A 139,695-nucleotide genomic window follows, 5' to 3' on the forward strand; every position below is an offset into this window, starting at 1 on the left:
TTTCTATTTTTTAAAATTTTTCCTTAATAATATTTTATGGTTATTTAGGGGGTGTGTGTGTGTGTGTGTGTGTGTGTGTGTGTGTGTACCTGTCCATCCCACATGCCAAGGTGTGTGTGTTTGTGAAAGGACACTACCTCTCACAAAGTGAGAGACAGTTGGTTCTCTCCTCCTGCCATGTAGATTTCAGGGCTCTACCACCGAGGCTGGCAGCTGGCAGATGATCTCACCCCCTGCCCTACATCACCAGTGCTTCTTTCAATGGCTTCCGAGAAATCTTCTTTACATTCATGAACATTTGAACTTCATTAAAACCAAGTGTGTAGAAACAAAACTATCTGTCCTCACTAGATTGTGCGTTCATATATCCTAAATAATTAAAATTGGGCGAAGGCCAGAACTCTGAGTGAAAGTCACACTTAACAAATGCCCACAGTCTTCCTAAAGCCAGCAGTGTTTCAACTCCAGAGAAGAAATGAGTTTTCCTCTGCCTTCATAACTTCCAAAGTTCCTAGGAAAGAACTCGGTTAAAAAGAGCTGCTAGCAGCCATGTGAAAACAACTAAAGAAAAGGATGACCACGAATTTGAAAGGGAGTGAGGACTGGTGTGTGGGAGGGGCTTAGAGAGAGGAAAGGGGAGGGGGGATGGTGTAACAATAATCTAGAAAATAACAGAAAAAAGTTAAAACTCCACGAAAAGCAGTTGTCGAATTAACGGGCGAGTCTACGGCTGAATTGATGAGACTTTCTTTTTATTCTGTCACAGAGAGGAATAATAAAACACTAAGGATTTATTAAAATGCAATATGACTGAGGGCATAGCCTAGTGGATGAATATTTGCATATACAAAGCCCTGGCTTCATTCTCAGCACCAAAGAAAGTAAAAGAGACAACCAAACCCGCCAGACAAACAAAACCCAATGCATAACAGATGGCTTCACTTCACATTGTTAAAAAGGAGAGCACAGAAGAGATTGGCCATGTTTTATTAGAAATTTAGCATTTCCTTCTCGATGATTAGATGATGCCGAGAAGCCAACATTGCACAGCTTAGAGAATGAAGAGACATTTGTTTCTTTAAGTAACCACTAATGTACTGCGGGAGGAGGAACGTTTCATATCTGGTGTGCTGTTCTGAATCAAGATAACTGACATCTATCTAGCTTTGTCTTCTTGATGTAAACTCGGGTCTGATCTGTACACAGAAGCATGCTAAAGGCAGGTATTAACTCAGAAGCTTCCACAGACATTCCTCTTCCATTAATCCCCACTCACATTCATTCCAAGTGCATTTGATATTTATTTTGTACTCTTCGAGTAAAACTCTCTACATTGACTTTGGAAAGTAAATCATATTAGCAGGCCAGTAGGAGTTCAGCTTTGGTAGTATCAAAGTGAGAACACACACACACACACACACACACACACACACATGGTAGCAGAATCCCAGGTATTGTTAGTTTAAAAGAAAAATTGTTGTACAATAAGTGCCTGTTCTTTGCTTCGAGTGGTACACAACAATCCGCACTAGGTTTCCCAGTTCAGTCAAGGAGTCTTCCGAGGGGACCATAACTGCCGTGGGTGTGGGGATGAGGCAGAAGAGCCTGCGGGAGGCGGGGCTTGGGAGTGGCGCCGGATATTCAGAAGAGCATTCAGTCCAGCTAACCCCAAGAAGTCCTCCTGCTGCCCGCGGGTAATTAGGGGTCCCACTTCTCTTCTCTTTCACTTGCACTTTCTTCTTCTTCGGGGAATGCCGATCCATTCTGGCCTTTCAGATGCTTAACCCCTGAAATTATAAAAATTGTGCAAAGTTCAAGTGAATTTTATTTCTGCTAGATCCACTGCTGAAAGGGTTAATGAAAATGTCGAGTGGAAAGCTTTTCATTGTGTGTGTGTGTGTGTGTGTGTTTCTCCGAGAATCTCAACCACGTGGCCTATATAAATCTTTTCATTCACTGAGCAGTAAAAATACACCCAGACGAATTTCCATTAGAGACAGGGTATCTTTTATAATTACATCTTCTCCATTAAGGATTGCATCACAGTCTATTAAAACCCTGTTGACTAACGATCTGCTCAGAGGCCCCTATTATAATTCTGATGTATCATTTAATGAAAATATTGCTTTTGGCATCACCGGACTCAATTACAAGGAAGGCCTTTCAAAGTCATAATACCAAAAAGGATGTGTGCCATTTCTGTAAGTATAAACAGAAAAGTAACAGTCACCACATTGTTACCCATATGCTTGGGCCTACAATGTACCCACTGGCTTGTGGAATTCCCTTATTCAAAATTCTTCAGTGAGAATGCCTACAGAGCAGAGGAACATATATACCTTTGTCTTTAGCGGCAACTCAGATGGCCTGGCTTTTCTTTGCCTGGTGGGCTTTGTTTTTCACAGGGTTTTATTTCCATTTTTCATAGTAATTCTGCTCTAAGTGTGCTCTAACCCCCCCCCCCCAACTTAAGCCTCTAAGCTTTTCTTATTCTGTAACCAATGCCAAAAATCTTTCTCCTCCTCACCCTTCAGGTATCAGCTTGTCTCTGCTGAAGGAGAGCACAACCCCATGTGGAGTTAGAAAGTGGCTTCTCATATCCACCTGCTGCTCTTGATCCCTTCTTGTGTCTGTTCCCTTATAGAGCTTTGCCTTAATGTTTTCAATAGACAGAACTCACTGATGTCAGAGAATATGTCATTTCATTTTGGAATACCAGTTAGAATGTCTACCTAGTAGTAAGTGTTCATTAATAAATAGTTTAATCCAATTGACTGAACTAATGCAGAAACAGTTTAGTATGCATCCTGCCAATTTCACAATAATTTGACTTCAGATTTCTTCCGTTATTCCAAATCTTAAGTACAATATCAGAAGATTACCACTATATCCACATTTAACCTGCAGACTTATCTTCAAGATAACTTGCATGCATTTTTATATTTCAGATGACTGTTTTATGAGATTTTCCTAAGAATTATAAAAAGCATTCAAGTTAGAATTGAAAAATAAAAATAAGGCTTGACTTGTGTTCTCAGTAAAACCAAGACTCAAGAAATAAGTGAGTTTGTATGCCTTGCTACCCACCCCAGGCTTAGTGTACAATTTGGCAAGAAATGATATCTGGACTTGGTGCATTCTCTTGCAACAATATTTGAGCAGGTGTAATAATATTTAAATATTTTAGTATGCCTATGCAGATCCATCATAGGCTTCTGTTGACACAAGTCTGTAGGGAGAAACTTATTATTAGAAACTGAAAATCACTTCATGTAGCAATAAGCTGCATAGAAAAAAGGACTAATTGCTGAGGGGAAGGAAGGGAGCGCACTGCATCCAAGCAGACACTCTGCTGGAGTTTCGCACACAGAGCTCACAAAGCCTCAGAAGTACGTGATGTAAACACCTGGATGGGAGTGTTGAGATTCTGAGAACACAAGTGTTTGGCTGTCCACTTTAAGGGTGCTAAGGTGACTTCCAGCACATCCTAGTATGTGCGTTGAGTGTGTAAACGCAGAGTGCCACTGTCAAGGCACCTCAGCCGAATTTCAACTTTAACTTTTAAGACGCCAGTCCATACTCTCTGGCCATTCTCTAAGACAGGTCCTACGTTTACAGTACCAATACTGCCCTGGTGCAGAAGGCTCTTAGCGTCCTTTTGACATTGTTGGGTTCATCTGCCACCCAGCACTCATTTTCCTGAGCAGAGGTTGATGGTCCCTCCCCAAGTGTGCTGAAGCCCCATTGTCTCCAGCATGCTTACCATTCAACTACAAGGTAATGAAATTGTGTTTGAGAATTTAAATGAGGAATGTTAGTGCTAATTTGGGTAAATGTAGGAACAATAGAAAGAAAACTGCCAACATACTTATACATTAGCCAGTCTATCCCCACATTTGAGTACATACCTGTTTCTTATCCTGATTTCAATTCTATTTGTTTTGATAATAACAGTCACCATAAATTTACATGAAACACACACTTTAAAAAAAAATAAAACCACTCTAAAATGAATTATTTTCAAGGGAAAAGCTTTGATGAGGCAGAGCTGGTAACACATTACCACAGGTTTGTCCTATAGAACACTTACCACAAATTCTCTATTTTCTAAAGCAGTTTGCCCTAAAACCTTCTTTCAGTTGAAGTACGTGTAGTTGACTAATTTCTGTCATGAAACCCTTTTGAGCTACTATTTTCCCTTTTCCCATCAGCAATATTTATTTGGTTATAGGTCCAATGATATTGAAATACAGTCTATTGATATATATTTTATGTCTTTCTCTACACAGTTTTAATTCATGCTTCATCTCACAATTTTCTTTAAATACGTATTCAATATTTGAGCAACCCCATAGATAGAGAAGAAGCTATTCTGGAGGCATTGATGCAATTCCAAGACTCTATCCTGACAGATGAAAGACGAAATCACATCTCTGTACACAGTCTACGATGACTCACATCTCCGTCAGAATCCAGTACAAATGTGGACTCAGTCACTACCGCACACAGGCAGGAGACAAAGGAACCCCAGAAGGCACAATGGAGAAGCCTTTTTCCCAATAACATGAACACACAGAAAAGGGGTCATAGAGAAGGCCAGGCTGCATAGCATGCATCTGTAAAATTATGAAGAAAATGGAGTTGAAGGTAGACAAAGTAAACTGAGTCAAAGAAGAAAACAGAAGGAAAGAAAGGAAGAGAGAAAGGGAGAGAGGGAGGGAGAAACAGAGAGAGAAAAACAACTCCTACAGGCAGAGCACTGTGTGAGTGCTCCCTCTTTACTCTGTAAAGCCGGTGGTTTGGCAAGCAGAGACAGGAACTGCCAGTTTATCTTCAGCATGGTCTACATCATGAGTTCCAGGCTAGCGAAGGACACATAGCAAGATGACCCCCCCACACACACACACACAGACACAATTATGAAGCCACTTTGGTTGTTTGTAACTAAGTGACAAGTTTCCACGTGACACTATGAGAGCCTCTGCTGCCAGGAGCTAAGCATGTGGTTTTATGTATTATGGCCCCAGTGACAGAGTCAGCAGCAGCTTAGGAAAGAGACTTTGCCTCTCACTTGAAGGCTGTCTGCATCAGAAGAACTATTCTATAGGAACTGTACATGAAAACAGAGTTTGTGATACACAAAATTGAGGAAAGATAACGGAGACTCCGACCACATGAGACGTGGAGGAAAAGTGGAAAGCAGATCTGCGTGGCTCCCGCGAGCATAAACGTGGAGGGAAGTGGAAAGCAGATCTGCGTGGCTCCCGCGAGCATAAGCGGGGTCAGGGACTGACAATGAGGTAAGGAGTGGCTTGTGTTCCACACCGGAAATGTAGTTCCCAAATCTCCTGCTTCTGCAGCAAGAAATAGACGAGATTTGCTTGTTTTGTTCTTTGATCAAGGGTGTCACATTATATGTAGTCCAAGCTGGGCTGGAACTCATTGTGTAACCCACGACGACTTCAGGCTCATGGAATTTTTCTACCTTGACCTCCTGAAGAATGCTGAGCTTGCAGACTTGAGCTACCATGCTTGGCTCAAATGCATGTTTTTAAAACAAAGTCACAAATTCATTGGGCAAATGTAAAATTAGATTCTCTCTCTTTTTTTTTGGTAAAAGCACATTCTTTAGGTCTTGCAATCACTCTAAAGTCCTAAGGGAATCTGTGGGTGTATTGTGGAACACCCGTCGCCCCCGTAGAATTCTATTTTTTTTTTAAAAAAAATTGTATTTGTGCAATTTTATATCCAGCAATATATATCCAGCAGATCTTGGCCAGGTCTCTTATCTCCAAATAATTATAAATATAAATATTAACCAATAAAATCCCTCCAGTTTAAATAAGAAAGTGAAGTTTCCTTTTGTGTTCACTGGGACACTGTTGAATGACCATGGCATAAACCTTTGCTCTTGCTGGGAGCTCTTTGCTTGGGTAACTAGACTGTCATCCTCCACTATCAATGATTTTTACAAAGTGAGAGCCATAAGGAACATTCACTGACTCAAGATCATGGGTTCTTTTTCCCCAACAAACTATATTTGAATGTAACCTATCCCATTCTGCTGGTTGTAGTGGAATCAAGAAGATGTTGAGTTTACTCTAACATGTAGACACTCTTTAAACATAACCCAAGGTCGCAAATAGTGATGAAGTAAAAGGAAAGAGGAAGCTTTCTGTCTGTTGTATACAAAACTTTGGACTGGACTCTAGACATGAAAAATGTGGTCATTTAATCTTCATGACAGAACCAAGCAGTTTGATTTAAATATAATAAGCCTCATCTGGGAAAGAGACAAAACTAGAGATCAGGCAGGATGGAGGATTAGAAGTGATGATGTGCATATGATTTAATTTAGTGGAAAAGTATTACATATGAGTATAACAAGCCATGCTGATAGTATAACAGTACTCCAACTTGAGGAATAGCAATTTAGACAGCCATTTATAGAGCAAATAGCTTGATGTCGGTGCAAACACTACTTGCAAAATATGTTGAACAATTCTTAGTTTTCTGCTGTATACAAATGAATGATTTCTGTGGTCTTAGCAAGAACACCTACTAATGGTTCATCTTATTTAAATGTAATGTTAGATAAAGTCCATTTAATCTCTAATGTGGCACTCAGAATGACCTCTCAATAAAATACTACTATTTTTTAGATTAGAAATGTGTTCTACATTTTCTAATGTTTTCATATGTTCAATATTGTTTAATACTTTACCATTCACTTACAATAGGCATATGTTAATATACTAAATCATAGAGATCATATCGATACTATTCCCCCAAAAGGTATATGTATCATGCCTTAGACAAACCACAAATCTGTACCCTTCCACTTTATTTGAAGTAAACGTGGTGTAGGTGACACAGTCCACCACTGCTTTAGTACAGTGAAAGCAACATAGTCAACCTCCACTCTAATACAATGAGCACTCCACAGCATGAACTCCTGGTCAGCGCGTGGCCGTGTTATTTAACTCTCTATCACATACGAACACACTTCTCTGCATAGGAAATGTGGAAAATGCTTCTCCATGCCACACGGGGGCAGGGACATAGTTATATATTTGTGCATACTTTTATCTATCATGTACTTTGCCAAAGCCACTGGACAAAAGTGAAGCCAGGATGAAAAAGGTAATAGGAGGTGAGAGAAAACCAGTGAAGAACACACTTCAAAAACAATGTCAGATGTGAGCTCAGGTGACACGTTTGGACAAAACCCGGTGTCACATGGCAAATTGTGAAGAGCCACAAGTTCATCAGCAAGTCCGACGCTTGGGCTAGGCAAGAATACAAAAATGAACATGTATATGTGTTTTGGAGAGCCTATGACCCGCTTAGAATCATATATATATATATATATATATATATATATATATATATGTGTGTGTGTGTGTGTGTGTGTGTGTGTGTGTGTATGTGTGTGTGTGTGTGTGTGTGTCTGTGTGTGTGTGTGTGTGTGTCTTCCAAAGTTGTTTTTGGCCAGGTATTTTGTCTCAGTTAAGAGAAAAATAACCAAAACAGAGATATAAAATTATATATATATATATATATATATATATATATATATATAAATTGCGTGAGGATTCTGCTATCCACTCTAGAGAGAAAACCACTTGATAGGCCACAAGTATTGTGTGCCTTCCATAGTTTAATTCTCATCTGATACCCTTTTTCCTCTGAAGTTAATGGATTACCCCATGAATTTTAAAGTAGACATAATTTTTTAAGCTTACATATAATGGAGCCGAAAAGTATTAGGGAATTTTACTTGAGAAAGAGACAAAATAGCTCCCTTTTCGGTAAATCTTGCTTGCAATTAATTGACTGCAATAAGATACCTACAATTAAAAAAAGAATGAATCGGTGAGCAGCGGTAGTTAGCCTCCAAAGCCTTATAAACAAAACAACAAAACAACTTCATTTAGAGCCACAATGCAGTGGTGTTCAGGGGAGGACTTCTAGTGCTGGCAGCATAGAGGGTTTTATCTTCCAGGCAAGGGGCTTTCTACTGGGGCGACGCTTACCACGCTTCCTATCAGTGGGTCCTCCAGCTGAGTCAGATCACCAATCTGAATGAAGCTTGCTCAGAGAGCCCTTTGGGAACCTCATCTCAAGGAGAGAAGGCACTGAGTAGTTTAGATGTCTTCATTTGTTTTAATTCATTTTCCAATTTTGAATTAATAATTTTTCACTCTAGTGTTAAAAACCAGTCATTGGTGTACTTTTTATTGAATTTTAATATTCCAAGTTCAGCTGACTCAGACACTATGGAGAAGGAACATTTTGAGAACCTGTGTATCTGAAAGGATTTTTTTTTAATCTGGAATTTGTCAATGTGGCAATGTGGTGAGACCTCTGGAATGAGAAAGTAAATATGACATGACGCAAAGCTTACTGTAAACCTATAGCAACCAAGATTGCATGACATTGTTGAAAACTAGCACATCGAAATGTGGAATAGAAAAGACTTTATGTAAGTAGAGTCAACTACCTTTGACAAAGGGAGAAAAGGCAATAAATGCAGCAAAGATAGTTTTTCCAACAGATCACCCAGAAAAACTCAACATTCATATGCAAAATATCCCAAACTTAATATGAAATGCAAATTTTATAAGTTCTAGAAAATCACACAGGAACAAATCTTCAGTCTGGCAATGACTTTAAACACAACAGCAGAGACATGGTCTCAGAGGAAATCACTGGATAATCTGGTCTTTTTTACAATTAGGAAATTCCGCTTTGTAGATCCAAAGTCCAGGAAAAGAAGACAAGCTACAGACTGTGTAAATAGAAACTCTAACAAAAGACACATGTTAAAAGTCTGTTGTGTACATACACAAAGACCCCTGGACCCCAATAATAAGACACAGAACAACATAAATGAAAATAGGTAAATACATAAATGGTCCTTACAAAAGAAAATATACAAATAGCTCATGAGCATAGCCAAAGATATTCCATATTACATGCCAGTAGGAAACTTCAGATTAAAACAATGAGATGCCACTACACAGACACAGGACTGGGAACCATTGAGATTACTGATAATGATGGCGAAGACAGTAGAACGTTGATTCTTCACTGGAAGAAATGAAAAACTGGTAAACACATTTCAAGACATTTTAAGTGACATGTTTCAGGAACTAACCACACTTTGGGGGCTGGAGATAAGGCTTATCAGTGAAGAGCATATATTGAAATTCCAGAAGACCTGAGTTCAGCTCCAAGCATACAAATTGATGCTCACAACTGTCTTTAACTTTGATTCCAAAGGGATTCAAAGTCTTTTTATCTCAGCATGCATCAGGCACACATGTGATATACAGATGTGTGTGCTGGCAAAACAGCTATGCACATAAAATAATAATTTTAAAATAATAAAATAAAAGCTAATCATACTCTTACCATATCATGCAAAAAATTCTATGAGGTATTTACTGAAATGGATGAAAAAACATGTGCCCACAAACACACAAAATATAGTCCAAATATGGGATTATCAAGAGATCTTTTGGTAGATAAATAATCTGTGATATATCCAGGGAATAGAACATTATGCAGTGTTAAAAAGAGAAAGAATAAAGAAAAGATGTCACAAAAAGACAAAGCATAAATTTGTAAGGCTATTAATAAATGAAAGAATCCAATATGAAAATGTGACACACTATAACTTCAACTATATAATATTCTGGAAATAAACAAGAATACAGAGACAGGTTAGTGATTCCTAGGGCTAAATGAGAAAGGATGGACAGACAAAGCATTTTATGACAGTGAAACTAGCCTGTATGTACTACACCACCCTAGTAGAAACATATAACATACATTGTTCCAGATTCATTGCATGCACGCAGGAGTAGCCCGGATAAGTCCATGGCTGGAAGTAGAGACGCTGTTAACGTCGGCCCATCAACTGTTACTGAGGTCTCCCTGCCTGCAGGATGTGGCTAACAGGATATGGTCCAGGTGTAGGAACATAGGTTATGAGGGACTCGATACTTTCTGCTCGTTTATTTCTGTAAGCCTAAAACTACTCTAAAATTAGTTTAGTGATTTAAAAGTTTTAGTAGATTTGATGCTAAGAACAGTGTGCTCTGAGCCAGGGTTTGAGAGTCTACTGCAGGAGGAACTTGAGAGCGAGCGCTGAGCTTTAGTTCTCCATGAGGGTCTCCCTTTGATGTGAGGACATCCGTTACTAACTCAGCCATTCTACTTCCGCCGTATTTTTCATATTTCTGTAATTCAGTCTTGGCCACCTGTATATTTCTAGGAGTTTACTCTTCTTACTCATATAATCTGTAGCTATTCTATTTCTATCTGCTGCATTTATAGAGTACTATTTGTAATGTCTCCCTTTGGATTTATATTTTTATCTGTGTGAGTCCTATTGCTTTTAATCTGAGTTAAAATAAAAATATTCTCAAACCCAACACTTCATTCTGCGGGTCCTGACTGCTGTGTGTAAAGTCTTGATTGCATTTCTTTATGCTTTGATCTTCATTATTTCCTCCATTCTGTTTGCTTTAGATTTAGTTTGTTTTTTTATTTTTATTTTTCTAGATATTTGAAGTGTACCACTAAGCTGTCTATTTGGACTCCCCTTTTCATTAATATAGGGTTTTATCCCTAAAAACTCCCCTTTTATAATTATTTTTTGGTATTCCACATATTTGCTAATTTTCCAAAATTTCTCTAATTACTGATTTCCATTTTACAATACTGTGGTATGAAAAGATAGTTCATGTTGAAGAAAACTCTGGTTGAATTCTCATTATCTTGCAAATTGGAATCAGACTTCTCTATCAGACACTTGAAAAATCTTCATAACACTTCACAAGATCTCCTGGGAGAGGGTCCAGTATGTTCATGGACGTACACATAGTGCAAAGGTCACTGGGCTGTTAACTGCCTCCATTTCCAGCTTTTTGGGAAGAAAACAGGTTACACATTTGTCCCTTTGAAGAGATCGCGCTGCGTCTTTAACATTCTTGGTTCCCCGTGTTCGTGAGCACAGAGGCTTACAAGCCTCCTTTGCTGCTCTTTCCCCAGTCTCCATCCCGGGATAGGTATCTGCTTGTCTGGGAGCCCGGGGAACATGCTTTCCTCCCTCAGAGTGTCAGCAAGGTGCAATCAGAACCAAGACATTCCTTCATTCACCAACTAATGAGGTAGAGTCTAGATGAACGGCTGAAGATGACACACATGCCCAAGGCGTCCTCGTGGATAAAATGAGTAGCCTTCATTTTACTTTCATTGAAACCCTTTCCTATTTGGGGTAAGGACAGATTTAAATGAAGTATTTTTTTGAATGAGTAAGCTTGTTTCCAATTAATTTAATTTTGCTCAACTAATTATCTGCATATAGAACACGATAGATTATCTGGTCTATATTTAGTTTATTCATCTTGGGCTACCTCCTAATCTCAGTTCACCGGTCCAGACCTTTTTTCTAGGAACTTCTATTTGGTGGCAAGGAACCTTCAAAAAGCAAGAAAAAGAAGGAAAGACAGAGAGAGAGAGAGAGAGAGAGAGAGAGAGAGAGAGAGAGAGAGAGAGAGAGAGAGAGAGAGAGATTCATAAAGCTGTTACAAGAAATAATACATTCTCTGTATTTATTATTGCCTTGATCAGTAAGCACAATTAATCTCATTGTATATATGGCTTTTTCCAGAGACGGGAAGTAAATGAATCTAAGCATTTGGTCACCTCCGCAATTCTTCCATTACTTAAAACTCTTTCATTGGAAAGCTAACGCTGATGCAGTGATTCAGTGTCTTCCCAGTTCTCTCCATATCCCGAGGCTGTTTTCCTCCTCTCTCTGTGGCTGCGTCAGCTCAATTGATCTCTCATTCCCCAGCCTGCTGACCCCCAGGAAACTTCTGAATGAGCAGATTGTTAGGCTTTTTGTCCTCTGTTTGACCGATGGATCCACAGGTCAGGCAGCTGCTTGGCTGACCTGTCTCTCCTGCCAGATTTACAGCTGTTCCCAGGCAGGCTTGCTCCCTGACTGCCCTCTCAATAACAGGAATTCACTGTTCTTGCCACAGGGCTCCCTGACCCACTTCCCCCTCTGGTTTGCCGCCCTTCGTTGGCCTGGTTCCTCATTGACCTCCATCCAGAAAAGCACAGCCCTCCTTCCTTTCAGAAAGATCTTAAACTAGCTCCCATAAGCTAGTGCCTTTATTTTATTTTTTGTAAGATTTAAGCATATTTGATACAGAGGAACATTCATTATTCAAGTTATCTGAGGGATAGAGGGTTTACACTGACTATACAAAGACAAAAATCAACACAGTCTTTGCTTAAAAGATAGTTTTCCATTTTTCAATGGTAGTAACTAGAAAAGACAGTATTCACTCAACTCATTTACTTGGTCTTCCAACACTATTATTTTTTATTTGGGATTGATTTTCAATTATTCATTCATCCATCTAGATCTTTTGACAGAGTCTTATATAGCCCATGCTGGCCTCCAACTTACTATGCAGGTAAGGATGACCAAGACCTCTTGACCCTTACTCTACCTCTTAAGTGCTGGGATGATAGGTATAGACCAATATACCCAGAAGAAATTTTTCTCAAATAGCAAAATTGGAACCATTTCCCACCTCACTCACAAGCGTTATCCTAATAAATTTGTGGCTTTAAAATAAATATTTTTGAATTCCAAACTACTTATGGAAAAGAAGACTGTGTTCCTTTCAGTGTAGAAGTGCTGCTTTGTTGGGAAAAGTTTATCATCACCCGTAGGTGGTTTGGAAAATCTCAGACGATATCAAGAATACTGGTGTCTTTTCAAAGCACAGGCAGAATTTCACTTAAACTCCAACTGGAAGAAGAGGTCTCCTCTAGCAAGTTTGTCAGTTGTTACTTCCTAGGCGATCCAGGTCATTACAATTCATTTCTCACACTTACTATGCGCCTAATTTATTTGCCTCAGTTTGGAAATTTATTCTTAGTTTGCTATGTGTGGAGGATGACCTTGAACTCTGTTCTTCCTCCTCCTGTGCCTACCTGCGAAGGGCTGCAGTGAGAGGCTGTCACTGCCTTGCGGAGCTGTGAGATACTGGGGATGTATCCAAGTTGGTAGAGCGCTTGCTGAACATGCACAAAGTCAAAGCCCATGACTCACCAACATCCACTGCCTGGCTCTTCTGTCATCTTGCTCTGACCACTGGGTGAGTCCTTGTCTTTCCCCGTGACCGCACTTCACCATGACAGAATATTGGATTATAGGGGTAAGATGTCACTTGTTTTTGATATAAGGACACAGCCAAGGACTAGTGATGAGGTTAAATTGGCAAACAAAGACGAGAGAGAGAAAGGGGCAGGGGGCAGGGGGCAGGGGGCAGGGGGCAGGGGGCAGGGGGCAGGCTTTGATTCTGTTTCCTGAGGTTCAGCTTTTTTTTTTCCCTAGCAGTTTTATTTCCTTTAATAACATGAAAAAGTGTGTAATTTTTAATACATTTCACTTTGGTCTAAGCTAATTTTGTTAGGTTGTTGACACGTGAAACCCAAAGCATCTATGTAATATTTTCCCATTAGTTTCTGTGTACACTGGGGTCTCCTTTTGAGATGGACAGGCAAAAGGAAAGGCAACATGTGTGTGAGTATGTGGGGGGGTCTATAAAGATAGAGGCCACAGGACAACTTCTACCCAATGAGGCATTGACCTTGATTTTGAGACAAGGTCTCTTGCTTGGCCTGGAAATCCTCTATTTGATTTTGCTGTCTTGCCTCACCAAGCCCCAGAGAGTCACCCGTCTGTAGGTACAGCATTGGCATATGACTGTGTGACATCATACCTAATTTTCTGCATGAGTTCAGGTCCTCATTCTTATGTAGTAAACTTTTACCAACTAAGAGGTCTCTCCAGCCCGTGAAATATTTTGTTTTTTTCTTTATATCCAGCTTTGAATAAAACTTTATTTTGAGATAGAAAGCAAAGATATAAATGGCTGTATAATAAATCAAAATATCCGCCAACTCGCATTGAAACTTTTAACTTGTGACCAAGAGTAAAATATCAGTTTGGTATAAAAGGAATCATGTGTTTGGCATTGTTGCAATTTGCTTGATAGCAGAAGGAATTCCTAATAAATGAGTACATTATGCATCATTTACTGTGGATTTTTCACTTTAGTTTTTGCTGATGATTTGTTGGGGTTTATTTTCTACTATGGAAATTGTGTTAGACAAGAAGCAAATTTGAGCAATTTTATTATTTGAGTATATAACGGGTCATAAAGGAGAGATAGCTCCCTTAGTTGATAACTCATTTGGCCCCAAAACTGATGAACAGCATACAGTGTGGTGATAGTTCAGTAGGTACTGCGAAGGGGATGAGAGCTTAGAGGATGAGGATTGTGATGGCTAGCTATTGGAAGGTGACAATGACCAGCTGAGAGCAATTGTCAAAGCTGATCCTCTTACAGCTAGCTACCTGAGAAGTTTGCAAAGGATGCACTCCAGAATTTTAAATGGTCAGAGGACGTTTGAAGCAACCTGAAAAAGTGAAAAAGCTCAAAAAATGAGCATCCATTCATGGGTTGACTAATTTTTTTTTTAAAAAAGCATTGTTTTGGATTGTTATCCTCTCTCAGCCAATGGAACAAACCATTTCCTGATAGGACTGTGCCACGCCACGAGGTGACTGTATATGACAACAAGCAAGGACACACTCAGTGGCTGAATAAAGAAGTTACACAGCCAAACTTGCACCCGTGTGTTTGTGTGTGTGTGTGGGGGGGGGGTCTAGAGGCTTGAGAGTCATTTTGTGGTTACTGGGTATTGGACTCAGGCCCTCTGGAAGAGCAGTCAGTGCTCTTAACTGCTGATCCACCTCTCCAGCCTTTCCAAATGTCATTGGCTACAGGGATGGAGCTCCCACCACAGGTCAGTGCTTGTTCTTACAGAAAATCCCTGCGGCAGATCACAAACATCTGTGACTTCAGTTTTAGGGGATCTGACACTGTCGTCTGGCCTCCATGGGCACTGCACACACACAGAACACACTTACATGAACGCAAAACACTCATACACATAAAAGTAAACAAATCTTTACAAAACAAACCATAACCAACTTGATGTAAAAGTGAAACTTAGCCTTAAGCCAGGCTTACCTCAATGTACCTCCGGGCAGCCAATTTTCATGTAAGAATAAGGGCTAATTGGAAATTTCAATTTTTCCTTTTTAATTTTATTTTTATTTCATTTATTTTTCGTGACAGTGTCTCATGTGTCCAAGGCTAGCATCAAATTTGGTATATAGCTGAGGATGGCCTTGAACTTCTGATCCTCTTGCCTCTCCCCCTAGTATGGATATTATAGGCATATGCCACCATGCCTGGTGTATGCTTGACACTGAACCCTGAATGCATACATGCTTGGCAAGTGTTCTACCAGTTAACTGAGATTTTACATTGTCATTTATGGTTAGTGTTATCCAATTTAATCTAATTATAGAATTTTTATTTTTATTTTTTTTAGAATATTTAAAAATTTGTCAAAGCAAAATATATTATCAATCTGTGTATAGTATAACCCTGTAAACTCTGAGGGCTATAGCTACTCAGTCCATTTCACAGCTGGAGACACTATGGCTGGAGAAGAATAAATGAATTAATTGCTCAAGACCCCTCAGCAAGTGAACATTATCATAAGTACTAGAACCCACACAGTTCCTGAATCCTAATTCATTTTCTCAGTCATGACAGCATCCACGTCCTGGGCCAGAATCCCATCCTAGTCACAAGTCACTTCCAGCTGATCGTAGCCATTCCTTCTGCTCTATATCACGATTAATGAACCTTTTGGTAACCTTTCTTTCCTGAAGAGTACGAATTCCTTTCTGAGAAAACAGAAGAAAGGTTCAGATAACAACAGTGCTAGACTAGGTATCCAGAAAGTCCTCGAAAGACCCAGACGGTTCAGGATCTTAATTAACACTTCACACTGCCTTCCATCATAGCCGATGGCCTCACGCCCTCTGACTATGTGTGGATCACTTGTTACTTAGGGGAAAAACACCAGGCATTTTCTAGGAGAGTACTAATTTAAAATACTAAGAAATATTTTCTCATAAGTAGGGAAATGTCTCAGGAATTCCAACATCTCTTGAAATATTTCCTCTCCAAGATTGTTACAAAATTGCAAATGTTCTTAATCCTTATTTTTTTTTTCTCCAAGAAAATATGGTCACCAATGGATCATGGGGAGACAGAGTACATATGTTTATAAACTAATTACTGGAATCATTCGTTTCCCCCACAAAGTTATTTTTGGGAGATTATTGTGCTCTCTGTTATTTTTAGATCTTTATTTTTAAGTCAATACTTTCTATGCAAATGGCAGTATCCCAACGGTGTGTGTTGGGACAAAACAGCTTGTACCTTTTTGTTACATACCACATGCTGCTGTAAGAAGCTACATCCATCATATTTGAAAAAAAAAAACTCCAAAGGTTTCCTCAAATGAGAATGAGAGAATCTGCTTTCTGTTTCCATTCTTCAATAAAACTCTAAGAAGTAGTTATGTCCCCAGTGTATGCACAGTGTTTGAAAAGCAATTTGCATTTCCATGTGTTCTACAATGGAGGGGATTGTGTTCGTGTTATCTGATACAATGCAAAGCTTTCAAAAGCAAAGACCCACATTTGTTGTTATGTTGTTCTCGGGGGAGGTCAGTCTTTTTTAATCCCCTGCAAGCTGGAGCTCTGGGGACCCTGCTATCAACTAGTATCTAGTATTAAAAGAGAGTGTTAGCATACCGTGTATTGTAATCCAATATTAAGCAATATTATGGATGTTAAGAAAAAGCACACTTTTCCTGAGAGGAGAGAAGGGGGGAACAAGTAGTAATAGAGCTGTGTCTGAGAGGGGAAAAGATGACAGGGGCTCTGGTTTGCTAATGTGGGAGGCAGAAATGTAAGATGACTCAAGGGCTTTATGAATTTGCTTAGGGGCACTTGATACCAAACCTCAATCTGAACTATGATTTTGTCAGTAATGTCAGCACCGCTCCCTTACATTAGTGCACAGTGATTTGGTCACAGAACACAAAGAGGAAAAAGGAGACAGGAACATGAGCTGGGTTTGTGATGGTTATTTTGGAGAACCCTACAGTGCCTCTCAACACATTGTGATCCAGGAACGCAGCAAACCCCAGCAAGGCTGTCCTTGTTTCTGTGACCAAATACGTTTCAAGTGGGAGGCACACAAAGAGTAACGATCTTTTCAGGCCTCCCTATTTCCAAGGAAAAGAGTAAAGCCCGTCCTTCAAAGTCCTAGTAACAGAGCAACTTTTTATTCCCACGTCAACACACTACGGTCCAATACATGTGGCGGAGAAGAATCTTAAGTCACTTGTCATACCATTATGTTTCTATGTTGACGTCTGAGAACGGAATGTTACATAGTGAATGAACCTTTTCAGAAATGAGGCGTTTCGAGGGGGCCTGCTTAATTGCACTCCAAGGATAGTGTTTGGATGATTCTAGTACAAAGCCTCTTTCAGAAAAATCACGCTTTATGTCTCCAATCAACACCAGAAGTTCACTAGTTAAAATACAGTGCACTAAAATACATTAAAAGTATTTTCTTCTAAGAAATGAGAAGTATTTAGGAAATGTCTGTTTGTTCAATGTACTGAACTGGCACCTTTGCTCTTGCATAGACAGTGTTCAAAAATCTAGCAATATCTTGTCTTCCTCAGAGTAGAGTTTAATCTCGTTTGTGCAAGCATTTCATGGGCTTTGCTTGTTAGAGAACCTGAAAGACTGACGGTTTAGACACTGAAATTTCAGAATAACCTGTGTGCGAATGATTCTGAGGGAGGGAACTGTGTGTTAAAAAAATGTTCACATACATGGAAAGCCCAGGCCAGGTTTAAAGGGAGGAGGCCACAGCATCTACTCTCTGTTGGGAGACGACAAAGGAACGGACCGTGTTTTCATCTAGAGACAGGGGAGCCAGGTAGAAAGAACTGCAATAGAATGCTGGATGTCCCTTGACCTATGAAGAAAGAGGATGACATCATCGAAAACAGAAAAATAGTTTGTGTAAAGTCACATACTTAATTACAGAGACAAGTCAGTTAGCCCAGAAGTAGTCCAAGATTCTCATCCCCAGAGGTTCCTGCCCTGGACCCAGAGACCAAATGGAATCTGAACAAATATGGACTGGAGAGTTCCTGTCAGTTCATTACAATTAGGTCACACACACAATTGTCTTTTTTTATACCCACAGACTTCACATAAAGTCACCTTTCCCCAGGCCTATGGTTCCTCTTTCCTTAAGCCTGCTTGATCACAGGGTGCTTTCGTTAAATGAGTTTATTCTGAATTCCTCTTGTTGCCCCATCCTTTGTTACAGGAGCGCCAGCTGTGAACCTTGGAATGAGTGAGGGGAAGATGCTACTTATTCTCCTCTGTGCCTGCACAGAGACACAACTGACTTAAGTTGAGTACCATCAGCATCATGACTTCTGTGCACTACCAGCTAACATGGCCAAGCCAGTATGCTAAGTGGGTGAACTAGCTACAGTATAGACTATAAAAGCTAGAACACAAAAAGCAGCTGTCCACTCAGATGTGAGGATACAACAGTAAGTGGAGGGGACATTGCAATGAAAATTCTCTGCTTTCTCTTAGTGAAACTAAGAGAACCTGGAGGTGCCGGGGAGAGCCTCAACTCAAATACAGGGATACTTTGCGAGTCAAGTATTTCACAAGAAAACCACATCATGCTTTCCAAATTGAACCTATCATTTTGTGTTAAATCTAACGTTCAATAATGGTAGCTACTTAAATATAAAATGCTACTGTAAATAAACCATGGCATTCTTTAAGCGAAGCCCACAAACGTCCGTTGATCTAGGTCACCAATGAGGAACTTTCCGTATATTTGGAGTCTCTCTTTGCTCACTCTTCTTTGCAGTTCAACTGTTTCTGTTGTGTGTAAAGATTAAGGCATTTGGTAGGCTAAGACTAGAGTCTGGAGGTACAGTGCTTGTCTAGAAGGTGTGAGGCCTTGCATGAAGTCAGCCAAGAGTAAGCTAAATATTTCGTTTCAGTTTAACAAGTATTTGTTGAATGGCACTATGCATGCTAGGAGCTTGGCATTTGTGAACAAACAAAGATGAAAATCTCTTCCTTCTGAAATTCCCAAAGCCTCGGTGAGCACTTGTATCTACACGGCGAGCAGCCATTCTGGAAAATGGAAAGATGCCAAGAAGAATGAGAGTGGAACAGTAGAGGAGAAGAAAGAAAACCTTGCAACTCACACGGGGGCCGCCCGTGCTGTTAAGCCAGGAGGAAGTGGAGTAGAGTAGGGGCGCCCTGAGTGTGACAGGTGTTGGGAGGTGTCCACACACCTCCAACTTTGTCAGGTCTCTCTCCTCTGTCTAGAACTAGACTCTATTCTATTCTATTTTTCCTCTCTTTATGAAATATACTCAAGTATCTTTTAGCCTAAAGACAGGAAGGCAAACAAAAACTCAGAAAGTTTCCTTTAAGGCTACATATTTTAAGTTTGATCCTTAAAAAAAAAAAGTTGCCACCACTAGCTCCACCCTCTTAGGTCTTCTAACCACCCCCCCCCATTTATTTCAGTGTGGCCCCGCCCCTTGCCCAACCCCACCCACACCCTACCGCCTACTGTCACCAAAGCCCCGGGTTTTCTTTTGTCGCACCTTGTGATCATTTAACACTCTTTCCTGATGGCACAACTGCTCTTGTCGTCTAAGATATACTTGTCCAGCGGTTTTCCCTACAGCATTGAGTGAGTCACTAGTTACCCATACATGCTTTCCCTGCATTACCCATGCAGCTGTTGAATGGGAGAATTCTCGCAAGTGCAATTCATCACTTCTTTAGGGTTGGAAAAGTGCCCTCGATCAGTACAGAAACTATAAACTCAACATGCCAGAAACTATACACTCCTTCGCTCCCTTTTAATCCTGGTAGTGGTTAGCTGCTTTCAGCATTTCTGGGAAAAGAAGATAGAACTTTGGAGAACTTCCCCTGCCCTCAGAAGCAGGATGTCTATTTTTACTTTGAAATCCAAAAGGTTTTATATTTTAAATAATGCTTTGTCTCCTCATCCTACTGGGGAGACTGTGCATGTATGGACAGAGACTTTTTATTTTAATATTTTAGATGGAAGTATCAGATGTTTGGGGAAACTTATAAACTTATTAGCTATCCTCTGAAAATACTTGACTTTGAACTGGCATGGTATTTAAATTTATTCTTGAGGAAATTAAGATTACAGTGTCATTGATGGAAGATTGTATCTGGAATGTTTTATTTAGACGTCCTGACTAACTTTTCAAATAAGAGTCGGCATAAATATTAAGCACAGTATTTAAGGAGACTGAGCTTATCAGTTCATCAGAGGCTTCAAATGCTCAACTCAGAAAGTTACAACAGAAAGAAATCTCATCTGGTCTCCATCAGCTATAAATAGAAAATGTCATCCAACTTACTACGTGTTTAAGGTTGGGAAAACATTCCTTACCAATTAACTTCTCAAAGCCTTGTTTTAAAAGAGAATATTGAACTACATAAGTCTAGCTTTCTCCTTCAAAATTTATAGCTTGAGAGAATTGTTTAACAGGAATTTGACATAATATTAGGTGGCAAAATTAATTTGGGCTCCAAACTTCTACCAAATCATAAACAGCATCCATTTTCATACCAAGTCATTTTTATTAGATAGATTTGTTAAGTCTACATGGATAAGAATGTCCTAATCAAATGTATGGCACGTATACTTAGGGAAATTAATCCATATCTTCTTAAGAGACTATTTATATTTGAAATGAGTTGCCTTTGGCTAGGCTTTCAAATGAAAACTAGGTTCAAATATATAATTTATGAATATGTGAATATGAAAAGAGAATACATTAAAACCACGTAAAATTGTAATATATTTAAATGAATGAAAATTACTGTTTTGGGAGATAATGCTAGAACAGAATGAAAACATAGAAGACTTTGGACCCAGAGAATAAAATCATCAAATCTAATTTTCAGAAATTGACCTGCACTATTATTCATTGTATTAATAAAGAAGTGGGTGACTAAGACAGAATACTACAGGTTAATTAACAAGGTGGAGAAGATTATCAACAGTAAAGGAAGCAATCCTGTGTTTATCTACCATTTCCTCTCTGCATATTTATAAATTCACAGAGCTTGCTTTGCTCAGTGTAATGCAATCTAGCTACAAAATCAAATGTGGAAAATCTAAATAGGAGGGGAAATGCTCCTTGGGGTAGTTAATCTTGATTGTCAGTTTCAGAGCAGTTGGGCACATTAGGAGGTAAACCTCCAGTGCACACCTTTCAGAGTGTTTCCAAGGAGTTTGAGTGACCACAAAGGAACCACCCTGAATCCTGAACCAGGGAGCACTTGTGAATGGGCTTAAGTCTCAGGCAGAATAAAAAGAAAGAAAGGGAGAAATCAAGAAATTCAACTGATCCCCAGCCATTTCTCTTAGCTTCCTGATTACAGAAACAATGTGATGAGCCCTGTTGCTCCTGCCTCCTACCTTCCCCCTAATGACAGACTTTATCCTTTAGGACTGTGAGTCAAAGCAAACCTTCCTTCCTTCCTTCCTTCCTTCCTTCCTTCCTTCCTTCCTTCCTTCCTTCCTTCCTTCCTTCCTTCCTTCCTAAGCTGCTTTTGTCAGGTATTTATCATCCCAGTGAGTAAAGTAACAAGTGCCTTCAAGCACAACTTGGATGCTAATGAAATACACAAGGCATTTTTCTTTAAAGGTGGAAAATGTAAGGATTTCCCACAAAGTCTCTGGCTTTTGCTTACTTGGAAATGCGAACATCTGGCAAAGTGTGCCTAGACTTAAATTGGTTTGAAATTCCAAGTGGTAGATGTGGGGACAGCTGAATCCACAAGTGACAGTTAATCCGCTCCTTCCACCAGGCTTTCCGAGCTCCTGCTTCATGGGGTGGTCTGCAAGGATTCTACTCACTAGCTACCTACAACTTCAAACTGGAATTTACTAGCAATAGCGCTTTCTGGAGCAGTCTTTTAGTTGTTCTTGGGTTGAGACAATCCAAACAGCTGGGATCTATTTCGGTCCTTTCTGGCTCCAGCTGGACTTGCCTTTGAAAGATTCGTCTTCAGAGTAGGGTTCTGAGTGTGATCGCAGAATTTAGTTTATAAAATCAAGACAGAAATGGTGGTCTGAGTCTGACCCGGCTGTCTAAATAAAAAGAAATCCAGCTGTTTATGCGTTCTTCTCCTCCAGCATCCGAGATTGTTAGAGTCTCCTGAAAGGATCCGGGGGTCTAGTTCCTTTGGAGTTTTATTAAGACAGTATAAATGGATTTGGACCAGGCATGTTTTGTCTACTAAGAGAAAAGTAATGTGATTCACTCAGGCCAGGCATGTTTACACCAGGCTTTCTGCATATAACCCTATTAGCAAATTTGTTTATCTTGGTCTTGATTACATTAAACCAAACACAGGTCTGGAGCAAGAATGCCTTCCTAGGTAGTAGAGAAAACTAAACGGCCAGTGCCCTTGGGACAGTCATGCTGCTTCCCAGGGCCAAGAAAATCAGGAGATAAAAAAGCTGCCTGAATCTGCTGTGCCAAGTTGTCATGACATACTTCCCTTGGTTAGCTCACAGTCTCTGTTTTCATCACCTTGACTGCTGTCTGCGAACTCTGATGTACAAGTTGACAAACTCCAAACTCCATGGGCCTGCTGTGGAGGAACACCAACAGCCTCGAAATTGACGCAAGAGTTGCCCGTAGAGCAATTATTTTATCTTTTAAATGAAGACTGGAGCTCTACGGTGGGTTTCCTGAGCACATTTTCTAAGTGTCTGCTTTTAATGCTCAAGGCACCAGGATCGAAATTTACTGTCAGGAAAGTCTCTGAGCAGGAAACAGTAAGATACACGCCCTTTCGATTTGCTCTCCTGGCGAACTCTGAGGAGGAAGGCTGCAAGCAATTGCCTACACGACCACTTACAACATTTAAAATCGATCACAGGATGCCTGTCTGCAGTTAGTGAAAATATACCTAGGCTTTTAATTTTTCAAAACAAAAGGCTTTTTAAAATCCCATGAAAGTAAAAATAGAAAACTATAAAATAACCCTTATTTTAAACAGGAAATCTAATGGGAGATGGATATCTGTGCACCTTAGGGGTGGGGCCACATTTGGACCAAGCCATTTTCATAGCATTATTTGCTACACCAGATGACAAACATCTTTTAGTCTATGGTTGTCCTCCACAAGAGCTCACTAACAATTATTACCTTTTTGTGGCTTATGAAGTCTTTAAAGGCTATATACAAAGAAGCCTGAAAAGCTACACGGTCATCAAAATTAAACCTGTATAATTCTGACCACCAAAGGAAAAAATACAGTACTGTAAACTACAGATGTGTGTTCAGAGGTATATAAGTCACAATGGATAAACCCACATTTAACCTTACCTTTCCTTTAGTACCCACTGAGTGTTAGTCAGATATGCTTACTATTTCAGAGCGCTTACAGATACTCAGAATCCATTCACTGCTTTAATAGATACTTTATTGTGTGTATGTATATGTGGAAGTATTCATGTGTGTGTATGCATGTTCACATGTGTGTGGGCATGCGTGAGTTTGCCAATCAAAGATGAGAAGGACATCGAGTATCTTCCTCTAAGCTCTCCAGGTTATTTACTGAGCCAGGGTGTCTCATGGAACCTGCACCTTGTTGATTGGGCTACTCTGGATCACCAGTTTTCTCTGAGCATGTCCTGCCTCTCTATACCAGGTTTACACACAAGTGGGCAAGTGGCCACCCCTAGAATTTACATGGGTGTTGGGTATCTGAACTCTGGTCCAAATGCTTGCACAACACTCATTTTGCCCTCTGAGCCATCTTCTTGGCTCATATCAGCTGATATTTTGGAGGACACACTTTTTATTTGTATGTCTAGGACATACAAAGAAAGAAAGGAAGAAAGAAGAAAGAAGAAAGAAAGAAAGAAAGAAAGAAAGGAAGGAAGGAAGGAAGGAAAAAGAAAGAAATGAAGGAAGGAAGGAAGGAAGGAAGGAAGGAAGAAAGAAAGAAAGAAAAAAAGAAAGAAAAAAGCCTGAGATTTTGAAATTTATTCCAGCGGGGAGTCTAGATAATAAAAATCTAGCATGAGCTACCACTGAAGAAAAAAGACATTGCAGGAATGAAAGTATTTGGGGAGGATATGAAGCAGGAGACACATCTCAAGAGTTTACTCTGAATTAGAATGGGCATGACATCTTCATCACAGAGGTGATGATGCCGAGCTGGTATATATTTCAGTTTGTAGCATGTCATAAAGCTAAGCTTGGTGGCACATGCCAGTAATTCCAGAGGTTAGAGGTATAGGCAGGAATAGACATTTAAGATCATCTGCAGGTTTGTGGCAAGTTCAAGGATATCCTAGACCACATGGGGTATTGTCCTCCCAAAACAGGGGCTGCATCTGAGAAAAGCATTAAAAGAACTGGAGGTTGGGGCTGTCATGTAGATATTGAGGAAAGAAAAGATAAAGGTAGGACAGATAATACAGAGGCCCCAAGGAAAGGGGTGACTGGCATCTTTTTAAGAAACAGCAAGGAAGCCACTATGCTTCAGAGCAAGCTAGTGAGAGAAGATAAGATAGGGAATCATACTCAGGTCCTGGGTTTTACAGGCTTTCAAAGGAGCATATGGTGACTCAGTTGTTGAAAATATCAACAGCTCACACACCAGTGGTAACTGTAGGGGTTGGGTGAAGTGGTTGAGGGGAGGGCCAATGGGATGCCTTAGTAGACAGAGAGAGTGACAGTGAACTCAGAAAGACCACTGCTTTTCTGCTAGCAGGATGGACTGACATTAGCTGAGGGAAAGAAAACTTCATGGCAGGTGTGGTTTGTGGGATTTGTTTGTCTTTCTTCTCTAACAATAGGTTTGTTGGAGAACAGAGGATGCTGTCTGTTAGAGACCCATTCAGTTTAAGATGCCTGTGAAATACACAAGTGACACTCTTGGAATCCCTTGGAAATCTGATATGAGTATATGGAATCAGTGAGAGAGGTTTGGCTTCATGTGTGAACCATGATATTTGAAATCTCTGGATTAAAGGCTCCTGGCAAAGCAGTGTAGACTGAGGATTCAGGCTAATCCATGGATCAAGCCAACATCTGGAGGTCTGAACAGCAAGGAGATGGGAGGGAAAACTCACTAAGAGTGGTGCCAAGAGGGAGCCAAGGAAAGAAAGGATCTCATGAAAGAGGAAGAAACAAATCATGTCAATACCAACTGGATAAGAACAAGACTGATAATCCCCACAAAATTTAGTTAAGTATGGAAACAATCAGAAAAAAATATTAATAATATGATTAAGGATAAAAGGACCCTTCTCAATAAGCTACTTCAGTTGGTAAAGCATTACTGTGGGACAATGGTCTTGTACCCCATAAAGATTTGTCACTTGTATTAGTTTTAATAAAACACTGATTGGCCAGTAGCTAGGCAGGAAGTATAGGCAGGGTAACCAGAATAGGAGAATTTAGGGATGAGGAAAGGCTCAGTCTGGAATTGTCACCCAGATAAAGAGGAAGCAAGATGAGACTGCCTCACTGATAAAAGGTACCAAGCTATGTTGCTAACACAGACAAGAATTATGGGTTAATTTAAGATGTAAGAGAAAGTTAATAAGAAGCCTGAGCTAATAGGCCAATCAATTTATAATTAATGTCAGCCTTTGAGTGTTTCTTTGAAACTGAACAGCTGCGGGACTGGGTGGGACAGAAACCTCTGTGAAAAACAGAGCATGAGAGTCTTAATTTCTGTGTGGGTCATGGATTTGAGTCTCACATTTGGTGCTAAAATGTACCAGGCTTTCTTCTTTTGGGCCATCAACCAGTTCCAAAACCATGACACAGAGACTTATTTATTAGTTTTGAGTGATTGGGCTAGCTTAGGCATGTTTCTGACTAGCTCTTTTAACTTAAATTATCCCGTTTCTTTTTATCTACCTTTTGCCTCAGGGCGTATTTCCTTTCTTACTCCTTTATGTCTTACTTTCACTGGTTTTCTACATCTACTGGCTGGTGTCTGCCTGGCTTCCTGCCTTGAGTTTGTCCCTCCATCTCTCCTTTCTTCTTCTCTCAAAATTATGCTTCTCCTTCTTCTTGAGCCTAGATTTCTCCTCCTATTTATTCTCTCTGACTGCTAGCCTCACCTACCCTTTCTCTGTCTATCTATTGATCTTTCCAGTGCTTTATTAGACTAATAATGTGCCTTAGGCAGGTAAAGTGAAACAGATACAACACATCTTTACATAAATAAACACACATCCTTATATAAATAAATGCAGCATAAACAAAAGTAACACATCTTTGCTCAGTAACCTTCCACAGCAGTCTTCTTAGTCAGCCTCATTGAAGCTGCTACCTGCCAGTTCCACAAATACAAACTTCAGTTCGTATTCACCTCATAGTCTCTGTCTTTCTCTGGCTAGTGCATTAATGTTAAAACCAATGTTTATTCCAAAAAGTATCAATAATAGTGATATACTATTGACTTAGTGCTGACTTTTTTTTAACCTGGATAGTAAAAGGAAGACATTCTTTACATAATTTTACATAATACCATAAATTTCCAATATTATTGAAGAACATTATCATTCCTTTTATAGCCAGAAAAATGTAGAAAAACTTACCCTTAAAGAAATTACATCCCTCCCAGACTGTTTCAGTCACAGAAGGGGCTTTACATGGAAATACTATATTGATTAGTGAATTTGAGTTTGTGTGACCTCGTGGCACATGTTGCATGTGGTTTTTGGTACAGTGTATACATAAAGACTTGCCATTCCAATTCTTCAGTTTCTATCTTGATTGAAGACAGTGTCTCATACCAGTAACTATTATGAACATTTTTACTCTATTTCCTTCACAAAACTAATTTCACATAGCAGAGAAGAATAGTTATAAATTTATATTTTTCCCTTAATATTTTATAGTACTCAATGAATATCTCATTCTATGTTTATAACAGATTAAAAATGAAATCTAGTAGCAAGAGATAGCATTTTTTGCTTTCTCAAGAAAGTTGCAGCAAGTCACATTTCGATGACAGGGTCTCTTTTCCCACAAACTCATAAAGAAAAGGAAAAGGAAAATCTTAGGGACAAAGATCCCCAGACAAAAGCTTGCTGACCAGCCTGACATTCTGAGATCAACACCCACAGCCTGAGTTGGAAGGAGAAAACTGACTCGCCTGAGTTGGAAGGAAAAAACTGACTCCCCAAAGTTGTTTCTGACCTCCACATTGATGCCACTGTATGTGTACTTATGTGTGTGCTCCCATGCACACACACACGCACGCACGCACACACACACACACACACACACACACACACACACACACACACCACTAAAACATAAAATGTTTAAAGATATACATTCAAGGACTGCTTGATTTTCATTTCTCAGTTATGAATGAGACTTAGCTTATTGTGTATTGAGAACTACTAATATGATTTTTTAAAGGAATATCAGCTTATATTTGCCTGTATTTAAAAGTATCAACAGTTTTTCCTTGACTTATGATAGCTCTCTGTGCACAGATTTCACAAGTTGTTTGCTTGCTTTCCACTTTGCCACTTACGTTTGGATTTCAGAATTATTTTATTCCATTGTTTCCTATGGCACCTTTCCCATTTTTCCCTTTATAAAATCTTATCTAGCTTTTCAATTACATTTTAAATATATTTCATAAATATATGTGCACTCCCAAGCCCAAGTGTATGCACGTTACTTTTTAGATTGATATAATTTGAAAATTTTCAGTCTACAATTTGTCTGAACTTATAGGGTTTTGTTGATGTTGTTCGCTTATCTTTGTGTGTGCTTTGTATGTGTGTATGTATGTGCATGTGTACTTATCAATACACTTTCATTTCACCAGAAGCCTAAAATACCCTGGAAGGCAAAGAAGAACAAACACGTCTGCCATGTGATCAGCTTTCTTCTCTGTCCTCTGCCTGCATTAAACACTCCCCTCCCTTGTGGCACGCTGTGGAGTCATGTACTCACTGGAAATAAATGACAGACATCTGAACTTCCACAGCCATAGTGGGGGTTGCATACAGTCAGAGCAGACAGTAGCCGCAGGCAGAGGAACACACACAGCAAATTCTTAAGGGATTGTTTCAGTGTGAGAAGCTAGAGGCAATGGAAGACAAGGCATTTCCCACTTTGTCCAGGGTGAATTACACCAGAATTTAATTATCATGTAGACGAAAGCATCGTTGGCACCCAGATGCATTCATTCTATTTTATAAACTTCAGGACAAGGCTGAAGAGTAAAGTTTCATAAAACACTGACGGGTGTTTCGGGAGAAGAATCACAGCTACCTGTATCCTACTGCTCCAGGGCTCATCTTCAGAACCGGCTGCTCTCCCGGAAAGCAGTGTGCGTTTCTGTGGGGGGGGGGGGGGGGGGACAGGTGTGCATAACAGAAATCTTGCAAAAACACACGTGTGTGGAAAAGTCAATTTTCCTTTAATCGCTTGTTTCCTCTGTGCCTCAACAAAGACCCTATTAATATTTGAAAAGTATGAACATCAGGTTTTTTCTTCATAATTTTGTTTTTTCTGTACTTTCATAACATGACAAAAATTCCAGAGATTCTTAGTATTACAAATGCTTGGATCTCTGTTCTAGATTCTTAGTCCCAAATCAGGTCCCCTTGAAACCAGCCATTCTCTGGCCTTCTCCCAAGGCATCCATGGATTCTCAAGGTATCTTAGGAACTGTGGTCACAGATAAGTATATTCAGTCCTCATATGTTAACTTTGTTCAAACAGGCATTGTGCTCCTCCACTGCTGCTACCAGACTTGATGGAGTGTTCACCCCAGCAACTGTATCTCTGTTCCGTAAGACATCAACTGTGGTCCTTCTGTCCCCGAGGGAGAGGGGGTCTGGGACTACCCAGAAAGAATGCCTTTTCTCCTTGTACGCTACAGTTGATTAGAGAAGTTCTCTGCTAATAATGCTGAGGCCTTCAACACTTGACTGGGTTTTTTGCTATGTGGACACTAGAGGGTGCTACAACCAGAAAGGACGCATTCCTTCCATTTTTCTCAATGGCAGTTAATAGTTCAAACCAAATTCTGCACTCAAATGGTCACAGTTTTTCTAAAAATCCAACAGGATCTATAAATATACTTAAAATGAAATGAACCATCAAAAATCATAAGCCAAATAGATTTTCAGAGTATTTTTGCCAATATGATCCTTAAATTCTGTAATAACTAACAGCAGTATTTTAAGGATCAGTACAGTGCAGAAGCAGCTTACACAACACTCCTCACTTCACTTTGTGAGAACCCTATGGACAGAGACAACTCCAATTTAAAGACGATAGAAATCAACTCTCCCCCATCTCTTTCCTACAATAGAGGCAGTCTATGCACAAGCTCAGTAAATAGTTACCTTGTTATATATTCATAGCATATGTTCTTATATAATACACTCATGCTACCTCCAGTCACCCTTGGGAAGGCTTTCCTTTCCTCTTCTGTCTTCCAGTAGAATATAGTCAACATTTTCATCAAATCACGAGAATTATATTAAATCATCTGAATAAAAAAATCATATTTTACCCATATTTCTGCTATGACTCATGGTTTGTGTGTGTGTGTGTGTGTGTGTGTGTGTGTGTGTGTGTGTGTGTGTTTCATTGGGCAGCTGGGTGAATGCTAAGAGAGGCCTAAGCTGGGACAATACTAAGACTATAACAGGAAGGTACCCTCAGGGTACCCTCTAATCATCAGTTGGATGTGACAGATGGATGTGGTCAAGCAGGATCACTCAAGTCTTGCTCGGGTTGGACAACAAACACAGAGCAGTTAAAATGATGCTGAGGGATTGGATCTGACCAAAGAGAGAACAGTGGTAGCAGTCACAAAAACCAGCCGTTTGTTTACGGGAAAGAAAATGAAATCTTTTTAGATGGCCTGAGTTTGAGGCCCAGCCAGCCCCTGAGAAGTTCTATTGAACCAACATGCCTGCACACACCAAGGGCTAACATGGGGGCTCCTATCCCTAACAATTAGGACTTAATATGTGAATATAAGAAATTAGTCATAAACAGAATAAGAAAATCTGCAATGGGGTTGGAGAGGTGCCTCAGTAGTTAAGAGTGTATATTTCTCTTCCAGAGGATTAAGTTCAACTCCTAGCATCCGTGCCATGGGGCTCACAATCACCTATAACTCCAGCTCCAGGGCTCACTTGCAGATACCACACCTATGTGGCATACACACATATATGCATGCAATTAAGAACAGGGTAAATCTTAGGAAAAATGACCCCAAATTATAGCATTTTTAAGATGAAGATTTGTAGTTTCTGCATCAGAGAGATGGGAGAGAGAATGCTTTGGATGAATTTTCCTGTTTCTCAGGCCAGTCTTGAATTCATAAGTAGAAGAGATCCACCTCAGCTTCCCACATTGTTGGGGCTTTCGGTATGCAATCCCAGCATCCCACTGTACATGCCATTAGCACGGAATTCTGTTAAATGAGCTATCCAGTGTTCTAGATCCAACAACTGTCATCTCATAGAAGAGGAACTCACTCAGAGACTCAGAAGTGTCTACAGGCATGTGAATAAAGATGCAGGGATTAGGTTAAAGCTTAAGAGTAGATAGAGTCACGTCAGAAAATACCTTTGGCCACGGAAGCTGGAAGAGGCAGGGAAGAATTTCCCATGGGCTGGTGGAGGTAGCATGACCCCAATCCTTTGATTTCAGATTTCAAACCTCTCGAGGTCTAAGAGAATAAAATTGTCTTTTAAGTCATGAATATCTGGCAATTCCTAATGCAGTCCAAGGAAGCTCATAGAAAGTGTTGTTTTTTGTTGATGTATCTTAAAGACCAAGACAGTGAAACCAGACAGGGCAACAACCGCATTCTCAAGGTCAAATAGATAAATGAGGGATCAGGTTTACCTACCCTCCACCGACACTGTCTCTATGACATTTTTTTATCACCTGATAATAGTGACTTAACCTGTGTGTAGGGAACTCACAAACACAGTGTCACCTGGAGGCAAATGGTCCCTCTAAACATATACAACATCAGGTTCAAACCACTTCTCCCTAGCTAGCCATTTGATAATAAAACTACTGTGTACTATCTTGAAAAAAACCTAATATGATAAAATCAACATTTGCTATCTAAGTAGTAAGAGAGAACTAACAGAGACATGGGTTTATTTATAATGTCTACCCATATTATCTTAATCCTGCTCCTCAGAATAAACCTTTTACCTATCTTCTTTTATGGCTGCATGTAATGATCTGAGACTTCAACATTCTTTAGGAGGGGTTTATTATATTTTGGATCATTTAAAATTTTTTGAGATTTATTTATTTTTATTTTATGTGTATGGGTTTTTTAAAAAATCTGCATGTATGTTTGTGCAACGTGTATATGAAGCACCCGCAGAAGCCAGAAGAAGGTGTTGGGTCCCTTGGAACTGGAGTTAGAGAAGGATTGAAGGTGTCACAGGGGTGCTAGGTATCAAACCCAGGTCCTCTGTAAGAGCAGTCAGTGCTCTTAACCACTGAGCCATCTCTCTAGGCCCCTACACCTCAGATATTTCCTTTGCATCAAAAATAGCTTTTTGATTGTATAACTTGGCAGTCTATTATGGAATATTACTTTAATTATATAAAGATGTGTTACACTTGTTTATGCTGCATTTGTTTAATAATGTAAAGATGTGTTGCTTTGCCTGCATAGGGAACCTGATTGGTTCAACTAAAAAACTGAATAGCCAATAGCTAAGTAATAAAGGAATAGGAGGAGCTGGCAGGCAGAGAGAATAAGTGGGAGGAGGAATCTAGGCTTGAAAGAGAACAAGAAGAGATGATAAGGGAGAAATGGAGGGAGATGCGCGGGACCAGCCAACCAGGCAGCCAGCAGCCAGCCAGACATGGGGTCAGGACATACAGAATGAAGGAAAGGTGAAAACCCCAAGGAAGAATGTAGATGAAGAGAAACAGATTAACGTAAGTTATAAGAGCTAGTAGGACAAGCATAAGATAAGGCGGAGCATTCATAACTAATAACAAGTCTCTGTGTCATAATTTGGGAGATGGTTGATGACCCAAAAGGAAAGCCTGCTACAGTGGCATATACTCACTTTTTGAAAGTATGAGTGACCACCTTGCATGGCCATGCAGAATGTTTAGAGGGGAAATTAGTTCTTGGTCTGAATCTTTGTTAATCTCTACCCTTCTTAGGAATGGCATTAAGTCAAGTTCGTGGGCACCAGCTGCTTGCCAGGTGTGCACTATTTTGTTTAACATGTTATTTTATTTATTCTTCATAATGTTCCCTTAAATTATAATCTCCTAGTTATAGAAATGAATGAGAAACTGGGGAAACAGGTAGCTTGGTGATTACACACATTGGAACTATCAAGGCTCAGGTTTCTTCCGCTCTAGGCCTCTTTTGTGCCCTCCTCAAATAAGGGCTGCCATCAGCATCTTAGAGAAGAGACGGGAGAGTTTAGTCAGTTTGAAAGAGACGGTCCCAGGCAGACATCTTCTGGGTGCCATCTCTTGGTAGCGTACTACCTCCTGAGAACAATGTCCTGGCATGCGACAGTTCAGAGTTTCTCAGGGTAGAAATCTGATGGAGAAGTTCCCTGTGGATGGGGTTATCCAGAAAAAAATACCTGCCTACCATTTGTAAAACCGGTTGTGTTTTGTTTTACTATACAAAGCAATATCCAGTTGGCATACATACGTGTTGATCGGTTAAAGACACGGAAATTGTGTGTTTCTCAATTTAGGAACAATAAAAATAGGAACCCCTTGTGTTGGCTATTCATTAGTAGAAGCCTGTTTTGTATTCAAAAGGATACATTTTTCTCTGAATCACAAGCACTGCTTTCTGCATGAATTTTTGAAATTTTATGAACCAGCAGAGGGCGCTCCTCTCACAAGTTGCTCATTCTCTTTCATATGCTATTACCAGAGCTGTGTGAAACCCTTCAGGTCTCCTTGCCAGTGGAGAAAACATCCAGTCAAGGCTCCTTGCTCCCGGAGTGTTTGTATAAGAGATCAAAACATTCCTGGGCGATCTGTTGGCAAATTCCCAGAGGTGGAGAGGAACAGTATTTATCCTTGGAATAGCTCCAAGGGATCTGTTCAAGTCTATTGAGTAATCACACAATTATGTGAAAAAATATATATATTTATCTCAGAGATCAGAAGGGATTAAAATGCCTGTCTAGAAAACTAAGGATGCTGATATGAAAAGCAAAGAATATTTTTAGTCTGGCCTTATAAGTAAAACTTCAGACCTGCGGACATTAGACAATTACTCCATGTTAACAAAATAAAACCAAAGCCTTTGGAGTTGACAATGAAGCTCTGTCTCTTAAAATATTGAATATATAGAATAAATATATTTATTTAAACATGTAAATAGAATATATTTATTAACTAATATATGCAATTCAATATATTGATAACTAAAAGTAATGCTTGTTAAAATCGAAACCTTCTGAGCTTTCTCCTTGATGTCTTTAAGCTGAGAACATGTATCCTTAATTTTGAAAAGTCGGTTAAGTACTTGAAATCTTATGATACTAAAGAACAGGTGGCTTGGGGCTGTGAAGATGAAGCAGCTGACAGAATGATTGTCACACGAGTGTAATAATCTGAGCGTGATCCCAAAACACACATAAAAAAATGCCAGGAGCGGCAGAACGCAGGTGTAATTCCAGTATGAAGCGGGGAGATCTGGATTCCTGGCCAGCCAGTCTAGTTTAGTAAATGCGCTCCCGGCCAATGAGAGATTCTGTCTTCAAAAGCAAGGAGCACACAGACCTGCAGGAGCACATACTGAGGTAAGTAGACACACACACGTGCAATGTAGCATAATGTCTAAACTACCTAAAACTTGGAGAAACATTTCCAGATTTTGGACTTCTTTGCTGTCAGCTGTCATGAAAGAGATTCTCAGTTCTTACACTGAGGGTTTGGACTTCTTCCAGTTTGACTTCAAATTAGAAGATTTTCTTAAGTTTGCATTATGTCTAAGACACAAAGCTCATGTGTCATCATGGACAGAAACACTCCAACTGCCGGGCCTTCCTGGTTGAGGTTCCTGGTACCCTCCAAACTGGGAAGCACTAAGCTGCTTTTGCCAGGCATTTGTTCATGGCGATGAGAAAAATAACTAATACCAAGTAATTATAGAAGAGTAATTAATTCATAACTAAGTGGCCTGCTATCTTCCATCTTTTAAGAAAACCTAAAGAAAATATTTATTGTTTTCACAATTTTTAGAATGAATAGCATTGGTAAAAAAAAAAATCCATAAAGACTAATTTTCCCAAAAAGGCTAAGAATCTTTGCCAAATGAGTCTTTCTCCCACATTTCTCCATGCTAGTATTTACAGGTGTGTTATTTAAAACCCAACAGAGTTGCCTAATAACAGGGGGATAATGGAATGTTGAAGAAAATATCATAAGCAAGATGCTACAGGCATACATAATTGTGAAAGATCAATAGAGAAGTATTTTGAAAGAAATGATCTCACAGGTGCTAATTAATTTATTGTGTAGAGGGGCAATTACCTCAGGGAATAATGGCAGGATTAGAAGATGTGAGTTGACCTCATTAAACATTAGGACCCAAAGCAAGAAAGAGAATCTTTGTTGGAAATTGCAGACCCAAGCTTTCTCCCTCCCAATCCCTTGTCATGATTTCTATATATTGTGTCTTCAATAGCATAAAAGGCTTTGATCGGCACTATTGTGATTTTGAGGAGGATAGCAAGTTGAGCCTTGCTCCATAGTCAAAGCTAATCTTGGGAGGTGTAAATAGGCAAGCAGAAAGAAAGGAACAAAGGAAGAGGGGAGGGAGGAAGGTACTAAGGAGAGAGGAGATAGGAAGCAGACAGAAGGGGAAGATATTTGCTATTTCATTTGATTTCTAGATCAAAATCCATCATTTATAGAAAAAATTTAGAGATATTGGGAACTTTCTCGAAAGATTCATACCAGTTCCTACAATGGTAGGATGAATCTGTGCAAGTCAAATATCAATAAAATAAATAATATAAATTTAAAACTTAAACTAATGTAAGAATAAAGTATATTTTAAACTGAGTTACAAAATGTTGCGACTGGTTTTATCTATTCAAAAACCCATTTTAAGGCCTATTTTAATAAAATGTAAGTAGTCACTATCATCCTGTAGTAGTGTTCAATTCATGAAATATCCTTACTTTTTTAAGACTAGAAACTGAAGCAGAACTCAGCGTTAATTTGTCACTGAATGAACCTACAGAGGGAAACCTCTTGACTATCTGGAGCCGGCTGCTCAGAACGCAGTGTTTCGCAGGCCTAATAGATAACACCAATTTAAAAGTAGGTGACATGCTATTCCAAACATCATATGGAGAGTAATTATCGCTATACTCACTGTGTTCTAGAATAACCATAAGAACACAGCAATGTGGCTGTGTGTGCAATAAACACCTGCGGTGTTGTAATCTGGCTGGAGATCTCGCCACTCAAAGGAAAAGGCATCAAATGCCTAAGGCTAATCCTTCAGGTTTTTAAACGCACTAAACTTCTTCCTAAGGATTGGAAGTACCCATTCTTTACATTTCAAAGCGTTTAAGGGAAACGTCTGTATGTAAAGAGTAAAGAAAACTTGGTATGTAGGCCCATTGAGTTTTTACCACGCGCGTGTTGTCTCTAACCGGTGTATGAACAGAACTGTGACTGCTGTTTCTTGCCAATTCTCATCTTCACCCAGTGTCTGCTGTAAAAGATCAAGAGAAGGCTGTAAACCCTCAGAAATACAGAAAGAACTCAAGGAAGAGATGGAGAGATGACTCACAAGTTAAGAGTGCCTCTTGCTTTCTTAGGAAACCAAAGTTTAGTCCCAGCATCCGTGTGGGGAAGTTAACACACACAGACACACACACACAGACACACAAACACACACACTCTCACACACACAGAGATATGCACACATACACACAGATATACACACACAGACACACACACACACAAATAAAATAAAATCCTATTCAATAAAAGGATTGCAGGGACAAGAGAGATATCTTTTAATAGGATGTTTGACCACATATTGAGTTTAAAAGTTTGCAAAGAAACAAAAGGTGAATCTTTAACTCTCTCAGTATTTAATTTATGGCTTTTAAAAAGCATAGTGAATATAATATAGTGGATGCTTTCAGTAAGTCTGGGCCAGAGTTTGGATCACAGTTGTTCTCAATGATGTCAAGCTTCTGAGTGCTTCCTCATGGCACCGGTTCTTACAGCCAGCCTGTTCACTTGCTGGTTCTTTGCCCCTGACACTACCAGAACCAGGAGAAGCAATAATCTGCCAAAATGAATATGAGGATTGAGAAATAGCTTCACATCCAGAAAGAAAAAGACAACAACCCTCTGACACTCTTAAAGGCCTCTGCATACTCTAGCTCCTGCTGAATTTACAGGTGAACAATCATGTGGGTGTTGCCTTGAGGGAATGCTGTTGCAAGCCAATGAAAACATTTAAGCTTCAATTTTTTCATAAGGTAGAACAGTGACACTCCAAAGAGGTGCGTGTCACATGATCCAGTGAAAAGAGAGGATTGGCATATTTACCAAGGGCACAAAGGTGCAGTGCAGCCCTCACTGGTAATCAGAGCAGCAAGAACTCAGCGTAGAATACGAATTAATGTAAGCTTTGATGCTTAATGTCCGTGTTTGTGCTGCAAACCTATTTGCCTGAAACCGTGGCCTACTTGGTATTTTACCTCTTAGTGAAAGAATCACAACTGGAAACTTACTCAAAATTTGACAGATAGTGTTTACCACTGGTCATTCACCCAGTCCAGAACAATGCAGAATTCCAGTGTAATAAATACCATCCGGATCACCAGCAATACTGATATCCATATTGCCATTCAGGGTTCCCTTCAAAACAAATGGCCTGCTCAGTGTTGCCACGTCTGGCATGTAGGTTTGACCAAGAGGATCCTCTGAGAGAGGAATTAATGAAACTGTTCATAAAATTATCTTCCAGATCAGACTGGGTTTCGAAGTTCAGACTTCGAAATGTTACGGTTTTAAGAGGGAACATGTTTAGACAAGTTTTACAGAGCAGCACATGTTTGCAAGGAATGTAATCCTATCCTAAATCTGCGCCACTAAGAACCAATCCCTCACAATTTATTATGATGGTTTTCTATCATAACACACTTTGACTTGGATTTCCATGAATTTATTTGGAAGATAACGTTATGAGTAGTTCAACTCCTCCTAAGTCACAGCTATTATTTAGGAAACAAATGCCAGGTTGGCTCTTTCTGTCAATCATCCTTCCAGAGGCAACAGTGCTGGAGACAAGCACATAAACTGAGGCACCTATCATAATCAAAGGCAGTCTTACGGAAAGAACAATTATCCCTTGTGAGTCAATTCCTATGTCCCTCTCCCTGACCCCATATTTTCAATCACTGGGAGACTAGATAACATAAATAATCTTAAAAGTCAATTTGAGAGCTGGGGAGATGGCTCAGCCTATAAAGCCACGCAAACAGGAGATCCTAAATTCAATACACAGGTAAAATGCCTACAGGGACAGTCTTGTGCTTCTGTCATCCCAGCACGGGGGAAAGAAAGATGGATTCCCGAAGCTCATTAGCATGCCAGCTAGCCGATTCGATGAACTTTAGTTTCTGTGGGAGACTCTGTCTCAAAAAAAAAAAAAAAAGGTGGGGACAGAACAAGGAAAGACGTTCAATGTTGAACACACACACACACACATACACACACATACACATGGACTCACACATACATATACGTTATCTGAAAGTGTATTAATGTGAAATCTACATAAGGGGTGTGTGTATGTCTCTCTCTGTATGTGTGTATGTATGTATAACAGAGAGTGAGAGAAAGATGAAAGCACAGAAGGAATTAAAAGGATGGAGGGTGGAGGCCAAGGTCTAAAAGGAGGTGGGGGTGGGGAAGAGCAAGACAAGGAGATGGAGAAAAGCATGGCAAATGTTGCATGATGTTATTTGTTGCTCTAACATGTAGAATCTGTCCTTCGACCGCTATCTGTTGGCGTGAGAGCAGAAGGGGATGTCCTTGGAGAGGAGCAGGCACAAAGGACTGAAAGGTGGCAAGGGGGGAGGGGGAAACACGTGCAAAGTACAACCATATCCATGTCTACAGCGCTACAGTGAAACCCATTATTTTCTATCTTCAGAAAACAATTGTTAATAGAACATGCCATTGTCTCAGAATACAGCCCAGCTCCTAAGTACAGGCCTCAGAAAACCCTCAGCAGCTCACAGTGTTTGGAAAGGATTCTTTCACATTCTGTCTGTGCAGTTCTGTCAAATCATCTGCCTGGAATCTCCCCTCCACTCCTCTCTTTCGAGAGCTTTCTCTTCCCACCTCTGAAAACAGAAGTCCTGTGTCTACCGTGAAGCCTCCCTTGGATGTGGCTAGAGACTTCCTCCCCAACCTTCTGCTGCTGCTATCCAAATCCATCTCGTAATTAGCTTCCATACAGCTCATAGTTTCAGCTGACATTTTTTTAACTGTAGGCAGAGATGACGTTTAGCTCATCCCAACTCCAGAGCTTAATCTGTGACCTGGCAGACAGAAGGCATTTTATAAATGTTGGCAGCGTGAGGGAGTAATTGAGTCAATGAATAAAACACACACAAGAAATTGATAGTTGTTTTCTTCAATATGGACAAAATTAAGCCGTTATTATAATTTCTAAATCAGAAAGATTACTTACCCACAGATTCAGCATTTATTATGGGCTCTTGCTATACAAATGGAAAATGAAACAGAATACACCTGCCATGGTTCCTGTCCTGGAGGGAGTCAGTTTAGCTCATGGGGAATCACAGATACCACATAGAGGCATGTGTAGAATTCACCACCAATCTCAAAGGATTTAGAATGGGATCGAGGAGAAACTTTCTACAGAAGTGAGGCTGGGTACAAAGCACGAAGAACAACAGCCTCGTTTATTTTCACAGAACTAAGAGTAGCTCAGCATAGCCGCAGAGGGAGTGAGAGGGTGAGTGGGAAATAAAAGAGGGGGTGAGACTCGTCTGCAATTCTTTCTTTGTAACGTCTTTATGCGGTTTGTGTTTCAGGGAAATTGTAGCCTCATAAAAAGAGTTTGGCAATGTTCCTTCTGTTCCTATTGTGTGGAACAATTTGAGAGGTATTGGTATTGGTTCTCTGAAAATCTTGTAGAACTCTGAGCTGAAACCATCTGGTCCTGGGCTTTTTTTAATGGTTGGGAGATTTTGATGACTCTTTCTATTTCTTTAGCAGTTATAGGGCTATTTAATTTGGTTGTCTGGTCTTGATTTATTACACAGCCGAAAAAAAAAATAATGACATCTTGAAATTTGAAGGCAAATAGATGGATCTAGAAAACATGATTTTGAGTGAGGAAACCCAGACCCAGAAAGACGATTATCATATGTACTCACTCATAAGTGGCTTTTAGACATAAAATAAAGAAAACAGCCTACAATTCACAATCTCAGAGAACCAAGACAACAATGAGGACCCTAAGAGAGACATGCATGAATCTAATCTACATGGGTAGTAGGAAAAGACAAGATCTCCTGAGTAAATTGGGAGCATGGGGACCTTGGGAGAGGGTTGGACATGAGAGAAGAGGCAGGGACAGGAGGAGAGAAAAATGTAGAGCTCAATAAAAGATTATGCATGAAAAAAAGAAAAGAAAAGAGGGGAGGTAGGCTGTGGCTAGTCGGGTAAGAAAGCGCAAGATTTACTTACTTAAGGTCCTTACTCAGAAATACCTAGAGGAATGAGAAGCAAGACTACGATTTATGCTGGAATAGCCAGCATTCCAGGGGGAATTGTGCCTTGGAGAGAGGTTAGCGACAAACTTAGTTTGAGGACAGCGCTGTTATTGTAGGAGGATCTACAGCATATTTGCATTTTAAAAATAAATTTGTGTTTTAAACTAATCACAGAGATCATTTTTTAAGAAAACCTGAATAATTTGTAGCAACCAGAATGAAAAGATTGTATAAGAAGATTCCCATTAAGAAAGCTTGGGGGACCAATGTTCGAGTTCTAGAACCCACCTGGCAGTGCACTAACACTTGTGACTGCCGGTCCATGGGATACAGTGCCCTCTTCTGGCTTCTGTGGGCACTCCACGCTTGTGATGCAGACATTCTGGTGAGCAAAGCACCCATACGCATACATTGTAAATAAATAATTTAAAAATCCCCTGAAGTTACAAGGTTGCAGGATCTTTGGCTATTCATTGGAGTAATCAGAATAAATCTAAAAATTGGGGAAAAAAAAAAAAAAACAAACCCTAAGAAGCCCGACCCCGGGCAGGGGATGAGCTATGTTAAGAGTCCACATCCTTGACAACATGGGGGCACAATGTCTCTTTATCTTCCGAGCTTTCTTCCCAAAATTCTATTACCCCAGTCTCATGATGAGAAAATCAGCATAAAAACCCGAAATGTTTGCCCTAGAAAAAGAGTCAACCAATGTTTTCAAAAGTTTCAAGGCTATCACACCAAGAAAAGTCTGAGAAACTGTGACGTCACAGACGAGAAAGACATAGGGAGATAAAAACCAACCGCACACAGTGTGGTCTGTATGTGGCCTCACCCCTGAATGGCTTGCAGGAAGAGAACGAAAATGTTGAACAACACAGTGCAAGTACAAAGAAGGCACCTGTATTGGTTTATGGTGTGTAATAAATGTTATACGTAAGACTTAGCAGAGATGACAGCAGGTGTACAGTCTACGGAAACAGATGCGCTAACTGCCCAGTGATTCTACTTCAAAATATATATAATTCATGTTTTTAGTGCATGACTTCAGCTGGAGAGTGCTCTGGCTGAAAAGCAGTGTTAATAAGAAAGGCAGATAGGAACCAGAACTTTCCAAAGGGATCCAAAGCATGACGATTTCCCCATTGGTTAAAAGGTGACTGTCTATTTAAACCTATTAGTGGCAGCCGCTTGGATGGTAACAAAAGCAGCTGGGATGGTCACAAAGATGGATACCAGATGGCCTGACTGACTTCATTTAGTCCTCCTCTGGCTTTGTTTCATCTCTTTAACTTTTTGTTCGGTAGAGTCACCCTCTTCTGAAGTTCCTTGGATTTTAGGCATGACAGGATCGACAGATGTCTTCATAGCAAAGGATCGTAACTGCCCCTAATAACAGTGAGCCTTGCAGGACAGACACACCATGGTGAGCTCACAAGGCACAGGAGTATACCTCCTGGAATCCCTGCCCAGTGAAGGGGTGGCAGCTGAAAGCTTTCCCAGCACCATCTTCACAGCTGGAAGCCAGCTAACAATCAATCAGCCTCTGGGCTGCTGGGGTCGGCTTTGCAAACTCCACCGTCTCCTTTACCGTCCTTTCTGTGAAATCTCAATGCTCCTTCCAATCCCCCAGAGCCTGGCTCAGGCTCCCTGACTCGTTTTCCCTCTTCTTCAGGATATGCTACGCCCATTGAATGGTGCCCTCACTTTCAAATGCTTTAAGCGGCATTATGAAGTTTATTAAAGTAGTACTCATCCCAATTTTCAATTCTGAGGTTTAATTCATCTCCTGATTCCTTAATCTCTTAAATTAGTAGTCTATGTTGATGCCGTATAACAAGAAGTCCATGTTTGTTCCCTTATGTGGCTCCACTATCTCTCAATGTTGATCTTAGAAAGAAAGAAAGGCGTCTACTTGACGTCTGAGCAGGGTGCATTCTTGGTTCCTCAACCTGAATCCACCCTCTGTTTCCAGATATGAGGGAAGATAAACTTAAAACTAGAGGAAGTAATTAGAGAGCGGTGGAGGAAGTGGGTGTGGAAAGAGAGCCGCATTTTTCTAAGGAGCAAGATTTGTGTATATTTAGAATGTGCCTTGTTACCTAGAAACCGTGCATTAAACAAGTGAACCCTACCCTGCATAGTAAATAAACTAAACTGGCACACACACACACACACACACACACACACACCTTGAAAACAAAACAAACAAAAATCTTGCAACAAAACAAAACAACAGTGAAAAAAACCCTCCAGGATTTAGAAAAACAGCTATAATGAGTACCTGCAGAAAGCCAGAAACGCTCTAAAGCAGTAGTTTTCACCCGCAAGGGTCACAACACCTCAGGGACACATGTCAGATATTCACACTACAATTCATAACAGTAGCAAAGTTATGAAGTAGCAAAGAAAATTTTGTGGTTGGGGGTCACCACAACAACAGGAGCTGTATTAAAGGGTCATGACATTAGGAAAGTTGAGAACCAGTGTTCTCAGGAGACAGGCAGGGTGGAAACACCCTAGTAAGCAGCTCCAACGCCCGGTCCCTCTCTTTTTGCCTTCCCTTTCTGTAGAATACTTAGTAAAGGCAGGAGAGTGTGGAGCTGACTGCTTCCTTCCGGGACTGCTTCCTTCCAGGAACTTCCCGAGACACAGTCACAGTACAATCCCTGTTAATTTACCTGCACTGTCTTTGAGCTGTGTATCCATAGTGCACTCAGCCCCGTGACAAAGACACATTTACTGTACGCTTGGTGTCTGCATCCAAATTCACCACAGCCAAAACCTCGTTCTTCCACTTTCTGGAAACTATGTCTGACTGCACTGTTAGTTCTCTTGGGAAAGCGGGACACGGCATCTGTGAGGAGCCGCTGGGTGAAATGAAGCCGCAACCAGACTGTGTTGAAAGGGAACCAGAATGCCAAAGAATACTTTCTAAGTCTGCCTGTAGCTGAGCTGAATCAAATCATAGTCTCTCTTGCAAGACACGGTGAAGCCATGCTTTGTAGGATCAGGTACCCTTGGAGCTGACTTCATTCCCATTGGGCAAGGGAAGATCTGCAGCAGGTTTCATCCTTTCCCCAGGCACTAGCTATGCTTTCCGCATTTTCTCATTGCTGAACTCCGAAGGCCTTGAAGAAAATGGGCGTGGCTGCCCCTCATTCTCCATCGAGGGTCCAAATAACTACTTAAAACGGACCCACATACGATAGGTCGATTAAAGCTTTTCCCACTCACATTTTGCTTGCTTCCCTAGCAATTTATGCCAGATGATCTCCATGGCATAAAGAAGAGAAGACACAAAGATTGACCCTGAGTTTCTGAAGGTGGCTCAGCTCACAAACGGAGATATGAAGCTAGAGACCCTGATGAGCTGTCCCTCAAAATCCACGTTCTTTCATGCTGGTTCCCCTGAAATCAGTGTGACAAGCAACTTCCCCTGCAGATAAGACGGATCATCCTTCAGTAATATACCCCCCTTGCCCCAGTCTGAGGCCCTGCTCCTTAGAACTGTTTTAGCCTTTCTACCAGGTCATTCGGTTTCTATGCTGAGTTCTTCCTTATTTTCATTTGTTGCTCTCTTTATGAGAGGAGGCTAAATTAAGATTAAAAATGTATGAATGCAGCTGTCTTTGGAGAAAGAGCGCTCACAGGGCACTGAAGCAACTAAAATTTTCCTTTACAAGAAATCCGAGAGAAGATGTTTGTGAAATAAAGGAAACACACGGCTTGCTGTACATTAAGAATAGAAATATAATACTAATGAGCTCTGCACACTAAGTGGGTTTCCTATCTGCTCCTTTGTTTAATGTTCAGGTTCCACTGAAATCAATAGCACTTACTTTGCAGTAAATCACATTTGAATTCCAGTAGAACACACATACACACCACACACACACACACACACACACACACACACACACACACACACAGCGGGGAAATGAGTCAGCCATTTTCAGTGCCAGGATTCAAATTCACTTTGCTTTCCTGAAAACAAGACTCAAGCAATCCAAAAATAATTGAATCGACTGTTCTGTAAACTGCAGGCTGACAACCACACAAATAAACCCCAGGAGAGTTCACAGGGACCTCCAGCCATCCGCTGTCCTCTTTATGATAATCTTTAGAACTTTCTACTTATCTGATCATAAAGCACTAGATTATGGTGCGAGGGAAAAGCCAGTGTTTTTGATGAAAATGTCAACGTCTGTCATTTTGAAGTACAATATGTATCTTAAATTTATGGTTGATCTGTATGTTATAAAAAGTGTGGTGAGCACAGGACATCTGAAGCACCTCAGCCTGTCAAAGATGAGCGCCTCCAAGGACCTCGGAGGCGAAGGCATAGCCTTCTGTTCTGTCTGCTGGATAATTGCTAAATCATGGCAGCCAAAGTGAGCGTGAACCTGAGGGAGACCCAAGTGCTTCGGGGCACTCTCTTTTTCTGTCTGCGTTTTGTTCCGTTTGACAGAATTGTAATGGATTTGTATTAAGAATATGAGAGAGGAATTTATTTTCTCTGTGGATGGCACAGCATTGAGATCATTGAAATCATAACGGACGGAAGAATCAGAAGACAAACTGTGATCCGTCAATTCTACAGCCCAGCTCTAGACGTGGAAAATCCCATTGAGACGACAATGCCGACTTCCGTTTTGCTGAAGCAAAAAAAAGGCTGATTGTTTGACAGCGAGAAATGATTGGTGAATATGAAGATCAGCAGAAACGGAGGTGAGGACACCTCAGATTCACAGTAGCTTTCTGTCTGTCAACAATGCGTATGGGTGCAGCAAGAACTAATTCGATGTTGCTTGCACGAAGAATTAAGTTGAGGATGGAAGACTATCTCAGGCACAATTGCCTCCTAGTTTTTGTTGTTGCTTTGCTGGTTTGTTTGTTTGTTTGCTCGTTTCACAACTGTTAATTGCCTCTGTGGGCGCCTTACACCCCCAGCAAGCCATTTGACTCTCACTGTTCCCCTGCAATGCGAAGAACTTCCCATTTGGGACTACGGCATTAATGTCTTTACCATCTCAACACCACTCCCTTCGTTCAGCCACCCGTCTTATGATTAAAGCTACTCTCTGCACTCAAAACAGACCATATGTTACCATGGGTTCAATTGGTCTTCAGACACCCATTTCCAGCTCTTAGGAACAGATAGATGGAGGGAATCATTTAGAATTGCCCTTCTCTTCTGTCATAAGCTGAAAACTAACAGAAATAGTCACTGAGTAACTTGTATCAATACCCGGATCGCTTCATGAAATCATGGCTGTGCTCCCTTAAGGCTTTATCTCATTATTGTAGATGGTGGTTGTTGAAGAACAATCTCTGGGCTCCACAGTGTAAAGTTATATTTAAAATACTTCAGTTGAACTAGCTTCCTTAAATGCTAGAATTCCACATTCTTAAGATAGTTGAGAGCTAAAAATAATGAGCATCACAGCCCCTTAGGCCTCGGAGTTTAAGATTTTCCTTTCAAAATAATATAGTTATTCTCTGAGGACTTGAGGACTGCTTTATTTAGCTTAAGCTACCCCAAAATAAAACAGAGGAAAGAACTGGGCAGTTACACATTTATCATTCATTGTTGCCCATTCATGCCAAAGCTGAAATGTCTTGAAGAATACAAATCACTTACAATGAAGAAATATCTTTAAAATGCCACACTAATCTTTAGACAAGACTGCCTAGGAATTTCTGCAATTGCTTTGGGATAAGCTGCAATGCATCATGTACTCATCCTTGTACAAATAAACACACCCTTTTATAATTGCATGGAACTGAGATTTGCTGAGAGTAGCTATGGATCCATTTATATCCCACCTCCCCCAAAAGAGGATAAAAAGTGGGAACTTTCACTCCCGGTTTAGACTGCTAAGCTTCCCCGCTGGCTTCTGGGGCACTGAATCAGAGCTGGAGGGCTCTGGGTGATGAACCCAGAGAAAACAGCCAGGGAGCCAAGCTGGGAGGCAAGATACTGGCCTGGACAGAGGCTGCTTGTGTCAGGACCATTTGTGTGTGAAAAAGAAAAGAAGCCTTTCTTGGAACTAGTAATAGTCAAAATACTGATACACTTAAATGTTACTTGGCAGTTCCACGCTGAAGGGAAATTCTGGGGAAACGCCAACATCTGAGCTAGCGTTCTCTGTTGTGATTGGGCAGCTGGCAGGATCCTGCTCCACAAATTGGTGCTAGGTGGGGTTGGGCAGAGTGGCTCCTGACCCGAGGCAGTGAGGCACCCCTTGGCATTCCATTTCCACCCAGCTCAAACTCCTCTGCTTTCCTTGAATTAAGGGGAAAAAACAACAACAACAAAATAAAATAAAAAAAAAAACAAACCAAACTCCTGATAGTCATGCGCCAATCAGCAAGCATAATTAGAGATTATGGAAAAATTCACAGAAAAGATACAAAGAAAGGTGAAAGAAAAAAATCTTTGTCATTATTTTGAAAATTTGTTTTCCCATTCTAAGATTCTGGGACTCTGCTGTCATCAGTTCCTCAACTGAGATGTAAACGCCTTCCCATCACAGCGTTGAGACCAGCACGCAATCTACTGAACAGTCTACGCGACAAACAGTTTTCAGCCCTGAACAACCACCGTTCACGACACCCCAAAACGGTACCTGAACAGTACCTTTCATGGCAGGCGGTGTGTACACACTCTGCTTCCTCTGCTTAGGGGATGCGTTCTGCGACTGTGGACAAAGGAAAAGAAAGCATTAGACATTCGTCAAAAGTACATTGCAGTCCGGGACTGAGGAGGATAACGCCGCAATATATCTCAAAGGGCTTTCTGATGTCTCCCTGTCAAGAAGTAGAGCTGTAGTCAGCTGTAGACACACTCAGGGGTACCACAGACCTCCAAAACCCAAAGCTCTGTGTTATCTTAAAATTCTCACGCTTTTATATTTTCATTGTTAACATTAGTTTAACAGTACTGTATGTGATTTTATTGTACTTATTATTTTTCATTTGTTGGATTGTTTGTCCACTGTGTGTGGATATGTGTGCATGTGCAGATACCATGATGCATGTGTTGAGGTCAGAGGACAGTTTGTGGAATTGCTTCTCTCCTTTCAGGGCATGCATGTGGGAGATCAAACTTGGGGTGTCAGACTTGGTGGTAAGTGCCACTGCCTTCACCTATTAAGGTATCTTGCCTGCCCTCAGAGTAGTTTATTTTAAGAAAATAAAAGAATGTTAATTCAATTGCAAGAAAAACATAGTATACAAAGTATACTTCAAAAAGTATGCCAGACATAGACATACACAGTGTGTGTGTGTGTGTGTGTGTGTGTGTGTGTGTGTTCTGTTTCTGTAATTAATGTGAGTTCCAAAGGGAAAATTTGAGTTCTTTATTCATAAAAGGAATTCCAAACCTTCTTGAATTCCCACTTTCAATCTAAGCCTTGCTTTTACTTAGAACAAAAATGTCAAGGCAATACTTTCTGTTTGTCTAAGAGGTAAGTCCTTTCTTACCAAAACCGCTACATTGAACTGTTACCTAAATACCCCAGATCAGAATAAGGTTACTAAGAGGTTTCACATTTTAAAAATGGTAGAAACAAGAATATACCTCATGGTCAAAACCAGCATCCTTTAATCACATGGAATCATCTATATATTAAAGATATTATTTATTATTATTATTTATATAGTTCATTCACCTATCAGATTGTGTCCTAATAACTTTTTAGACAATGTACATTTATTGATACACTATAATAATGCAATGTAGTATTTATTTATGTTTTTACAATAATATTTATTGAAAGGATAGAATTGTAGTATGGCTTAGCATGCACAAAGCATCATGTTTGCTAGTCACGTCACAAAACATAGTTGTGTATGTTGGTAATTCTAGCAGTAGCGAGGAGGAATAAGGAGCATCAGAAGGTCAAGGCCAGCCACTACCATCCAGTGACACTGAAGCTACATGAGACTTGAAAATATTTTTAAAAATGATATTAACTTATATTTTAATGTGATGAAGGAAAAGGTCCTAATTAATGATTTCTAGTGTCTGCAGTAATCTTTGTTGGTAAAACCATAAGTATAAACAGTTACAAGATATATTTGAGGGCTGGCTTTATGCTTTCTGTGTATATAAGAAAAAATGCAAGGTGCAAAGTTTGAAAGAAAGCAGAAACGATTTTGTAAAGTTTTAACTTGAATTGAGTCGCATCTATGCAAATTAAATTGTCCTCAAAAATCATCATCTTGGTGTTACTGTTCACTGATTCAAAATATGTCTATCAAAAAACGAAGGTAAGAAAATTGAAACAAACACTGGCCAAACACTTAGGAAATGAACAAGCTGCCCAGGAGGTTGCCTTTCTCCTTATACTGAGGATCAAACCCCGGGCCTCACACAGGCACACTCTCCACCAAGTCATGTCCCAGCCCAGCATATTCTCTAACAGGGCTCTCTGGTACCAGTCTACGTTAGTGCTAACTGGGTGGGTGACTGATGACTCCTGGGGGAGCGTTCATGCTCCAGTCATATCAGACTGATCTTGACGAGCAGCTACGACCTCCGGGGTTCCTTGTATCTTTTTCCATATACACATTCTTAGATGCTTAGAAACGAATTCTATGCAAGTGTTGTGGTCTTTTAGTAAGGTAATGACAAAGCCTACTTTACATAAGTGCTTAGTTTTCAAAGTATTTTTTGCCTTTACTGACTCAGTAAATTATTCAGATTGGCACTCTAGCATGTGTTAGTTAAAGCCACATAAAACCTGCGAGGGCTTGGAAAGAAATTCTAGACACTAAAATTCAAAATTTAACCACATTTTTTTTTTTTTCCCGGATGGGCTCTGCTTGCTGGCGACTTGCCGCAGCTACTTTAATGGAGGTCTTCCTGATTCAGCAGCAGCAAAACAAACAAACAAACAAACAAAACTGCTTCTTGGTTTTTTTTTTGTTTTTGTTTTTGTTTTTTTTGTTTTTTTTTTTTTTTCAAGCAGTGGCTTCCTGGTTCACCAGATGGCTCTTACTCTGTAGAGAGGTCCAATACAGAGCATTTAAATGAGGTTTGGAAGCAGAGTGCTACAAATTGCTTAATGGCAACATAGACCCACTATGTGCCTAAAAATGGGACAATCTACATGGCTCTCGGGGCAGCGAACATATCTCTGCCATTTGGACCGGGCAGAGCAAGTAGGCAGGGCTGTGTTGGCCCTAGCCACACCAGCTTAGTATTTTAAGAAGCAGTCCTGGTCAGAAAAGAATTACAGATACACAATAAACACAGATTCAAATGAAAAAGACCTCTAAGTGGGTCACAGTGTTGGATAAATATATGTAGGCTGTGGAGAGAGAAGAAAAAAGAGTATAAGAGAGTTACAAAAAGAACTAAATTATTTTTTAAAAAAATAAAGTCTTTAAAGAGAGAGAGTTCAACAGTAATAGATTAAAGAAAAAAAAGAAAAACAAGCCATGTAAAGATGTAAAATACAAAGAGAGTCTGGATTATGTATATTATTGCATTTTCTTTGAATTTCTTGACTGTGAAGGAACTAAGTACAGAGAGATATTTCATTGTACAGACTGCTAAACTAAACCAACATATATACTCTAAAGGTATCTTGATTTCAGAATCTGGGTCTAAGGATATGTTGTTTTGGAAAAGAGATTCTTCCTGTGTTTCCATAGAGGATGAAAACCTGTGGAACCTTTATAAACTAATGTGGTTTGATGGATCAAAATCCCCCCAGAAAAAATCATTGTGAACACCCCCCCAAAACTACTTTTCCCAATAAAAAGCAGAAAGCACTTTGGAAAAAAACTACATCCAAATTACCAAATATTGTTTATAATTATTTGTTTATATTTAAAGGGGGATATGATATAGATATGAATAATTTGCATTGGTATAAATCTTGGTTTATTGGTACAAATTTAAGGCCAATTTGCTATATGTATATTTCTGCTCATGATTAAGGTATTGTGTTTGTGCACCTCATTTAAAAATATAATGTATAATTAAGAAATATAGGTTAATAAATAATCGTCTATAATAGTCAAGCTTGTAGTCATGTTAATTAGATTTTCTAGATGTACAGAGATATATTTCAGATGGACAGGCATTCTTCAAACCTTTTGAAGACTACAGAATATGACATTTAAAATGCTTAAGAACTTAGGGCTTTTCATGACATGAGGCACATCTGCTCCTGGCAGCACCAATCAGCTTCAAGAGGATGATAGACATTGAAGAGACTCCTCATGGAGCTGGTTAGCCATCTGGGCAAGAAACTGCTTTTGCCTGGATTGTTTCATGGTATGCTGTGTGAACTGGACATGCAGGACCCACAGAGAAATGACTGCTGAACTTGCCTAAAGGTGAGACCATCCTACGGGGTTCCTGCTTTATGAAAAAGTCTGCCATACAATCTTCTGGACACAGGAGAAAGTAACTGACAAACTGCCAATATAGGCAGAATTGTTTTTGATATTTCTTGCCTCATGGGAAAGTCTGCCAGAGAAACTTGCCTCATGGGAAAGTCTGTAGGCTGACAATGAATGCCCCAACAGTACAGAAGAACCTTGGGTGACTGTCCAGGCAGTGAGATGTCTCTGTCAATTCTAGAGTTTTGGAAGTTGCTTACAATGAACTTCCTGTTTACTTAGGTAATATTATATCCATCTGGGGTATTTGTTGAAGTTGAAGAATAGATAGTTATAATTATAGTTTTCCTTAGTTATGTTAAAAGATAAAGTAGATACAAATATTGTAACTGTAATTCTTGCTTGATACCTGCTTTGTTATCTGTAATTTTACTATGTTAAAGTTAAAACCTTCCATTTTATTTAAACAGAAAAGGGTAATGGTGTTGGGAAGTCCTTCTGTATGTGTTGCTTTTATTGGTTAATGAATAAAGAAGCTGTTTAGGACAGTGGCTGGATTAGGTGGGAAAAACTAAACTGAATCCTGGGAGAAAGAAGGAGGAGTCAGAGAGAAGCCATGAAGCCCTGACAGGGACAGATGCTGAATGGAATTTTACCCGGTAAGCCACAGCCACGTGACAATACACAGATTAATAAAAATGAGTTAATTCTGGATGTAAGAGCTAGCTAGTAAGAAACTAGAGCTAATAGGCCAAGCAATGATTTAATTAATAATTTCTGAGTGATTGTTTCAGGTCTAAACAGCCAGGGGGCTCCTACAACAAAGCTGTACAAAATGTTATTTGGTATTTAACACTTTCTAGAATTTCCTCTTTGGGTGTTGTATGCTGACTCATGATCATAGAAACTGCTTGCATCCACAGTCCATCCATTCTCTCTTTGTTTCATTACTAGGCCTACATAACTTCTTCATATTTTATATATGCTATCAGATCCCCAAGACTCCCCGGGCTCCGACTTCCTATCTGAATTCTTCCTTTAGATATGGGAAATGGTAGAGATGTGCAGAGTTCAGACTGGCACTGAGTTTGCATTTGAACACATTACTTGGTGACCCCATTAGTTCTGGTTATCAAGGCTCTAGTCTAGAGGAAATTGTTCTCCCCAGACTTGGACGATGGGGCTGACTTTGTCTCTAAACAGCTGAAGAGCTTTTGACATGTGCCCGGCACTGCCTCCATCTCCTTACTCTTGAATTCCAATGCTGTCTATCCCTGCTTGTTGTGTTTACATACAATCATGCAAGAAATTAGAACTACCAGTTGCATATCTTACAACCAAAATCAAAGCTTCAATTTAGAAGTCTTTGCAGGGCTTAGCATTTCATCAAGAAGCAAAGTAGCTGAGGCAGAGATTTCTTATCATACCAGCTTCCTGTTCTTTCAGGAAGAGCAACCTGAATACTTTCTATATCACACTGATATTTATTTATGTCAACTGCTTATGTTATTGGTGTATTATCAACCACACAGTTAACATTAATGTAGATTGGCACCCACAAACTCTGTTCCAAAGAATATCCTGGGCTGGGCATGTGGCTCTGTGGAGAATATGCCTGTGTGAGAGAGCCTACTTTTGATTCTCAGAATAAGGAGAAAAAAAAAAACCAAAAACACAGTGTTATAACAGTTAATTATGTTTTAACATATTGATACAAAATATAGGAAAACTTACTTCTTGAGTGTTGGTCACCCTCTTCTCATCGATTTCTGAAAGAGAAGTTGATATAACTCATTAGAAATGTAATGATCCTCCTTATAATGCTAACAATTTTAAAGGCATAGGTAGAAAATTTTAAACAATTGACATATGCTTATATAACAGCTGTGAGGTAGAGTTGAGAAGGACAGGGAGACAACTGGGCTGTTTCCTTCTGAAAGGAGTGTAAAGCTTAAGGAAACACATGGGAAGGCCCTGCACTTGACAACCAGGATTGCCTGCCTTCAGCATCCCGAAAGGAACACCAGGAAAACAGCTCAGCCACAAGTGATGTCATCGGTCCCCCAGTGTCAAAGCATAACCATCCTTCTGTAGTAATTGAATTTCCTGCCTTTACCAATAACTTTTGGTTATTGCTGCTCAAGGGTCTTAGAGTTTGTCACTGGCAAGCCCTGCTTCACTGCTAGGGTAATTTCTCTGACTCCTAAGAGGGCAGCAGCCTCCCTTCCATGAAACTATGTACAGAGCCAGTGGCTGCCAAATCTTTCAGTGCCCTTCTCACAGGCTGTACAGAGGGTTTGGAAGAAGAGGTACTTCACAAAAGCCCTTTGGGGGTTGTGAATTTTTCTTTTCTCCTCACTTTGTTTGGTTTCTGTCTCTTGGCTTTTTGATCTGATGAGCCTTTCCTATTTCTTAAGTTAGTCCCCAAATCAAAAGACTAATCCAATGTTCCAAAACTTAATGATGAATTTATCTCTGAATATTGGTAACTTAAGTAGATGAATACAAAATCAACTCACAGAAATCAGTAGCCTTTCTGTATACAAATGACAAATGGGCTGAGAAAGAAATCAGGAAACAACACCTTTTACAATTTTAAATATGGAAAATATTTTGGGGTAACTCTAACGAAGCAAGTGAAAAACTTGCATGATTAAAAATTTTAAAATATTGAAGAAAAATTGAATAAAATATCAGAAGATGGAAAAATATCCCATGTTCATTAATTGGTAGGATTAATATAGTAAAAATGGCCATCCTACCAAAAAGTACTCTATATATTCAATATAGGCACAGATAAAGCAGAATGTACCATGCAGTTCCTCAGAGCTAGCCATTGGTAGCAAACAGGTTTCTTCCTAGGTATGAGTATGTGTTTTCTATGCACATTTACTCATTCTTTGTAAAATAAAATATTGGAAAACTTGGGGGTATCAGTGTGTAAATTTTTGCTATCATATTTTCACTTAATACCACAAGTAGCAAAGCCAGCACAGTGATCAGTTGTAATGCTAAATCACCACAGCAACCAACAGTGGGTTTATTAGCTAGAGCCTTTTAATATTTAAGCTAGTTTCTAACCTAATATTTTAAGATCTGAAAGAACTCTAATCATTCACTTTGAACAGTAGTTTTTACTCTCTCAGAAGAGTGTCTTTCCAATAAGATCTATATTCATTCTATAATTAGTTGAAGAAAAATCATTATTGTTTTCGTTGTGTTATATTGACAAAAATTAACTTTGTTACAGAAGCGAAGATGGAGAAAACTCAGTCCTTTATCTCTATCCTGAAAATAAAGAATAAAATTTAAGTAAACTTCAAATAAAAGTGACTCAGACAAAGGCAGAGATGTCCAAAAACATGTCACAGTTTCCTGAAATTTACTGATAATTTGTTTTCCTTACTGGGTTGTTATTGGTTTGGGAACAATAATCTTTTCTGCCTCCTAACACCTCATATAAACCCACAGTGCATGCTCGTAAGGCACATTTACAAGGAGAACAAACGTAAACACGATGTTCTTCATAATTTGTACCATAGAAGTTGTCACCAGTGAGGGATGTCCATAAAAGCACATTCAAGTCTCACCAGCTCTCGACAGCATCAAAATGTCATTTATAATGACCACATGTTCTCTCCCAGGCTACAAACTGTAATCCCCATGGCCAACTTCAGCAGGCAGTTTGCAGGAACGCTGGAGCTCCAATAAAATATGAGATGAGATCCCTGTATTCAAATACTATCGAACTTTTTTAGTAACCAGAAAAATAATACCACTTTTGGGTACCACTGAAAAAAATCAATTTGTTAATTGACGAGGAGTTTTCTGGCTGAGTATCCATAATTAACAACTACAATGTTTGAGGACGAGAGCTGCTCAGAGCACATGATGCTCTGTTGCGAGAATGGGAGCTCATATCCTAGCACTCACGTCAGGTGACTCACAAATTCCTGTAAACAGAAACTGCGTGGTCATTTCCCAGCTGCCCAGATCTGAACAATCACACAGAAACTATAATAATTACAACACTGTTTGACCAATGACTTGGGTATATTTCTAGCTAACTCTTATATCTTGAATTAACTCATTTCTATTAATCTGTGTATCACCACAAGGCTATGACCTACCAGTAAGGTTCTGGTGACTGTCTCCTTCAGCAGCTACATGGCATTTCTTTGACTCCACCTACTCTCTCTAGATATCTCTTCTAGCCTGGCTATATTCTGCTCTATCACAGGTCAAAGCAGCTTTATTCATTAACCAATAGGAGCAACACATATACAGAAGCACATCCCATATTATTTCCTCCTTTCTGTCTAAATAAAAAGTAAGGTTTTTTTTTAACTTTAACATAGTAAAATTACATATACAAAACAGTTATCAAGCAAGAACTATTGTTACATTATTTAGTGCACTTACTATTTGGCAAATTAAGGAAAATACTCTATCATCCATCCTATCTTTATGAGCTCAAAGTTTTATATCTATTTTATTTCTTATCATAACTAAGGAAAACTAATTATAACTATCTATCCTTCAAATTCATCAGCGATTCCAGAAGGATATAATATTACCTAAGTATATAGGAAGTACATTGTAAGCAACTTCCAAAACTCTAGAATTGACAGAGACATCTCATTGCCTAGAGATTCACCCAAAGTTCTTCTGTAATGTTGGGGCATCCATCTTCAGCCTATAGGTCCATAGTATCTGGAAGACTTTTCAATGAAGCAGAAAATTTGAAAGACTATTTTGCCTATATTGGCAGTTTGTCAGTCACTTTCTTCTGTGTCTTGCATGTCTGACAGACTCTTTAATGAAATAAGAACCCTGAAGGGCTGTTCTGTCTTTTGGAAAGTTCAGCAGTCATTTCTCTGTGGGTCCTGCATGTTCAATTCATATAGCATACTATCAAGCAGTCCTGGTAACAACAGTTTCTTGCCCAAATGGCTAGACTTTTCACATTGAAGGCAAATTTCATAACAAGTTTCTTCAATGCATGTCAACCTCTTGAAGTAGATTGGTTCTGCCCAAGGCAGAAATGTCTCATTGTCGATAAAAATTTTTAAAAGATTTTAAATGCCATATATTGTAGGTCTTTGAAGTGTTGAAGATTATCTATCCAGCTGAAATATATTTCTGTTTATTTAGAAATCCCTAACAAACATGACTACGAGTTTGACTATTATAAATGATTATCTATTAATCTGTAATTTTAAATTATACATTACATTTTTAAATGCATTGTATAACCATAATACCTTAAACAGGAATAGAAATAAACATATAACAAAATTGATGTTAAATTTGTATCAATAAATCAAAGTTCCTATCAATAAAAAGTATTAATTTCTCTATTATATCCCCCTTGTAATGAAAACAAACATTTATAAGCAATCATTTTGGGAATTTGGGTATAGTTACTTTGCCTGTCTAAAATACCTGATTGGTCTAATAAAGAGATGAGTGGCTGATAGCTAGGCAGGAGAGAAATATAGGCAGGACTGGCAGGCAGAGAGAATAAATAGGGGGAGAAATTTAGTTAAAAGAGTGAGGAGCAAGAAAAGGAGGAGAAGAGGACTCTAGGGGCCAACCACCCAGCCACAGCCAGTTATTGAGCAAGAAGGAAAGAAAAATATATAGAATAAAGGTAAAAAGCCCAGAGGCAAAATGTAGTTAAAGATAAATGGGATAATTTAAATTAGAAAAGCTGGATAGAAACAAGCCAAGCTAATGCTGGGCATTCATAAATAAGAATAGGTCTCCATGTATTTATTCAGGAGCTGGGTGACAGGCCTCCAAAGTGTTAAAAAAACAGCTACAAATAAAGTCATATGTGATATATTCTTTCATAGAATTAGCCTCGTGAACCAACTAAAGCCAAGGAAATGAATGATTTATTCAGGGCATTGCTTGCAGAACATCAATAGCTTATAAATAGAAGGCTCTGATGGAGATTCAATTTTTTGCCGAAACTCAACAGATGCAGGCATCTGATGCATTTAGATAATCAGGGTCACTTGAGCCTTTCTTTTAAGCAGCTGTTTTGGAAATGCAATGGGAAAAGTCACCAGCAGACAAAATTGGAGAACTTCAAGCAAAAACACTATTGCAAAAAGATACTCTGAAGACTTGCCTGTTCAAAGGGAAGAACCATGATAGGCTAAACATAAAATTAAATGACAAATGATAAAGCCAAGGACAGAAAGGAGTCAAACAGCTCTTAGGACCAGAAATGTGATAGATAGATAGATAGATAGATAGATAGATAGATAGATAGATAGATAGATAGATAGATAGATAGATAGATGATGGATGGATAGATAGATACGCATGGTGGAATAAGCAGGTGAAAAACTGGGTCCAGAAGACATTGGAATCCAGAAGAAGGCAGAAACAACTGGAATTTTCAGTCTATCTGTAAAATAACTGACTCCCTGTGAGAAAGAAACAAAAGCTAGACTTGCTGCCTGGATTCAGGAGTGCACAGTTATTACTTGTGTTAGAGAAAGGCACCCAGGGCAAGACAGCCAGCAAAGCACAAGCTACAGAGGATGGCTCCCAAGGAACTGAAACAGAAATGATACTCCTAAGGGACGGTCCAACTTCCTTTCCTCAAGATGCAAAATGCCTGCTTGATAGTGAGACATGCCGCCATGCTCAACAGGCACCACACTGTAGACTGGTTACAGTGATGTGACATTAACAGTCAGGTGGCATGAGAGCAGAGGATAACATGGCAAAGCATCACCCAGAGAGACAGGATTCACTGAAAGAGGACTGAACTTTATACAACCACCACAAGTGTGTGTATGATCACAGGGTCAACAGATCAAGGTGACAGCCAATGGTCAGGGCATTCCCTTGCTGTTATCAGAGCATAACTCATGATAGGGATATTATTTTCTCCCCATTTCACAGATCCCCTTTTGTTGGATCACTTCTCATAAGTCAATGCTTTAAAACGAAGCCTACAAAAGAGATAACTGAGTTCCTGAAATGAGGAGCATTCAGTGGAAATAAAAGCTAAGCTTTTTATTTAAACTGCTAACGTTTCTGTGAAACACAGTGCCACTTAATACCTTTGCCTTCTGCCAAACTTCTCATGAAGATCATAATTTTATAGGAGATGATTTACAGTTGTCTCAAAAAACATATGAACATTTATTATATTTATTATTATGTTATGTCAATATTATTACAGTTGTAGAATTTTTGTCTTAGGAGACACTTGCACAGTGTGTATTGACTCTAAATATTACCTGAGCACAGGAGCAGACATGCTTTGAGATAGCTAATGACAATTCCCAAATCCATTACCATGATGTAAATAAAGGCATTCAAACCATTTGGTTTGGGTTATAAAGATGTAATAACAAAGCTTGGAGTGAATGATACAAGTCATATAAGTTAGTGGTGCTGGCATAACTGGATATCAACATGTAGAAGAATGAAAATAAACCCATATCTATCACCATGCACAAAACTCAAGTCCAAATGCATCAAAGACCTCAACATAAAGCCAGCCACATTCAACCTTATAGAAGAGAAAGTGGGAAATATACTTGAACACATTGGCACTGGAGACCACTTCCTAAATATAACCCCAGCAGCACAAACACTGAGAAAAACAATTAATAAGTGGGACCTCCTGAAACTGAAAAGCTTCTGTAAAGCAAAGGACACGGTCAACAAGACAAAACGACAGCCTACAGAATGGGGAAAGATCTTTACTAACCCCACATCAGACAGAGGTCTGATCTCCAAAATATACAAAGAACTCAATAAATTGGTCACCAAAAGAACACATAATCCATTAAATAAATGGAGTACAGATCTAAACAGAGAACTCTCAAGAGAGGAATCTAAAATGGCTGAAAGACACTTAAGGAAATGTTCAACATCCTTAGTCATCAGAGAAATGCAAATCAAAACAACTCTGAGATTCCGTCTTACACCTGTAAGAATGGCCAAGATCAAAAACACTGATGACAACTTATGCTGGAGAGGTTGTGGGGAAAAGAGAACACTTCTGCATTGCTGGTGGGAATGCAAGCTGTACAACCCCTCTGGATGTCAGTGTGGTGACTTCTCAGAAAATTAGGAAACAACCTTCCTCAAGACCCAGTAATAGCACTTTTGGGTATATATCCAAAGGATGCTCAATCATGCCACAAGGACATGTGTTCAACTATGTTGATAGCAGCTTTATTTGTCATAGCCAGAACCTGGAAACAACCTAAATGCCCCTCAACCGAAGAATGGATAAGGAAAATGTGGTACATTTATACAATGGAGTACTACACAGCAGAAAAAAATAATGACTTCTTGAATTTTGCAGGAAAATGGATGGAGTTAGAAAACATTATTTTGAGTGAGGTAATCCAGACACAGAAAGACAATTATCACATGTACTCATTCATAGGTGGTTTTTAAACATAAAACAAAGAAAACCAGTGTACAAACCACAATCCCAGAGAACTTAGACAAAAACGAGGACACTAAGAGAGACTTACATAGATCTAATCTACATGGGAAGTAGAAAGTAGAAAAAGACAAGATCTCCTGAGTAAATTGGGAGCATGGGGATCTTGGGGAAGGGTTGAAGCAGGGAGGGGAGAGGCAGGGAGGGAAGCAGAGAAAAATGTAGAGCTCAATAAAAATAAAAAATGAAGAGAAAAAAGTAAAAAAAAAAATAAAAAACAAGTCATGTAGGTTTACAGAGAATGAAGATAATAAATTCTGTAGCTGCTTGTTTTCACTCTTTACTCTTTGAGGTCCCAGATAAATACACACAGAGAGGCTTATTATTTCTTATAAATGCCTGGCCTTAGCTTGGCTTGTTTCTAGCCAGCTTTTCTTAACTTAAATTATCCCATATATCTTTTGTCTCTGGGCTTTCACCTTTCTCTGTTTCTGTATTTCTTTTCTTTTCTTCTTACTCCTTGGCTGCCTATGTTGCTGGGTAGCTGCACCTTTTTATTCTTGTTTCTTGATCTTTCTCCTCCCAGATTTCTCCTATATATTCTCTCTGCCCTGTCTACTCTTTCTCTTGCCTTGCTATTGGCCATTCAGCTCTTTATTAGACAAATCAGGTGTTTTAGACAGGCAAAATAACACAGCTTCACAGAGTTAAACAACTACAACACAAAGGAATGCAACACATCTTTGCATTGTTAATAAAATATTCCACAGCATAAACAAATCTTACAATAATATTCCACAACAAATTTCTTGCCTGATTATTTTTATGTTTGTCAGTGGCGATTCTTCTACTGTTGTGCATTTTAACTATGTGTACACTCTATATGCACATATATATAATATATATGTGCTTTATGGTTTGTATATATAATTGTGTATATAGTTATGTGTGTTTGGGTCAAAACTGAATTTATAAAATTTCCCCAACTTTTTACCTATCCACAGAAAACTGTACTTGTCCTCTAGAGTTGCCCTGAGCTGCAGACAGTTTTTCTTCTGCCTAGAGCAGTGGCTCTCAACTTTCTTAATGCTGTGTCCCCTTTAATACAGCTCCTCATGTCATGGTGGACTCCGATGATAAAATTATTTTTATCGCTACTTTGTAGCTGTAGTTTTGCTGCTGCTAAAAAACGTTATGTAAATCCTGAGAAACAGGATATTTAATATGGGACTCAAGGGGTGCAGCCCCTTGAGAACCACGGTTGTGGTTCAGATTTAACTCGAATGCTACAGAATCATCAGGACCTGAGTTCAGATCCCCAGTACCCAGCCAGGGTGCCAGGTGCCAGGTGCCAGGTGCCAGGTGCCAGGCACAGCAAAGCACCTCTGTCACCCAGCACTGGGGAGGCAGAGACAAGAACTCACTACACAACCAGGTTCACTTAGAAAGTCTGTCTCACAAAAGAAGGCAGAGGGCAACAGAGAAGCAACACACACACACACACACACACACACACACACACACACTGGGGCTTGCTATCTGCACTTGGTTTGGATCACAGAATAGTTAATATTCATCCTCTAAGCTAGTTTCTCTCTGAGTGAGATGATGGTAACATGTACCTGAACTATTTCTGATTGCAAAAACGTACTGTAAACTCATTTACACATCTCTAGTAAGAATGCTGAGAACATTTTTCAGTTTTATGTCCCTTCCTTCTGTCTAGGAAATGGGGCTACCAAGCCAGCAGCAAGCTTGGGTGTGACCCTAAATCCCCAGCATATTTTCACCTCTTTCACTTATCTTTTTGATCTTTGCCAGCATGATCAAAAATTATTTTTATTTTATACAAGAGTAGCAGTTCAGAAAAGTAACTTGGGGTCTTTTATTTTCTTTTGGTGCCCTGGAGACCAGTGTTATGTTTAGCAGTCTCTAAAGAAATTTACCATCGGATCGCTAAAAGCAATTGTGGAATCCAAATTGTTGCCTTTTACATGACTCTGTATTTCCTTTCATATATTTGAAGGTGAGACATCCTTCTAAAAGATCTTAGGAATACATCTAGCACTTAGGCAAACAATTAACCTGTACAACTAAACAATACACAGAGGATCCAAAGAAAAGCAGGAACCCCACAGACCTACGTGCCCAACACCGTGAGCCTCCTGCACTAATTAAGAGTTAACCACGTGCAAATGAGGGGCAGGCAGTGCTATATTGCTGAGCACACCTGACACCTTGAGATTCATCGTCTCCTTGTGGTTTTAGTATCCTGGTTTAGCATAAGTGTGCTTAACACGCTGGGAAAATCTACCCTGTATTTCTTGTTCCTTGTGGTAAAGGACTGAACTGACTGCTGGACACTTCACAGCAGGGCTGGGCAGAGTGGGGCTATGCCTTATGGTGAAGGCTCTCATGCTGGCTTCCCCAGTTCTCCCACTTCCCTATGCCAGCCTTAGTTATTAGCCCTTTGACGGGAAGCTGGCCACATTGTGCTGGAGGCCTGTTATTTGGGACATCAAATTGAGCCACTAGGGAGTGGTCTCTTCCGTGTTCTCCTCTATGCGCTCAGATTTTCTTTTGTCACAACTAGGTCCAAAGTAAAACCACCAGAGCAATGAATTTATGTTCACTGGGAAGGGAGATGTGGAGAAATTAACCCTAACTCAGGCCTGCTTGACCAAGAGTCACCAAACTGTATTTTCTTTTCAGCATCTTTTCCAGCTTTCCAATTTTTTAATTGAAGATAATCTCATGACCAAATTGATTTTTCTCCAGGGCCCACTATAAAATATAATTTTAGGGGCTATCCAGTAAGACCTGGGTACATTGCACGGATTGTCTCTGCCAACAGAGAAGAAATTGGCAAAGAAATCCCAAGATGGATGATGTAGAACGCTCAACCACTTCTGTCCTATGACTACACATTTATTACTGCTCACAGTTCCCAGTTTCTGTGGCTGCTTTCCAAAGCAAGGGAAGGTGCAGAAGAGGCAGAAGAGTCAGAGCCTCTGCAGCCCCCAGAGCATGTTTCTTATGAGTCTTCCTGACTTTCAGGAGTTTAGCTTCTCCCACTAGGTATTAGCTGTCCTGCACACACTCTTGTTTCTTAAGGACCTCAAAGCTGCTGTACCCTTCATCTCAACAGGCTACATTTCCAATTGCTGACAATGTGGGGTTTGGTTGGTTTGTTTCTTTTTTTGTTTTGTTTTGTGATAGTTGCTGTTTTTGGCAAGTTTGACTTTGTCACATTTCTTCCAGGAAAGTAGTTTCATTTGAATAGTTTAAGAAGTAACAGGATATGGTTCTATAAAGAGAGAAAAAAACTCTTTTGGAAAGAATCACACAGGGAATTCATGATAAAATAAAGATTTATATATTAGTTTTATAGGTCAACTTAAAGATAAATCTCTGATGTTCTAGGAAATGTAGAAAAATCAATGAGGTAGCTATTAATAAGCATTCAACATCTTCCAATAATGTGTTTTGTGCCATTTTTGCTGTATTTTCCACTAAATAGTTGTAATTTGAGTAACTTTGGTTTAAGACATTGGGAATCATTACCGTTTTATCTGCTTTTAACCTAAAATAGCAAATTATTTAGTTTTTATAAATTTATCGACTCCTCAGAAAGGATAAGGCTTCCAAATGGGGTCAACAAACTCTAGCACATCACTTTGACGCAGGACCAAGGTCTTCCCCCCATATCTAAGCTGAGCAAGGTATCTATCCAAAGACAACGAACCCCAAAAAGCCAGCTTAAAAACTAGAAATAAATTCTGGTCCCACTGTCAGTGGCTCCACAGGCTTCCCAGCCACACAACTGTCACCCACATTCAGAGGGCCTAGTTTGTTCCTATGCAGGTTACCCCGCTGTCAGTCCAGAGTCAGTGAGCTCCCATTAGCTCAGGTCAGCTGTTTCATTGGGTATCCCCATCATGGTCTTGACTCTTTTGCCCATATTATCTCTCCTCCCTCGCTTCAATGGGACTTTGTGGGCTCAACCCAGTGCTTATCTGTGGATCTCTACATCTGCTTCTATCAGTTTCTCGATGAAAATTCTATGATGACAGTTAAGGTAATTACCAATCTGATTACAGCAGAGGGCTAGTTCAAGCACCCTCTCCACTATTGCTTAGGGTCTTAGCTGGGGTCGTCCCGTAGATTCCTGGGAATTTCTCTAGTGTCAGGTTTCTTGCTAGCCCCATAATGACTCCCTCAATCAAAATCTCTTTCCTTGCTCTTCCTCTCTGGCCATCCCCCAACTTGACTATTCCATCCCCTCAAGTTCTCCTCCACACTTCCCTTGTCCCTCCTCTTCCCCTTCTGCCCTCCCTTCTCCAACCACCCCCATGCTCCCAATTTTGTCAGGAGATCTTTTCTATTTTGACTTTTCAAGTGGATCTATATATGTTTTTCCTTAGGGTTCACATTATTACTTAGCTTATCTAGGGTTGTGGACTATTGGCTTGTTATCCTTGCTTTACAGTTAGTATCCACTTATGAGTGAGTATATACCATGTTCATCTTTCTGGATCTGGATTACCTCACTCAGAATTTTTTTTTATAGTTCCATCCATTTGTATGCAAATTTCAAGATGTCATTTGTTTTTTTACTACTGAGTAGTACACCATTGTGTAAATGTATCACATTTTTTAAATCCATTTTTTAGTTGAGTGGCATCTAGGTTATTTGGGGGGGTTTGCTAGTGTGAGGCTGTTGCCTGTCTTTTGGGTGCAGTTAGCTTCCTTGGACTGGAGTTTCCCTTCTAGTACTTTATGTAGGGTGGATAGGTTTTTGTGGATAGGTTTAAACCTGTTGTTTTAATTTGGTTTTTGTCATGGAATATATTGTTTTCTCTGTGAATGTTGATTGAAAGCTTTGCTGGGTATAGTAGTCTAGGCTTGCATCCATGGTCTCTTAGTGTCTGCAGCATATCTGTCCAGAACCTTCTGGCTTTCATGGTTTCCATTGAGAAGTCAGGTGTAATTCTGATAGGTCTGCCTTTATATGTTACTTGACCATTTTCCTTTGCAGCCCTTAAAAGTCTTTCTTTATTTTGTATGTTTGATATTTAAATTATTATATGGTGAGGGGACTTTTTTTTGGTCCAGTCTATTTGATGTTCTGTAAGCTTCTTGTACCTTCATAGGAATATCCTTCTTTAGGTTGAAAAAGTTTTCTTCTATGTTTTTGTAGAGTATATTTTCTGTGCCTTTGAGTTGGAGTTCTCCTTCTTCTATCCCTGTTATTCTTAGGTTTGGTCTTTTCATGGTGTCAATGATTTCCTGGATGCTTTGTGTTAAGAATTTGTTGAACTTAATGTTTTCTTTGACTGATGAATCTATTTTTTCTACAGTATCTTCAACACCTGATATTCTAGCTTTATGGGGAAGACGTAGGACAGAGTGTTCAAAGTCTCAGCTGTTTAGGATGAGTGATTTTAAAGAACTAATGTATAAGCAGAGAAGTGGTAGCCCACACCTCTAATTCCAGCACTCTGGAGGCAGAAGCAGGTGGATCTCTGAGTTCAAGGCCAGCCTGTTCTACAGAGTGAGTTGCAGGACAGCCAGGGTTACATGGAGAAACCCTGTCTGGAAAAAAACAAAAACAAACACACACACAAATAAATAAATAAAAAACTAAAGTATGACACAGGACCTTGGTTAATATTATTATACTGGTAATCTGACAAAAAGAGTAGATTTTTTTCAGTGCTCTTCCAGAGAGAGAGGGGGGGAAGGAGTAGGAAGGGATGAAGGAAAGAAGGAAAGAAGGATGCAGGAGAAAACCATCATCAGATTTCTCCTGAGTGGACACTGAGCTGGAGAAGTCATCCAGTTGGGATGGGAAGGCAGCGTTCAGGCCATGGGTGATGATCATTGAATCAGGCTGGTGAAGCATTTAGGAGAAAGAGTGGTCAAGCTTTGTGCACTGAGTGGATGGTGGGGCTGCAGGGACCAGCAACAAAAGACAAGGGCTTAAAGATCATACTTTAAAGATCAAAACCAGCGGCTGGCTCAGATTTTGAGTGTTCATGAAATTGTTGGTTTTGAGGTGACTGCTGATTATCTAAAAGTGGAGGAAATCTAGAAATAGCCGTGCTTAGTAATGAAAGCCCAGTTGAAGACACAGATCTGGGAGTAGCCAGGTCAATGAGGCTATAAAAAGATTTCTATCTTTCTAGACAGAAAACAGGGTTTGATGGAAATCCTGCCTGGTAACCATGCAGTTCAGGGAGAACCTGCAAAAGATTGGTCCATAAAGAGACAATTGAGTAGCCACGAGGAATATTGGAAACTTCACTGATGACCTAGCATTTCCCAGAGTACCCTTGAGGCTGTTTTGGGTCAGCCACTGTCTTTTTGAATATGTGGTACAAGCACAAAGCATTTATATGGCATCTGATGTCTACACAGACCTTTTAGGTACCGTATCTTGGCTTGTAAGTCGTAAGAAATATGGGCCCTATTTAGACATTCGCTCTTAACATTTTCCCTCTTTCTGAGCTCAATGGCCACAAGAATGACACGGTAGTACGCTAGTCAACAGTTTAGCTTGTTTCCTTGCTTACTCTGTGGTTCAGCACACAACAGCGCTGCTTCAGATCTTTGAAGCGAGTTTGGCAGAAGGTCAAGGGTGTCATAAGACTCTTTGGAAGTCAGTTCTTACTAAGTACAGTGCTAGTGGTTTGAGAAAATAATTTAAGAACAGATGGACCGAATTTACTTCCACACACATGAATCCGAACATGAAGTGGTTGACCAAACACACTTCGCATTCCTCCAAATATGACTCTATGAATACTAAATGGAAAGCAAAATGCTGAGTGCTGTGTTCTGCTTTTCCAGCACTTGGCCACTAGCCTTAAACCTTTTTTTCCCCCAGTTTTTCTATTCATTGTTTAGAATTTCTTAAATACTTTTAAGGTCAAAAAGAATGAATATTTTAATATCAATATTTTTATTTTCCTTGCATATCACCATAGAACCTCCACCTGACGATAGATGAAGAAAATGACAGAGCCCCACATTGGAGCACCGGACTGAGCTCCCAAGGTCCTGATGAGGAGCAAAAGGAGAGAGAACATGAGAAAGAAAGTCAGGACCGTGAGGGAACCTCCAGCTGGCGACAGATGGGGAAGGTGACTGAGCCCCACATTGGAGCACTGGACTGAGCTCCCAAGGTCCTGATGAGGAGCAGAAGGAGCGAGAACATGAGGGAGAAAGTCAGGAACGAGAGGGGTGCGTTCACTCATGGAGACGGTGGGACAGAACTAATGGGAGATCACCAACTCCAGTTGGAATGGGACTGACGGATCATGCGACCAAACCCGTCTCTCTGAATGTGGCCAACAGCGGGGGCTGACTGAGAAGCAAAGGACAATGGCTCTGGGCTCTGAGTCTTCTGCATGGACGGGCTCTGTGGGAGCCTTCTCAGCTTGGTCGATCACCTTCCTGGACCAGGGGGGAGTTGGGAGGACCCTGATCTTAGCATAGAGTGGGGAACCCTGATGGCTCCTTGGCCTTGAGAGGGAGGGAGGGGAGGTTTGGGTGGAGGGGAGGGGAGGGAAGGGGGAGAAGGAGGGGAGGGAAGGGGGAGGAGGAGGGAAGGAGATGGAAATTTTTTAAATATAAAAAAAAAATAAACCATGAGGAAAAAAAAACCACCAAATACAAAAAAAATATTTTTATTTTCATTTCTTAAAGATTATTTATTGTAGCTCACATCTTTCATTCCTCTCCAAATTGTTATTGTGGCTAAAATAAATAGTTGAAAAAAAAAAAAACCTCTGATTTACCTCCAGTTAGAGGGATGTGTCTCCCCCTTTTTTTCTTTACCTAACATACTCGGTGTCCTCAGCATTGAGGTGGCTTGTCACTCTGCTTGTTTGATGCCCTATCTTAAAAGCTAGCGTGAACAGAAAGTTCTCAGAAGAAGAAAAAGAGCCACACCCATTTTAAAGATTCTGCAAAGTTGATTGGCTGAGCAGAACTCCAGATTGTAGAGTCAGGATGTTGCAGAACAAAATAATACAGGCATTTCTTTAATCCTGTTAATAGCTGTTCTCTGTGCAGATGCGCTGTTCTCTGCCTGCTCTAACATCCTACACTACCGTGTGAAACCTAATATTACAGATCTAGTTTCCACCAATGAAAAGGCTCCGAGCACCACCCGACAGCATCTGAAACCTAGAGATTTCCCACTGTGCTGTAATCCATCTACTTGATCCCCCCCCCACATTTTAAAAATGCCTTTATTTGTGGCTTTTCCCCCTTCTGTGTAACTATACAAGCTTCGTGAAACTGTTTCCAAAGTAAAATGAGGCATTTGGGACAATCTGAATAAGCCGTGTTCCTGAGAAGCAATGACTCATATTTGACTCAAGAATGAAGTATCATTTTCCTTCCTTCCTTTCTTCCTTCCTTCCTTCCTTCCTTCCTTCCTTCCTTCCTTCCTTCCTTCCTTCCTTCCTCTTTCTTTCCTTTTCCTTAGGGTGAGAGCTATTCTGTACTGGTACTGATAAGAACTGAGTATATTCCAGATCAAGGCACAGGCACCATAATTCTGTTTTTGAAGCAAAAGAATCCACGCATTTATTCATGGCAACCCCAAGAATATTTCCCTGACTTAAAAAAATGCAGGTGGGGCAGATGCTCCTGGGGCAGCTTGTGGCCAGCAGAAGACGGGCGCCAACAGACCCAACAGACAAGAACTTCAAGCACCTGTCCTTCAGGCAGACACCAGTGGAGTGGTGTTCACCCTCCATTTCTCTGACTGGATTGCTCAGGTAAGACATCCTGTACTTTCTCGTGGTATCTTCACGCAATAAGGCCTTCAGTCTACACCAATGAAATTGCTAGTGTCTTTCCCATCTCGGCCTTGCTCTCTTCTGTTTTCCAGAATTACATCCCAAATAAATCACTTCCATCCAAGTCCTTTTCTCCAACTCACCAGTCCGGAGAATTCAAAGCTAAGAGTTGATACTAAAGATTTGACCTGTGGCCTGAAATAGTGTATGTTTCAATTTCATGAAACTAATATTAAGAACTACTCAATTCTATCTTTCATTAATATTCCACAAAATTGTTGATAATTAATATTTTTTATTCTAGTTCTACAAATCCTTTTCAGTGGATATGGTTAGTTTGTGCAAATATCACAGTTGAACATGAGCATAGCTGCTGAGTGCTAGGTGCTGAGTGCTAGGTACTCATAGGTGCTGAGTACTAGGTACATCCGGTGCTGCTGCTGGATAGAAGATAAGGATTCACATGCCCAGGAGAGGAAATGGCAGCCATGACTCAGACTACCAGAAGTTCATAACTGGGAACTATGGACTGGAAACACATTAAAAACCACACATCCCATCAAAAAGGCACAGGTGTGTACCCTGCCAGCTAAATCCTAAGTATCATGAAACTACCAAATACAGATTAACCTTAATCAGATATTCTCAGGAAACAGGGTCAAATGTGAAGATACCCAGATCCTGGTAGCCTGGCTGGTTAGTATTAACACCTGGGAAAACATGTTTGGTCAGCTCCCAGTACTCTGCCACCCAGATGAGGTGGACAGCTCTGTCGCCACCCAGGAAGGGTGAGTCAGAAGCCATTCCACATTCAGCTAGAGCAACCAACTCTTCCTTTAAATTCCTGGAATTAACTCTTACCTGCATGCATTCAGCCTTAGGCAGTTAAACACATGACTTTATCTTCTTCCCTTCTATAGTTATCGTCTAGGATTTCAGCCTATTCAATGGGTGCCTAGTTTTTGCTTTGCTTCTGAGTCAGTCTAAATAGCCTTCCACCTACAATTTGTCCTGCATCCAAGATGTGCTGGGGTAAAGGTGGCACAAAATTCTGGGAGTGACCAACCAATGACAGGTCCAACTTGAGATCCACACCACAAGACAGCCCATGCCTGACACTGCCTGAGTGGCCAGGAACCAGAGACTGACTAGCTCAGAGACCTAGGACAGAACCAAACACTGCTGGCCAAAAGAAGAAAAAAAATATGTTAAAAATGTTAATGAAATGATTCCTAGGGCTCTTCTGCTACATGTGCAGACCAGAGCCCAGCACAATCGTCATCAGAGAGGCTTAATCCAGCAACTGATAGAAGCAGATACAAACCCCCGATCAAACACTAGGCACAGCTAAGGAAACCTATGGAAGAAGGGGAGGAAGAATCTAGGAGTCAGAGGAGTCAAGAACACCCAGAGAACACAGTCAACTCACCAGGCCTCTTAGGGACTCACGAGACTAAAGCATCAGTCAGGGAGCCTGTACAGGTCTGGTTAAGGTTCTTTGCATTATGTTATGGTTGTGTAGCTTGGTGTTCTTTTGAGACTCCTAAAAGTGGGAGATGGAGGCCACTTCTAACTTTGTTACCTCTTTTAAGACCTTTCTTTGACTATTGGGTTGACTTGTCCGGTTGTGATATGAGGTTTGAGCCTAGTCTTCTTGTAACTTGTCATGCCATGTTTGGGTGACCTGCTGTTTTTTTTTGTTTTGAAAGCAGAGATGTGGATCTGAGGGAAAGAAAAAGTGGGGTTGGGGAAGGGGGTGGAGAAGAAAGGGCGGGGAACCAGTGGTTGGGATGAAATATATGAGAGAAGAAAAAATAAACTTTTAAAAGTACCTTAAAAAATCTAGAGAAGAAAATATTGAGAAAAGAACAGAATGGTAAAGTGATTACCATGGACTCCTACTGATCCTCTGGTGTGGTTAGGAACTTCTGAACTGCAGAATACATTCTAATCAGGATTATCTTCTTCCTTCCTTCCTTCCTTCCTTCCTTTCTTTCTTTCTTTCTTTCTTTCTTTCTTTCTTTCTTTCTTTCTTTCTTTCTTTCTTTCTTTCTTTCTTTCTCTTTTGTTTTGTTTTTACTCTGTATAGCTTTGGTGCCTGTCCTGGAACTCACTCTGTAGACCAGGCTGGCCTCAAACTCACAGAGATCTACCTGCTTCCCGAGTGCTGGGATTAAAGAAAGGTGTGCACCACCACTGCCCAGCAAGATTGCTTTTTATTTTAAAGTTACAGTCCTTGTATGTGGTTGCCTCTCTCATCCTTAAGTGGGAAAATAGATCAAAGGCATAATAAAATAAGTGAGTATATTATAGATTCCTACAGTAAAACCATTCTGTATTTGGGAACAAACTAAACTCTCTTCCCCCTAGGGGATTTAGAATTGGCAGTAAGAATGTCAGGAAGTAGTTTTTGCAGAAAAAAAATTACATAATTCCTTACAGCTTTTTTTTTTAATGCTGAGGCACTTACATGACTAACTAAAATTTTATTCTTTGAAAAAAAGTTACTAAGGTTACTAAGGGTTGCTAAAATGAAAAAAAAAATACTTAAACACTTAAATAGAAAATCTAGCCTTGTACAGTAACAGCCTTATTATCATTCAAGCATGCATTCATTTATACATTAAACTTTGAAGGACTATTGAGAAGAAATGAGATGGTGTCAATCCAGATTCACAGCAGACAGATGTGGACACGGGCATACAGTCTCTCTCTCCCTTTGCATAGAAACAAGACTGGATACCAAACTCTGTGCTTGGTAATAGGACGTTAAGTTCAAATCAGACATCATCTGTTCTCTCAGCGAAAGGCCAGAACTGCCTCTGAAAAACTCCAAGAAGAAAGACAGAAAGACAGACAATCCCAATGCAGTGTGAAACACTCTAACCAGTGAGCTTTCATTCCAGTCCTCACGTGCAAACAGTTATAGTAAGTACATGAGTGTTTCTAATTTTGGTGACCTAAAAATCTCATTTTCTTTAGTAATAAAGCTAGTAAGTTTGAGGAATTACAACTTTTCCTGTTTTGAAAAGTTTGAGCACACTACGCTCTGCCTCTGGGCGTCTGGATGAACATGAATCCTAGGCTTTCGTTGCCATTGTTGGAGTATGTGTGTCTTTCTTAAATTCCCCACTTGAAGACTCTCCTTTAAGTCCGTCAGAATCAGCTTGTATTGCCCAGAATTCAAGTATGAATGGTCAACCAGACCAACATTGTCCTCAAAAGGGCATCCGTATGTGATGTCAGCTCAGTGCTCAACTTTGTCTCACCCACTTCTGCTTTCCAGTCTCAGGGACCGTTTCCGTTCCTCAAAAGCAGCATCCTGTTTCATATTCAAGGCTTATCTCTGCATCAATCTCCCCCTTGCTGCCTTGGAGCTTTACATATTAGCTGCATTAAATCCCCCTTTTGACCTTCAGACTAGGTTACATCTGTCTTGTGATATAGTCTAATAGCAACTGTGAACCCTTTTTGGAATCATTTTGTTTATCATCTGTATCTTAGGTTCTTTTTCTAATGCTGTGACAAAAACACCATGAACAAGGCAGCTTCTAAAATAGAGCATTTAACTAGGGCTCATAGTTCTGGGGGTAGAGTCTATGATCGCGATGGCACTGGAGCAGTAGCTGAGAGCTGACATGTCTTCGTCGCTACAACAATGAGGAAGAGAAAGACTAACTGGGAGTGGCTGGACTTCTTAAACCTCAAGCCAGACCCAAGTGACACACCTCCTCCGACAAGGCCACACCTCCTCCTAATCCTTCTCAAATAGTTCCACCAACCATGGAACAGGCAACTGAACTCTGAAGAAGGATGCCCAGAGTGCTCAAGAGAAGCTTTGATTTTAAAATAAAAGGCCTACAAAACATGGCTAAGCAAGGATAGAACTTTAGTGTTACTGGATACTTTATTCAACCCTCCATACAATGCTAACCCTTGTAACAGTGACTGTTTTATCAACACTTTTATAGAGACCACTGCTTTGTGCAACTCTTAATGGTTCAGCTCAGTTGGTAAGGTTGCTCTTGAGTCAGAATACATAGCTGCCTAGGCGACTTCTAAACCCTCCAAGTATATGTATTAAGTACATACTGTCCCGCGCAAAGTAGAGACATTGAATACAGTGGTAATTAACTTACTTAATTTTTAAGAAGGATTTTGGTAGAGCCCTTCTGTATACCACAAACTGTTGTAGATCACTGAATGAGACTAACAAAAATTTGTCTACTCACAGGTTTTTAAATTTTTCTGTATCCATGGAAATATAAAAATAACAGGCAACAAAACTTAACTATAAACTATAAAGCTATGCTCTGTAGTAAGAGACCACACTGGTAAAAGGAACCAGCCCAGTGAGTAAGCTTATAAATTTATATAGGGTGATCAGGGTGGAACTCTGGGAGATTGACATTTGACCAGTGGCTTGAAAGAGCTTAAGAGATGATCATGATACCATCCTGGAAACAAATATGTCAGTTGATGTTCAACAGCAGTTAAACCAGTATGTTATTGTCTCTTGACATAAGAGTTGCTAAGATGAACGAGACATCTTCCTGCATTTTGAGCTGAACTATAAACATTTTAGTTTTTATACATATCTCCAATGACAGATCAGGGATACATTACTGACCCCAAAGATTTAAGTGCACACCATTAATGTGCATTCAGTCAATGGGGAAAAAGAACTCTCAAGTTTTAAACTGACAGTCAAAGGGGCTCCTCAGGTAAGGAAAGAAAAACTGTCTACTGTTACCTCCAGTCCCTCGGTCTGAGGTACATCATGGTATGCATTATGAACAAAATAAGATATGACAGGATTCTTACTGGATAGCCTTCCTAATTCAATAATCTTTTAAGCTAAAAGACTGGTATATTTAGCTAAATGGTGAAGTTATTCATGGTGGCTCATAAAAGCATGTTACCAGATCTTCATTGTAAGAGGACAATGTGTTTTGTTAAAGAACCGGTTTCATCTTGCAGGAAGCCTAAAGTATGATTATTTTACAATAAAAGGAGAGATCTTGCTGTAACATGAATTATTTCTAAGCAAGTGTGGCTAATCTTTGTATTTCTGCACTAATGTTTTGATGAATTCTTTAAAATTATATTTGAAACTGTGTTCCTATCCTATGCTGTATGAATCCTTCTGAGTGTAACTAAAGCTGTGTAAATATTTTCTGATTTTTATAATTTATTTTTTCTCCTTAATGTTTCTGGTATGATTATTAAGCAACTTAAAGACTTTCTTTTACAGAAAAATAATCTAAGCTTGCTAAACATCAACACACCCCAACTACAATGAAGAAAAGGTGTGGATGTGCTCTACTGCATGTTACCCCGAGTATTATCCTTTGCAGAAATGCATATGTAAGAAAAGAGGAATGTACTCCTGTTACAGGAAGTTCTGCGTACTGAAGCCAGGACTGATCCAAGCAAGGGTTTTACCACCTCACACACCATGGCTTCAGCCCTGGTTGCCTTCCATAGAATAGATATTTATAATACTTAAAAGGTTTTCAATATTAAAATATACTCAGTTTCCTTCATTTAGTGAGAGAAAGATAACGAGAAAAATTTTAGAAGTTGTTAAAGTTCAAATAGTTCTTCACCAGAAGTCACAGCATTTTAAGGATTAACAAAATTCTAACAAAAAATAGCAGAGAACATGGCTTTAAGAAAAAATATTTTGGGTGTAAGTTTTATCAGTTGACTTTGCTTTCAAACACCTGTACATGTTGTTTTGCTTTGATTCCTGTATTTCAGGATTGACGTTCTCTTGTGAAATGCAGCTGTGTGGATGGACAGACAATCATGAATGATCTTTGAATTGTGGATGGACAGACAATCATGAATGATCTTTGAATTGTGGATGGACAGACAATCATGAATGATCTTGGGATTGTGGATGAACAGACGATCATGAACATATCATGCTTCCTTCACACTATCTTTCTGATTTAATTAAGTTGGCCGGTTTCATTTCATCATTGAATTTGTAGAAAGCCTCAGAGAAATTCTATTAGAAATTCCTTCATGCTTAAGGATGCTCGTATGTTGATATATGAAAAGAGCATGCCTCACAGAGATCACAATCTCTTTAATTCCATTGATCTGTGGGCCAACCATCCACTATAATTTATCTACTATCAGAAGGAGAAACAACAATAATTTAGTTGTTATAACTTATAATTGTTAATATAACTAATTATAATGATAATTTCATGTACACATTTTTACTAAATCATTAGATACTATTCTGATCCCCTGACTTTTTCTCATTATTTGTATTGATACATTTCAAGGTATTTTTCATTTTCTTTTCCCTTCCTTCCTTCCTCCCCCCTCCCTCTGAGTAGGATCAGGTCAATAATCCTTCTGTGGAATCGCCTTTGTCTGTTTCAGTCTGTCTTATCCCTCCTATTAGCCCCAGTCTTCCCTGAGTCTTCTGTCATGCTATCAGTTCTACTTTTAGCCGACCCAGTTTGTTTCCATCTGTTTGAGATGCATCTCTTAGTTCTCTGATGTTCCCCTCCATCTGTGGGCTCTCCCATTGCTCCTGTCCTCTCATATTCACCTATGTGACTGTGATGCTGTGTTTCTCAGTGTTTATGTATCATTAAACACTGATAAGGCTATTTCTCCTATTCCATGCATCATTACTTGCTTCTTCATTTGTTTTCAGCAAGGCTGCACTGTAATTTTTATCTCTCGGTAACATATTCACGAAGTCGGCATGGTGTTTTTCTATTTTAATAGGATAAGCTCTGGATCACTCATCATTATACCCCTATTATCCTGACTTCTTTACCTTCTTGCCCAGTTACAATAAAAACAAGATATTTTTGTAGCTCCCTCAGCATAACTTTAGCAGGTGAAGAATGAGAAGGAAGAGTTAAGTGGTCTTCACTCTAGAATTCCAGCATTTTATCAGTTCCCTACATTAGGGCCCATGGCCCATATTGACAACATATTTTGCTCATAGTGAAAACTCGTGTGTTTTTCCCACTGAGTTGAGGGCCTGCTTAGGAAGATTTCTAATGGTCTTTCAGTATTTCCTGAGGGCATAGTGCAGAGATGACACTCTTTCTGAATCTCACTTCTCCTCCAAGATGTCTACTGACTTTTTCTTAATAGAATTCTCTTCACAGTGGCTGTTTTAAATAAAAGTTTACTGGATTGTGCTGTATTACTTACAAGTTCAGATATGGAGTTGGAATGAGTAACTGATTTGGGAGTGAATCACCTATTTCCGGCCGTGTGACTTTTCAAAGTTTCTGAAGTGTTTCCTTTAGTTGTGTTTGTGCTGCTACCTTTATAATATAATGTTTTTGATGGCCTCACTGGCTTTAAAGTGATGGCAACAACTGAGCAAGGAGAATTTCCTACACCAGACTCAGGAGCTTTCTTGTCTGTGCCTCTGACGCTCCCTGCCGCCAGCCGTGCACAGTGGTTAGCCTGTGCTCTATGATTTCCTTCTGAGTTTAATTGAAAAGGTAAATTAGCTTAAGTGTGAAGACAGTCTTAACTTAAATATGTTCCTCAGTTTGTTTTCTGCAGCCCGTGGAGAAGAGTTCTTTAATTAAATTATTTGTTTAATATAAATAATAGCGCCAATTAACTAAGTAGTTATGTTCAACACCACTTAAGAAAACAGTTTCAAACAAGCATGTAAGAAGCACCCACCTGTAGGTTATTCATTAACAGGCCCTGTTAGGGTGTGTCTTGCTGTCTAATTCTTTGTTAACTTAAGGTTTTTAACTGTGATTTCTGCTCTGCTTGTTGTTTCTTACTGAGAGATAATTACTGAGCATTTGCAATAAAATGGTAGTAGCTCTTCTGTCTGTGGTGACTGTCCTTTGTTTATAACAGACTGTGTTTTGACTAGGAGAGGGTAAGTGTCCCCTTGATAGTTTTGAGAACTTACCGACTGCCTCTTTACCTGACTTCCTTTACCTGGTTAGATCCCTTCTTTCTGGCATTTCTTTGAAGAGTGGTTTTTAAGGGGCAGAAATGGCCAACATTTTTCTTACAGTTTCTAAGTTAAGAGAACAAAAATTTGTTCAATAAACAAGATTTGATGGCATGGATCATGTCACTAGATTCTTCTCCTTCCTTGGTAGGAACCTCCACTCTGTCCATACCATCCGCTGCCTGCAGGATGGAGGACTCTTTCCACATCTGCAAGAGCCGTGTATCTGGAGTCTACCTGAGCTGTAGCAGAAGCACTCCACACCACCTCATCGTTTCCTATTACAGACTTTGAATTTTGACTATAACAATATAATTCATAATACATTAAAATATCTGACATTATAAACATATTTGTTCTTATATGAAGTATATACTTTTAGTTATTACAAAACTGCTATAAAGCAACTTTAAAAATGTATTTGTTTTGCCTTTCCAAACCTATTTTTATATTCTCCTGAGACATTTCTGACAGATACTTGACTTTCACCATCAGAAAATTAAGAGACTGTGCTGATTTTATTAGAACAAAATATGTACTGCTGTGTGATAAGGTTGTCAAAATAAAAATAAAGTTCCATTATGGTTATGAAACAAATGTATTCAGGAGGCTAATTTAAAATTTTAATTTCAAAACTATCTGGTACTTATGAATTTCTGGACAGCATTCAAGCTAGAGTGTTTGAACATCATTAAAAGCTTTTAAAAGCTTTAAAAACAATTAAATTATAAATATTAATTCGCAAAACTCTAAATTAAATTTGTTTCATAGACCTGTATGATAAGATCTTTAAGATTTTTGAAGAAAGAAATTGAAGAAATCAGAAAATGGGAAGATCTCCATGCTCATGGATCAGTAGGACTAACATAATAAAAATGATAATCTTACCAAAAGCAATCTACAGTTTCAATACAATCCCCAATAAAATTACAATATAATTCTTCACAGACCATGAAAGAATAATACTCAATTTCATATGGAAAAACAAAAACCCAGGATAGTTAAAAGAACACTGTACAATAAAACTATTTCTGGAATTATCACCATATCTGACTTCAAACTCTACCACAAAGCTAAACGCCTTGGTGTTGAAATAAAAACCAGACATGTGGACCAATAGAACTGAATCGAAGACCTGGACATAAATCCACACACCTATGGACACTTGACTTTGGACAAAGTAGTCAAAATTATACAACTGAAAAAGAAAGCATCTTCAACATATGGTGCTAGTCTAACTGGATGTTGGCATGTAAAAGAATGCAAAGATTCATATCTATCACCCCATGTAAAACTCAAGTCCAAGCGGATCAAAGACCTCAACATGAATACAGTTACCATAAACTTGATAGAAGAGAAAGTAGAAAGTAGCCTTGAACACATTGGTGCAGGAGACCACTTCCTAAATAAAACACCAGTAGCACAGACACTGATTGACAATAAATGGTGCCTCCTGAAACTGAAAAGCTTCTGTAAGGTAATGGACACTATCAATAGGACAAGACAACAGCCTAGAGAATGGGACAAGATCTTCACCAACCACACATCTGACAAGGGTTGATCTTCAAAACATCCAACTCAAGAAACTAGACATCAAAGATACAAAATATTCCAACTAAAAATGGGGTACAGGTTTAAACTGAGAATTCTCAATGGAAGAATCTCGAAAGGTCAGGATACACATAAAGAATTGTTCAACATCGTTAGCCATCAGGGAAAGGCAAATCCAAACAACTCTGAGATACCATTTTACACCTGTCAGAATGGCTAAGATAAATAAAAAACACTAATGACAGTTTATATTGGAGAGGATGTGGAGTAAGGGGAGCACTCCTCCATTGCTGGTGGGACTGAAAACTTGTACAGCCACTTTGGAAATTAATATGGTTGTTTCTCAGAAAATTGGGAATCAGTCTACCTCAAGACCCAACTATACCAATCTCAGGAATATACCCAAAGGATGCTCAATCATACCACAAGGACACTTGCTAAATTATATTCATATCAGCATTGTTTGTAATAGCCAGAACTTGGAAACAACCAAGATGCTTCTCAATCAAAGAATGGATGAAGAAAATGTGATATATTTACACAATAGAGTCTTACTCAGCTGAAAAAAAAAGACATCATGAAACTTGCAGTCAAATGAATGGAGCTAGAACAAATCATTCTAAGTGAAGTAACCAAGACTCAGAAAGACAAACATGGTACTTACTCATAAGTAGATATTAGGTATAATGTAAAGAAAAACCAGGCTACAAATCACAGCCCTAGAAAGTGCCCAAACAGGGACACATAGATTTCCCTGGAAAAGAGAAATAGAAGATATCTCCTGAGTAAACTGGGGTTAGGGGGAGTGGGATCATGGGAACATGAGGGATCAGGTTGGCAGGTTGAGGGTGGAATGGAGGGCAAGAGCAATGAAAGAGATGTCTTGATAGAGGTAGGGGGTATTGCAGCTTTAGGAAGAAACCTGGTGCCAGGGAAACTCCCAGGAATCCACAAGGACATCCCCAGCTCAGACTCCTAGCAATAGTGGAGAAGGTGCCTGAACCGGCCGTCTACTGTAATCAGATTGGTGACTTCTCTAGTTTTCAGAGAGTCCTTATCATGTAACTGATGGAGGTGGATGCAGAGATCCATAGCCAAGCACTGGGCTGAGCTCTTGGAGTCCTGTCAAAGAGAGGGAGGAGGGATTGTATGACTGGAGCGGGGGCAAGGTCAGGGCAGGGGAACCCACTGAGACAGCTGACCTGAACACATGGCAGCTCAAGGACTCTGGACCAAAAACTAGGGAGCCTGCCTGGGACCAACCTAGGCCTCCTGCATGGGGGTGGCAGTTGTGTAGCTTAGTCTGTTTGTGGGGCCCCTAGCAGTGGGATCAGGACCATTCCCTGGTGCCTGAACTTGCTTTTTGGAACCCATTCCACATGCTGGGTTGCCTTGCCCAGCCTTGATGCAGAAGGACCTTGATTCTGCCTCGACTTGATGTGCCATGCTTTGTGGATGCCCATCAGAGACCCACCTCTTTCTGAATGGGCAAGGTAGAGGAGGGAATAGGGAGGGGAAGTAGATGTGAGGCATGGTGGCAAGAGGAGAGGAGGGAGGAAAAACTGCCGCTAGTATGTAAAATAAATGAAACTACTTAATAAAAGCGTTAAAAAAGAAGCATGTTTCATAAAGTCTTTGTTTCTCAATAGCTGGAGGCATTTTAGGGAGGCAGAGTCAACAAACACTGGGTGCTTCTCCTCCATATGTAGAGCAAACTTATCCTAGAAATCTGCTAGATACATTACGGCAGTGGTTCTCAAGCTTCCCAATGCAGTGATGCTTTAATACAACTCCTCATGTTGTGGCAATCCCCAAACATAAAATTATCTCATTGCTACTTCATAACTGTAATTTTCCTATGGTTACAAATTGTAATGTTAATATCTGATATTCGGGCTATCTGATATGTGACCACGGAGGGGGTGATGACCCACAGGTTGAGAACCACTGGGCTATGGCAAACTCATCTTCACGAGCAACTGTAAAGCAGCCTATCTACATTCCAGAATGGTAAATAGCAGGAGAGTGGCAGATGGTATCAATACTGTATCAGTCTGGTGTCTACCAGCAAGGAAATTCAATTAGACCTCTATAAATAAGTTTTTCTTTAAGATAAAAATTAAAGTCACCTATGTTCTGTGTACTTCACAGCACCATGTAAAAACATAAATGTGATAATGTATACAAGAGTGGTTTGCATGAAAATTCAAACACAAGACAGGCATAAGATGTCAAACTTGTGTTCACAAACTTGACACATTACAAGCTTCAGTAATAGAGTTTGCAAAACATATATATATATAAATAACCAAAATAATTGCACAATAAATTGAATGCACAAAAACATATAGATGTTTATATTATAATATAGATACTCTTTTGAATTTGTAGAGATGTGGAGTACAGAAAGTCAACTCTAAAGAGGTAGCTAATATGATTTATTGTACTAATCTGGCAGTGTCGGGAATAAATGAAATCTGTAACCCAAGAAAGCATCACTTGGGAAGGGTTGAGGAACAGAGGCCCAAGCTCACGATTCTGAGGGAGAGAAGTCACACGAGCTGAGAGAAAAAAGAAGGCCGGGAATCACAAAAGCCAGAGATGACAAGAATTCCTAGAAAGGAACTGCCAACATTTCCAACAGGGGCGAAGGGAACAAGAGAGGAACATAGACAAAGGACAAATGCAGCTGGATAAGGTGACCACAGAGATTAGTAAGAACCAAATTGACGTGGCTGCAGTGACTCTAAAACAAGGTCAGACCAACCTTTGTGAAACTGGATCGTAAACAGCCGAGATGAAAACAGTAGCATATGGTAGTGGGTGGTGAAGGTCGGGACACCAGGTCTCTCATCAGAAGATATGAAAAAACAGAAGGCAGAGAGGAGAAGGGGAAGTATCAGAGTGGGTACAGAGATGGCACTCTTAATGGAAAGAGAAAAAAAATGAACTGAAGACCAAGGGAGGAGCTCTATGGGAAGAGCTGTGACTCCTTCCTGTGCATCAGGAGCACAGCATGAGGATTCAGAGAAAGCGTCCCATGGGACAACATTTTCTACGTCGTTTTGTTGTTATTTTTATCATCCGTTATTGCTTTTAGGTCCCTCGTGGTCAAGAACAATCCTCATGTGGTCATCGGAGAGAGAAAGAGGTATTCAGTGCATGGGTTGTCCAGTGGTCCTCAGCTTCTATCCCCCTGCCTATGACTTCCCAATGCAGAAATTGTAAACACACCCAGCAATCCCCTCCTATTTAAGAGTCTTCTTCCTTCTGATTCTATGCAATGATGGCATGGAAATGAAAATGTGTTCTCTGTTTACCTCCCCGCCAAGAGTCACACTGTAAATATTTATGAATGCTTTACACAATTTTCCAAATCAAACATTGAAACAATGTATCTCAAATCTGCCTCTGTGGAGGTGGGCATGGAAATGTGTCCTTACATTGCCCATGACCTCATGCTTTCATTTGAAAAAAAATGCTGTGTTTCTAATGAGGCTCCAGTATTAGTCATCAGATAGCGGACTTGTTTAAGCCAGTTGCAGATGCTTCTATTTTCAAGGAAATGTGTCTTCAGTATGTCACTTCTTTAGAACACCTGATGTCTTCCAACTGATGTCACAGAGATGGATTTAGAAGTCACTATTTTATTGAGAATCACCAAATTAGCCAGTAAATCTGACTAAAGTTCCAGTATTTCCTTTTAACTTGTTTTTCTGAATTTATAAACCTATAAGGGTTTATTTCAAAAGTATCTTAATGAAAACCTGGAAACAACCTAAATTCCCCTGAAGAATGCACAAAGAAAATGTTGTACATTTACACAATGGAGTACTACACAGCAGAAAAAATATTCAAATTTCTTGAAATTTGAAAGGAAATTGATGAATCTAGAAAACATCATATTGAGTGTGGTAACCCAGACACAGAAAGACAAATATCATATGTACTCATGCATAAGTGACTTTTAGACACAAAGCAAAGAAAAACCAGCCAATAATTCACAGCCCCAGAGAACCTAAACAACAGAGAGGCTTCTAAGAGAGAAATACATGGATCTAATCTACATGAAAAGTAGAAAAAAAAAACAAGATCTCCTTAGTAAATTGGGAGCATGGGAGAGGGCAGAAGGTGAAGGGGGCGGAAGGGAGGGGAGGAGAGAAAAATATATAGCTCAACAAAAGTAATAAAAAAAGAATAACAAAAAAAGAAAACTGAGTGTCACTTATAAAAATTATGGCTGAAGAACATGGGACTTGTGAGTGGGCAGATCCAAGCACATTTCCAGGTCTACCTCTTGTGTGCTCTGCCACTAGGTACCATATGCCAATGAGGATCACTGCTTACAGTCCCTGAGTCCATATTCCCAGGAGAAATCAGATGAAAGCTCTCCAATGGAAAACTTAGGTGTTTTGCCACACTGTCAATAAGTTTGCCAGTATTTTAAGGCTCACCTAAAGCATTAAAACCAAAAAGAGTCAGTTTTGCCTAAATTGCATGGTTCCTGTGGGCCATCTGGAGACTCGGTTCCTGAAACACATCATATATAAGATAATCTTTATTCTTTTAATTCTATGCAATTGTAATATGGAAATCAAAATGTGTACTCTAATACCCATATGCACCTACATGGATTGGTAAAGATGTGCCCAGTGGAGCAGTAAGAACAGCAGAAAGTGGTCCATGTGTGATACAGTGTTTAATGTGTCCTAGTAACACTTTATGAGAGACAACTGATCACATGGTATGGAGGGTTGATCTTACCAAGGAATGGCTAGCACACAGAGTGATTATAGGAATTCTTGTAAATGAGATTGATAAGATTAAAGAAACCTCAGGCTGCCATTGTGATGATATCAAATTTATTTTTTCAAGAAGTCTCCCCTCATGATTGTAACAGGAAGGCCGCTTGTTTGTCCCAGCTGCCCAGAACCAAAATAATCACACAGAAACCATATTCATTTAAACACTGCTTGACCCATTAGCTCTAGCTTCTTATTGGCTAACTCTTATATTAATTTAGGCCATTTCTATTAGTCTGTATATCACCATGTGGCAGTGGCTTACCAGCAAAGATTCGGCATGTCTGACTCTGGTAGCTCCATGGTGTCTCTCTGATTCCACCCTTCTCTCTCCCAGCATTTAGTTCTGTCTTCCCTGTAAATCTAAGTTCTGCCCTAGCAACAACGGCCAAGGCAGTTTCTTTATTAATTAATGGTAATGACAGCATACAGAGGGAACTCCCACATCACATGATGGTTTGGGTTTGCAATCTCACCATCTGAAAGGCAGAGGCAGGAGAACTATTGGTGTGGGAGGTCCTTTTGTATATGTGTTGTTTTTATTGGTTAATGAATAAGAAAACTGCTTTCAGCCAATGGTTTAATGGATAATTAACAGGCTGGAAGAGATAGATAGATATACAGATAGATAGATAGATAGATAGATAGATAGATAGATAGATAGATAGATGATAGATAGATAGATAGATAGATAGATAGATAGATAGATAGATAGATATAGTAGGCAGAGTCAAAGAGATGCAGATGCCATGGAGCCTTCAGACAAGAAAGACACAAGCCGCCAGCTGGATCCTTGCTGGTAGGTCATGAGCCTCATGGCAAAATATAAAATAATAGAAATGGGTTAAATTAAGATGTAAGAGCTAGTCAATAAGAAGCTAGACCTAATAGGCCAAGCAGTGATTTAATTAATAAAGTTTCTGAGTGATTATTTCGGTTCTGGGCAGCTGGGAACAAACAAGCGGCCTTCTATAACAAACTATAATTTTTAAGTCAACCTGAGTTACATAGTTAAAGTATGTCTCAAAAAACAAAATCAAATCAATAAATAAAAATATCTATCATTTTATGTTTATGTGAAGTTGAGATTTTATGCATAAGCATTTTGTCCCAGCATATAGTCAAATTAAAATATCCCAGCAATATATACACCATGTATAGTTGTTTGATGTGTCATGTGGTTCCAAAACTATTATATTTATGTATATGACTAACACTTTCAGGTTACAAAATTCTTTTCCTCCACCAAGTTTGTAAATTCCCCAATTATACACATTTGTATTTGTGTCTTCCTGGCCTGTCATCTTCAGCTCATATCCATCCAGGCAATCAAACAAACAAGCAAGCCTGCTGATCACACTGCTCAGTGTCTCATGGGTTAATTCTGCTTTGGGGGAGACAGGTGTATGGTTTCTCTGTATATAACCATGGCTGTCCTGGAACTTACTCTATCGACCAAGCTGGCCTTGGACTCAGAGATCTGCCCGCCTCTGTCTCCCAAATGCTGAGTAAAGGCATGTGCCAACGTGGCTGGCCCAGGTTAATCCTTATAGTCCATTGTTCTGGAATGCCAAACTTAGATATGTATTGTTTATGTTATCCTTATCATTTATCAAGATGTAGGGCTTGGTGATCAATATTCATGAACCGATGGCATGAGTGAGAGAATTAAAATATAGTTTCAATTAAATCCTGAGTACTTTGAAATGCTAGCATTCCAAAGTACAAGGCAGTGCTGTGCTCTCTGAGGAACAGTCACACAGAGGAATGAGACACATTTGTGCTTACATTTAAAAAGTAAAAAGACTGTTTTCACTGTGTGTGCATATGTGCATGTGTGCATGTGTGTGAGTGTGTGTGTGTGTGTGTGTGTGTGTGTGTGTGTGTGTGTTTGTACAATGTGAGTACAGAGCTCGAGGAAGCCCGGAGAGGTCATCAGATGTCCTGGACTAGAACTACCTGACTGGGGTGCTGGGAACCAAACCTGTATCCTCTGCAAGAGCAGTAGCAAGTGCTCTACCCACTGAGAACATCTCCCTAGCCCCACAAACGAAAAGTCTACCCTTAAGTTTAATTCACCAATACCCATTCTGGAATTGTGTGGTTGGGAAAATGTTTACTTTACCTTGTTACTATTTTTATTGTGTGTGGTTTATTTTATTCAGCACTGGTGATCCAACGCAGAGCCTTGGACATATTAGGCAAACCTCCTTGCACTGAGCTCTGTCCTCTAAGTTCTCTGGTTCACCATATGAGACAAAAGAAGGTAGAAATTAATACACAACTCAAGTGTATTTTTAATTTGATCACATTACTCATTTACTTGTGTGCATTCATGTGTGTGTGTGTGTGTGTGTGTGTGTATGTAATAGCATACCAAAGAACAAATGTAGTTAGAGAAAAACTTGCAGGAATTGGTCATCTCCTTCCACCATATGAGTCTCTGGGATTGAACTCAGTTTGTCAGGCCTGTTCGCAAATTTATTTACCCACTGAGCCATCTTCCAGGCACATCCAGTATAGTTTTTTTATTAGACTATATGAAATTCACAGTGAATTGAGGGAAAAGTTTCCTCTAACAAAGAGATCCAATAATATGGAAACAGTGGTTAAACAGTGGTTAGATGGCTAATAGAATAGACTTCCAAATACAAGTATTAGCTTCAACACATATGTATATATTCATATATAGTGACTGCATGAATTATATTCATGTATCTGTTCCTAATGAGACTGTCTTATTCAGTTTGTTGATTTATGGCTAAGCAGACACTCAGTGAGTATACAAATTAATTGCTGCTGGAGATGCTGTTGACCCAAATGGAATGCCTGCCTTTAGTGGAAGTTATAAAACCTGTTGACATCTCAGGAACTTGGCAAAGACTTCAAGGATGGCTCACATGCCTCAGGGGTGGGTAAACTATTGCTATCAGGTATTTGTGATGACGAAGAATTATTCCCCTTGGATCCTGGATGAAAGCAACATTAAAACATTAGCTCTGTAGCTGGGAACTAGGCTATGAATCATACAGACTTAATATTTTAGTGCCTCACTTATAAAGGCAACATGGAACTTGTTGTCTAGCAGATGTCTAGCCACTGGTAGCTCGTTACTGGTGGATGAGGACAGATGACCCTGTAACTGGGAACACTCTCAGAAACAAGGACAAAGGGGGTGCATTGACTCATTAAATGATACCCGTGGCTTACAACTGTGAAAGACAACCTATCAGTCCCCCTTTCAAACTTATATATAATTGTCTCCATAAGAATTCCAGCTCAACTGCCTTTTATATATAAGATGAAAAGAAAAAAAACAAACTATTTTGCTAGATAATTATAATATATTCATGCTCACTTCATTATTTGTCACAAATTTCTTTTAATGATCACATAAAAATGGATCTATACTGGTTTCAGATAGAAAAACTATATTTCAAAGAAATTGTACCCATCAAAGGTGATAAAATGTTTTGTATAGCTAGATATAGCAGGCTTCAAATTAAAATTCAAATTTCCTGACTTTCTGTAGGCTGCTTACTGTTGTTTTAATGATACCCTCAATGCCACTTCACAAATAAGTAACAAAGGAAAACAGTTATTATAACTGAAACATGAGAAAATAAGTAATAACTTAATCAAATACTCATTTTGAAGACCAAGTCAGTGTGGCACTGAAAGCTGTTACCAAACCAGAAGGAGCCAGGTAAAACCATTCTTTCCTATCTGGCCCATTCTTTCCTCTTTGGACATAGCTCAAGAGACTAAGCTTCTTGGTCTGTGTAGTATGTCGAATGTTTCTACAATGGCGTATGTGTAGGGTGGGGTTTCAACTTCTTTATATTTCAGTTATGATGGCACAGGACTTCACACAGGTGTCAACACATCTGCCTTTTGAGAGGAAGTAGTTGAAAACCCAAGGCCATTGTTAATCAAAAAACAGCTCAACCAGAAATGATATCTGAACACTGTAAATAGAAGTTTCCAGTTGGTATCTGTAACCTTGCTCCTTGCTGTAATAACATTCAAAAATAACACTTACTTGTCAGTCCTGAGAAACCATGCCACCCCGTGTAATTATGTATTGACTAGTTACAGGTCACTGTTTGACTTTTTAAATTTTAAAATAGCATGCTTTATGTAGCCCTTGCTAGTCTTGAACTTATTATTCTCTGGTCTCAGCCTCCTGAGTTCTGTGGATTTCAGAGGGGTGCTGTCATGCCAGGCATCTTTTTGGTTCTGTGTTTTTAAAGAAATCCATTCCACTGACACTCCACATTGCTTACAATGATCCAATCAACTGTAAATGTACTTTGTGTATCTTTCATTGAATCATTTTGACCTAAGAAATTAAATACAACATTTTAAAGATGTTTTAAAGGTTATAATGAAGATCAAAGTATATACTTATGATCTCTTACTATAAAAGATAGACTTAAGATATCATAAAGATTTAGCTTAGTAAAATCGTAAGCAGTAACATGTGTTAATCTAAACTCCCTTTGAGGAGACTTCATCCCTCAAGCCATAAAATTCCCATCAAACAAACCAACAAGTTCAATAATTAGTCCGGTAGATTTTCTTGATGAGGGGGGAAAAAAGAACATTCTCTTTATTTCAAAAATGTCCAAAATTTCAATGTTGTATTTATAACCAATATTCTTGGCTGTACTACTGTAAGGTCACATTGTTAGACAGTTCATCCATCTCTTTCCTGTTCAAAACTACCCTGTGAAGTAGATATCCTCAATGGTACTTTATTTGGGAGACAACTGAGACTCCAGAGAGCTTGAGTGATAGAGCTGGTCAGTGGCCGTCAACCTCCGTTATTTTGGCCATATAGGTTATGTTTTGTGAGTGTGCCACATGTTATTCCTAGGCACATAATTTTTCTAAGATTAAGGCAGGAGAGGCCAAGAACAAGAGAATGACAAAATAAATAGTGTAAGATGAATACGCTAGAAAAAGTAAAAATGGTGATATGGCTGACATACTGTGGGGAGCGGTGAGAGCCCAGATCCTGAATTTCTTGTAATCCCCTGATCTGAGTGCCTACAGCTGCTCTGAGCACGAGACCTTCAGGAGTTCCTCCTGATGGCAGGAGAGTGGTTTCTGATGAGCTTTGCTAGGTGGCTATCTCTATATAATCTGCCCCTGAACACAATAAAGGGGGCATTCTTGGGGAATTCAAGGATGACCTGTGTGGTGATCTCTCTGTCTGTGTGAGTCTTTGTGTATTTTGACCTCCTGCCCCTTGCCTGAAACTTGGTAACTTGGTTCAAGCACACCAAGCGCAGACCCCGGGGGCGTGGTGCGAAGCAATTGGAGGTCCCAGCCGAGATCGGGAACTAGGGAACGCTGAGAGGTCGCCCTCAGAAGGTGAGGGTGGATTGGGGTATGTTTAATCCTGACGTGCTTCGCTCGGTTTGGTTCCAGGAAGTCCAACCGAGAAAGAGGGGTAAACGAACAGGGTTGTCCCTGGCCAGAGGGGACTTATGTATTGGGAAAAGATAGAAAGAATGTATATAGCTTAAAAAGATAAATGTGTACAGATGTATGATATGTTGATTGTGTTGTCTTTTGTGTTTTGGACTGGAAAAAGACATTTGATTCTAGGAACTGCTAAGAAAGGTATCTTGATTTTAAAATATGGGCTTAAGAATTTGATGTTTTGGAAAGGAGGTTCTGTTTTTGTCTCCACAGACAATGAGAGCCTAAGGATTTATTCGATATTCATGTGGTTTGAATCCCCGAGACCTCCTAAAATGTTGCAGTGGAGTGTGAGCGGTTGGTGGCTCCAAGGCCAAGCGGCTCCAGGCGATGGGCGCTGAGGGGCTGCGATGCCTGCAAACCCCAGGACCTGCCTCGAAGAGGCAAGAACCTAGGCCCACTCCAGCGCCGGCCTCAGGGTGCAGAAGCGCAGCAAGAGAGCACGTCTGAGCACTACTGGAAAATGGCAGTGAATTGCAGTAAATACCCCCAAGAATGCAGCATGCCCTCTCAGCAGGAAGTAGCCATACAGATTGACAATGCCCACATTCCCTAACTGGGGCCCCTTCAGTGGTTGCAGAGCAGCACGCCTGCTTCCTTGAGTTCTGCTCCACTCCATGCACCAGTTTGAACCCAGAACGAATGCAGCTGGGGCTAGAAGGCAGCTGGAGCAGAGCTTTGCTAGGTGGCTGTGCCACCTAGAAGGCACATTGCCTCAGCCCAGTTGGTGCCCAGCCTGGCGGATGCCACAGTAGTGCCCAAAGTATCAGCAAATGCAACAAGTGCTGGAACTGAGACAAGCTGGAGCACAGATCCCACTGGGCTGCAGGAGAAGGCAACAGCAGGGCAAGGAAAAGGCAGTGGCAGTTCCAGGCTCTGCAAGCTGAAGAATCTGCGGCAGAGTGAATTTAAATCAACAGACTGCCCTATTGTAGGAGCAGGTGGACTTATGGCTAGTACAACAAATGTCTTGTTCACACTTATCATTCCATTTGTATGACGTCTGTTAATATTGCTAATGCCTCTTATGTGGTGAAACAACTCAGTGGTTACTTGAATAGCTGTTGAAATGTTATATTAGCACACCAGATTGTACTGTTTAGCCAAAGGGATGGTTGAATACCATAGCCCAAATGGGAGGCTGGGTCCAGTGGTGATTGGGGACCCTATTGCTGGCAATCTTAATGCCTGTTGCCATGGCCATTCATCTTTAAATCCTGTGTAAGATCAGACAACCCATGAGAATGCAGCATATGGTCACTTAGCAGAATCAGGATCAGCTGAGCTGCTAAGGAAGCCAAAGAGGTGCACGAGCGAGAAGGTGTCTTTCATGCACTCAGCTGACAAGAATGAATGTGCCACAGGGGTATGACAGCTGGGGTATGTTATTTAGGGGACTCCTGAAAGAGGAGTGGTTTCTGACTGCTCCTGGGGTCATGGCAAAGCCACTCCTAATAGTCCTGAGTCTGATATGGTCACACACCTCTGTTCACTTGAGGGGAAGAGGGTGTGTGGGAAATAGTATGAGGAACCAACAGTCTCTAGGATACTTGAATCTACCTGTCTTACAGGCTTAAGTTGCTCTCTTGTGTTCCCTAAAAGCCAGTATTCTCCTGAAGAGATGCTGTCACTCTCTCCTGAGTACAGGTTCAATAGAGTGCTGGCCAAAGTGTGAATCTAGGTGCAGTAGAGACCAAAAGTCTGTGTGGTCAGGAGGGTCTCCTGTTTTATAAAAAATTTAGGGGGAGATGTTGGGAGCAGTGAGACCCCAGAACCTGAATTTCTTGTAATCCCCTAATCTGAGTGCCTACAGCTGCTCTGAGCACGAGACCTTCAGGAGTTCCTGATGGCAGGAGAGTGGTTTCTGGTGGGTTTGGCTGGGGTGTGATCATCTCTATATAATCTGCCCCTGAACACAATAAAGGGGGCATTCTTGGGGAATTCAAGGATGACCTGTGTAGCTGTCTTTCTGTCTGTCTGTGTGTATTTTAACCTCCTGCCCCTTGCCTGAATCTCATGAACTGGGTGCCAGCGCACTGAATGCAGACACGGGGGCACGGTGAGCGGCAATATACATGTTATGAAAAGTATATGTTTGTGGTGTGAAGGTTGACATTAACTGCAAACTTGGATGAGAGACAGCAACTAGGAAGCAGGCTCCTGGGGAATACCTGTGAATGATTGTCTAGGTTAAGTTAACCATGGCTGAAATCAGTGATGGATTATCAGGGTTATGTTAACTGAGGTGGGAAGACCCAGCATTCCTTGGGCTGGGGTCCCAGCAGCATAGAAAGTAGAAAGCTGGCTAAGAACCAGCGATCACTGCTCTCTGCTGCCTGACTGAAGAGAGGGTGCAATGAGCTGTTCACACTCCTCTTAAATGTTTTCCCAGCCTGTAATCCCAAAATAGGAGCCAAAATACTCTCTCTCAAACAGGTTTTGTTGGGTAATTGTTGAAGTAGTGAAACAAATAACTACTGCTAATGCATGAGTATAGTAAATGTCCCTATAATAAAATGCAGCAGCATCCTTCTCCTGACTTAGAAATCTCCAAAACTACCAGAGCTCACACTTAAATACTTAGGACAAGTACAGGCAATTTAAGCTCACTTTACTATGAGAAGCAGTGAGCTATCTGGCAATAAAGACACATATTACATAAGGCTGGTACCCGAGTTCAGTCTTCAGAAGCCATGTAAAATGGATGCAGAGAACTGACTCCACAAGCTTGTCATCTGACCTTCATAAGTGTGCTGAGGCATGCACATCCCCACACACATATCATAAACAAACATACACACTAATAATAAACAAGTAATGAAGACACTATAAAATTCATCAAGAAAAAGGACTAAAAATAATTGCTTCCATTGGGGTTTGCAAATGATCAGCTATATTGAACTGAGGTCGTGCAATTAGGTCTAACAATCCCCCAGAGCTTTCATCAATACATGAGCTGTGCAAGACAGAATAACACCCCATATCCCAGAAAGTCAGCAACCCATCAGTGACGCAGACATCAGCAGATGGGAGTAGCTAATCTGACTTGCTTGGCTAGTGATATATGCCTGATTACAGTTCTCTTAATGATTAAGAGGTCTAATTGTTTCAGGTAATTATATTGAGCCTCTAATAGATACATTGCCAACATTATGTCATAATTACTAAGTAAACATCCCTTTTAGAAATAAGTATGTTGAGCTTACTCTTAAAAGGATCTAGTAAATTGGGTTTTAATACCTTTAATATCTGTGACTCTATTATTGAAGCATTAATGCAAGGAATGCTATGAATAGTTCACAGGGAATTAAAATAAGAACTATCTTATCCTCAGTGGCTAGAGTATTGTGTAGCTTCTGACTCCACCATCCCACCCTTTCCTCCCCAGACACTCAGAGTCTACAACATTAACTCAATCATATTGTCGCTCCCCTCTTTCCAACCAATAATCAATTCGACCAATGTTCCAACTATGCAGACTTTCTCATATCTATCCAGTGTGTGTGTGTGTGTGTGTGTGTGGGAGAGAGAGAGAGAGAGAGAGAGAGAGAGAGAGAGAGAGAGAGAGAGAGAGAGAGAGAGAGAGACAGAGAAACAGAGACAGAGAAATGGGAATCGGTGGGGTACCTACGTTCATGTGTAGGTACACCAAGCCAATGGAGCCCAAATGTCTATGCCACATGTCTTCCTCATTTACCCTTCATTTTAATTTTTGAGACAGATTCTCTCATCGAACCTGGAGCTCATTGACTCATCAAGGTTGGCTGTCCAATGAACTACAAGGACCTTCATGTTTCCGCCTCCTGCCACTGCACCCCCAGCCTAGCCCGTTGGGATAACAGATGCATGCCACTTGACCTGGCATTTGCAGGGAGGAGATTTAAACTTAGGTAGCCATGCTTGCAGAATAAACATGTTATCAGTTGAACTATCTTTTAAATCCCCTCATATATTCTTTATCTGCATCTACAGAAACATTTTTAGAATGAAGTTTCATCGTTTTGCTTTCCTTCATCAATTATTCACCAAACTCATTAATAAGAGATATCAAAGCCAGTGCCTACCTCAAACATGGGGAAGGTTGTTCATTATTACATAGCAATTATTGCCAATAGAACAGAAGTTTAGCACCTTCTGTAGAATTTAGGTTTAGAAAATTGTATTATGTTTTGTTTTATTGTCAGCTCCTTGGAGAAACGATTCAGAGTAGGCAACCACACTGTATTTTTTTTTTCCAGATTACTTTATATCACGGTCTGAAATCATTTGTCTAAGGAAATCGTTTTCTTATATAGAATTCAACTACTGTTTTTCAGCTTTCTCATGATGCAAAAATACTGAGCAAAAATATAAAAATACAAAATATAAAAATATAAAAAATATAAAAAATATAAAATATAAAATATAAAAATATAAAAAATATAAAAAATATAAAATATAAAAAATATAAAAATATAAAAATATAAAAAAAATACATGATGCAAAAATACTGAGTTCTAAGGACAACGAAGAAATTCCAGACTCTTGCTGCCACGCAGAAAATGGTTCAAATTAAATCTGAAACAATTTTCTTGATAGAAAGCAGGTTGTACTATGTATGGGAAAAGAATTACAGGAAGAATGTCAAACTAATGTAGGATCAAGGAAACAGATCCCCACAATGAAGTCGTTACTATGTCATATAACAGCAGTAGGCCTGCATTGATAGGCATGTGCATAATTGCACAGCTATCAAGAATATGTGGGGCATAATCTTATCAGACTCATTCAAAGAATTACACAACAGCTGGAATTCTATTAAAGGAAGCTATGTATTTGTGTGTTTGCCAACAATTCATGGGTCCAGAATTAGTTCCTTCTGCAGTTTTTGTGCACTAAAGGGTGAACCAAAAAGACTCATTGTGAGATCCACTCTAAAATAATTTCTCACACAACCATTAAGATACATTTCCATAAGAATCTTACCTGAAAGCCAATCAAATGGTCTACTTAGCAAAGCGGTGTGAGTGTAAATGGTTTTGGTTTGAAACAGATGCGTTGGGTTTTCAGTATTAACTTCCAAGTTGCTACCAATGTTCTGAGAAGTTATGGGGGTGGGCCGGAATAGTTTAGAAGAATTACTAGATTAAATGTTTATTTTATAATTCAAGTTTCATGAATAGTTCCTGTGTGCCTCATCATAACTAATTAAAAGCTGGAATGGGTAATTGATGGGACATAAGTTAGACCTTGTGACAGCTGAATTATGAAAGTAGTCACCACAGTCAATCACCTATTATGTAATTACATCTTCCAGAGCTTCACAAAACCATAGCAGAGAAGGAAGAACCAGCCTGGGATCTGTGGGTGTAAAACTTTCTAGCTGCTGTGGTCCACACCTTTCTAGAGAAAGGGGGTTTGCTCTGAAAAAGGGGGTTTGAGTCTTAAGGGAAGAACAATAAAGAGTGGGAAAAGAAGGTGACTTTAATATATGCACAAGTCATTACTATTCTGCCTACATAAAATCCAAAGGAAAAATCATTGCCTTCCTGTTTATAATGTTTAAGCCAATACAATTATTTTTTTAAATGTCTTTAGATATGTAGGTTCCAAACAGAGGAGTAGGTATCAAGATTCCACTCTAAGAAGGGACAATGAACACAATTTAATTTTTTGTTTATCTGACTGTAGGAGTTTTATCATATAGTGAAATTTCCATTGTTAATAATTTCTAAGACCTCACTTTATTAAAAGTCTCAAAGAAAAGGTATAAAAATCCTACTTCAAAATAAATTCCCATTGAAATAAATAAGTACAGTTTTGAAACATTATATGAACGAATTTCATGCAGCCAAGGTCCAATGGGGAATTTAGTGATTGCAGGAGAATAACAAATAAAATAATAAGAGTCTTTGGATGTTGCATATTTATGTAAGGGAAAATGTTATGGTAGGAGCCATGACCTTGACTCGAGGTCTCTGTTTACTCTTCAGACTACTAACTTTCCAGCTATCTGGCCTTCAATAGCTCACCTTGGCACTGTCGTCTCTTCAGTGGAACCAGGGCCCTCAGAGCTGTTGAGGGGAAGGATTACAAGACAAGAAGCTTTGCAAGCCGTAAAACCGACAGCAAGAGCCATCCCTAGGAGAGCTTTTAAATTCACCTTTCAACGTAGGCGTTTTTCTTTTTAAACTATCTTGCTCGTGTCTTGTCCTTTATGTCCTAAATGTACTTCAAACTATAGTTTTCATGTGTTCCTTATTCTGCAGCTGTGTCTATAAAGAGTGCAGCTGGCATTCACTTTGAATCAATGGCTTCGACTGTGGACCGAGACTGAAAGTATTTCCACCCAGCTCTAGGCTCCAGGGCCCTTTCTGGGCTGAGTGAAAGAGGAACTCTGGGATCGTTACCAAGTGAAATTACCTGTGGTAGAATCTGAGATGAGCCACTTTAGCCCCGTCATTTGTGCAGTTCTCCTTCACTGAAATGTGATGGTCATGGGGTCGCTGGCGTTATTTCTTGAAAACCCTTAATCACCAAGGGCAAGTGGGTAATGGTTACAGTCGATAATGGAAAAAGAGCGGATAGTCTAAGTGTGCATTAGGAAGCACAGCCAGCCCCAGCCTGTCCCTCCTGGACCTGACGTCAGTGTACATACTGAAATTTATTTTCAGTAGCAATTGCTATGTGGAAAATGATCAGACTTCTTATATTCTTCCAACACCCAAAATGGAAAAGAAAATAAAGTAGAATATTAAGCATAATTGAACATATTTATTTTTCCTCCTTTTTTGTTTTTTTTTCATTAAAATCATGTCTCAGCTTTAACATAATTGTCAACAATTTATGTAACAAAGATTCTATAGACTAGGGAAGAAATTACTGACTCATTTAATAGTCAAAATTAGGGCGATGTGCAGGTGCTGATGGAATATGTCTGCTTTTCATGAGCAGTTCCTGTGTGCCTTAGCATAGCTAATTAAAAGCCAGGACGGTAATTGATGGGACATAAATTAGAGCTTGTGGCAGCTGAATTATGAAAGTAGTCGCCACAGTCAATCACTGATTATGTAATTATGTCTTCCAGAGCCTCACAGAGCAGAAGGAAGGAGTCGAGGATCCGTAGTGTTACTTTGAAGCTTCTCATTGATTCCAGCAATAAAGCCAGAGGCATGACTACCATTGTGTGTGCTTCAAGGAAGTCTAAGACTGAGGACCGCTTTCAGAAGGCCTGAACTTTCTATATATTGTTATAATTTTGTTCATCAATCAAGAAAATGGGAATGTGAGAACCACTAAAATGAGATACATAATTCTAAAACAGTACTGATACACAAAGAACACGACTTATTTTTAAATTCTCTTTTTACATTTTTTTTCTATTTGTGTGTATGTGGTATATGTGAGATTTTGGCATATGCATGTGTGGTGCATGTTTATGCTGGCATAGTAGCCTCAGCATGATGTGCATAGGCCAAAAGAAGATGTCAGATGTCCTACCTGCAGTACATACTCTGATTTGTTCCCTTGAGACAGAGCCTCTTACTGACCTCGGTTTGGTGACACAGTCCTGCAATCTCAGTACTTGCGAACCTGACCCTGGAGTTAGGCTGGCATCCAGCAAGCCCCGAGGATCCTCCTCTCCCCAACTCTCACAGTTCTGGGGTTGCAGAAGCAACCTACATCTGGTTTTGTACAGGGGTGCTGAGGATTCAATTGAGTAAATAGTTGGTAGCCTGAGAAACTGAGTTTGGATCCCCAGAACCCCACATAAAACCATGATTCTTGGAGGGTAGAAGATAGAGACAGGAACCTCCCTTGTGCTCAAGGGCCATCTAGTAAATGGGTGAACTTCAATTTTTGGGACCCTGACTCAAACAATATGGTGAAAAATTAATGACAAAAACACCTATATTACTGAGGGTAATTATTTTAAAACTGGGTGTCATTTTAACTGTCCGAATTCTTCTCTTTTGTATAGTCAATACATACATACATACATACATATATATATACATACACACACACATATATAGCCTCATTTATTTTTGAGACTGTATTTTAATTACAGCATTTCTCCCTTCTCTTTCCTTTCTCCAAGCCCTCACATATGCAAGCAAGGCAATACACAATCATATGTGGAGAATAAGATTCTGAAAACTATTTCCCTTAGTGATAAGAAATTGCTACCAGAGAATAGAGGAAATAGAAAATGCTAATTTCCTGTTTTATCTCCAACAATAATTTCTTTTTAGTATTATTGCTAAGTCTATTGTAATCATAGTAAATCAGATTTTCAATACATTGCCCTTGGAAGATTTGGGCAATTTCATTTCAAGATAGCATTGTTCATCCCTCATTGTTCCTGATTCAACTTATTCTGAATAATATAAAGTCTCATACAGCTATGTAAACAATACAGAGAAGACTTGCAGATATAGATATAGCATTCTAGAGTATGCTGAGATCCCCTGAATGTTAGGGAAGATCTGGAGGGGCAATGCATAGACTGGGAGGAATCGATGAAGTCATCACAGTTTGGACACAAGCTTTGGAACGGCTTTCACTGGTCACTTCCTGAGCCCTTGCGGAATACTTCTCCTAGATCTCAAAAGAACATGTGCTGCTAGACTATTTGTGTCCTGGGAGCTACAGCAGCAACTTTAATATGAGATTGACTATGAAGGAAAGCAACTTCTAGTGACTCTAAATTTTGTTTCTGTCTCAGTTCCCTTGTAAGTAGGTCTAATTTAAAAGACTTGAAAGGATCTTACATTCTTGAGGTAAACTACAGTTCTAATCTCAACCTAAAATAAAGTAAAGTAAAAAATAAAATTCTTCAGTTTTAGCTCCTGGTACTCGCTGCTGCTAAACTGTGGCTGGAGTTTCTTCATTCACCTATCTAAAATTCCTATGTAGAAACAGATGAAAAGTTAGAAAAACCTCAAGCCTTGAAGGCTTGTTTCTGAGCAATCTCCCCGTAAAGGCGTTGAAAGTCATACATTTCAATAAACTTTCCAGTTTGGCTAGATCCCAACCCCATGTCAATGCCCCAGACCCTGTCACACCATAGGTGCACTAGTTCTATAATTTGGTGGACTTGACCATCAACTTGAAGCAATTTAAATGATCTGTTAGCAATTTACGTCTTAAGCCTGCCAACCAAAAAAAAGTCCAGGACCAGATGGTTTCAGTTCAGAATTCTACAAGATTTTCAAAGAACTAATACCAATACTCCTCAAATCCTCAAATTGTTCTACAAAATTGAAGCAGAAGGAACATTGCCAAACTCTTTCTATGAGGCTACAATTACCCTGATACCCAAACCACATAAAGCCATTACTAAGAAAGAGAATTACAGACCAATATCATTCATGAACATTGATGCAAAAATACTAAATAAAATACTGGCAAATTGAATCCAAGAACACATCAGAACCATCATCCACCATGATCAAGTAGGCTTCATTCCAGAGATTCAGGGAGGGTTCAACATACAAAAATCTGTCAACATAAACTTGAACCTGAATGTGAAATTTTAAGCATACTGGAACCTGACAATGGTGTCATTCATGCCTATAACTAGAAAACACAAAAATGGATGTCTATTAATTTAATTGACTCACGCCAGCATTTCCTTAAATGACCATCTGCAATACTTTGTAAAATACAATGCTATTGAAGGAAATTAAGTGTTTTGAAGCTTCCTTCTCAGAAAGATGAGTAGGTTCCTTGTAGTAACCCAGCAAGCTAGCTTCCATCGAAGATTCGTACTCTATTTCAGCCTTTGCTCCTACCTCTGCCCATTTGCATCATCAAAATAACAGTTAGTATGAGTTGAGCACCTCTTCTGAGAACCGTAGATTATTTGCAACATAAAATCCCAGTCCTAAGAAGTTCCTATTGTAGACATTCCTGTACCAAGGTGAAATATATTGCAGTTTTTGCATGCATGCATTCTTTGGCCCTGTACTGCCTCCTTCACTATCAAAATGTGTGATGTCAAATTGTGATAATGTCTCACACAAGTTTCCCCATGAGCATATGATGGGGACATGTCTATTTTTCCACCTAGAGAGTAACGTGTTCTCTAAAATGTGGAAATAGTTTGTAACAAATTTGAGGATTTTTCAGAGGACATACAAATTTACTAGCTTATCAGCATTAACATATACTCTGTAAGTGCTTTAGAATGAACAATAAAGTTTAGTTTCAACCTCATGTTTAAACATTTAAAATTAGAAGACTAAAAGAAATCAAACATAAAAATGGATATAACAAATAAACGCTTCTATCCCATAGCCAGAATTCATTTTATCACAGTTTCAGCAATTTTGGCTTTTATTCTTCTAACTATTTTTTTCCACCCAAACACACTCACCTCTGTTATCTAGACTACATGTCTTTTGAGGATTTGGGACTAGAGACTGACTGATGAATATTTACTGAATTAAGTATAAGTCCATAAAAGGTTCTAGAGTGGGTGGGAGGAAGGTGTTAAATTAACATGACAAATAATAGACCCAATTGGACAGGTGAACTTTTGAAATGTAAGTAAGTCTTGTCCTGCAGTTTGAATAGAAGAAATTGGTGGAAATGGTGGAGAATGATTTATACAATTGAGTCGGTCAGGCTGGAGAAATGGCTCCGTGCTTAAGAGCACTGACTGATTTTCTAGAGGACCTGGGTTCCGTTCTGAGTACCCACATGACAGCTCACAACAGTCTGCAATTCCAAGATCTGACATGATCACACAGACATACATGCAGGGAAAATGCCCATCACATAAAATAAAAATAAAGTAATAAAAAAGAATATATTAAAGAAGATGAAGTTTGGTATACTCTTTGGCTACATCAAGAGTTTGAGGACAGCCTGGGCTATTTGTGATCCAGTCTCAAAAGGAAAAAAATGATTCGGTCTTGACTAATTCTTAAAAAGTTGGCTTAGAAGAATCATTTTAAGGAATCAAAGAAAAAATGCTGCCACATTATGGGCAGTGGATGATATATGAAAGGAAGTCAGATTAAATGGAATTAAATTACAATGAGCCAGAAGAGGATTTCAGAGATGTCTCTAAAGAGCTTTATATAATTAACACTTGACTCCCTTTCTTCATTCTATTAAAGTACATAGTTCAGTTAGGGTCAAACAAAAATTTGTTAGAAATACGATTATTGCTTCTAACCATATTGATATTGTTATAGACAACAGTAGACAGCTTATTTTTTTTTAAAAAAAAAAAAACAGTTCTTAAGAACTCAAATTCAATTCTGTGTGACTTGTATTTGCCAACAAAGACACATGCAGTTGAGGCAATACTGCAATATAGTGTATATAACAATTCTACAGCTGTGTACACGTCTGGTAGAATTTGGGGCATTCGTCTTTTCTTCCTCAGGAGATACTATCTTTGGAGGACTGTTTCTGGCTGCCTAAGAGGACTCACAACAGCAGGTATAGTTTACTAACGACCACGCCAACTCAAGCTTCCTCAGCAGGGACCAGTGAAGCAGTAACCAGTGAAGGAGCACTGGAAATATGACAAAGCTGAAACTCAAGCCAGGTCCACTCCAAGGCTAGGCATCTCTATGACGTGTAGTCTCTTTTACAGGTGTTTTCATCTGCTTCAAGCTGCAAGCAGAGAAACAGACAACCGGAACAGAGATATCAATCCAGCCAATAGTCATCCTGTCATATTTCACTGTGTGTGCTATTCAAAATCAGAAAAAAAACCCAGCATTCTGTCAAAATAAAGTTGAAATATTTCTTTTTATTACTTATAACTTCATTTTATTTTTGTTTGAGTATTATATTCACCTGAACACTTACACTGTATTACACCCTGGCATTGCTAGGAGTCAGAATTTGCCTTTGACTCAGCCTTTCCATTTGAGTGCACAATTTGGCTCTGCAGGCTGAAAAGTGACGAAAATGGAAGTCAATCAGCTGCATTCTGGATGATCCTTAAATCAACTTACATCACTTGTCTTTAAATCTTTCCACATGGTGACACCCAGTAGTGCATAAAAATAAATGCTGAAGAAAAAAAAATACATGGACTTTTCTGACATTTCCTTAGGAATTAGATCTGATAACTCTTGAGTGGTCTTCAAACACCGGATTTGGGCTCTTCGCTGGAGTCAATAGTGATACGGTAAAGTAATTTCTGAGCAATCAGTGGAGATTATGGATCAGGATAAAATCACATTGCCGAAGAAGCTAAGAAAATTTAGAACGAAAGCTACCGTGTATGCCTTGGAGATAACTGTGTTTGAACACAGTCGGCATGAGGCCCTTGGAGATGAATGTCACCTCTGAATCTGGTATTAGATCTTATCCAAATAGCTAAGTTCTTAGGAAAATCTTCATTACTCACTGGAGCTTCCAGTCATAGTGTTGTCTTTTGACTACACAGTCATTCACTTTCAATACAACAGCAGGATTGCCATGAAAAGGTTCATTTGTGTGAATCGTAACAGAAAAAAAAAACCTACATACTTTCAGTTGATGCTGCAAAGCTTTTCATTCATTCTGAGCATGGAGGCTCATGAGAAATCATCCAAAATTCCTAGGAGTCCTTTCTGTTTGAATGAAAGCATGTTTTCTAGCTAAGGAGTCTACATATGGAGCTTTTCAAAGTCTCAGTACGGAAACAACCTACATGCCCCTCGACTGAAGAATGGATAAGGAAAATGTGGTACATTTACACAATGGAGTACTACACAGCAGAAAAAATAACAACATCTTGAATTTTGCAGGCAAATGGATGGAGCTAGGAAAAAAATCATTTTGAGTGAGGTAACCTAGACCCAGAAAGACAATTATCATATGTACTCACTCATGGGAAGTAGAAAAAGACAAGATCTCCTGAGTAAATTGGGAGCATGGGGACCTTGGGAACGGGTTGAAGGGGAGGGAAGAGGCTGGGAGGGGAACAGAGAAAAATGTAGAGCTCAATAAAAATTAATAATAATAAAACAGTCTCATTACATGACTTAGTTTCAGAGCCATAAAATGTGTGTCCTGTTTGCAAGCCACCTTCTATGATATACAGAGTGCCACGTGTGTCCTGGCTGCATGTCACCTTCTGTGGTTTACAGAGTGCCACGTGTGTCCTGGTTGCAAGCCACCTTCTATGGTATACGGAGTGCCACTGACTTTCTTTGCAGCTTGCAGATCTCTCAACTTACCCTCAAGATTGAAAGGAGATGACATGATCGTGAATACGGCAGCTCAAGAGTTTTATATTAACTAATGCAAGGACCCCAAGGCCCATGATAATATCTTTGCATGTTAATTCCTATTTCTAAGATTGCTTGGGGGGGGGTGGAGGTAAAACAGTCAAGAGAAAGCCAACTTCCCTCAAATTTGGCTTGGTAGTAAATTCAATAAATACCCTTCTAAATCATCTTACGCTGTACTTCCAGTCAAGGTTTTAGATGTAGAATAAGCTTTTGGAGTCTTGGGTCCTTACCTAAACCTGCACTTAGCTTCAGACTGCTTAAAGTTCAATCATGTTTAATAGGCCCCAGGCCCATTAAATATAATTGTAACCATACAGCCTGTGCTTAACAGTAAGTGGAAAAGAATGGGTGCCACGAACATTAATATCCACGGAGCCTGGCCTAGACTGGCTTTTCACTGGAAGACCGCGTCCAGCTCTGGGCTCAGAACGCAGAGATTGAGGAGAATTTGGAAAGAGTTCACTAAAGCCCTTAGTGGTTCTGGGAAATGGATTTTGGATGTAGAAAATAACAATAAGGAATTGTTTTATATATTTAAATAGGTGAAAGCAACTTGTATTGAAGAGAATAAGTAAAGATTTATTGTCAGTTAGAGAATTTACATCCAACTTTGGCAGAAGAAACTATTTTTTTAACCTCTAAAATTATTAGACTTGAATCTGAAATCCAGATATAATTGTGTAGTTTTCTCTGAGGTGCATAAAGTGGAGCCTGTCTCGGGGAGCTGAGATGATTTATGTCCTTCTGTAATGGGAGGTGAGGCTAGAAGCATTTTCTCGGTTTCTCTTTTCCTGATGCTCAAATTCTAATTCTGTGTATTAATCAGTTTTCTGTTGCTGTGAGGAGAGATTCATTTTCATCCAGAGCTTTAACATGATTGACCCGCCTTCTTGCTTTGAGCCTCTGTTAGGGTAAGACATCATAGTAAGGACTTTTCATTGCCCCTTACCTCTGCTTCCTTCCAGGAGACCCCACTTTCAAAAGATTCCATCATATCTCAGCAGTGCCACAGGCTAATGGTCAAGATTTGAGTATGTTAGGCCATTAGGGGAATTTAACATCCAAATCATAACATTCTCATAGCCAAAAATTTAAACAGTCTTATGTCTGTTTAAAGGCAAGAAATGTTCAAGAAAAATCCACATATGAGATGGGATAAATTTTACAAGGCAGCTGTCAATTATTGTCGCATTAAGATGCTTTGTGTGTGAATCCAGATAAGGCTATAAGGACTGTACCAACTGACCGCAGGTTACAGAAGATTAAAAGCTAACTGCATTTTCCGTAAGAACAGATAGTGAGACCCCAAGATACAATTGCAGAGAGACTGGTGAGCTTAAAAAGAAGAGGAACAGAAACTACAGAAAGAGAAACACTTTCTTCCAAAGGGAGATTCTGGCCTGAGACGATGTGGAAAAGGTGACATTTGTTCTTGATGATTCCCTAAGCCCAGATCTTAAGCTTCTGGTATCTTGTTACTACCTCCTGACTGGTCAGAGTCATTTCTGGATGCAAGCACTTTGGATTCTTCATTTTCAACAGTAAAGACACATTTACTATGAGCCTTTCTTATTCGTGTGATTTTGAGTTATTTGCTGATCAATGTCAAAGGGTAATATAGCCTTAATAGTTGTGTGCCTATTTCATACTGGGGGCAATTCTAGCCTTAATAGCTGTGTGCCTATTTCATAGAGTTCCTACTGGTGGCAATTTTAGCTTATTTGTTAGGGAAGAACTGAAGGTATAGTGTGCTGCCCTGGCAGTTGACCAATTGGGTGTCTGTCTTCTCTGTGTGTCTAGAACATCACATGGAAAGCAGGGAGCAAAGGAAACAACTGGGCTGACGCTCAGTTAAAATACCATACTCTCTACTCCTCCGTTCTGATAAAGGTCGGTATGAAGAACAAACATATATGTGGAAATCTAAAATTAAGCTATTTTTAAAATACTCTTTCATAATTTACTAATTATGCTAATACCTAAAATGGTAACTAATAATAGCAACAGAAAACTTTGCCTTTTATTTAATCCTGGTTGCAAGTCAATAACGTCACATTGTTAAAAGTTTTGTTCTGGTTTTAAAGGAAACTTTTTCTTACTATAACCTAGGTTGGCCAGGTACGCCTTATGTAGCTCAAGAAAGCAGTGACTTGAGGTAATCCTATTTCAGCCACTTAAGTGCTAGGATTTCCACACCCAGATAAGACAGCAATAGATTAAAGAATTTAACTTTTTTTGCTTTATTTATTTACCATAAGGAAACATTTTAAGAGATTTGAATCTTAAGCCGTACTAATGGTATATAATCTACAAATCTCCAATGATTTCATGGGCTACTTTAGTAAATTGAGAATGGTTAATTCCCTCCCCCGATCGCCAGTATTTAAAGTTGCACCATTTCTTGTTTGCTAAAGATCACTGCACTTGAGGGCCAGAAGAAGCTGCTGCTTTGCAAAGGTAGAAGCTCTTAGGAAATGCTTTGCAAGGAGCCAGATGTGTGTAACTAAGAATTGTTGCATAAGACAGAAATTCTCAGGGAAGATGTGAGCATTAAACGTGTGTGCTTGCTGTAATGAATCTTAAGTATGACATACAAACTATGAGTTCTAAAATACATCAGTTAACAGTGATCCTTAATATTTGTTTTGCAGTTTTTAATGTACATCCATGTTAAGTCATCTGGTCATTAAAAGAGCTCGTGGAGTGGAAGAAATGGGCATTATCATATGTGTCTGATACATGATAAAATAAAGCTTGGAGATGTCCTTACCTGGCATTATAGAGCTAATAAAGACCAGTAGTCAAGTTTGCTTGCATTTCATCATCTGTCTGGGGAATCTGGCTTTAAGTTCTTTCCTCAGTACATACAGATATTGGATTATATCAATTCTACTAGGAAAAGTCTTAGATCTAGGGCTTTTGCTGCAGAATCTATCACCCACTCTAAAAATGGTTTACACACACGCTGATGCCAGTAATACACATAGCCAGGCTTTCCACAACAAAGGATGAAGATACAGGTATATAATGTCTCCAAGATGACACAGCTCCATGTTAGAATGTTCTCACAGCTAGTTTCTCCACATTGACACTCACAACCACAAAGAGGGCAAGGCCAACATGGGAGATAGGGAATTGCTGGTTGGAACATCTCCTAAGAACAAGCTTACTAGGTCAAAACAAAGTCCTCCCCTGAGATAACAAATGCCACTCCACATCTGCTGAAGTAAGCTCTCCAGACTAAGTCACATAAATGCTGGGCTTGTCCTCTTGTAGAAACTGAACGAGTCTGTTCTGTGCAATGGAAAACCAATGCTCACGGCAAATGTCAGGCTATAGGGAAAGCGTGAGCTCTGGGGTCAGAACTGCCTGAGTTTGTCTTTGAGGCTTGTCATTTCTAGTGGAATAATGTTACAAAAGCCACTTCACCTCTCTTACATCTCCTATTACGTAAAATGGTTCCTCACTAGCGTTCAAGACTTATCAGTTGCTGTGCAGGGTTTTAAATGAGAGTTGCAAAGGCCAGTAGCATGACCTTATTATGTATAGATCGTAATAACAGCTAAAGAACTCTGTTAGTTAAGCTCTAGTGGATCGAAGGATACCTACGCCCCAAGCTGGACATTATTCTATTAGGAGGCAAATCCCAGGGTATTATGGAAATGTTTGCTATTATGAGCAAGGTATGGATTGAAATTGCTGTAACATCACTTTAACATTGAAATGACTTAGTCATTGAATTTACAAACATGTGTTTATTTGTAAGCTATAAAACATGCCCATAAACATCATTTGAACCTCTTATTCACCTACATGTAAGTTACCACTCACTAACTGAGGTGATATATCTGAAGATGATTTTAAGATGCCGTGCATTCAGTGGATAAGGACCGAATTTTAACACTTTGTTCTCAGCTGAAACAACTTACTTGTTTCTGTTGAGCTGCTAATTTCCTTGCGTGTAGGCACAATAATAAATATTCTATGAGAATTTTTTTTTGCTTTTGTGTGTTTCTCTAATTAGGAAGATTCCAGAAAAGTCAAGGACTATTTTATTGTGCCATTCCTAGAGCAAATCATTCAGGACTTATGAATAGACATACTAACTTTCCAATGTTCAAACTCTTTTGTTTACAGCAAGAATCAAACAAATGAACGAGTGAATAACAACAACAACAAAGCCAATGTGAGCTGCTGGGTTACAGATTAATGACCTTTCCCGGTCTGCTTATATTTCCAGGGGCTGCCAATAAATATAAGAGGAAAGTCACTCCGCGCAGTCAGTGAACTTTCTGTTTGTGTATCGCAGATCATAGCTCTTTACCGAAACTAATAATGCAGTTTTCCTTTTAACAGGAAATGGAAACTAAAACCTCAACAAATGGATGCAAGCATCCAGAATGGTTCTCAAGTGGGCAGTGCTGAAAACTGATCCGGCTGCTTGTCAATTGCATCACTCAGAGATGACATCAGCAGCAAGGCTGCAGCCAATGCGGGCATGCCACCCTTCCCGTACCACAAATAAAATCACACTCTGCAAAAATACAATCATCTCCAAGGCTGCACCTTGAACCTTGAAACCTAATTAAGCAACTTTTTATCAGCTTTATTGATAAGACCTGGAACAGGTACCATATAAACTCGCAGCAACCAATGCTGATAAAACATGTTGTTACCAGTATATCATTCTAGAAGAAACGAAGGCTGGTGATTGAGACAGTCCTTACGATATTTATTTCTGATTTTGTTTATGATCCCTTTTATCTAACTGCAACCCTAAGCTGGAACTTATCACCAGGGCCATACCCTTTGGTCCTCTTTAGACAGTCCTGTTCCATCTCATCAATAGTAAAGACATCGCTCCTCCTTACCTGGGGGATTATGTTCATTGAGTATCACAAGGGATGCTGGTGTGGGTCTTCTTTTCCTGATCTGTGAACAACATAGGCACAGCTGATGTCAGTGTGAGAATCAGACCCTTCTCTTCATTGATTCTACAGCTTGCAAGCCTACCTGCCCTCCTCTTTCTCCAATACACGTGAAGGAACTTCTAGTAAGAACATAGCATACACTCACTATATATTTTAGAGCACAGAAAGCAAGCTAGAACTGCCAGATATTACTGACACCTTTTTTGACCAAAAAGTTACATTTTCAAAGGAAATAATAATAATAGTTGTATATCATCAAACTATGCAACTGAGATTAATATACTGTAAAGTACAGAGATCACTTACTATTTAAATGGCTTGTAAGCCCATGACAAGGGCAATGACATCATGATCCCTTGCTCTTATCTAAATGAGGCAAAAGAAACTCAGAAGCCTCAAATTTCTCTTACGTGCTATAATTAAATTGACAATGCAAGTTTTAGATTTTAATTTGTCTGATTAACTTTCTACTTTCTAATATTTAGATCAAATTGGCAGGTCAACCAAAAATAAGAATCTCATAAGAATGAGTGTTTTGATTCCTTTAGGAAGTGCTAATTGGAATCAGTGGGTTAGAAAGAGTAAAAGGGAGAGAATATGAAAACGAGAGGGCATGGAGTGGGTGTGAAAGAAACGGGAGGGGAGAGCTGAGGTAGATATGGCTAAGATATACGTTGTGTGCTATTTTAGACAAATAAGTAAAAGTTACTAAAAAGTGTGGAAGAAGAAAAGGGACTTAATATACTCAATTGAAACTAAGATCGGGCAGAGTTACCCCCTTGTTATAGGAACCACAGGAACATAGTATGATTAGACTCTCTTGCTTCTTTATTCATGCAGTGTGAGCTCATCGTTAAATTCCCAGAACAATTGTCAGTAGGATAAAGATAAAGGATGCAAACGCTGTTGTTCAAGATGGAAGCCATGTCCAGTTCAGTAAACAGATCTGGCCCAGGCTGTGTGTATCTGGTCTGAATCTGGGTGGGTCTATTGTGGAAGTATCATATAAAGTAAGACTCCCAGAGCCGATACGTATTTTAGGACTATGCACCAACTATTTGGGAGAGGATTCAGGGGTCCTCTGTGTTCTAAGTAACTAATGAATTAGATTGGCGTTCCCATTAGTTTCTTTGCCACAGAATCAGTGGGTCCATTGCACCCAGCGTCTAAGTAAACATGAACATGATACACTTAGAAACCAATGTCAGACATAAAAAAAGGAACCTAGGAAAAGTAATAGAGCATTTTTCATACCCATGGCTCATATATAACACACAACTATGGCTGGGGATGCACAATAAAAACTCATAAAAATGCAGCCTGCAATATTAAATTAGTCTATGATTTATTACTTTAATTTCTACATTACTTCTTATTTACTAAGTAACAAAATAAAAGAGTGCTAATTTTTGGCAATGTTTTCAAAGTTTCTCTAAATGTTGAAATTGTTACTTTAAGAAGAAAAACCAGCACATTGCTTCAGACCAGAACGTCTAACACATGGATGTTTATTTTATATAGAATGAAGCGATGCTAAAATCTTAGCTAGTCATTCCCCCAGTGCAACCCAAACACAAGTACAAAAGCAGACCCACTTCCTCTCTCTGAAAGTCACAAAATCAGCAAATGCAGAAAGCAGAGACCCTTTCACCTAGTAAGAACGCACGCCCTTCCTGCCCATCATCCTGGAACTGCTCCGGGTCCACTCCCCCTTACCTGTTCCGCTGCCTCTGGAGCGATCTGACTCTGGAATAAAGGCACAGCAAACTGTATCTTTTTGGGGCTGTTGGGCTCCATGTTAGTGATGAGAATAGACAGAGCGGTGAGCACTCACAAAGACAAACCCCAAGTGGTGTCCGGAGCGTTCCTGAGGCACGCTTCACCTAGCCACACACGGTGCTTTGTGATAAACCTCTGTAATTCCAGCCTGCGCAAGTGAAGATGTCGAGGTTTGAGCAACTCCCTTCTTCAATAGCCGGTGATGCCTGGCTTGCCTGATCCCCCACCAATCTTCTGAATCCTCTCAACACAATTGGGGAGGGAAGAATAAGCTAATTGTGTCCCTGCTCACTAATACACATGCCAAGCTTTCACTCAGCGCCTAATTGAAATTGCAGTGCTAGCCTTGAAGGCCCCGCTGCCCTGGGATTTAAAAGAGAGGCTCTATCCACTGTACATTACTAACCGGCCGCGCAAAAGTGCAGCCTAAGCTCCCCAGAGCATTACAGGGATGGGTCATTCATTATTGATTAACATAAAGCAGGAAGTTTTTAGAGCTGGGGGCAGGGCCTGGCTCTAGAATCATGTCATTTCTTTGTAGCAACTTACGAGTCAGACACCTTTGCTCCTTCACACTCGACCACCACACTGATGAATGGCTACCAACAGTAAACCACAGCCAGTAAAAATCAGCTATACTTGTGCTTCAAGATCTGGTTAGGCTAGCCCTGCCCCAGGGCTGAGCAGATCTTAGTTCAAGTTCCACTGTTAATAAGCACTGTAGCCTGGAGGAAATCCCAGCATATTTCTGGGCCCCCACACTTTCAGTGGGAAAATTGGGGGAGGGAGTTAGATTGGATGACCTTTATGGTCCCATTCTGTTCTAACATACCGTAATTAGAGTTCATGGTTTTAATGTGAGCAGAAAGCATTGGGCAGCTAAATTTAGCAAACAGCTTAGAAGTCGCTGCTATTTCCGCGGTCTTTATTTTGTTTCTGAGGGAGTCAGTTACATCCTCTTTCTTGGAAGAATCCAGAAATGAGTGGAAAGCAGTGGAAAGCATTACTGCAAAGCCAGTCATGTCTGACACCATGGCTTGTTGTCAGTTATGGGGCTGTACGCAAACATGAAGATTTGAGGAAAAGCCTAAAAAGGATTATCTTCAGGAAGATGATGAGTCAGCTGTCTATGGTCACAGAAGACACTGACTTGGTCATCTCAGTAATTCAGTAATATCAAAGAGTAGGCAGCCATATCGCCAGAACCAGTTCGGCTTCACGGAGTTCACTCTTTTCTGTTTGTTTTATTTTTTGCTCTGTTTTGCTTTCGTTGCTGCTGTTTGTTTTTCGAGACAGGGTTTTTCTGTGAAAACAGTCCTGGTTGTCCTGGAACTCACTAAGTAGACCAGACTGACCTCGACCTCACAGAGGTCCATCTGCCTCTGCCTCCCGAGTGTTGGGATTAAAGGTGTGTGCCACCACCGCCCCGCAAGCCACTGCTTGTTGAAGGAAGCCTGGAAATGAGCCTGCTTCAATGGAAAAAGGAACTTCACTTCTTTACTTTTCTGGGTGAAAGGTGTGATTTGGTGGCTACTACCTTTAAGAATGTAGTTTTTCGATTCATCAAATGCATTTTGATACTGTATAAAATTGTAGGTATTTACAAGTCAAGTTCCCTTTATTTTGAAGGTCTGTTTTCTAAAACAGAAACACAAATCAATGATTTAATCATACAGCTGTTCTGTGGAGTGTATGGAAAGTAGTATGCATTATTCAAGTGGTTTCCTATACGCACTAGAGGAAAAGCAAATGGAGATACTGATGCAAAAGTAATTTTAAAGAAGAAAAATGCTGACAGCAAGAAATTTGTAAAGGACTCATCTCTCAGAGGAGAAAGGAAACTCACCATTCAAAAGAGCCTATGGCAGAAGTTACAGAAGACCATAGAAGGAAACCTTTGTAGATCAATACCGTTACTGAAGTCACCTCTCTGAGTATCACTTTCGAGCCTGTGGAAAAGCAGACAGCCTTTTTAGTGAGGAATGAGTCCAGAACTCACTTGGCAATCATCGAGAACTTATTCTTGGCAGCCCCAAACTCTTACCCTCACTCTGCTACTTACCAAGATGAACAATGCAGTTCATGAGAGAACGTTTTTTTTTTTTCTGTGAAGTTCAGATGAGCACAGTCCTAAAATGAGCTGCTCATAGCATCAGGCTCTCGGCACTCTGTAGCAGATAGCAATTATATGCTTACTAGATTGATCAAAGCGCTCAATGATACATGTTTTTTAGCATGACTTATTAGGAATCTCTTCCTATTGAAAAATTAAATGCCAATAAGAGGAGCAGATGATAAAGTCAAATTCTATGTGTGTATTATAGGATGAAGACCAGAAAGTGTGCATGCATGTTCATATGTATATGGGCAGATGTGTGTGTGTGTGTGTGTGTGTGTGTGTGTGTACAAATGTGTGTGCATATGTGAGCATATGCATATGGGACGCAAGATGGCACTGGGTGTCTTCCTAAACCACGATCCACTTTATATGTTGAGGCAGTCTCCCATGTGAGCCTGGACCTGTATGCTTCAGCTAGTCTAACTAGCCAGCCTCTTCCAAGGATTCCCGTCTTTGCACTCCACAGTCTGAGAGCACAGGCCCGCACCACACCCACAAAGACACATGGGTGATAGAAATCTGAACTCTTGTCCTCGGGATTGCTCAACAAGTGCTTTACCTTGATGAGCCATCGCCTCGGGTTTAATGCCCCCTTTTTAATTAATAGTTTGACCAGAGATAGTACCTACAGAAACTTCCTGAACCTTTCATAATTTTTCTTCTTCATCAGTGCGACCAGCTTCTGGGTGCTTGTTGGGATTCAGTAGTGTGGCCTTGTTTTTAGGAAAATGATTTAGATGTGTTTCCACCCAAACGGGGGTTGTTGGGGCACAGGAAAAGGAGTCCAACAATCTCTGCTGCCAACAGAGAGCACAGTATACCTCCACTTAGCACAACAGCTACCTGTCTCTCTCTTAATTATTTAACATCGTGAAAACCTCTTCACATAGCAATTCAACATGCTTATGGTCAAGCTTTATGCTATGGCCTTAAGAAGAGAGGCTGTGCTAAAAGTCTCATCTGAAATCCTTTAAAAGCTAAATTGTTAGTCCTGGAGACATGTCTAGGCAGGTATGAGATCTTAGAATTGGGTTCTAGCACCAATATGGGGACTTCTAAGAGCCTGCAGCTCCAGTTCCTGAGGGCCTGATGCCCTCTTCCAGCCTCTAAGAGTACCACAGGCTTGTGGTGCACAGATGCACATGTAGGCAAAACACCCGTACATATAAAATAAAAATAAATAAATCTTTAACGCTAAATTGTTAACCAAAAAATCATGTAATGTTACTAAATTTAAAGCAATTAAAAAAATCCACTATGACATTTACCCTCACAAACCAGAGTCTCTGATGATATGAAATGGTTTGGTATACATTTAATTTGGAGATAATAATGACAATAGCAGTGGCTACCCTTGTGCGGCTGGTTCTTTATCCATGTAGTATTCTCCTGTATTAACACTGGCAATGCCCACTTACAGTTTGCCCTGTTGCCATCTGTGCCTCTCACTTCGAATGAGAACATTGTGAAGCAAAGAGTGTAGGTGATCTGCTTAAATTCTTCCAGTTAATGAACGGCAGATCCGTTTCCAATCCAGGCACTGGCTTTTTATCATAAAGCTGAGCTATTCTAATGCAAAGGCCTTTGGAACAGTTGTTGGAAGCCCCCAGAATCTCCACAGCCACCTTACATTTTAATTCATAAACTCCATAGCATGTGAACTAAGAGAAGAAAGCGGCATGATTGCAGAATATTGATCGTCATGACAATCATTTAGAGAGTTGGGCATTGGGCTCCAAGCTGGCTTGGAGGCAAATTTTATTCTTTCTCTTTTAAAATAGAGACAGGTTCTATGAATAGATATATAAAATATGCCTAATACAATAAAAAGCCTATATTGTCTTTTCCAAGTAACTACTACGGTGCTCACAAACAGAAAATGAAACATGGGTCTTACTCGCTTTACTTTGTTATCCTATCCTGTTTTCTCTGGTTCTTTAAGACCCTCATAGTAGCTATATCACTGGTCCTTACATGCCCTCCTCTCTTGCTGGAAGACTTCCTACCCTGCCTGCTTTATTTGTATCAAATTAGGTTTATCCTCCAATTCTACCTACTCAGAAAGAACTCTTCAGAATATCAAAAATGAAAGGAATCCCTCAGTTTTCATTCTCTCCTAGTATCTAATTGTGTCCCTTTTATGTCCAATTTATCTTACTGTATGCTCCCTCCCCATACTATAAATCCTACACTTAAATATAAACGCAATCAAGATGTCGGTTTCCTTGTTACATAAGATCAGTTAGGCTCCGCCTTTATTATAACGTAGGTAAATTTTCCCAAAGACTTCAGTCCTTATTTTAAGTACTGGGTTACCTCACTCAAAATGATGTTTTCTAGATCCACTCATTTGCCTGCAAATTTCAACATGTCATTATTTTTTTTCTGTTGTGTAGTACTCCATTGTATAGATGTACCACATTTTTTTTAATCCATGAAGGGCATTTAGGTTGTTTCCAGGTTCTGGCTATGACAAACAAAGCTGCTATGAACATAGTTGAGCACATGTCCTTGTGGCATGATTGAGCATCCTTTGGTTATATACCCAAAAGTGGTATTGCTGGGTCTTGAGATAGGTTGTTTCCTAATTTTCTGAGAAATTGCCACATAGACATCCAAAGGGGCTGTACCAGCTTGCATTCCCACCAGCAATGCAGGAGTGTTCCCTTTACCCCACAACCTCTCCAGCACAAGTTGTTATCAGTGTTTTTGATCTTGGTTACTCTGACAGGTGTAAGATGGGATCTCAGAGTTGTTCTGATTTACATTTTTTTGATAGCTAAGGATGTTGAGCATTTTCTTAAGTGTCTTTCAGCCATTTTAGATTCCTCTATTGATAGTTCTCTGTTTAGGTCTGTACCCCATTTTTTATTTGTTCTTTTGATGGCCAATTTCTCGAGTTCTTTGTATATTTTGGAGACCAGCCCTCTCTCGGATGCGGGTTTGGTGAAGATCTTTTCCCATTCTGTAGGCTGCCATTTTGTCTTGTTGACTGTGTCCTTTGTTTTACTGAAGCGTCTCAGTTTCAGGAGGTACCATTTATTAATTATTTCTCTCAGTATCTGTGCTACTGGGGCTATATTTATGAAGTAGTCTCCTGTGTCAATGCATTCAAGTGTACTTCACACTTTCTTTTCTAGTGGGTTCAGCGTGGTTGGTTTTATGTTGAGGTCTTTGATCCATTTGGACTTGAGTTTTGTGCATGGTGATAGGTATGGATCTATTTTTATTCTTCTACATGTTGAAATTCAGTTATGCCAGCACCGTTTGTTGAATATACTTTCTTTTTTCCATTTTATTTTTTTGTTCTTTGTCAAAAATCAGGTGTTCATAGGTGTGTGGATTGATACCTATGTCTTAGATTCTGTTCCATTGGTTCTTCTGTTTGTTTTTATGGCAATACCCAGCTGTTTCCAATACTGTAGCTCTGTAGCAGAGTTTGAAGTTAGGAATTGTGATGCCTCCAGAAGTTCTTTTATTGTACAGGATTGTTTTGGCTGTCCTGGGTTTTTTCCTTTTACTTACGAAGTTGAGGATTGTTCCTTCGAGGTCTGTAGTGCTGGGATTTTGATGGGCATTACATTAAATCTGTAGATTGCATTTTTAAAGATTGCCATTTTTACTATGTTAATCCTACCCACCCAAGAGCATGAGAGATCTTTCCATTTTCTGTTGTCTTCTTCAATTTTTTTTCTTCAAAGATTTAAAGTTCTTGTTATGCAGGTCTTCCACTTGTTTGGCTAGTGTTACTCCAAGATATTTTGTGTTATTTGTGGCTATTGTGAAGGGTGATGTTTCTCTAATTTTTTTCTCAGCCCATTTATCATCTGTGTAAAGGAGGGCTACTGATTTTTTTTGAGTTAATCTTGTATCCAGTTACATTACTGAAGGTGTTTATGAGTTGTAGAAGTTTCTTGGTAGGATTTTTGGTGTCACTTATATAAACTATCATATCATCAGCAAACAGTAAGAGTTTGACTTCTTCTTTTCTGATTTGTATCCCTTGATCTCCCTTTGTTGTCTTATTGCTCTAACTAGAACTTCAAGTACTGTATATTGAATAGATATGGAGAGAGTGGTCTTACTATTTTCAGACAACTTGGCATCTCTCTTGAGATGTATCCATTTAAGTGTCAGGGTTTTCTTTGACAGATTATATGTTCCTGCCATCTCTAGCATCCTGGGGTTTCTTTTTGAACTTACATTTCACCCTCATGGCTTGATGTTTTTTACCTTAATCAGGAAATTCATCTCGGTTACACATAGCCTCCATTCGCAGGCTTTCCAGTTCTGTACTTCATGACTCTTGCATTTCACATGCCTGCAAAATAGGAGCCACATGGACAATGCAAATTTTCGTTGCCAGCTCAGTCGACAGATCAGTAGACAGGATCTTTGAGCCACTGCTGCAGCAGTTTCTGAGTGTGGTTCAACCTGCACAGTACCTCGATGAATACCCACAGGGGTAGTATCCTCAAGGACAGTCTTTTAAATGAACTTGTAAGCTTTGTTACCTGAAGCCAGCAATGAATGACATCCTCTCAATTCCTGAAATTCCATCACCCCCTCTCTCTTTTCTTGTTTTTTTTTTTAAAATTGTTCCAGTGAAAACAACTTGGCTTTTTTTTAACAGTACCACTCTCTGTAACAACTACAGCTTTTTTTTTGTCCTCAGCTTTAAACCCATCTGTGTTCTTTACTTTCCAAGTGCCGTATGTTTGACATCTTTCTCTTCCACTTTTTCTTCTGATTCTCACTGTAACCCTGGTCAAAAGCAGTCAGCAATAACAATTCTACAGCCTGAAAGCTATGCTGTCTTAAATTTTTGACAAACTAATCAGTCTATTTCTTTTTAATTCTGCCTCAGTCATATTTTAGGATATGTGCACAACATACACAAATTATTTGACAAACTGTAGCATGGATAATCTCTAAGAGAGTTTTGCACACATCTGAAATATCATCAGTCTATTCTTCACTCCCTGCATTTCTGCCAGCACTGTTTTCTTTTGAACATCATTCAACTCTGCTTACAGACTTTTCAGCTTCCTCTAGCCTGTAAACCCAAACTTGTTCCAATTTCTCCCACAAATCAGTTCCAAAGTCCTGAGGGTCACGTTAGATCACAGTCATGTCCCCACATCTATGGAACCAATATTTTTTATCGGTTACTTTTGCATTGCTATGACCATAGTACCAAATAGAGATAACTTAAAGGAGAAATTTATTTTCAGCTCATGATTTTAGGGGGTTCTATCGACAAGAGCAAGAAAAGCATGACAGAGAAGTTCAGTTCATGGCAATGGGAGCCTGTTGCAGAGGCCAATCTCACCATGGCAGACAAGGAAGCCTGTGGTTTCCTTTTAAATGGCCATTCTTTTATTCATTTAGTGTTTTGGTACTTTTTCTATGCTCTGATAGAAAGTTCAACATATTCTTTCTACCTTTTTATTTACATAATTAAAGCTAAACCAAAGACAGGGGAATAAAAGCAGGTGAAAGATGAAGTTCTTTCACTCATTTTTTAAAAAAATATTATTCTCTCATACATTGCATCCCAACCTCAGTTTCCCTTCCCTCCATTCCTCCCAGTTTCCCCACTACTTCCCCTCTCCCTCAGATCCACTCTTTCGTTGTTTCCCTTCAGAAAAGAGCAAACCTTTCATGGTTATTAACTGAACACAGCATATCCAAAGACTCGCACAAACCCTCATCTCAAGGTTGGATGAGGTCACCCAGTAGGAGAAAAAGGGTTCCAAGAGCAGGCAAAACAGTCAGAGACACCCTACACATCGACTGTTAAGACTCCCACAAGACTGCAACTATAACATACATGCAGAAAACCTACGTCAGACCCCATAGAGACGCTGTGAATGTAGCTTCAGTTTTTGCGAAGCCCTCTGAGACATGCTTAGGTGATTCTGTGAGCTGTGTTCACGTGGTATCCTCAACCCTTCTGGCTCTTACAATCATGTTTCTCCCTTTTCCCCGGGGTTCCCGAAGTTCTGCCTAACATTTGGCTGTGAGTCTCTGCATCTTCTCCTATCAGTTGCTGGGTGAAGCCTCTCTGGTGACAACTGGACTAGGTACCAACCTATGAGTATAGCAGAATATCATTAGGAATCATTTCATTGACTTTTTTGTCATATTTGGTCCTATCCTAGGTCTCCTCAATTCTTCTACTCAGAAGATATTCTGAAAATATCACCATATGTCAGCTAGCAACTTTGACAAGCTGAGCCATATGATAGTAACCCCAATAAAGAAAGACTTCAAAGACCAAGCCTTCTTACGTAGTTCTCAGTCTCACCATCTTATATAACTTTCAAAAAGCCTATAGTAGACAAAATATCATAGGAAAAATGAAAAGGACAGTAATTAATGTCCCAGCTAGTCTACTATCTCCAGATCAGTTCCTCAAAGAATTCCCTCAAATCCCTGTACCTCCTTTATTCCACGTAAGACCTCTGACTCATCGTTTGTTGAAGCACAGTTTTGTAAGCCATTTAAAGTCAGTTACTGCTTATGCCATATGACAGAAGCTGGCACAATATGACAGCCGTCAAACTTTTGAGAGGCTTTTAAGCCCTTTCATTAATTCTTGCAGGTATCTGTAAAAGCATTTCTGGATCTATCCTCAGACAAGAATGTTTTAAATGATTTAAGAAGACAGAAAAGCACTGCACTCCTATAATAAGGTGAAGGATGTTTTTTTAAATACATTTCACATTTTAGTGTGTGTGTGTGTACAAAGTTGTTTGTATTTTTATACTTTTTAATTTCTGAAATTATAATTACATCACTTTCTCTCTTCAGTTTCATCCCTCAAAACCCAACAATGCACATCCTCTTGCTCTCTCTCAAGTTTGTTGCCTTTCTTCAATTGCTGACATTATGTGTGTGTGTGTGTGTGTGTGTGTGTGTGTGTGTGTGTGTGTGTGTAAAATTGCATTATGGATTTACAAATAAATTATTTGTATATTCCTAAATACAACTCACTTGGTTTATAGGTTACCTGTATGTCTTTTTAAATTATCATTATTAAGTATTCTTCTATATGGCTCAGTTCATTTACTTCCACATCTGCTTTGTGCAGGATATATTCTCCCTCTTGTAACTGTATTTAAACAAATGAGTCCTTTTATGGTGACAAACCCAACCCAAAAGTCAAGACTCTGGAAAGGCCACAAGTTTGGTGCTGAGAAGGAGATAATGAAGGAAGGAAACAGATTACTGTCTAGAATGCATGATATACTGCATGGAATTGTTAAAGAACTAACTTCATTAACAAATAGGAACATTGCCAGTAATGAATATGTATCATTTGGTCCAATAAAATAATTTTTCAAGTACATTTCAAAACTATGAAATATATGTTGAATAATTAAAACATGGTTGCAACTTTTGGCTTCATGTTGCCATTCAGCAGTTTCTGACTCTGAGTAAATGCTGCAATATATGTGTCTGTGTTTCCATATGCCAGGTAGGTTTGTTCACATCTACAAGTGAGCTGGAGTAACGGAATGCTAGCAAGTAGAATAATTTACTGATTAGGATGACTCATTTCTAGCAAAAGCAAATGTCTTTCTCGTAAAGACACGAAACCTGTATTGGATGTCTGAGGGTGTTTACCTGTTTCTCGCCCATTTGGTTTATCATGACTCTGGTCTGGCCAATAAGCCAAGATCACTCTTACTTCCCAGCAACCTGCTATCAGGATTCCTAGTGGCATCTCACAATGGTCTGCCGTGATATTTTAAAATATTCATTCCTTTATGATTTTTTTCCATCCACCTAATTTTAAAATGTGCAAATTAACATATGACTCATTGTACCCTTATGTAATAGATGCATGAGGATCTTGGACGCAAAGACAACTTCTCAATGTAGAAACAGTAGGAAACTTCTAACAGATCAGAATGTGCTGAATCTTCTTCTCCAGGAGTGAGTCATGAGGCGTAAGAGCTGGGAGGTGCAGGTACCTAAGAAAACACAATTAGGAAATCAGTGGACATTCTCCCCTGGCGCTTTGGAGAAAATGAAGATAAAATTCTGTTTCGTAGGTGCATCTCAGATCATGCACCCCTCGTCCACTACTGAACTCTGTTTTGAGTAACTCAAGATATTTCACAATTCTGTAACACTGAGACATTCATTTGGAGAATCCTATATCACTCCTCTCATGAATTTCACCACGTGCCTCTCCTTTTAGGTCTGGGTTCCGGTGTTCCTTCTTCTAAACTGCAGCCTCAGAGTTCTCCAACTGGTTTGTTGGGTTGTCTTCTAAGCATTCCCCCCACTTTGCCCATAAATGTTTCTGTTTGTTTTGTTTTGCTTTTCCCAGTTAAAAGTAATTTGAGGGCAGGAGCTATAACTTAGTCACTAAAACTCTTGGCTCATGAGTGTAAGGACCTGAGTCTGCATGCCCAGGCCCTGCAGAAAAACCTGGACCCAGTACTGCACACTAGCGATCCCAATGTTAGTGAGATGGGAGGCAGAGAAAGGAGGATCCCTGGAATTCAAGGGCTGAGACAGTCTAGAAGATTCGGTGATGTTAAAGGCCAGAGAGAGACCAAATCTCAAACCAAAGAAAGAACAAGACCCACGGTCTTCTCACTTCTTCATATGCATACATGTGCACACATGTTCCCACATACATATGTGCACCCCACACATGAACATATGCACATTAAAGCAATTATAATATGTAATGTAGCTGATGGGTACACTTTGATGTCTACATCTACATCTACCCTCAGGCACACAAGACGCAGAGCGTGTCCTTGTCCTGATACTATTCTGTCATCAGTCATAGCAGAGCCACCCCTTGCTGTGTGCATACCATTGTTTCAGTAGGATACCTATTTGTCTTGGATTTATTCTGTCAACCAAAATTTAGCCTTTAGCAAGCTTTTTACAAATGACTCATAGCTATTAAACTTTCTAAGACGCTGTGGATCTGAAAAGTCTTTTCACCCTTCTACATGAGTTAACTCAATTGACTAAAATACCATAAATTCCAGAATTTTCTTTCATAACTTTGATAATTCTCTACCGTTAGAGAACATCCAAGGCTACCGATTTTATTTCAGTGGAAGCCGTCATGAAAGCTCTGATCTTTCTTCTTGAGTAACGTTCAGTATATTTTCCCTTAGCGTTCTCAAGTTACATTAGGGTGTATATGGAAGTGGGTGGACGTTTTCTATTTCTGCCTCTCAAAGACTTTGGGTTTCCCCAATATTTTAGATGACTCATTTTATCCTGAATGTTTTTCAATAACTTTGTGGTTTGAGATTGTTATTTATATTTATAACTGGCACCCTCATCAAGAGATATCATTAGAATAGATCTCATCAGATCAAATGAAGCCCTCTTTTAGCCAGTGAATATAAACTGTGAATATAGAGGCTGTCCTTGGGTATTTGGGGAAAGAGTCAATTTGAAGAGACTTTCCATAAAAATAATTTTGTTGAGGGGCTGGGTCCCAGACCTGTTAGCTATTGTACGTTGCGTGTTAAACCAATCCATTTCAAAGCTGTCCAAGTTTGTCCTGAAGATATGGGGACCAGTGATTCCCCTTTATTTCCTCTTTGTTGTTCCATGACAGCTCAGGATCTACATCCTGTTTCTTCAGACCCTGCCCACACAAGGGACTCTCCAAGAGAAAGGAAACTCCCCTTGTATATTAAACAGTCCTAGGCAGACCCTGCTGCTGCCAACTGTGACCGAAATTGGTCTCAAATAAAGGTCCAGAGGCCCTTCTACTCTGTGCTTTGATCATTCTGATTCTGTTGGTTTCCACAGCTTCCGTGGGGAAATGCTGGTTTGACACCGTACCACTGTCTACAAGTCTCTCTTTTATGACTTCTTTGAAAAGATGGTTCTATCTTCTACTTACATTCAATTAATCCATCAAAGATTCTGATCTGCTGAGTTCTTTGTTATCACATATAATTTAGATATATATGGTGAATATGTATTTAGCATATATTTTATATATGGCATATATATCAAGTACTAAAATATTTTTATCATATCAACAATAGGACAAACAGAAGCCTAGCATTATCTTGTTCTTAATTTTCATGATTTTATATCAGTGTACATTAAAAGGATTATTCTATGAGTGTCCCCCATGAGAACACAATAGTTCTATAAGTCCCTACTGTCTGACTCAGAAAATGGAGAGAATGGAAAAATAAACACAAAATAAAAACAATCAAATAGAAGGGCTCATAGAAAAGAGTTTGAGTTTTCTATTAGGAGAAAACATCTATGGAAACACTGTAGGAGAGAGACAGAGATTCTGAACTTTTGGAACAAATGATGGATATGAAAGCTGAAGATCTTTCTGGATGGCATTAAGGTTGATCCTGATGCCTTGCTAAGCCCAGTTCTGCTACTTATGGGAGAGAAAGTGTTCCACAAGATTGCCAAGCTGTTTTTCATTTTAATTACTGTGATTCTAAACTAGAAATCGGAAATCGATAGACCTCCAGATAGACCATGAATGGTTTGTGCTCGTTCTAAAATGAATGAGTTTCAGTCTTGGTAAATTTTAAAACATGGTTGTTCTTTATATTCTTCTCTGTAATTTCTGAGTAGCTCTGTTTCTACATTCTTTTTTCCTATAATCCTTAGTTTTTTTTTTTTTTTTTCCGATCAGCATTCCCCCAATGACTTACTTTACTGCTATATTTGTAAATCTCTGGTAAAATACTAACTGATAAGAAGGAGTCAGTAGATAATAACCCTGGGCAAATACTTTCCATTAATTATGTACAGCTTTGGGGGACAATGCTCATCTTTTATTTGTCAAGAGTCTTTTTTTCTTTATTAGGAGAAAAGTTAAGCAAAAAAAAAATCATGCAGTTGAACAAATCTACAATCAAAAACCTAAACCTTTTAGATTTTTGAAACCTCAAATGATGGCTTCTAATTTTAGAACATGACCACCTAAATTAAAAACATAATAAACTGGCTACTATGGAACCAAAAAACGCTTTTTAAAAGATAAAAGTCATACTAGTTAAATAATATTTTACATCATAAAATTAGTTTGAAAAAACAAACACACTGCTCAACTCCTTAAATTACAGTTCATTGAATAACAGTCTGTTCTTCCCTGTCTGTTATTAGGGCTATAGAAAATTATATCTACTTTTGAAATTCTATATTTAACCTAAAATGTGGTGTCTACCCCTCTCAGTTGACACAAAATGATTCATTCTTATTATTCATATTCATATGAATTAAAATATGTCCACATACTCTTTTCAGGGTTTCCCCAATCTTAAATTGGGACTGGAAAGTGCTGTAGTGAGAGTATCAGGATCTGGTTGTAATATGTGTGACCACACTGAGGGTCAGGATGGATAGCTGCCCTCGCTCACTGGGTGAGCACTCCCCACTGTATTTGTATCCCTCTCAAGGCTCCGTGTTCAGCAGATGAGATTGTGTTTCCACAACAGAAGAATATCCTTTGCCCAATGGCATATGAATATCTGTACCTGACTCCCATTCCATGCAAAAGTGACAAAAGAGCTCTCAGGACTAGCTTACCAGTAAAATTTCTAACAAAAAATATGTAATTCTATAGTAATAGTGTATATAGCACTGAAGTGTGAGATGCACAGAACTCATGATGACAGAGAGGACAAAAAGCAAGAGGGATCCATGTGACTTAAAAAATAAAAATCAGGGGCTGGAGAGATGGCTCAGCGGTTAAGAGCATTGCCTGCTCTTCCAAAGGTCCTGAGTTCAATTCCCAGCAATCACATGGTGGCTCACAACCATCTGTAATGAGATCTGGTGCCCTCTTCTGGCCTGCAGGCGTACACGCAGACAGAATGTTGTATACATAATAAATAAATAAAATAAAAAAAAATAAAAATCAAATTTATCAGTCAAATAAATAAAAATATTTAGCAGTTCCTTTTTTTGCATGTGGGAATTATATGTCAGCATTTCTCGAAATGAGAATTTTCAATTTAAGGGAAGTTTCTACCAAAGGTGTTCTGACAAATTCACATGCAGCTTAAGAAACAAACCTTATAATTACAAACACGGAATAATTAAGCATATGGAATGCTGAAATTCGACACGGCTAGTAAAAGCTAAAAATGCTACCATTCTTTTAGAAAATTATAAGACATCTATTCAACACCTATATGACCAACTCTACTGCTGGGTGTTTACCCCACCCCTTGCTCCTACCATGCTCTAAAGAAATTTATAACAACATTGCTCAGCACGGCGCAAACTGGAAACAGGACAAATACTTATCGGCCTTTGTGAAACAACCATGAAGGAATATTCCAGAGCAGGTAAAAACCAAGCCTTATTACTAAACGTCATAGCAAGAAGAACATACATTGTCTTAGTTATGTTCTGTTGCTGCAAAGAGACTCCATGGCCAAGGCAACTCTTATAAAAGAAAACGTTTTATTGAGGGCCTGTTTATAGTTTCAGAGGGTTAGTCCATGGACATCACGGTGAGAAGCAGACAATCAAAACCCTGGAGCAGTAGCTGAGAGCTTTATATCCTGATCCGTAGGCACAGAGAGAGACTGGGCCTGGTGTGGGCTTTTGAAACCTCAATGCTCATACCCAGTGACACACCTCCTCCAACAAGGTCCCACCCACCCCTCCAAGGCCACACCTCCTCTAACCCCACCCACTCCTGCAAGGTCACACCTTCTAGTTCTCTAATAGCCCACCTACTGGTGACTAAGCATTCAAATATAGGAGTCAATGCTGTGGCGTAAGCAGGCAAAGCTCCATCCACGTACGCCCCGTGTCCGCCCCGTCCAGTTCACACCTGTCGTCTTTAAGAATTGTGCTTGGTTCGAGGCCAGCCTGGTTTACAAGAGCTAGTTCCAGGACAGGCTCTAGAAACTACAGGGAAACCCTGTCTCGAAAAACCAAAAAAAAAAAAAAAAAAAAAAGAATTGTGCTTGGCTTATTGCATCTGTTTAACCATGCGTGTACACAGCTGGATGTGAAAGGAGCATGTGCCCTTCACACAGCAAGATTTGGGCAGCAGCACCTGACTGGCTCAGAGAGCTATTAGCCTAATGCTTTCCCTCAGGAGATATAAATGCAAATGCGTTGGCCTCTGCATTGCTCCCTGTAAGTTCCCGCTGAGGCTGCGACTTGACCTCCAATGTGTCCTCTGCTTAATTTTTTTCCTCTCTTGCCCAGTTCAGCTCACTCTCATTATGGCTGGCTGTCTTGTAGTTTCTATTGCTTATAAAGGAAAGACCACAACCGGGGGGCTGGCTCACAGTTCTGAGGTTTAGTCCCTTGTCCTCATGGTGGGAAGCATGACGGTGCAGACAGACGTGGTGCTGGGAAGATAGCTAAGACTTCTGCATCTGCATCCCCATAGAGCAGGAAGAGGGTGCCACACTGAGCCTGGCTTGAGCATCTGAGACCACAAAGCCCACCACCAGTGACACAGTTCCTCCAACAAGGCCACACCTCCCGATACCGCTGCTCCCTATGAGCCTATGGAGGCCCATTTTCTTTCAAACTGCCACACTGGCTATTCCTACAAACACTTCCTTAGGAAATCTCTTGTTCAGGGGTTCTCCAAGTTGTCCTCTCTGAGAATCAGAGCCAAAGAGGCAATTATAAAACAAGTCTTCTCCCTTTCCCTTTCAAAGTACTTCACTGACTATCTCCTCAGCTCTCTTCCTAGGCTTGGACCTTCAAAGGCTTCGCACTAACTGGGTGCATGGTCCAGGAGGCCTAACTCAGGAACCACTTAAGAGTTCTTTGCACTCTAGTCGATGCGCTGGATAGGTGGGAACAATCACCCCTGGAGACCTACAGCCACCAGGAAGGAGAACACTGGCTGGTGAGTGTCGGGGTGAAGGTGGTGTTCAGAACATGTCCAGAACCCAAAGCTTTGGCTGGAAAAGGGGAGATGAGTTGGGCATGAGAGACAGAAGTGTAAGGGCAGTTTTCCAGATGTGGGTCACCTGGGCAGAAGAGTTTTAGAAAGACTCAGAATGGGAAGTATTGTGTCCAAAATACAATTCAACTTGATGAATTCCATTTACAACTAACACTAGAGTGATTAATATTCATAAATTCTCTGTATGGACAATGAAGCGAATATGTTATGATTTAATATATCAAAGGGACTCGCAATCATGTTTAAGTGGCTGAGCACAGGGCCATTTCTACATCTTCTTGATGAAACCCAGATGGCTTCATGCATTGAGCGCTTGCTTGATGAGCATTTAGCCAGCTGAAAAGCGTGTTGATGCTACTTATCCCAATTCAGAGAGCTGACAGGTTTTCCTTTCTCTCCTTTTTTTCCCCTCAAAATCTATTTTAAGGTTTAACAATATGAACAGCTGGTATCATGGGTTTTAGAAATAATTACAGAGTATGTGAATAAACATAAAATTATGTAATATTTCACATGGAAATTTAAAAAATAATATACTTCAACTCTATACCTCACAATTTCAATTTACTTGTGGTGTCTAACATATTCTTAAATTGACATTTTACATGATAAATATTATATGATTCATTTAATTCAAGTGACTGGTAACCAAAATTAGCCAAAGAAACTGTAATGCAAAGAAAGATGAAGAAAACCAGAAAAATGCATAAACACAAAGGCATGCACAGACTGGATGAGACGGAAACACTACAACATATCAGAAATGCTAATCTGAGCACGAGAGAACTAGAGATCATCCCCTCTCCCCCGTGTGTGTATGTGTGTGAGCCTGTGTGTTTATATGTGCCTGTGTGTCACACATGAGTGTGAGTTTGGACTATGCACGTGTGGTATATGTGAACATATGTGTGAGGGCATCATGGATCTGTGTGCCCACTTGCTCATGGATGCCAGAGGGAATTGGGTTTTCTGCTCTATCACTCAGATCTGATACTGAACTGGAGCTAGGCTGATGGCTAGCAAGCCACAGAGTCTTCTAGTCTCTGGTTCACACAGTCCTGGAGTTACTGACACATGCCCAGCTGCGCCAGACTTTTGTGCAGGTGCTGGGATCAGAATCAGGATCCTGATGGTGTCGTCTGACCTCCCAAGATGTCTCTCCAAGCCCATCGTCTTCTTAGCACCCAGAAACTGTGTTATGTATGAACAGCTTGTGTATAAGATCATCCTTCTCACTCAATTTTCTATTAACCGATGGCCTCAAGAGTAAATGTCATAGGAGCTGAGCATGGTTCAGAAAGATCACAACAGCTTGAAGGACTTAGGTGGAATGATGTATTTTGGGCCTTTCAATTTATTATATATCGTCTAGAAATCACTGCAATTGGGAGCCTAGCAGATGTAAACAGAACTTCTTTCTTTCTTTCTTTCTTTCTTTCTTTCTTTCTTTCTTTCTTTCTTTCTTTTTTTTCGAGACAGGGCTTCTCTGAAGCTTTTAGAGCCTGTCCTGGAGCTAGCTCTTGTAGACCAGGCTGGTCTCGAACTCACAGAGATCTGCCTGCCTCTGCCTCCCGAGTGCTGGGACTAAAGGCATGCGCCACCACCGCCCGGCTTAAACAGAACTTCTTTTGTTGGGGTTGTGAGGTTGGACAGTCACTTTCTTGACACCTTCGACTGACAAATAATAGTTAGGGAAGGGATAAGCACATTTAAACACACATGTGACGTTTATGTGGCAGAAAGGAAATCATATTTGTGAAGGACACCTTTAAGTAATTTCTCTGGGACCCTCAATTCCTGGCAATAAATGTCAATCGATTCGAAGGTATGCTATAGGGGAAAAGAACTATGGAGGACATTTCAGAGAAAGGCACAGCTGTAGAAACAGGGTTCTTATTAAGGGAGTTTTCGGCTATCAGGTTCCCATCACAGTGAAAGGTACCAGCTGCCACTGCGGGGGACGGTTTGTCTCACTGTCAGTGTTTCCTGTGAGTCACACTTTATACTTTCTCATCGATGAGTGTTTTGTAAACACAAAGCCTCAATAACATCTGCATTATTTTTATGTTGTTGTATAAATGGACTAATAAGCCAGCAAAGGGCTCAGGAAGTTGACATTCCCCTAGGTCGAGGCTGACTTCCTATCGGCACCCCTCCCCAAGATGGCCTGGACACAGATTTGAGGAGTGCCCAGCACCCGCCCTTGCACATTAGACTCATGCCTCTAACTCTCTGAAAATGGTTACAGAGGCATAGCCCTAGGACAGAAGTCATATGTAGGTGTACAGATGAATCCGTAGACAGAGATAAAAAGATCTCACAGAAGGGGGCTACAAACAGGCCAGCTACAGTGAACTGGTGAAGAACAGAGAAGCCAAGACCTGGCTCCCCATCTTTGAGCTATGACTTTGTTTACATGTCTGAGAATATAACATCATGGGGAATCCTCCTGGTGTTTAAAAAATGGGGAATGTTTGGACTTTTTTTTTTTTTTAAATGATCATATCAGTGGTGACGCTTCTTAACTCTTCATTAGATGACAGGGATTCCCTGCCCTTCTTTTACCTCCTTAAAGTTTAAGTATATTTTTCCGTGTCCAGAGACCAAATGATCTGCCTGGTCACTTTGTATTCATAGTTATGTCCCAGCACCATAGTGTTTGGTGTGGTACATGACATGTCACACTTTCCCAGGAAAGCTGAACCCCCAGTGCGGCTGGGCCTTCATGCTGGGTGGAGGGCACAGTGTAGGAATTTTAGCTAGAGGGGGTGACCTTGGGAGGTGATGTTTGAAGAAACATGAAAGGACTCCCTTAAAGAAGTCATTCCCCCTTATAGACACCAGCTCCCACAAGAATGGCTATTGTGCTCCTTAAGTTACTACTGTGTTCTTACCATGGTAGAGAAGAACAGGTATTGTCCCCACTGAGGCCCACAGGGAAACGTTCGAGGACCAGCTCCAGATTTACGAAGCCTCTAAAGTTCGCTTCTTCTCTGTCACTCTTTCTCACTCACTGCCTACGGATTATTCTCCAAATCGCACAACATTAAAGACAGCAATATGAGCATGGACCGAAGATGTCGTTCGGTTGGCAGTGGTTGCCTATCATGCACTAAGCCCCCTGTTCCATCTCTAGCTCTGGATAAAAACAGGCACAGGCCCGGCAGCAGTGTTACATACTGAGCTGGAGGCCAGATACCCATCGCAAAACAAACAAACATGGAAAAAAAAAATCAAACAACACAATAAAACAGACGTCTGTTTCATCCAAACCACACCAAAAATAGAGTTTATACATCCTGCAACTGGATGTGAGACTCCAGACTTAAAAGGATAAACAAAGATGCCAGGTAGAGGAAATAATGGTTTAAATGAGTCTGCAAAAAGTTACCTAAGTAGCGAGCATTGCGATGCGGGCGCTGATTCCCCATGGAACTCTTCCTCACACACTAGCTCTGAGCAGGATGCTTTTAGAAGAGCAGAAGGGTTTTGTTTATGTCATTTATGATCAGTGATTGGTTAGTCTTCTGGGCCTTACCGAGGGTGCCAGAGGGTTTCTAACCAAACTTCGGTGATGTGACAATGTACAGTTTCAGACGGTTTGCTGCAGAGCCGAAGCCAAATTAGAGGAGAGGCGAAGAACTTCATTACGATGGGAAACAAAGGAGGCCGTCTTTACCGAGAGGCTGGTTTATGCAGGTCGTGGAGGACTGGAGACAACTGGGCGTCTCCTACAGATGGGGGCTGGGGCCAAATGACCTCAGATCGCCATCGCTGAGTCACAAGATGGCGGCAAGCGCTGCCCAGCTCAAAGCGAGGATCATGATGTCCTCGTGTTATTCTTGTCGCTGATTCACCAGGACAGTCTCTGACCTTTTCCCGCAGTGACTGCACGGGGCCTCCCAAGGCCCTCTTGCTGATCTCCAAACTTGGAGAAATGGAAGCGACAGACCTGCCTAACTATGCCAGGAGGCAACACTGGGAGGAGATTAACCAAGGCACACAGCGTCAGAGCAGGAGTTCGGGTTCAGCCACAGTGATGTCTGACACTCTGGAGTGACACAAAATCTCTTTTCTAAAGAGCTATTATTTTTAGTGAGTATTGAATGCCAGGCCTGCCCCAGGCTTAGGGGATGGGGAAGGGCTCTGTGGAAGAGGAGTCAGGAAGAGGTGACTCACTCCCCACCCCCACTCCCATCCCCACCCCCATCATGACACACCGAGGTGGGTGGGTTCGGTTGCTAAGAACAACGGGAGAGTTTGGGGGACTTTGCAATCAGAAATGTGGAAACAATTCACTTTCTTTGCTGCCCTCAATTTGGTCTTTTTAAAACGCGGGTTGGAATGCATGTTCTCTGAGCCCTAATGTTCTGATTTCAACACCGTGTGAAGTTCACTTCAAAGTCAGCTGAAAAGCTGCAGCAACAGAAATAGACCTAGGAGTATAAACACTATGTTATCCAGCAAAAAAAACAAAGATGACAGACTACATGCTTTAAAATAAGCTCACTCCCTGTGGTTTTTAATTCTCAATTATAACCTTGAACTTTATGAGTATTGATTTCCTAGGATAAGAAAACCTATAAGTGCTTTCCTAACTATCTTTCTATTCATTTTAAATAAGGTCATTAAAACCTCTCTCCTTCTCCTTATCCCTCATCTCCCTCTATATATATCCTTCTCCTTTCCCATCTCTCTCTCTGTCTCTCTCCATATATAGAGAGGTAGAGATAGATAAAGATAGATAGATAGATAGATAGATAGATAGATAGATAGATAGATATCTCAGTTTAAATATCCCTTTGCCCTCATCAAAGGGACTTTTCTTTGTCCAACTAAATTTTGGATACACAAAAAATTAAGCACAATGTGTTCTGAGTATTTAAAAAAAAATAAGATAGTTTGCTTTCCCTAAAGTGCGCAAAAGGTTTGTAAAGTACTTCAAACACTGAAGCTGAGTTTTCCTGACACCATAAGATGGGGACAGGGACAGAAACATAGTGTTTCTTATTTGCTTAAGGTCATATTGTAACTGAGTCCAAGGCTAGAGGTTCAGCTCAGGGTGGTTTTGAGCAAGCAATGGATTAGATCAGGTCACCAACTCAGAAATCAACAAAGGTAAAAGGAAGGAAAGAAATTTAACCAAAAGGTAAACACTGGGAAGAGAGACAAGATCAAACATCTGAGCAGATCTTCAGGACCCTGCCCTGAGCCTTGGCTTTCAACAGGGGAAGAAGTAGGCAGGGCATCCTGGATGTGCAGAAGTACAAAGCAGCTCTCAGACTCTGGCCAGGCGGCTCATCACTCAGTCCACGTCCAAGGTGACTCTGGAGAAATCCCTATGGCCGGAAGGAATGGTGGGATTCCCATGAGCTGACTGCATATGCCTTAATATCAGTCTCCATTTCTGTGCTGGGGTAATCGCTTCCTGTAGTGGGCCCGTCTCTACCCTGAGGTGATCTGCTGAGGCAAAGTGCTTGGAATCCAAGGTGACTGCAGTTTTATAGCAACAATGGAGACTTTCAGAAGGTCTGGGACACAGCATGGTAAAAGCTATCAGTAAAATACTCCCTGACTTTACCTCTGTGCTGTCTGCTGTAAAGGGAGATGAGATCAATCAGGCTTGCCTCGATTCTGTATGCCTACATACGGAGTTCAGCAGGAATCTGAGCCATATTAGGACAAAGTGGCCAGGCTAGATGAGGGGAGAAATACCAACCATAGGCATTTTTGGCTCAGGATTTTTGTTGTCGGTTTGGTTAATTTGGTTCATCTTTCCTTTTAATAATAAAATGTATACTTTGGTAATTTTATAAATGTATGGAATGTATTCTGATTGCTCTCACTGCTGCCCTATCTTATCCCCCTTCCACATGTCGGTGTGCCCTCTTTTGGTTTTGGAGACAAGCTTTCACTGTGCCCAGGCTGGTGTTGACTCCTAGTGTCCATCTTTGCGTCAGCCTCCCAGGTGCTGGGATTACTGGTGGGCACCAACATGACCAACAAGTCTAGTGCTTTCAAGGAAAAGAAATTCCTAAACTGAAGTCATATATTTATAATTTGTCTTCATCTATTCTTTCCTCCAGGACTGTAATTCCCCGCTCTGCAGACAAGGAAATTGACATTTGGAATTCTGTGCTCCTACAGCAGCAGTGGATTTGAAACTAGATCTAACTAGTTTCTCCAAAGTTCTTCCAAGTTTCCCCTTATGTGGATGGGATTCTAGCAGATACTGGTGACTTTTCACAATGCGTAGAGAGGATTTCACCATCTTTCCTCAGAGAGCAGGCAGTCATCGTAAAGAAGGACGAAGACAAGAACAATGATAAAAATCTGTCATTCTTTTGCCCTTGTGTTTCCCCCTGGACCGCATTCCATCCCTTCCCAGTCTTTACATATAAATTAGACTACCACAATTCCTGCACTGGACACTCTGTTGAGACCAGGCTGTGCCTGCTTAGAGTCACTTTGCATCATTTGAAACAGCGGGTCTCTGGGTTGTGCCTTTCCCTGACTCCGTGTCTTTTTGTGGATATGAACATTACCACTTGTTCAGCCCCATGCAGTAGGCACAGACCAATAAATAAATTATTCCTAAAACTGCAAATCTATACCACCCTATCAACTTGTGGTGATTAGGACCATATAAACACATGAGCACATTAAAATCCTATCAGGACAAGCTGGTCCAAGAGCTTGTCAGCTAACAAGACCAAGGGAAATGTGAAACCCACCTCACTTGGAACCCGTTAGGAAGAGGACACCTAACAAACACGGTGACGGAGAGAGACTTATGATCTGTTGCCTGGCCATCTGGTGTGGTACGTGTCAAGGGATTCATTGGCAGAAAATTTAGGACTGTCTCAGCCCGACTCAAGCTTGCTTTAGCTCTGCTCCATCTGCACTGCTGATGCTGGCTACTCAGATTACTGTGAGCAACCCATTCATCTGTCTGGACCTGGTCCTGCCCTTCAACTTTATGACCTCCACAGTCTCCCGCCTGGTTTTTGTTTCTGCGGCTCAGCCCAAGGATGCTGAAGCTCAAGTCTGTGACCCGTGGCATCTCCAGTGACTCTCCAGTAGGGTTTGTTATCTAACCCCAGCTGAGACTTTTGGCATTTCTATCAGCCCTTCTGTCTCTGCCCCCAGTAAGGCTTTTTATACCCCTTGAATGCCACAGATATGTCTGTCCACATGTCTGACATAGTGAGCTCATGACACCCTCTCAGCCCCAGGTTCCTGGTTCAGTCACTTCTCTTTTGATATTTCCTTTTTCTCTTCTCTGGTTAATGAACACCTACACATCCTAAAAGTCCATTTCTTATGCTACCTCCATTTCATGAAAACTATCTGTATACCTACATCTGGTGAAAGTTTTCCTACTTCAAATTCTCATGTTCTTTGTAGGCTGCCAGGGTAGAGAGCAGGGTGCCGAGCAGGCGTGTTCCAGACATGTCTCCTGTCCTTGTTCTTCAGATGCTTGCTAATGAGAGCCTGGAAAACACCCTCTATGAGGCTCAGGGTCTTTAATTACAGGGTAGGGAACACCGTTTCTACTAATACCTACCTTGCAGAGCTGTTAAAAGGGACTGCATAATTCCTTGGTCATTGGTGACATATAAACAATGATGTATTATTTCTAACTCTTAAAACACTTAACTCTTTTATGGATCCATGACCTTTTTAGTCTTTGGTAATGTTCTTGCATGAGCCTCCTAGTCTATTTTAATAGCTATAAAGCTGGAATGTAGTTCCATAAAGAAAACAGCATCCAATCTCACAGGTGGTGAGTGTCAAGGTGTTCTTGCTCTCCATATGGAGGAGCAGAACAGAGTGAAGAAAAGGTAGAGTCTGGTTAGTTCAACAGCCTCTAACTCTGCCTCTGTCTGCACTGCAGAGACCACAGTCCAGGCCTCTTCAGTGTGCTACATCACCAGTAATGGTGTCTCACTTTTCCAGAGCTGCAGACACATTTCTGACTCTGTGTTGATTTTTGCTGGTTTGGGGGTGTCTCTCTGGAAGAGCAAGGGGGTTCACCTGCTTTTGCCCAAGTGTTCTCTGGTTACCTCCATTCTCAGCCTGAAAATCCACCATTGCTTCATATACCATAACTCCATTTGAAAGAAATTGATTCTTTTAAGATCATACCAGATAAACTGATTTATGAAGGAGCATGAAGAGGTAGAGTCATATTTTGCCACCAGGAACCAATGTAAGCAAACGGAAAGCCCGTTCTAGCAGTTTCTCTCTGCATCCTTTGATTCTAGATTTCTCAGACCGAAGTCTGACTGGCATTTCCCTAGCATCTACAACACAGTCATAAACATCTTGTCAAAGCCCAGCTGGCTTGGACTGATGGTATAGCAAGGTGAAGAAACGTCAAACCAGACGTCTAGATCTCATACAAACAAGTCTCTCTAGTGTGCAGCTTCATCCCATTACTCAAAGATAGGCAACATGGGCACATCAACAGAAGCATCTTCCTGTATTTTAGCAAATCACACATTGCACAGGTAGTCCAACTATCTTCTGAGTCACTGTGTTGGGGAGATGATTTTTCATTAGACACTGTTATACCATTCTTTGTTGTAGGAAATAATTTTTAAAACCTACTAGCTGAGCCGGGTAGTGGTGGTGGCACACATCTTTAATCCCAGCACTCGGGAGGCAGAGGCAGGTGAACCTCTGTGAGTTTGAGGCCAGTCTGATCTACAAAGTGAGTTCCCGGACAGGCTCTAAAGATACACTGAATCCCTGTCTTGAAACCCCCCTCCCCCCAAAAAAGACCCTACTACTGATAATGGACCCCACGAGCATCTAAACTATGAATATAAAAGTCATCAGGGACCAAGGTATCTTTTCCTTGCCTTTCCTTTTCTGGGGTCAAATACTAACTTCACTCTCTTTCTCTCCTCTCCACTTACAATCAGTTTTGTTATCTTTTCTCCCCCCTGCCTCTTGATTTTCCTATGCACACACGACAAATGTGACTACTGTACAGCTTTAAATGCCCACAGCTAGCAGAAAGAGACTGATAAAATCCCAGTTATACACAGAGATCTCTGTTGCTCAATTTTTGTCACAGAGGGGTCTCCTTGCCATTGATTGATGCAGGCTTCATAACTGGTCTAAATGCTGTGTATCACCGTGAGTCCTGGGCTGCCAATGAATCCTTTATATGAAGTCTGCTCATCTAAGGCTGAGAGAACAATGCAGAAGAGGAGGCAGAAAGAATGCAAGAGCTAGCAAACGGAGAAAGAGCAGAGCTATGAAATTCTGACTTCTGATTATAGCTTGGCTGTTACGCACATCAACTCAATAGCAGCTTTTGTTACCTTCTTGAGACCAACACAAGCCAGTCAGAATTGTAGCTTGGGCAGGGGAGGGGCCCCTGAGGCCCCTTCCTATGGGGAAGGGGCTCTTGGCAGTTGGTATATGAAGAGGGAAGGTCACTCCTCTGTGAGGATGTGGCTCCTGGTAAGTCGTCCATACCCATAGTGGGTGGTCCCACAGCATGTTGGGACAACACCAGTTATACTCATGGGAAATTATCAACTTCAATGATCCCATTTTTTTGTCCCTTGTTTAGAGTTCCTAACTTCCCTGTCCCAAATCATAAGCAGTTGCTTTAAATCACTTCCTTTTGTCTGTTCATTTTGTTTTGAGATAGAGTCTTGCTAGGCAATCCAGACTAGCTTTGAATTTGCCATCATTTTATTTCAGGCCCATGAGTACTGGATTACAGACATACACCCTGTGTCTTTAATCTCAGAGAGACATTTAATTTAAATCATGGAAATCACAAAAGTTGTTCCTCCATCTCACTCAGGATTACCTAGAATGAAGGGGTTTTTTACCTACCTGAGACTATTCTTCATAGTCTAAGTTCTACGACAGTATTTTGCAGCGGAATCCCACCTGAGAAACCTCAGCAGCACCACACCCACCTCCCCAGAAGCCCTGCGGTTTACAGATGGCTGCCGTCATGTGGGCATCATTAGCTTCTCACACAGCCTTCAAAAACTGAAGTCGGAATAGAGTCCTGTGGCGTTCAGAGAGCAGAACAACAACCATCGCTCCCTAGATTGCTCCAACCATCAGCCCAACAACATAAGTCTGATCTAGAGAAATGTCAGCCAGGGCTCTTGTCTTCCTACTGGAGTAAAGAAATGATAAGGAATTAAACATAAAATGATATAAAAACATTATCCTCCATGGGCCTTTAGGACTAAATGTCTGAATAACATTCTCTTGGTTTCACCAGCAAAACAAGAACAAGTGAAATAACAGGAAGATTCCAACCCAACTCAACGTGGGGTCTTGGGGGAACTACTAGGGTAAATATAGTCTGCTTCTTAGGAAGAGAATCATTTCAGACCCAGAAGAAATGACTGGTTGTCGAAGCAGTGGGAAGCCACCTGCACAGAACTTGCACCAAGAGGCCAACCCACAGCCACGATCCCCATACATGTCCTTCTGAGGCTTGGGGAACACAAACAAGGACGGCTCGTTCGTTTATAGGTTTACATAAACAAGGCTGACAGAGAAAAAGATGAGCTGCTGATATTTTTCCACTTCGTCTTGTGAACACGTCACTCTGGAAATTATCACCCAGGCTCAGGTCTTTGGGATTGCCATAACAAGATTGTTTTACAAGGAATGCAGCTCAGCTGGTACGGGGTGAGATACTTTAGCCACCACAAAGGCACCCTGCGCTAGCTAGGGAAGGAATTCTTTACCCAGAGCCTGACACACTCCCAAATATGTAGCGGCAGCAGCAACTCCCACCCCCACCGGCCGACCTATAGGGAGGGAGTGTAGAGAGAGACTACAATACAGCCTTCTCATAGTGAACCTCAGTACAATGACTATAGGAAGTCACACTAGATGATATGGATCATCTAGTTCACACCGTTCAGATATGGTGGTTCTGTCAAAACTTAGTTCATTTGATAAAATATTCACTTCCTACATTATTCCCCACCATCCATGAACTGTTTCTATTGAAACACAACACTACTATTTCCCTGTTCTGAGACTTATGGCAGAAGGTGCAGTGTTTCAAGAATTCCATGTTTTACAAGACAATCTAGTCACCATGTTCCCTGTAGAGTGTGGGGAAGAGTCAGTCACAAGTGATCAGCTTAATTCTACAACCTCAGCCACCCAGTGGCTTTTCCTTTCTTTGATATCACTTCACTTGTCTTTTTGCTCAAGGACAGAAGTTCCTTAAAAAGTCTTTGTGATTTCTCCTGTATCATTTGATTATCAACACTATTAGACAAAAGTTGAATCCCCAAAGCAGCCCTTCTCTCCGATGTTTTCCCCTTGGCTATGTGGGTCTTAGAGAATCCGTTATTTCACAGAAACGACTGAGGGTGGGTGGGGCTTTACAGAAACCTGGCTGTTTGAAATGGTTTATGAAACACTCTTTTTCAACTTTTCTGAGACATTAACAAAAGATCCTAAGGAGTCAACCTGAGTTTTATCTTTTCTAAAGCTCCTTATTTCTTTTAGTAACTTTAATGAGAATCTGGTATATATGTCTCAGTTTCATTTTAAAGCAGGCGCCTTCTAGTCTTATTTAAAGGGTCTTCTCAGTTTGTTTCTTGCTTTTTATATTTCACTGTGAAAAAAACAAAAAGGAAAAATGGTCCATTTCTCCTCTTTCTAAAAAATTACTTCGAGATTATAATTACACTGTTTTCCTCTTTGCTTTCTTCCCTCCAAACCTGGCAGTATAGCACTCCATGCTCTCTTTTAAATCGATGACCTCACTTTCATTAAACATTGTTACATGCATATATGCATATATATGCACATATATCTAATACAACTCCTCTGGTCTGTATAATGTTACTTGCATGTTTTGTTTGAAGAACTGGCAGTTTGGTATTGGATAACCAATTGATATACTCCTCCATGGGAGATACTATTTCTCCCTTTCTCAGCATCTCTTAGTTGCCTGTTTTTCTTTGTGCAGGCTTGAGGTCTTGAGGTCTTTCCCTTTCCACTTTGGCATGCCTACTGTTGTCATATGTATTCAAGGCTGTCATGTGGTAAGACTTCATTGGTGTAGCTTCTGACATTATTAGGAGACAGTCTCGCGGCAAACTCCCTGAGCCTCTGGCCCTTACCAACTTTCTGCCTCTTTGGAGATATACCCTAACGTTTAGATGCTGGATACTTACTAACTTTCTGCCTCTTTGGAGATGTCCCCTAACGTTTAGATGCCGGATACTTGTAGATGTATCCAATGGCATTGGGCCCCACAACTCTGTATTCTGATTGATGTGGTATTCTGTAGCGGCCTCCATTGGCTTCAAAGAGAAGTTTCTGTAGTGAGGGGTGAGAACTACATTTATGCTGAAGATTTGGAGCTAGTCGTCTCTGATGAGAGAGGTACCGGATGTCTGTCTTTCTGGATCTAGCTTGCCCCACAGCATATCTTTTCTAGAGCTCATGTTTTGTACTCCACCTGGAAATCTTAACCAGACTGTTGACTTTAACAGGCAGATTTCCTTTTCCCTGTATTGTCTCAGGCACCTATGAGGGCAGACTCCATGCTGTCACCAAATGAGCCATTCCTTTCATCTGCTTTACAGTAATGTCTTCTTCCCTTCCCTGTGAGCCTTTATCGCGGCCCCCTTGAAGCCGTTTAGATTTCCACTAACTCTCCATGAGAATTTCTAGGCTTCTAGTAATGTCTTCCCAAAGCCAATGCCACTGGTTTTGGTTGTGGCAGCATATCATCAGTTACAAAACTGTAGCTGGTATCAACAGACACAAAAACTATCTCCAAAGTTAGTGACTGAAACAACAGTCATCCGTGCACCTACGTTTTGGCAAGGGTTAGCAGTAACTGGCCTCATAGCCATGTGGGCCACCTTCAGATGGGACTCTACTGGAAGCTGAAGAGTATACTCAGGATAACGAACTCCCAGGATTAGTTAGCCATTTGGTGCTGTCTATTACAGAGGAGTTCATTTAGAGCCAGAAGCCAGAGGCTTCTGTTCTCCATGGCTCATTTTTCCTAGGTTTGTCTTTTTTCCAGAACAGTAGGTGAGATGCAGGCCAAGCATCTAAAGAGAATCACATGCAAGTGCATGGCATTAACCTGCCATAGTCTAGATGGTACCATGCTCTCATGTGCACTCTCTCCTGTCGTAGATACACAAACAGTCACAGGTGAAAGAGATAGAAACCCCAGCTCCATTAAAAGCAAATTATTTGTGTGGGTGCCAACAAATGCAGAAAGAGGGCACACATCACATGGAGCTGGAGGTGCAAGTGGTTGTGAGCCATCCAGTGGGGCGCTGGAAACTGAAGCTGGTCTCCTGGAGATGGAGCAAGTGCTCTCAAGCACTGAGCAATCTCTCTAGCCCTAAACTCCAGCTCTTAATGAAAGACTAGCTAAGATTCAGAAAAGTAATTAGGGGCAGGGGTTACTGTTGGTCTTATCTTCAGGAAACAGTCTGATTATATATATGTATATATATATAATCATATATATACATACATATATATATGTACATATATATAATCAGACTGTTTATATATATATACACACACACACACACACACATATATTATGGGAAAAAGACTGTATAAGGATATTGATTATACACACACACAAATATAATATATATATATTATATATATTATAATATATATATATTAAGGGGTACCATGTAATATTTCAATGCAATAATGCTTACATTATACAGTGTTTAAGTCAGATTAGATATATATCTCCTACCATTTGCTTATGTTAAAATATTTAAAATTAAATTTTTTTCTTGCTTATTTTTTAATATATAGTACATCACTCTAGCCCTGTGGTTCTCAGCCTTCCTAACGCTTGTGACCCTTTAGTGCAGCTCCTCATGCCATGGTGACCCCCAACCATAAAGTTATTTTTGCTGCCATGTTTTAATTGTAATTTGGTACTGTTCAGTGTTTTCTGATGGTCTTTTGTGATCACAACCCACAGGTTGAGAGCCATTGCTCTAGTGTGTCTCAGCTTTCTCACGCTAGTGTGACTGGAACTTAGGGTTCATTATGGCTACTCCTTATCCCTGCCTCTTGCCCTTTTTTTCTTCAGTACTGGGGATGCAGAGCCTTCCTTGTGCACGCCAGGTAAGTGCTCGGACATCCCACCCACTTCTGCCTCTCTCCTTTCCGGGTCTCTAGTAGGCACCAGTCTCAGTTCTATGAGATCAACGTATTTTCTTTGTAGATTCCAAATGAGTGAGATCAAGACATATTTATGTAAAAGCTTCTGATAGTCAGAACCTATGATAGTCTCGCAACCTAAGAAAATCAACCAAAAACCACTTAACTTTCACAGCAGTAAGCATATAATCGCAGACAAGCAACGGATGAGCTATGAAGAAGCACTGACTGCGTGGGGGGGGGTGTCACCTAGCGTTGTATCAGAATGTTTGGAGATGCTTAAATGATGCTGAAATAAGAAACCAGGAAGTTGGCAGTGGCTTCCACCTCTGAAACGTGCGTCCTCTTTCCATAGTCTGTAAGAGATTTCAAGGTCATGAAATATGGCTGTCCACACTTCCTGATTCTGTCTCTTAAAAGTCACTCTGTTAGCAACCTTCTGGCTGGAACGGCACATTTCCTCCTTCCAGAGATACTGCCTAGTCTAAAGGAGTGTTTTCATAAACTGTGGTCTGAACTGTTTACAATATCTAGCAGGAGAATATTCATTCCATTAGGTCTTGATGTTTTTCAGAACTATATCAAGTTGAAAATCAGTTGGCTACCATACACCAACTAGAATCTAATGTTCTGAACCTCACAAAAAGCAGTTATAATGTACTCTGATCTGGAGATCTTTTGCTTGCATTATCTGTGCTGACAGTAAATCAACTCATTTAATTTGGAGTAAAGAACAAACTGGGGGTGGAAAGATGACTCAGTTAGTAAAGTATTTGCCAGCCAAGTATGAAGACCTAAGTTTGATTCCTCACATCCATGTAGAAGCCAGGTGAACTGCCCTGTGAATGTAATCCCAGAACTCGGAATACTGGTGGGTCCCTCTTCACTATTCAGCCAGGTTAGCTGAGACTACAAGCTCCAGGTTCAGTGAGACACTATCTCAAAAACCAGGGTGGACAGTGATTAAGACAGTGTTGACTGCTGACCTCCAATAAACATTGCATATGTACATAACCATCACATACATATGTACACACACACACACACACACACACACACTGTTTTAATTTGTTTCATTTTTCAAGTTTTTAAAAACACATATTCTACCATTCAATTTTTGCACGAATTTTATTTATTTATACACCAAGTCTTATGCTGTAGATCAGCCTGGCCTGGGCCTCATGTCACAAGTTCACCTTGATCTTGTGACTTAGCTTTTCAAGTGATGACCGGCATGAGCCACCTCACTCAATCAAGACTTTGAACACTGTTTTCTGTAGTTTATATTTCATAAGAGTATTCTTTTATTATAAAATTATGAAATAAGTACCAGCGATGCCTATGTATCCCCTCTCCAGCATCCTCACATGTACACACTCACACACAGAGATAATAAAAAGATTTAAAGAGAATTTTACTAGTAGGTCTTTTTATTCGATTTTTTTACTGGCTGTGGAAGAATGGTTGAATAACTCTAATAAAAGATGAGATTTTAGAATAGAAAATAATTTAAAAAATACATTGAATGTTCATCATTTATATAATTTTCTGATCTTGAAAAATAGGAAGCCAGAGCTAGGTGGTGGTGGCGGCTCATGTCTTAAATCCCAGCACTCAGGAGGCCGAAGCAGGGGATCTCTATGAGCTCAAAGCCAGCTTGGTCTACAAAAGAAACGCCAGAGCTGTTGCACAGAGAGGAGGACATCAATTTGTGCCTAACATTGCATCCATTCTGAGATTGAGCCGAGGAGGATTTGAATTAGTTGATGAGAATGAGGACATGTGGCAGAGGCAGAACTGACACCTGCACTGCTGCCTCACACCCAGAGATGGGGCTTAGAGCAGAAATGGTCCCGTCTCACCAGGGACTCAGGAGAGAGCTGAGCTCTGAGCTATGCTGCTCGGCCATCAAGGCACACACTGATAGTACAAGAAAAGAAGGGCTCTCCTCCTCCATATATTATGCCATAACGTCATGGCGTTAGAACCCCAGTGGAAATGTACCATTTGGCTTCTCATTATTAATACCATCTCAACTTGCCCTCACATGTAGAGGGCTGAATAAACATTACTTCTATTTGGATGCCTGTATTTTTGCATATATTAATAGATAATAATGGTATAATTTCTGATCAAATATAAATCTAGGGATTCACAATTGAGGTTTAAGTAATGGCCCTAATTATTCTAATGGTGCCCACACACATTG

General features: G+C 40.1%; 1 protein-coding gene across 1 annotated transcript; it reads right to left on the reverse strand.

The window, feature by feature from the left end:
• Positions 1–1,431: 1,431 nt before the first annotated feature.
• Ppp1r1c (protein phosphatase 1 regulatory inhibitor subunit 1C) lies at positions 1,432–107,702 on the reverse strand. Its single transcript, XM_038337216.1, has 5 exons — positions 107,209–107,702; positions 105,433–105,493; positions 52,017–52,051; positions 46,564–46,624; positions 1,432–1,787 (listed from the first exon to the last, which is right to left on the reverse strand). Exons 1-5 carry the CDS (start codon positions 107,287–107,289, stop codon positions 1,699–1,701), a joined length of 327 nt encoding a protein of 108 aa, XP_038193144.1. The 5' UTR covers positions 107,290–107,702; the 3' UTR covers positions 1,432–1,698.
• Positions 107,703–139,695: the final 31,993 nt, after the last annotated feature.

This window comes from Arvicola amphibius, chromosome 7 (genome assembly GCF_903992535.2).
Source record: "Arvicola amphibius chromosome 7, mArvAmp1.2, whole genome shotgun sequence".
In the NCBI taxonomy this organism is placed as follows: domain Eukaryota; kingdom Metazoa; phylum Chordata; class Mammalia; order Rodentia; family Cricetidae; genus Arvicola; species Arvicola amphibius.

Coding starts and splice junctions, on each gene's coding strand:
- Ppp1r1c (XM_038337216.1), bottom strand. CDS start 107,289: ATGGAGCCCAACAGCCCCAAAAAGATACAGTTTGCTGTGCCTTTATTC. Junction 52,052..105,432: donor CAATGAACATAATCCCCCAG/GTAAGGAGGAGC, acceptor CTTCTCTTTCAG/AAATCGATGAGAAGAGGGTG. Junction 46,625..52,016: donor GGGTGACCAACACTCAAGAA/GTAAGTTTTCCT, acceptor CTTTGTCCACAG/TCGCAGAACGCATCCCCTAA.